General features: G+C 41.1%; 1 protein-coding gene and 2 non-coding genes across 5 annotated transcripts; 2 read left to right on the plus strand and 1 right to left on the minus strand.

The window, feature by feature from the left end:
• Window positions 1-28,095: 28,095 nt before the first annotated feature.
• Window positions 28,096-97,706, plus strand: LOC124716929 (tubulin-specific chaperone cofactor E-like protein). Of its 3 annotated transcripts, none has more exons than XM_047243506.1 (9): window positions 28,096-28,151; window positions 28,696-28,948; window positions 34,650-34,831; window positions 46,142-46,506; window positions 52,407-52,621; window positions 54,901-55,061; window positions 56,629-56,707; window positions 85,053-85,249; window positions 89,788-97,706. In XM_047243506.1, exons 2-9 carry the CDS (start codon window positions 28,706-28,708, stop codon window positions 89,840-89,842), a joined length of 1,497 nt encoding a protein of 498 aa, XP_047099462.1. In that variant the 5' UTR covers window positions 28,096-28,151; window positions 28,696-28,705; the 3' UTR covers window positions 89,843-97,706. The 3 variants fall into 3 exon arrangements, with proteins under 3 accessions (XP_047099462.1, XP_047099463.1, XP_047099461.1); XM_047243505.1 differs by lacking the exon at window positions 28,096-28,151 and adding an exon at window positions 28,461-28,584; XM_047243507.1 differs by lacking the exons at window positions 28,096-28,151; window positions 85,053-85,249; window positions 89,788-97,706 and adding an exon at window positions 60,317-60,424 and having other exon boundaries at window positions 28,447-28,948.
• On the minus strand, window positions 81,293-81,367 carry Trnas-cga. The gene has a single exon. It is a non-coding gene; the product is annotated as a tRNA-Ser (tRNA).
• Trnas-cga lies at window positions 81,729-81,803 on the plus strand. Its single transcript has one exon. It is a non-coding gene; the product is annotated as a tRNA-Ser (tRNA).
• Window positions 97,707-144,179: the final 46,473 nt, after the last annotated feature.

A 144,179-nucleotide genomic window follows, 5' to 3' on the forward strand; every position in this document is an offset into this window, starting at 1 on the left:
CATAGACGGTGACATTAATGTGACTGTACCGCGTAGTAACAAACTGTAGGAACAAGCAATGATAATAGATGTGAATCTTCAGGTTTTCGCGGCGGAATGACTGCTCCATTAAATTCTGGAATGCAGCCGCATAAATTCTGCTTCTTTATGCGGCTGCATTCCCGAAATTTAAGGGAGCAATGATAATAGAGGTTACTAACAGTCAAAGCAGAGTTCATAACGGAATTTATTGTCCAAGGTCTTGTGGTAAATTCTATACACTCTAAGAATTGAAAAAATAGAAGTTTCATCCAAACATTTCAGAGCATGCACATTTATTTTCTAGAGAAAATATACACGGTGGTCCATTGATCGTGACTGGGCCAAATAGCTCACGAAATAAGCGTCAAACGAAAAAACTACAAAGAACGAAACTTGTCTAGCTTGAAGGGGGAAACCAGATGGCGCTATGGTTGGCCCGCTAGATGGCACTGCCATAGGTCAAACGGATATCAACTGCGTTTTTCTAAATAGGAAGCACCTATTTTTATTACATATTCGTATACTACGTAAAGAAATATGAATGTTTTAGTTGGACCACATTTTTCGCTTTGTGATAGATGGCGCTGTAACAGTCACAAACATATGGCTCACAATTTTAGACGAACAGTTGGTAACAGGTAGGTTTTTTAAATTACAATACAGAACATTTTATTTCGGTTGTTCCAATGTGATACATGTACCTTTGTGAACTTATCATTTCTGATAACGCATGCTGTTACAGCGTGATTACCTGTAAATACCACATTAATGCAATAAATGCTCAAAATTATGTCCGTCAACCTCAATGCATTTGGCAATACGCGTAACGACATTCCTCTCAACAGCGAGTAGTTCGCCTTCCGTAATGTTCGCTCATGCATTGACAATGCGCTGACACATGCTGTCAGGCGTTGTCGGTGGATCACGATAGTAAATATCCTTCAACTTTTCCCACAGAAAGAAATCCGCGGACGTCAGATCCGGTGAACGTGCGGGCCATAGTATGGTGCTTCGACGACCAATCCACCTGTCATGAAATATGCTATTCAATACCGCTCCAACCGCACGCGAGCTATGTCCCGGACATCCATCATGTTGGAAGTACATCGCCATTCTGTCATGCAGTGAAACAGCTTGTAGTAACATCGGTAGAACATTACGTAGGAAATCAGCATATATTGGACCATTTAGATTGCTATCGATAAAATGGGGGCAAATTATTCTTCCTCCCATAATGCCGCACCATACATTAACCCGCCAAGGTCGCTGATGTTCCACTTGTCGCAGCAATCGTGGATTTTCCGTTGCCCAATAGTGCATATTATACCGGTATACGTTACCGCTGTTGGTGAATGACGCTTCGTCGCTAAATAGAACGCGTGCAAAAAATCTGTCATTGTCCCGTAATTTCTCTTGTGCCCAGAGGCAGAACTGTAGACCACGTTCAAAGTCATCGCCATGCAGTTCCTGGTGCATAGAAATATGGAACGGGTGCAATCGATGTTGATGTAGCATTCTCAACACCAACTTTTTTTTGATTCCCTATTCTCGCGCAATCTGTCTGCTACTGATATGCGGATTAGCCGCGACAGCAGCTAAAACACCTACTTGGGCATCACCATTTGTTGCAGGTCGTGGTTGACGTTTCACATGTGGCTGAACACTTTCTGTTTCCTTAAATAACGTAACTATCCGGCGAACGGTCAGGACACTTGGATGATGTCGTCCAGGATACCGAGCAGCGTACATAGCAGACGCCCTTTGGGCATTTTGATGACAATAGCCATACATCAACACGATATCGACCTTTTCCGCAATTGGTAAACGGTCCATTTTAATACGGGTAATGTATATGGCAACAAATACCGTCCGCACTGACGGAATGGTACCACGTACTTACACATTTGTGACTATTACAGCGCCATCTGCCACAAAGCGAAAAATGTGGTCCAACTAAAACATTCGTATTTCTTTACGTACTACATGAATATGTAATAAAAAATCGGGGTTCCTATTTATAAAATGGCGCAGTTGATATCCGTTTGACGTATGGCAGCGCCATCTAGCGAGCCAATCATAGCGCCATCTGTTTTCCCCCTTCAAGCTAGGCGAGTTTCGATCTTTGTAGTTTTTTCTTTTGATGCTTATTTCGTGAGATATTTAGCCCGGTCACTATCAATGGATCACCCTGTATACTGGAGTCACCTGTGCTTTTTCCAGTCGCTTGTGCTAGGCGAGAGATTCACGATAAATGCAAGCTAGGTAAGGGGTAGAATATTGAAAACGAAATCCCTGTTTGAACCAAAAACCCATAGTTGTGATAGGTGATCGAAAACTTTTGACTGGCGGTGTGTAAGCACTGACATGTAAGCAAAGGATTAGTGTGATATTAGCGTCTTTCCGACGCATGTGTGGTAAAGGTGAAAGTGTGCACGATGCGACGTTATTACCGAATGCGTCCAAACAGAACAAACGTGCTGTTACTCTTTTCTTGGTTACCGAAGGGAAAGAATCGGTAGACATCCATCAAAGAATGATGAAGAATGTGTGTGGGGCAGCATATCTGTCGAAAATCACCTTTGTGGAATGGTGCCGTGAGTTCTGTGCTGCTTCGTGATAATGCACGTCCCCCATGCCGCAAACGCAGTAATACAGCTGGGAGACATTCGAGTATCTGCCATATAGTCCTGGTCTCTCGCCATACGACTATCCCGCCTTCGGTTCCTTATAAAAGCCCTTGAAGAGTCGGCGGTAGTTACGGACCTCTTAACGCAGCGGGACACAGTCTTTTGCAAAATGTTCAAATGTGTGTGAAATCTTATGGGACTTAACTGCTAAGGTCATCAGTCCGTAAGCTTACGCACTACTTAACCTAAAGTATCCTAAGTACAAACACACACGCCCATGCCCGAGGGAGGACTCGAACCTCCGCCGGGACCAGCCGCACAGTCCATGACTGCAGCGCCGCAGACCGCTCGGCTAATCCCGCGCGGCAGTCTTTTGCAAAATGGATATCGTCTATCTGATACGTGGTTGATATGATTGCCTCGTTGCTCGCGGCGATTTTGTCTGATTGGCATGCCGATTCTGGACTGCACTGCCTTCTAACGGAAACTTTCTCATCGTCCCTTACATCAACATAGCCTCCAGGCATCGAAATGCCGGAGTAATGTTTTGGTAGCTTTCGGTGAAGATGTTCAAGGTGTAACATTTGCTACTTCCGTCAGTGTATGCGCCGAAAATAGAAACGAAGCCCTCGTGGAATCGTCTTTATCATTGGTGGAAAACTACTCCAAAATACAGAGTAAAGAACAGTGCAGTTTCACGTTATCTAACTTCTGATCAGGTGACTCAGATAATTAGCTAAGCACAAGGTAAGCAGATAAGATGTTACTCAGTGCTGAGACGAGAACGATGGTCTAGATAAGAAATGCGAAGTACCTTCTCCAACTTATTCAGCTAATCATCTTGCTGATGTAACTCCTTACCACCGTGTTTCTTGTATCTGCAAATCAAATGTGTTTCTTAATATCTCGATTTTCTATAAAACTCAATAATTTTTCTTATTATTCACCTGCACTTGTTTCGACGTATATCTGTCATCTTCAGTATGTCTCTTGTTGTTTGTGTAAAACCCTCATATTGACTTGTTTTATCAGTCACTCGATTTCTATTCTTTTTCTTCTTCATAAAACGTTTCTGCTTATGCAGGTCGTTCACAGAGCCTTTTCTGAGTTTCTCTTTTTTCCCTCAGTCAAACGATTTAGCATGTCCTCCCATTACAGTCCTCTTCGGTTCACATCATCCTTCACCTAGTCTCTCCAAGCCGTTCGCGGTCTTCCAGTCGGTCTTCTTCCAGATGCTATCCATTCCAGGGCACTTCTCGGAAGTCTTTCTGATCCGATTCTTCTAATGTGGCCAAACCGATTAAGCCTGGGGGATATTTCCAGAATGAGATTTTCACTCTGTAGCGGAGTGTGCGCTGATATGAAACTTCCTGGCGGATTAAAACTGTGTGCCGGACCGAGACTCGAACTCGGGACCTTACAAGTGCTCTACCGTCTGAGCTACCCAAGCACGACTCACGCCCCGTCCTCACAACTTTACTTCTGCCAGTATCTCGTCTCCTACTTTCCAAACTTTACAGAAGCTCTCCTACGAACCTTGCAGAACTAGCACTCCTGAAAGAAAGGATACTGCGGAGACATGGCTTAGCCACAGACTGGGGGATGTTTCCAGAATGAGATTTTCACTCTGCAGCGGAGTGTCTCCGCTGTCTTCTTTCAGGAGTGCTAGTTCTGCAAGGTTCGCAGGAGAGCTTCTGTGAAGTTTGAAAAGTAGGAGACGAGGTACTGGCGGAAGTAAAGCTGTGAGGACGGGGCATGAGTCGTGCTTGGGTGGCTCAGTTGGTAGAGCACTAGCCCGAGAAGGGCAAAGGTCCCGAGTTCGAGTCTCGGTCCGGCACACAGTTTATTCTGCCAGGAAGTTTCGTTGAAGCCCGTTTTTCTACACGGGTTCTTTTAGAGGCTTGATCTGTAGGATGTTTCTTCGTATTGTTTCGTTCCTTACCCTGTCCCTTCTCAGCTTACATGGGATCCCTCGTGCAAAGCACACCTCTGTTGTTTGTTTACTGCTCAGATCTCTCTTTATCTAAGCTCAGTTTTCTGATCCATTTGTTAAATGCTTTGACAGATGTTTTCCAATTTCTAATTATGTTCGGTAGATTAAACCACACTGAATAACCACATAAACCGATACACCTGCCTAATATCATGTAGAGCCCGCACGATGACACAGAAGTGCCGCAACACGACATGGCATGGACTCACCCAATGTCTGAAGTAGTGCTGAACGGTATTGTCACCATGCCGGCCGCTGTGGCCGAGCGGTTCTAGGCGCTTCAGTCCGGAACCGCGCTGCTGCTACGGTCGCAGGTTCGAATCTTGCCTCCGGCATGGATGTGTGTGATGTTCTTAGGTTAGTTAGGTTGAAGTAGTTCTACGGGACTGATCATCTCAGATGTTAAGTCCCATAGTGCTTAGAGCGATTTGAACCTTTTTTATTTTTTTTGGGGGGGGGGGGGGGGGAGTGGGGGGGAATTGACACCATGAATCCTGCAGGGCTGTCCATAAATCCGTAGGAGTAAAAGGGGGTGGAGACCACTTCTGAACAGCACGTTGCTAGACATCCCAGATATGCTCAATAATGTTCGTGTGTGGGGAGCTTGATGGCCAGTGGAAGTGTTTTTTTTTTTTAACTCAGAAGAGTGTTCCTGGAGCCACTCTGTAGCAATTCTGGACGTGTAACTGACTTGACTGATCTGGGCTTGTAACTTAAACCAACATGTCTTTGCTGTGCTGGTACTTCGAGCAACTAAAAGCAAGGGGAAACTACAGCAGTTATTTTCTCCCAAGGGCATGCAGTTCTACTGTATGGTGGCATCCTTTTGGGTGAAATATTCTGGTAGTAAAATAGTTATGTGGCCGAGCGGTTCTAGGCGCTTGTCCGGCTGTTGCTACGGTCGCAGGTTCGAATCTTGCCTCAGGCATGGATGTGTGTGATGTCCTTAGGTTAGTTAGGTTTAAATAGTTCTAAGTTCTAGGGGACTGATGACCTCCTCAATGTTAAGCCCCATAGTGCTTAGAGCCATTTGAATCTTTTTTTTTTTTTTAATTGACATCATGAATCCTGCAGGACTGTCCATAAATCCGTAGGAGTAAAAGGGGGTGGAGACCACTTCTGAACAGCACGTTGCAAGGCATCCCAGATATGATCAATAATGTTCGTGTCTGGTGAGCTTGATAGCCAGCGGAAGTATTTAAACACAGAAGAATGTTCCTGGAGCCACTCTGTAGCAATTCTGGACGTGTAACTGACTTGACTGACCTGGATTTGAAAGTTTAACCAACATGGCCTTTCTGTGCTGGTACTTCGAGTGGCTAAAAGCAATGGGAAACTATAGTTGTTATTTTTCCCAAGGGCATGCAGTTCTACTGTATGATGGCATCCTTTTGGGTGAAATATTCTGGAGCTAAAATAGTTATCACCATTCGGATCTCCGCTTTTGCAGCATGGACAACTCCGAGACGTACAGGAAAAGGGTCAGTGAGGTTCCGGAAGGTAGTGACAGGGATGTGGAGCCATGCCGACTCCAGTGGCCGGCTGGTGTGGCCGAGTGGTTCTAGGCGCTTCAGTCTGGAACCGCGCGACCGCTACGGTCGCAGGTTCGGGCATGGATGTGTGTGCTGTCCTAAGTTAGTTAGGTTTAAGTAGTTCTAAGTTCTAGGGGACTGATGACCTCAGATGTTAAGCCCCAAAGTGCTCAGAGCCATTTGAACCATTTTTTCGACTCCAACGTCGTGGCCAGTTGCACTAGGTTGGGCGGTGGAGGATCCATGACACAAACAAGCCAATCAAGCCGGTCCCACAGATCCTTGATTGGGTTTAAATGCGGGGAGTCTGGTGGCGAGGGAGGTAAACTCATACTGGTGCGCTTTGAATCACGGACGTACACTGCGAACTGTATGACACATTGCAATGTCCTGCTGCCATCTGCCATTATGCCAAGGAAAGACAAACTAAATGTAGGGATAGATGTAGTCTCCAAGGATAGATGCATGCCTGTGGTGATCCATTGTGTCATACAGAATGTCGAGATCACCCAAGGAGTGCCACGGAAACATTCTCCAGACCACATAACGCTCCCTCCTCCACCCTGGACCATTCTCACGTTTGTGGTAGGGTGTTTGCTTTCAGACATTTCACGCTGTACCCGCCAAAGGCCACCTGTCCGATTGAGAATAAATCGTGAGCTGTCTGAAAATTTCCACGTGTCACCACCCGGTGAGCGTCCAGCAGAGGTACTGGCGTGCAAATTCCAGTCTTCGAATGAGAGTGTCCACACGTTCCAACATTGCAGGAGTCACAGTTGTGTCCGGCTGTCTGGCACGCTGGAGATCGGAAGGTTTGCGCGACCTTGTGATTTTGTCCACTCTCAGCGCCTATGAATATCAGCGATTTTCTGTCAATAGAAGTGAATTACAACTCTCTGCTTGGCACGCACCTCCATTGGAGACTTTTGAAGGCTACGGTTAGCGCCGCCACCTATTGGCACTTTATGAAACTACAGGGGCTGAAGTAGGAATGTTCCACGATGTCGCACAACAAATTCCTCATTTTTCAGCCACATTTAGCCGAGAAAAAGAAAATGTTTTACTGAGCTGGAATTCTGACCTTTGGCGGGAAGGTGTCTTCCTGACTGAGCTATCTAAGTACAACTTAGATTAGATTAGTTAATCGGTCCATAGATCCGTGCTGAGGAGATCCTCGTGGATGTGGAACATGTCAAAGCCCAGTTTTACTCCCGCCGTCGTCTCCTACCTTCCAAACTTCACAGAAGTTATCCAGCATGTCTTGCGGGACTGGCCCCCCTGGTAAAAAGAATAATGTGTAGACAGTACTTATCCACAGCCTGAGGGATTGTTTCCGGAAGGAATTTTCACCCTGCAGCGGTGTGCTCGCTAATATGAAACTTCCTGACGGATTAAGAATATGAGGCGCGCTCGGGTAGCTCAGTCGATACAGCACATGCCTGCGAAAGGACAAGATCCTAGGTTGGACTCCTGGTGCGGTACACAGTTTTAATTTGCCAGGAAGTTTCAGATCAGTACATACTCCGCTGCAGAGTAGAAATTGATTCTGGATGCAATGGTGTTACTTGTGCTTAGTGTTGTTCCCAAGTCTGGCAGGGTGTTGAAGGGGTGTGAAGAGAATCAGATGTTGAGAGATCACTGCGAAGGAAGCGGAACTGCCGCGTGCTCGTGTGAGACGGCGTTATCAGCACCTGACAAAGTTTAAAAGGGGCGTCTCCATAAGGCCGGCTGGTCCAACGGCGCAATTCCCAGATTCGAAGGGCATTCGGAAGTGTCAGCGTCCGACATCGTATGAAAGCAGGTATACCCAGTGTGCCGGCCCATGTGGCACTTCAGTCCGGAACCGCGTGACTGCTACGGTCGCAGGTTCGAATCCTGCCTCGGGCATGGATGTGTGTGATGTCCTTACGTTAGTTAGGTTTAAGTAGTTCTAAATTCTAGGGGACTGATGACCTCAGATGTTGAGTCCCATGGTGCTCAGAGCCATTTGAACCATTTTATAACCAGTGTCAAGATTGCGGTCGACCACATCTGACCACCACAAGGGAAGATCGCCATACAGCCAGAGTATGGAATGGTCGTCCCAATCATGCGTAGGCTGCCATTAACACCACAACACGAACGACTGCTTCTGGAGGGTACCACGACCAGGAACCATGGACTGCTGATGAATGGAGTCGCATTGTGTTTAGCAATGAATAGCGACTCTTCCCTAGTCTGGATGATTCTTGCAACGTAACCTTCTACTACTGGTGGCATAGTTAATGTTAAAACTCAGACCTGGTAGGGAGATTACCGTCACTTGTCATGTGCTACAACTACTGCAAGCTACCCTCTGTAGTAATGAAACTTCCTGGCAGATTAAAACTGTGTGCCGGACCGAGACTCGAACTCGGGACCTTTGCCTTTCGCAGGCAAGTGCTCTACCATCTGAGCTACCCAAGCACGACTCACGTCCCGTCCTCACAGCTTTACTTCTGCCAGTATCTCGTCTCCTACCTTCCAAAATTTACAGAAGCTCTCCTGCGAACCTTGCAGAACTAGCACTCCCGAAAGAAAGGATACTGCAGAGACATGGTTTAGCCACAGCCTGGGGGATGCTTCCAGAATGAGATTTTCACTCTGCAGCGGAGTGTGCTCTGATATGAAACTTCCTGGCAGTTTGGAAGGTAGGAGACGACATACTGGCAGAAATAGAGTTGTGAGGACGGGGCGTGAGTCGTGCTTGGGTAGCTCAGATGGTGGAGCACTTGCCCGCGAAAGGCAAAGGTTCCGAGTTCGAGTCTCGGTCCGGCACACAGTTTTAATCTGCCAGGAAGTTTCATATCAGCGTACACTCCGCTGCAGAGTGAAAATCTCATTCTGGAAACATCCCCCAGGCTGTGGCTAAGCCATGTCTCTGCTATATCCTTTCTTTCAGGAGTGATAGTTCTGCACGGTTCGCAGGAGAGCTTCTGTGAAGTTTGGAAAGTAGGAGACGAGATACTGACAGAAGTAAAGCTGTGAGGATGGGGCGTGAGTCGTGCTTGGATAGCTCAAATGGTAGAGCACTTGCCCACGAAAGGCAGAGTTCGAGTCTCGGGCCGGCACACAGTTTTAATCTGCCAGGAAGTTTCAATCAGCGCACACTCCGCTGCAGAGTGAAAATCTCATTCTATCCTCTGTAGTAATGGTTTGAGAAATTCGTGTGGTCTACGAAATTACAGGTCCCTGCGAGTTATTGCCGGCTATTAATCATTTCTAGCGGGAGGGTTTAACCAACTAGTAAAAATTTGAACGCAACAGATAACTCAATATTTTTAGAACCACTAAGGAAGGCACCTATGCACGGCTTAATAGGCAGCATAGAGCCTTTATTTACTTTCATGACCCAGCATTCGTTTGTGGTACTGACTTTCACCTATTTCTTTATGATGAAGGGAGGAAATAATCAGTAGAGGGTATAGATTAATTGGTATTTATTGAATACCTATGGCATTTCAACAACTAGCCGTGTATCTGTTAGAATATACATCATCACAACTGGGCTCTCTTGTTAATACGATTCACTTTCGCCTCGTAATGATGGCAGATTTTATGCAGGCGCACAACTATACCTAAACCCATCCTTATTACATTTAATTGCTATAGGTCACGCAGAACAAGTTCAGCAAAGACATTACAAGCGAACTCGTCAGGACGGATGAGTATCTGCCTGAATATTTCCATTTTCATTAAAAACTTGACTATGACTGCCTATTTTTGTTTAACGTTGCGTTCAGAAACAACACCACGTTACTGAGCTGGAGGGGGGGGGGGGGGGGGGGGAGGACCATTTACTATCATATGGCGGAAAAATTTTGCAAGTCTTTATTCCACCAATGGGCATTGAGTCGTGCGTGGCTCGTGTTCCCGCCATCATGTATTTTACACCGTGTTTTTAACGTACTTCCATCTCACTACGTTAATTTAAATTACTACTGTCACTGATTTGGTGCTTTGTCTGACCGTGAGCGGCGTTAGCTTCGCGTATCGGTATTTCCCCTCTCGTAGTATCTTTGCTGCACTGCTATTACTTCCTGGTCGTTGTCTGCCGTAAGGAGTTCAAGTCGCGAGTTCGGGCTGCCAGTCAGTTGGAACGCGTCTGGAGCACAGTCTGGACCTGCCAGTCGGGGAGTTGCAATGCGGCGCTGGTGCAGTCGGGTTGGGGCAGCAGTGAGGTCTGCGTCGACATGGCTCGCCCGACCATTGCCGCCACGCATCACTTGAGCCGGGCCACGGTCTCGGTGGATCGTCGGTCCGTCGTTCTACCGGAGGATCGTTCATGAGTCGGCTCCCGATTTGTCTTAGTTACCGTTGAGTATCATTCAAGTCTTCGTGCAAGTGTTTTTCAGGTTGTGGGTGTAGTTGGCGTTGTCCTTGACAAGTTATCTTAAATGTTGTCGGCGTACTGCCTCTTAGAGGTCGGTCGTCTCATCGGGCGACGTGTAACTGGTTCTCTGAGCACTTCTGGGCCCCTTCAACTACCATCTTGTGGAACTTAGGTCGGTCCTTCCCTGGTGCAGGGATGTCGTTTAGCCAGTGGGCGTGTTTCCTCTGCATGGTTGGGTCCGAGCCAGTATTTTCGGCCGGCCGGTGTGGCCGTGCGGTTAAAGGCGCTTCAGTCTGGAACCGCGTGACGGCTACGGTCGCAGGTTCGAATCCTGCCTCGGGCATGGATGTGTGTGATGTCCTTAAGTTAGTTAGGTTTAATTAGTTCTAAGTTCTAGGCGACTGATGACCTCAGAAGTTAAGTCGCATAGTGCTCAGAGCCATTTGAGCCAGTATTTCCGCCGTTGTGTGTCTGGAAGTGAGTCGGAGACGCGCCAGCAGCAGTGCAGTCGCGACGGAGCAGCAGTCGCGCACGGATCGGCAGGCAGTCGGTCGGTTGGTGCGGACCAGGGAGGATATCCCCGGGTGGGGCAGTAGGCAGGGTCCGCTGCCGGTCCCTGTACAGTGTCGGAGCGTGTGTGTGGAGCTGTCCGATCGCTACGAGTTTCGTGGTTCTCCGACCCAGGACGTCAAGTTCTCATGTACTGATTGATGGGAAGTAAGTCTATGTGTCCGTCGGTCCGTAGCTGTCCACTGGTTGGGTTCCGGAAGATCAAGTGTAGTTGGGCTCATCACATGTCTCACCTAAGTGAACGAGGTCAGACTGACCTCCCTGGAGGCTTCCTGAGTGCCACCGTTGTTTATCTGTTGTCAGCTATTTTAAATTTTAGGCTTATAATTATTTGTTTGTTCTCTTAAAATTTTGCAAAATTAATTTTTAAATTTATCTATCAAACACTGCGGCCTTCTGTGTTTAATGATTATGGTAATATATTTTAAAATTTTGAAGTTTAATTGTGGCCCTCAGCCATTGGGGTTGCACCTTGCATATGTTGCCTTTGGGTTTTAAATTATAGTAGTCCTATCTTAATTGAATTTTGATTTTTTTCTTGTCGGCCTTCGGCCTTTAAAGGTCTATGGTAACATATTCTAAAACTTTGGAATTTAATTGTGGTCGTCAGCCTTTTGTATTGCACTTTGCGTATGTTATTTTTTTGAATTATTTTATTGCTATCTTAATTAGATTTTAATCTTGTTAAGATTTCTTGTTGGAGGCCTTCAGCCGTGAAAGAGTTGCATTCAGTAAAGATTCGGCTATGTGCCGCTTTGGCTGTAAAGGTTATTAAATTACAATAAATGACAATTAGAAGAAGAAATTGACCTCAACCTTTGGCCCCTTTCCACAATCCTGCTACCTGTTCTGCCCGGCGGCATTAAAATCTGAACTTTCCTAGATAAAAGAGCTTCGCATTTCATTGTAAACCAATCAAATAGTTATTGGGGGAACAAGAAACATTAACTAATTATCACATTAATACTATTCCGCACACGTGGCCAAGTAACTGAAGCCAAAAGATGCAAAAAATACGGACGCACAAGATCATTCCTTCCCTGTCTTACACTCACCCACTACCGTATGGATATTCACTAGTCTACTATACATTTTCAGACCGAAACAGCACTTTACCAATATGGCGGTTGCTCCAACCGACCACGTGGCGGGAAAGCAAGCAAAGAAAACATATAAAAAAATTAAAAAAAATCCCCCAAAATATTACTGTAAAAGAGAGACCACATTAAAATACATTAAATGAGTAAACTTCTGTTAAGCACAGAGCAATAATACGACCGTGAGCTTAAGGCCCAAGACGCGTGTCTGACCAAGACACAAAGTTCTTACTGAAATTTGACTAAATTATGAAAATAAAATGCGTTATGGGGGATTGGTGGTAATCTCACGCCTGATTTCAACATCTGGACCTTATTAACGAGCAGATTTGAAACATAGCAATACTAGGGTAATCTCAAAAGTAAGGCTCTTTTTTTTATAAGTACATAGACCTGTTTATTTCTACAATGGTTTACATCAGTTTATAGCTTGAACATTTAGCTATTTTTGGACATCACCATATCTGTCGATGCATTTTTGTAGGCGCTGTGGCAGTTTTTGTATGCCTATGTCATACCAGCTCGCCGCCATGCTGTTCAGAAAGTTATGAACCTCTACTTTCACCTCGTCGTCGGAGCTGAATCGCTTTCCGGCCAAATGTTCTTTAAACCTAGGGAACAGGTGATAGTCACTGGGCGCCAAGTCAGCACTATAGGGTGGGTGGGTGATTATGTTCCACTGAAACTGTTGCAGGAGAGCAACGGTTTGCCGAGCGATGTGTGGGCGAGCGTTATTCATGGAGAATGTGTACGCCCTTGCTCAACATTCCTCTTCTCCGGTTCTGAATCGCCCGTTTGAGTTTTTTCAGAGTATCACAGTACCTGTCAGTGTTAATTGTGGTCCCAGCGATTCAGCTCCGACGACGACGTGAAAGAAGAGGTTCATAACTTCCTGCACAGCATGGCGGCGAGGTGGTATGACATGGACATACAAAAACTGCCACAGCGTCTACAAAAATGCATCAATAGAAATGGTGATTATGTCGAAAAAAAGCTAAATGTTCAAGCTGTAAACTGATGTAAACCATTGTAGAAGTAAACAGGTCTATGTGCTTATAAAAAGAAATAGGAGACCTTACTTTTGGGATTATCCTCGTAGCTTTGTTAACATTACCAAAATCGAGAGCTGCGTCTCCATGTCTGTCCAGCGGCGCTACCCAGGAACAAGAGGACCTGTGGCCACATCGCCTAACCATTGTTCGTTCAAAAGATGGTGGAGGGGATGGTTCGCCAACCTAAAACAGTTAATACTCGTGCCTTCGCGACCTCTCTGACCTGACTTGCCCACTTTGTTTGCCAAACTTGTTCCCGTTTAGGGGTTGGTACTATCCTGCCACAGAACCACTCTACTCATGCAATGCCACAACCTCTGACCAAAGCTTTCTGCTACTTCACACAATATTTCATTCATACAGTCCAGGTCGCACAAGGGAAATGATGCAGGGAAACGTGACACACACGAAATAAAAATCAATGAATAAATAAATAATCACCGCTTGGTCCATTCTCTTCTGCTTGTTACCCATCGATTTACTTCTGAAGAGTAAAAACACTCTCGCTATAGTTCTCCTGTACCGGCATTTATTGAGGAAAATATGGAACTGGACAACAAGTACCGTTTCACTATCATCAAGAAGTATGACGGCGACCTAGGGTAGAGCTCTCATTCGACCAATGTTTTGGAAAGGTACCACGGTGTTATTCCTGGCATCGTGGTGCGGGGAGCCATGGAGTGCGACTTCAGGTCACGACTGGTAGTGTTCATTTTGTATTACTATTTATTATTGCAGCTATGCCAGAAACCAACTTATTCTTTCTTCTGGTTGCACAAAAAAATGGTTAAAATGGCTCTGAGCACTATGGGACTTAACTTCTGAGGTCATCAGTCCCCTAGAACTTTGAACTAATTAAACCTAACTAACCTAAGGACACCACATACATCCATGCCCGAAGCAGGACTCGAACCTGCGACGGTAGCGGTCGCGCGGTTCCAGACTGTAGCGCCTAGAACCGCTCGGCCACCCCCGGCCGGCTCTGGTGGCATAACAATACGTCACGGCCATCCTGCATCCTCATGTGCTACCTCTCATGTGACAGTGTGGTGGTGTCATTTTCCAACAGGATAATGCTCGTCCATACACGACACATGTTTCCGTGCACTATCTGCGTGGTGCTGAAGCATTCCCATGGCCATTGAGGTCCCGTGCTGTGTTAGTAATAGAATACATATGGGATCAACTAGGGCATCAACTTCGTCCCGGTGTTACACTGAAGCGCCAAAGAAACTGGTATAGGCATGCGTATTCAAACACAGAGATAAGTGAACAGGCAGAATATGGTGCTGCGGTCGGCATCGTCTATATAAGACAACGAGTGTCTGGCACAGTTGTTAGATCGCCTAGTGCTGCTACAATGGCAGGTTATCAAGATGTAAGTTAGTTTGAACGTGGTGTTATAGTCGGCGCACGAGTGATGGGACACAGCATCTCAGGTGTAGCGATGAAGTGGGGATTTTCCCGTACGACCGTTTCACGAGTGTACCGTGAATATCACGTATCCCGTAAAACACCAAATCTCCGACGTCGCTGCGGCCGGAAAAAAATCCTACAAGAAAGAGACCAACGACAACTAAAGAAAATCGTTCAAAATCGCAGAAGTGCAACCCTTCCGCAAATTTATGCGGATTTCAATGCTGGGCCATCACTAGGTGTCAGTATCCGAACCATTGGACGAAACGTCATCGATATGGGCTTCCGGAGCCGAAGGCCCACTCGTGTGCCCTTGACGACTACACGACACAAAGCTTTACGCCTCCTCTGGGCCTGTCAATGCCGACATTGGCCTGTTGATGACTGGAAACATGTTGCCTGGTCAGAGAGTCTCGTTTCAAATTATATCGAACGGATGGACTTGTACGCGTATGGAGACAATCTCATGAATCCATGGACTCTACATGTCAGCAGTGAACTGTTCAAGCTGGTGGAGACTCTGGTGTGCAGTTGGACTGATATGGGACCCATGATATGTCTAGATACGACTCTGACAGATGACACGTATGTAAGCATCCTGTCTGATCACTTGCATCATCCATTCATGTCCCTTGTGCATTCCGACGGGCTTGGACAAGACACACTGGATCACCACAGGCATGCATCTATCCTTGGAGACCACATTTATCCCTACATTCAGTTTGTTTTTCCTTGGCATAATGGCATATGCCAGCAGGACATTGCGATGTGTAGTACAGTTCGCAGTGTACGTCCCTGATTCGAAGCGCCCCAGGACGAGTTTACCACCTCGCCACCATACTCTCCGGATTTAAACCCAATCGAGGATCTGTGGGACCGGCTCAGTTGGGTTGTTTGTGCCATGGCTCCTCAACCGAGCAACATAGCGCAACTGGCCACGACAATGAAGTCAGCATGGCTCCAATTTTTTATTTTATTTTAACTTTTTTTCCATTGTCCAAGCCAGTACCTTTCAGAACATCACTGACTATCTTTGTGTACGTCTCGGAGTGGTCCATGCTGCAAAAGCAGAGATCCGAAAGGGGGATAACTACACTACTGGCCATTAAAACTGCTACACCACGAAGATGTGCTACAGACGCGAAATTTAACCGACAGGAAGAAGATGCTGTGATATGCAAATGATTAGCATTTCAGAGCATGCACACAAGATTGGCGCCGGTGGCGACACCTACAACGTGCTGACATGAGGAAAGTTTCCAACCGATTTCTCACACACAAACAGCAATTGACCGGCGTTGCCTGGTTAAACGTTGTGATGCCTCGTGTAAGGAGAAGAAATGCGTACCATCACGTTTCCGACTTTGATAAAGGTCGGATTGTAGCCTATCGCGATTGCGGTTTATCGTATCGCGACATTGCTGCTCGTGTTGGTCGAGATCCAGTGAAACCCTACATTTCAGCAGGATACTGAACGACCGCATGTTGCAGGTCCTGTACGGGCCTTTCTGGATACATAAAATGTTCGACTGCTGCCCTGGCCAGCACATTCTCCAGATATCTCTCACCAATTGAAAACGTCTGGTCAATGGTGGTCGAGCAACTGGCTCGTCACAACACGCCAGTCACTACTCTTCATGAACTGTGGTATCGTGTTGAAGCTGCTTGGGCTACTGTACCTATACACGCCATCCAAGCTCTGTTTGACTCAATGCCCAGGCGTATCGAGGCCGTTACTACGGCCAGAGGTGGTTGTTCTGGGTACTGATTTCTCAGGATCTATGCACCCAAATTGCGTGAAAATGTAATCACATGTCAGTTCTAGTATAATATATTTGTCCAATGAATACCCGTTTATCATTTGCATTTCTTCTTGGTGTAGCAAATTTAATGGCCAGTAATGTATTTTATCTCCAGAATATTTCACCCAAAAGGATGCCATCATACAGTAGAACTGAATGCTCCCGGGAAAAATAACAGCTATAGTTTCCCCTTGCTTTTAGCCGCTCGAAGTACCAGCGCAGCAAGACCATCTTAGTTTAAGTTACAAGCCCAGATCAGTTAAGTCAGTTACATAGTTCCTCGTTCCAAAGATCAAATTCAAGATAAGCTTTTTGATGTGAAATGTGTCAACAAAACAAAATTGTAACACCTATATACAATTAAAAAGAAAAAGAAAATAAATATTTATATGGCTTCAAGCTGACCGGTTATATGATTTTTTAATGACTAATTATCTCTACTTAAGAATTCCTCTATTGCATAAAGGGAGTTCTCAAGGAAAACGTCTTCAATTTACATCTGAAAACGCTTCAGTTATCTGTCAGACATTTTGTTTCCGTGGGAAGGTTGTCAAAGAATTTTATAGCTGCGCATCTCACCCCTTTCTGTACCAAAGTGAGATCCACTAGAAGGTAATGTAGGTCACTTGTCCTGGTGTTGAGTACCTCTGTTACTCTCAAATTTAGATGGATTCTTTGTAGTAAATTGCATACGTAAATAAATCTACTTTGTGACTGTGGTTAATATTCCCAGCTGCTTAAACATATACCTGCAAGATGTATACGTGTGAACTACACACATAACTCTAATTACTTTCCTTGGTGCAATGAACATATTTTTGCCTAAGCAAGGAGTTACCCCCGAATATTAGCCCGGAAGACACCAATGGATGAAAATATGTAAAATATGTTAACGTACTGACTTCCATATCCCGAAACGCAATTATTCTTACGGCAAAAGTAACTGAACATAACGTTTTAGCAGGCCAGCTATATTATTTTACTAGTTTAATATTTTTATCAATATGCACACCTAAGAATTTACTGTTTTCTATCCTGTTTACTGTTTCTTGTTGATATACTAGGTTAATATGGAATGAGATGTTTTTGACAGCACAAAACTCAATGAATTGCATTTTCTATTCCAAAGTTTAAAGCCAGTCATCTCCACAAAACAATGCAGTAACTTCCACAAAACATCGTTTACCATTTTCTCTGTTGATACTTATTTGCTCAGCTTCAAAGCAATGCTTGTATCATCTGCAAACCGGACTATTTCTGCCTCCCGATTTAAATAAAATGGCAGATCCTTAACTCGAAGCAAGAACAACAGTGGGTAATGATCGAACCCTGTGAAACTCCAATTTCAGTTTCTCCCCATACAGGAGTGTGGTGTCTCTCTTTGTATTACTCGAACGGCCTAGGGCAACTGTAAGTATTCTTGATTTAAATAATGAAAACTACACCAGCTGCTTTGCTAAGAGGCAAAAGACAAGTAACTGGTGCCGTTTTCATTATTTAAATCATGAAGGACACAGTTGCAGGACTTCCCAGAACATCTAATATGATGAATGAAATTCTGTTTCTTAATTAATATCTAAACCAGGCACTTCCTGAACTACATATTCCATAACAACTCAACTTCTCCAACGGAATATTACGATTGACATAATCAAATGCCTTTGATAACTTACAGAAAATCCAAATCGGTGAAATTTTATCATTTAAATATTTTATTACGTGCTGACCCGTTGTCAGTAGAATGGTCATTTTGAAATCCAAACTGCGAATGCCCAAATATCCCATAACTACAAAGGTAGGTAAGAAACACAGAGTACATTTACCTTCTCAAAAATTTTAGAAAATCATTTAAGGAGTGACAGAGAATTGTTTTTATAGAAACCTAACATGGCATATTTTTGTAGAGAGACCTAACACGGCATATTTCAGTCTTTCTGACAAAACACCCTGCATTAATGATGCATTGCATAAGTGACTAAAAACCTTACATGTTATAGGGCTGCAACTTTTTAGCGTCTTACTGGAGATATTATTCATCCCATAGGAACTTTTACTTTTTAGCACCACGTTGATCTTTATTCCTGAAAGGGATGTGGATTACACTTTAATTCACTAAAAATTCTCAGTATTATTTCTTTAGTGAACTGTTTTGCTTTCTCTTCTGAACTTCTTGCACTAATTTTTTCATCCATTTTTAAAAGAAATCTAGAAACATATCTGCTGCAGATGAACTACTTTTACAATGCTCCCATTCTTTTTAACAGAAATAATGTCATCTTCTGTGGATTCTTCACGTGTCTCTCTTTCAACAATATTCATTATTGATTTGATTTTATTATTTGATTCGATTTCAAACAAGATGTGAATACTCCTGGATTTTTTTTACAACTTTTCTTAGTATGTTACGGTACTGTTCATAATAGGAATGTATTTCTGGGTCGTTTGCTTGTACTGGAAATTTGTATAAGTATTTATTTACATTGTGAAGAGACTGATATCTGTAGTGATGCAAGGTTTCTTTAATGACTTGCCATTATTACACTTAATTATCATTTCAGAAAAATTATTCCCAAAATGAATACAAACTCATTAAGAAATATGTTGAACTTACAGTTAACATTAGACTCATTGTATACTTCACTCCAGTCAACATCTTTATGCTTTATTTAAAATTTTCAGTACTTTTCTCATTAATCAGTCTCACTAATCCAAACTGTACAGGTTTATACAACCAAAGATACACATTTTAGGGATGACTTGTGTCACACAAGTCAGATGACTTACGTCATTTGCACCACATGAAACTAGCTTAAGACTTAAATCTAGATCGTGTAATAAAGCATATCATACAGTCAAATGGCAGTTATAGCTTTCCATAAGTAATTTGCTTTATTTTTACAAACACCTTATATTCTGATGAAACAAGCTGACTTCACTTCATCTTTTATAATTATAAGCTGAACTGGGAAACTGTCATTTTTGCTTTTTTGTCTAAAACTGACATGGTGAGACCGTGGCTATGTACAATTAATGTAGGTTAATTCTTACAAAGAAGAAAACAGCAACCAGCCACTATTAATACTGCTATTTATTTAGGTAAATAGCGCCGTTACCGGTTTCGAACTGGCAAATTCATCATCAGACGGCTGTTCACATGATTTTCAAGGTAAACTTTACATTATCGTCCGTTTTCAATCTTTGTTATTCCACCGTGGCGAAATATTTTTGGTGTGTTGTTGCCCTACGGTAGAAAACAGTGTTACAATCGTCCTATGTGAAAATAACTAACCTCCAAACATCGTATCTTGAAAATCATGTGAACAACCGTCTGATGATGAACTTGCCAGTTCGAAACCGTTAACGGCGCTATTTACCTAAATAAATAGCAGTATTAATAGTGGCTGGTTGCTGTTTTCTTCTTTGTAAGAATTAACCTACATTATCTGTCATTTTCGATTAGTAGTAGCAGTAGTAGTAGTAGTAGCTTTATTCATCCATAGATCTCTTTTTACAAGGATATAGGACATGTCAAAGCATTTACAAGTTTAGTCCAATTTAAAATAAGCTAATTCGTATACACATACACTTACAGATTTCTAGTTAGACATAATCATTAGATTTACTCCTGGTATACAACACGTTTTTACAAATAACTTATTAAATAATGTAATGCCACACTGTTCACTCATATCTCACTATCATTCACTGCACACACCGTACACACATTGTTTCATAACACTTCACTCATTACACACACACACACACACACACACACACACACACACACTGGTGATCTCTGGGCCATTTTCTGTACCGCAACTTCCCATTTGCTATCCTGAAAAACTGAGTCAGCATCCCTCCATAATGAGTGAGATGTTGAGCTCAGAAAGAGGAAGAGGTGTTAGTATTTTGCTATACATAGCCTGGGGTAAGTATTTCTAGAAAGGAAAAAAGAAGTAAAAACATAAAGTGAAGGTGTTACGTGGAATGTTGGATATTTTTTATTCACTATTATTATTATTTATTTGTACAACATTTTTTTATTAAACCCCTACTCTGTTTTATCTACATAATCCTTCAATGTATAAAATGTATTGCATAACAGGTACTTTTTAGCTGCCTTATTAAATAAATGTATTTTTGCAATTTCTTTAATCTCTTTTGGTAATTTATTGTACAGTTTTATTCCTTCGTAGAAAATGCTGTTTTGAGTTTTGTATTTATTTTTTCTTGGTAAATGTTAGTTGAGTCTACCTTTGGTTGCATGGCCATGGACAGAGTTGTTTGTGCAGTAATTACCAATGTTATTTTTGATGTGTGTAACTGACTGGTAAATGTATTCACATGGAGCAGTTAAAATCCCCAGTGTTTTGAACAGATCTTTGTAGTGAGCTCGACTAGTATTTTTGGCTATTATTCTTATGGCTCTTTTCTGGAATTTGAAAACTGTGTTCATAATTTGTGCGTTTGTTCCCCAAAAAAGAATGCCATAGCTAAGAATTGAGTGTACATATGAATAATATGTAACTAAAAGACACTGCATATTACACACTGATGATAGGAGTCTAAGGGCTTAACATGCTTATGACATTCTGTTTGCAAGTACCTTTGTGTGTTCACACCACTTCAACTGAGAATCAATATTCATTCCTAGAAATTTTGCATTTCTTACACAGTCTATAGAGGTGCCATCTACATTTAATTTAACATTGTCAGTTTTCCTCTTCAAACTGAAATTCATGGCATTAGTTTGCTTTATGTTCAATGTCACTTTATCGCTTATTGACCAGTCATAAACTTCCTTGAGAGTTTCATTTGCTTTCTCGGCAAGGAGTTCTCTTATTTTCTTAGTGACTACAATATAGCCGTCATCAGCGAAGAGAATTTTTTCGCAATGAGTAACACTAGTGGGAAAGTCATTGACGTATATCAAGAATAGTATTGGTACTGATATGCTAACTTTCGAAACCCCTATATTAATGTATTTTGGTTCTGATAAGTGTTTTACTAAATGTTTGGATCTATTTGAAGTGTGTGTTACCTCTACTCTTTGTACCCTATCTGCTAGGTATGATCGAAACCAGTGATTAGCTACCCCTCTTATTCCTAATGCTTTTAATTTATTTAATAGAATCTTGTGGTCAACTGTATCAAACACCTTATAAAGATCCAAAAATATGCCTGAGACACACTCATCTTTATCAAGAGCATCAAGTATAATTTTGTGAATTCTATTATGGCTGACTCTGTATTTTTGCCACTTCGGAAATCAAACTGTGATTTGCTTAAAAGATTGTATTTATTCAGGTAATTCATTAATCTGTCATTCATAATTGCTTCTGTTATTTTTGAGAATGCTGACTCTGCTTATGAATTAATGTCAGTGTGTCTCCTGATACCAAAAACCAAACACCAAATGAGACAGAGCCGTAGTTAGCACACTGAGCTCGCATTCGCTAGGTCAGTGGTTCAAATTGCTGTCTGTCCATCCAGATTTAGGTTTTCTGTGATCTCCCTAATCACTTCAGGTAAATTCTGGGGTTTCTTTGAGAACTAGAAGGCTGATTTCCTTTCCCATCCTTTCATAATCAGAGCTTGTGCTTCATCTCTGATGACAACGCTGTCTATGGGATGTTAAACTCTACTCTTCTCTCCTTTTGACCAAGTAACCACAGAGATTTGCCTTTGTATGCTGGTGACCTCCCAAATGTTTTCTGTTAATAGATCTGCAACTCGATATTACCCCCCCCCCCCCCTGTTCAAGTGTATGCCATGAGGACCATAACACTGCCTTCCGTATCAACTACTGGAACAGCCGCAATATGAAATTTTGCATCCATCTCAAATTCTGAAGGATCGCTCTCAACTCCAGGTTTACTCGCATTATAGTAGTCAACTCTGGACTGGTCATGGTACCACAGAACTCCACAAAAACCACGCTTGTGTGCTCAGCATATGCTCCTATTTTGTCCAGGTCACCCTTAATACTATGTTTTTCGGTTTTAGCGTGGCTGTTTCCAGCTCCCCCAACTATTAACACCTCACCTCCTTTGCTAAAGTTTTAAAACATTTGTCGTAAGTTTTCTATACCTGTCTCAAACACTTGGTTTCACAGAACTTGTTACCTGATGTTCTACACCTAGTTTTTCCTGTGGCTACTAGTCTACATCCATCCCATGACTTATGCCTAGCACAGAACTCTTATTTTCCTGTTTTGATTTTCATCCAAATTGTCTTTAAGTGTCTTAGCACTGTTTTGCTACTAAGAAAATCGACGTTCAGTTGAACGAGTGTATGAGGGTAATAACGGGTACTATTAAATCCACCCCAGTCCCTTGGCTGCATACTCTAAGCAATACCCCACCTCCACAATTGAGAAGGCAAGAAGCAGCAGCAAGAGAGTGGTCAAAAATTCATGACCCAGATTACCCACAGAATCTACCAATCCATGATGTTTTGAACGAAATACCATAGACTCGCTTGAAGTCACGGAAGCCTATATGGGTTAATACACAAGAACATCAACCTGACATCAAGGAGCAATGGCGGAACCTTTGGAATGAATCTGGAATTAATAAACAAGGTATCCAAGATCCTACTCTAGAATTACCGGGCTTTGACCTGAAGAGATGTACCTAGACTAAATAAAACCGTACCAGAACGGGCCATGCAAGATGCAATGCATATTAGTACAAGTTGGGTCTGTGCGACTCACCAGCCTGTGACTGTGGAGCACCAGAACAGAACGTCCGCCATGTTATTGACGAATGCCCCTTAAGTAGATACGCCGGACCTGTCTCTATGGTTATATATGTGAAACCCTCTGCTTTGGATTGGCTGTGCAATCTAGATACTGAGCTTTAAATATATGAATGAGTTTCTAGTCAGACTTGCCAAGCTTTTAACGTGTAGTTATTTTGTCTTGAGTGTTTTTACTTTATCCTTTTGTGCTATTGCTTTTTTTTTTACACATGTACTATTTAAACATTGTTTTGTTTTATACAGTTCGTTTATATATTGTTGTACTTACATAAAACATTGTCGCTGTATTGCCATACTCAAAACAAATAAATAAATAAAAATCTTCTCTGATGCTGGTAGCAAGCGCTTAGCTGAATTTAGAATTTGCTAACACAATTTTCCCCTGTTCATCCACTGCTTTCCACCTTTTCCCAACAACTCTTCTTTGTTTTCCCCCCTTCAGATATCGTAATTCAAATTTCGAAGTTTCTATCTCTGCCTGAAGGCCACGAACCTCTAGTTTCTCGATTTTCTCACCTTTCTGGTATAATCTATAATATTATGGAAGGGATCCCTAGATACCCTTTCTCTCCCCGATACAGTTGCCACGATAGAACTATAACCTACACTTTTCGCAAAATACTCATTGTTCTACTAATATGCAGCAATATCGACACTTATCACACATAGCTGATTGAACGCTAGATGTATTGAAAGAAGGAAAAAATAATGTTATTTTTTTCCTACGATTCTCACGCGTAAAATTAGGCCTGTAGACGCAATGAGAAAAATATACTTTTTACACCGTTTTATATTTTCCACATTACGCTAGCACTTACACTAATGTGATTACACCGATAATATATATATAACAACTAGAAAAGGTTAAAAGTAGCTTCTAACCTCTTATTTGAGCAATCATTTACGACAGCAGAATTCACAACGATCTCGTTGGCGCAATCTTGCCAACCACTACCAATCATCCACATTGTTGCCCTGCAACTAACTAAAAAAAAACTGCTGCATCTCTTGGTTTCTCTGGACTGCACAGAGGTTGTGGTTGGACCTTCGGTAGGCTATTTGTTTTTTTTGGGGCAGGACCACGGGTTTGTCTTGGCCTCTTCACCTCATACCTTCACCCCACACGCCAAACACACCTTTGGTGCACCTACGATGCGGCCATCTGTTTCGCTGAGGCACGCAATCCTATCCACCTTGGCAAGGGCTATGATTTATGGAGGGCAGGGAAGATTTAGATAGAGAGAAAAATATCTCAGCATGAATCACATAGGTGTACACTAGTCAAACATCAAGATATACAATGCCCTACCAGTAAGTACTGTCAAAATATTACATGAACACTTGTACATATTACGTGGTAATAAACTTCACACTGCCCTTGTGAAATACAATACGTGTTATGGACGTAATATCTTAGAATTTGTATTAGTTGTAAGGAATTCTCGCAGTGTTCAGTAAACGTTTGTAATATTTATTAACACAATACCTGATCACTGGTAATTATTTTCGTTGAAAAAGAACAACCGCCTTCACTCATTAGTGATTATATTTCAATTCACAATGCATTTCAAGCGTGTGAGCTGATCTTCAAGTGTTTAGACGGTCTGCATCATTTTGTTCAGATTCAGATTAATTCTGCTCCTGAAAAATACTGATGTAGACTGTCAGTGCATCCGAAGATAAGCCCCAGGACTCGAAGTGCGTCATGCTTTAAATTAAAATCACGATTTTGCATGAAGGCCGTTGGTCTTTATTTTACGAAAGTAATACAGTCACGGAGTAAACACTGACAACAATGGATAAAATTAAGTTATGGTAATTATTGCTGTAGAAATCTGGACCTAAAGTCGTATCTGTGTTTAACAATATGTAATGTACCGGTAACAAATGACACATTCCGCTACCGAATGATACTCTGCACATCGATCCACGGAGTGCGTATTGAATAAAGAAAAAGAAAAATCTGCTAAAAGAAATAAACAGAGAAACAATTTCACCGGTAATGTAGATTTTTTGACCGGTCACAGCAGTCGAAAATGTCTTCTGCTTATCTTACATTTCATCTTAAAACATTGTTCTAAAAGACTAGTTTGCACGACATTATTTTTTAAAATTTTCCCCATCTAAATCCAGAAGGGCATCCTAAGAAGCCATGACAGCAATTTACTCTGACGTTTCAAATCAGTTTAATGTTGTTTCTGCCTAAAGAAATTATTTTTTTCTTTTTTCGTACTGAAGGCATCTTACGATGGACTGCGCCAAAAGATTTCTTTTAAAAAGCCGTTATTTACCCCTTCCTCCCCAGCCACGGAGCGGGCTATCAGCGGCCATGTTTCCACTTTTTAGCTTTTGATTAAAAACAATTACAAGAATAAAAATAATGTTTCTCAGGTTAGGGGCTTCGATGCACATGGGACTCGAGAAAGAGTGATATGAGAATGGATGTGGGATGAGTATAGCGAAGGGTCAAGAGGTGGTGGGCTAGGAGTGAAGTTAGTGGGAAAAGGGTGGTTTGGAGCTCCCTTTGGAAAGGAGGAGGTAGAGTAGGCTATAGCTAATTGGATGAGTAGATCTCACGAAAAATTTCTTGGAGTTCGTTGAAGGAAGAGAGTTTAATGCCGTTGATGGTAAGATGCATCGCTAGCCAAGTTGAAGGACAGAGGAGGGAATGGACCATAGTTTTATAGATTTCATCCTAGCGTTCACATTACGTTAACTTTGCTACTCTACCTATTCGATAATGAGCCTTTTTTTGTCTCTTACGCCGTTCATTTGCTTTGCTGTTATTTTATAGGGTACCGTAGTTATTTATTTCTTCTTAGACCTAGATGTGTCATACGGACTGCAACAAAAAAAGACATTTCTGTTCACAGAAACAGATCGGTACATTCATTAGTTTCCAGCCTTTTCATTTATTTTTTTACGTACAATAGATCGTGCCCGCGTGAAAAAAAATTTCTACGATTGTAATCGTACGTAGTATGGGGATAGTACGTAGCGTGGGAATCGTTTTACCAATTAAATCTTCACTGAATACAGCTACTTTTCTATGTGCGGTTTTGGAATAGGAAATTTTTGGCTTCGTCCCTTCAAAGTTTGAAACCAACAAAACGGATCGTCATCTTTTTCTTCTGTGATCGAATTTCCACGTGTAATTTTTCGTTACGCTTGTTCAATGATCTCGCTTATTACCTCCTCCTACTCCTATTGTTTATTCCAAGCAAACCAAGCAGTTTCGATGTGTAAGTGATTCTTTTTGTACTTGAAGTGTCGTAGTTTGCTCGCACAGGGTGAATGAAGCGCTAAAATGATATTCGATTCACAAATAATTTATACAATGGTTCCAAATCATTAAGACCTAATTGCATACGTACGTATACCAGTCAGTTTCAACGACAGTCTGGCTGTGTCGATTAAAAAAAATAAAAAAAAATAAAAATAAAAAAACTGCGTTTTGTAGACAATTTGAAACATCGACTACTTTAATATGAAACTAAAAATTTGTATTTTAGAGTACCTCTCCATTCTCTGCCTTCAGTAAATAACCAAAGAATTCGAGTTCTACTCGTTACAGTTATCGAGAAGTTATTGTGTGTCTCTCTCAACATCACACTCGGTCATTGTGCAGATTCCTGCTGGTAAAAGATGTGAAAATACCTCACTTGACGAAATTAATTAGGTACCGTTGGTATACAAGCATAAGGAAACTGAATACCATCGCCGGTTCGTAAGAATTTTTGCTACGGGGCTGTACTTGAAGGAAAACAAAATCTACCTTTCAGAATAAAAATCGTACCTCCACACAAATGCTACGTAACATGAAAACACACTTCGTGTTAATAAAATATGTACGTCCTTGCAACCTTCCTTTGTTTTAAGAAATGGTGACCGCTCTTAATTTGGGCGCCCATGTATGTAGGACAACTCTATTTCTGTTCTGCAAGGCGCAACATTTGCTTATAGCTGACCTATATTGCCAAGCAACCATCTCTGAATTCTGGGTGCCAGCCACCCGAAATACAATACATGGTCAGAAGTAGTTTACGAACCACTAAAGAGCTAAGTTGAACGTGTCAGTTATACATGTAAATTTTTTCATTATTCGCTGAAGTGTGTTAGTGCATATGACATTCGAATCTTATTCCATCGCCCTTACGGCCACTAACCTCCAGAACTTTCTCGCTACAGCCCGCAAAATGGTTCCACAAGTGGCTTATTACCGACGCACCAAAAATCGTTAGCACCCACCCAATCGGAACGAGTTTAAGACATAATTCGAATAATTCTGAAAAGCTTGAGTTCTGACGAGAAATATACGACAGTCTTCAGTTGTTTTAATTTCTTTCACGTCTAAAATACGTGAGCATGTATGTACATATGATGTATGCGAGTATTCTGTCAATAATACACCATCCCTTGCACAATGACTGGGATGCTAGACCTGTGTTACGCTTTCTTTGTCTGCTCTCTGCAGAGACCAGTGTAGCCAACATAACCGCTCTTGTCGTCGGAAACATTTCCTCACATTCTGAATAAAAAAACCTGTTAAAAAGTGCACTTGTCAGTGATGATTAGCTATTACAAATGGAAGATACCGAATGTAATTTGAAACTAGTATCAAATGAAAGAGAAGATTGCAGTGATCTTAATGTTTAAGTTGCCATATGTTGGTTCTAGACTTGCCACAAAGCAAAACGTAAAAATCAGTAGACGACCTTGTGCAAGTGGCGAAACCTGTGCCAGTAGCGAGGAACTAACACAGCTGTTCGGACGTAAATAAACAAAGCTCAGCAGATTTCTCTTATGTGGAACAGACAACTGTTTGTTTCTTCGCATTTCGGAAGGAAAATAAGATGTAAGTGTTATTGCGAAATGTGGATAACTACTCTCAATTTGATGCAATAACGAGGGAAGTGCTGTTGCTCAAAGTGAGTATATTTTCTCCAAGAAACATCAGGCTCTTTGTGTACTTCTTTGACAGAGCGATTAAATTATCTCAGAGAACACTATATTCGCGATGTGGTAACTGCAGAGGGTTCAAGTTTTCCTTACCGTTTAAAATTTGCGTTGCCTGCGCGTGTGGATAAAATTTGCCGTTGAATTGTCGAATAGGCTGTAAAACAAAAGAAAACAAGTAATACTTAGACCTTTTGTTTTGGTTCCGTGTTCCACCGCGTGGGTGGCGCTCTGTCTGTGACGCAGACGCTTGTCCAACACGTCGTAATCAGCTGGTAGCAGGCGAACGGCGCAGTGAAAGTGGCGGAGGGGCAAACAAAGAAGCGAGCGAGCGATACAGCGACAGTTGCGAAATGAACGCCAGGGACGGCGGAGCTGCGCCGAAATAGATCGCGGATCTAAACAGTAATACCGTGTACCTCTGAAAACGCTGACTGCAGGCCCTTTGCGTGTGTTTGTGTGTGTGTTCGCAGTGTTTAGTGCTCAGTTAGTGTAACGTGACCATTCCTCTTACAGATCATATGAAATGCCATCGCTTCTAGAGGCCTTAGACAAAAAGTATGGGAAGGAGGAAGATGACACTTTGGACCTGGACGTACCCATAGCAATCTACGTTCCGAAGAAAGGACCCAGAAGGTGTATCCCGTCCCTGTTGGTGCTAAACGACTGTGATATTGAATCAGCCGGAGATGAAGACCAGCTTGGACTCAAATGTCATGGTGTAGAGGAGTTAGACTTGGCTCAAAACAGGCTGTCCAGATGGAGAGAGGTAAGCTGTTATCTGTAATTCTTATCCCCCAGAAAAGTGAAAAACTCCGTGCTCTTTGCTATTCTGATTATTATTTTCGTTTAGTAATATATATGCCAAGGTGTGATGTGCCGTACATGACAGTTTTTTTTAATTTTGCCCTTTTTTATGGTGTAAGATTTTGTGTAGCAACGTGTTTGAATCTGTCACATGAACAGTGTTATTTCTGTGCTTACTGAAGTGATCCAAAGACACTCGAAAACATACAATAAAATTTTGCCAACAGCCTATTGATACATAATGATATTGTTATGGTACATGCCAGGAACTGTCTGCTCGAATAAGAGAGACCTCCCTCCCATTTTGCACTTTTTGTAGTTAATGTACAATATATCTACACAATACACATCAAAATACCCTCTTTGTCAGAGACTTTCCCATGTTTTGATATAGGTTTTCTCAATTTACCTTTGAGTTTTAGTACTTAAAATGTGATGGGGGACCGTAAATATTAGGCTACTATACAGAGTAATTTAATAACACAACTATTCGTGGCTACATCAGCTCACCACCGGATTATCACCTTCCATCGTATCAAGATCTCGGGCTACACTAAATGTTAGTCTGTTCCGCATGCAAGATTTCTTTGGAGGGTGCAGTATCACTCTGATCACTGTGTAGCCCAGATTATTGCAAACTTAAATGTATCCCTGAATGTGGGTGAAATGAAAGAACATTGTACACAAACTGAAAAGAATGAGATCAATTCATAATGTATCATCTTCTCCATACATTTCAAGTTCTTGTTGTATTTATCATGAAATTCCAGCAATGAACCCAAATGGAAAAATAAATTAAGTGCTGGTTACCCATAAGATGCTTAGTTGATCTTATTAACAATATTTCTGGCATGCGATGACAGAACACTGACAATAGGGCCTATTTCCTTTGCATCTGTATTATATTTTGGAGTGTTGGTTTCAGTGACACACTGATCTGTACCATAGCTCAAAGTATAGCTTAGCTTGAAAGGTGACAATTTGATTTGGCAAAACCAAGAAATGTGAGTGTCAAATTTTAGTTGTGGTCTAGTTAGATTGATAGATTACAGTTTGGTTTTGAGTTTCTGAAGCAGTATTGAAGATTTCTGTTAATACAACTATTGCATGTTGTTTCTATGTATGTTGGCATACTGAATTGTAAACACTGAGTTGGTAAAATGTACAGGTCTTTCGCAGCTTTTTTATGTGTATGAGGTTCTACATCTACTCCTCAAGCCAACATACGGTGGGTGCCAAAGGCTACCCTGTACCACTAAGTCATTTCCTTTCCTGTCCCCTGACAAATAGTGTAAGGGAAAAATGCCTGTATGCCCCTGTATGAGCCCTAATTTCTTGTCTTTTATCTTCACGGTCCTTATGCACAATGTATGTTGGCGGCAGTAGAATCATTCTGCAGTCAGCTTCAAATGCCAGTTCTCTAAATTTTCGCAATAGTGTTTCTCGAAAAGAACATCACCTTCCCTGAGTTCCTGAAGCGTCTGCGTAACACTCATGTTGTTTGAACCTATCCATAACAAATCTAGCAGTCCACCTCTGAATTGCTTAACATCTCTTTCAATCTGACCAGGACTGAGTGAGGTGGTGCAGTGGTTAGCACACTGGTCTCACATTTTGGAGGACCGACGGTTCAAATCCACATCTGGCCATCGTCTAGGTTTCCAATGATTTCCCTAAGTCGCTTCACGAAAATACCGGGATAGTTCCTTTGAAAGGGCACAGCTGACCTTGTTCCCTAATCCGGTGGCACCGATGACCTCACTGTTGGTCCCCTCCCCCAAATCAGCCAGCCAACCAACCAATCTGACCTGGTATGGTTCCCAAACACTCAAGCAGTACTCAAGAATAGGTCACACCAACTTACTGTGTGTGGTCTCCTTTACAGGTGAACCACTCCTTCCTAAAATTATCGCAGTAAACTGAATTGACCAGTCACCTTCCATACCACAGGTCTTCCATGCTCGTTACATTTCATATCGCTTTTCAGTGTTACACCCAGATATTTAAATGACTTGATTGTGTCAGGTAGGACACTAATAATACTGTATCCGAACCACCGTCAGGTGGCTTGCCGAGTATGGATGTAGATGTAGATGTACAGGTTTATTCTTCCTACTCATCCACATTAACTTAAATTTTTCCAATTAGAAATTTTTGTCTGAGTCATCTTGTATCTTCCTACAGTCACTCAACTTTGACACCTTACCGTACACTACAGCATGAGTGGAAAGAGTTTTATAGCTGAGTATTGCACTCCTTTCTGTTAGATTCACTGGAGGGAAGCACAGATCACTTTTCCTTATTGTATTTATCTGCAGTGTATTATTGACAACAAATTTCTCAATTACAGAAACTGTTGTTTCTAAAACGTACATGTGTGTACCCACACATAATTCTGATCAGTTTCTTTGCCTAAGTGATAAGTTGCCACATATGTTTGCCGAGTTTAACTTGCAGTTTTAACTTTGATGGTGAGATTGCATTAAATATGGCATGAATGTAAACCTTGGGCTATGCTGCTGGTCACAACATTTATCTGACATTCACTTTCATTGGCTTCTCCAGCTCAAAATCAAAGTATCCCCTTCAGACTTAACCTAGACCTTGGGCTACTCTCCAGATCCATCTATCACCACAGCCATGATCTCAGGAAGACATGGAGTGTGGGGAGGAGGGGCTGGGCATATCACACTGTAGCCATTAACGTCGAACATTCCACAGGGCTGATCATGGCTTATTTCTTGTTGCTGTTTTATGTGTATTTTTTGCATTCAAGAAATAATAGAGGGACTGATAAATTTTAGGACTTGTAAAAACTTAACACTAGAAATTCTTGTTTGGTTTACCATGTAAAACTAGTGGAGAATAGTTCTTAATTTGTTATTTTAGTCCATAAAATGAAGCCAAGTGTGCAAAGTATGTTTCGAAAATGGGTAGGGGGCCTACATATTTTTTAATATATGTTACATCTAAAATCTTTAAAAAATCAACTAAGAGCAATATCACATAAATAAAAATTTTCCTTCCTCCAGAAAAAAAATCATACCTGAAAGGGTTAAGTTGTTCATTTGACTATTTCTTCTACATAATAGATGACTTCTTGAATGTAATTTTATATATTTGCAACATATTTCTTCATAAATATAATGTAAATGGCATGCTCTAAATTATAGCACTGGGTGTAAACATAATTTATAAAGCATATTAATAATTGGGAAAAGTATTATTCTTGTGTCAATAACTGTTAAGATGAACACTTACTTCCTATTGTTCTGGTATTAAGTAATCTCATTAATGACATATTAGACTGTGCTGCTGGAAAACTGACCTTGTCTAACATCACACCACATTTCAATCTAAACATTAATATTGATAGCTTCTATTCAATGAAAGAAATATGCAAGGAAAACAGTACAAATAATGATGCACGGTCTCTAACATTATAAAAAAGAACAAAATTAACTAAACTATTACCAGCTCATTGAAAAATCAGAACTTGGAACCACAAGTAATTATTGTTGTGTGTAATAGCCCTAAATGATTTCAACAGCAAATGCCAGAAAGACATTATTTCTCTTTAACTCAGCAGTAAATTCGTTAACGAACTCAAAAATGGCTTTCTGTCGAGCAACTCTTATAGACATCACACTGTGAACTCTCCCACATGCTATTGGTTGTGACATTAGTGAAATATAAGTGGCTTCAAAAACTATGTTACACATTATTTCAGCAAGTCAAGTAACTTTTATCGGATTTTGGCAAGGAGTTAAATTGGAGTTCACTTCTAAGAGCTTCCTACTGTTGACAAGTTTGGTAAAAGCTTAGAACTCATTCATAGGAATAAGCCATTCAATTATCGATTGTGCAATCATATTCATCTCTCTTGGTATCGATTTTGCTTGTTTGAACAATGTTATGGGATTTTTCAAGTGTGTGATTTGAAACACAATTATACAGTGCAAATAATGATTGTCTGCTAAAATATAACGTCACGTTAAGACTTAAATTTTTTGCTATTTTGGGACTGAACTGCAAATGTTTCAGTCAACAGTGTTCAGTATTCTTGGAAATGTTGTGCTCTGGTAGCACTGTTTCTTGAGTATGCCATATGTTGCCCTGGTTAGGTGCTAAATTAATGTCGGTTTGTACTATTCACTCAGAAATGTGTTAGTATTTTCATTTAACACAGATTTGCTGCGAAGTTAGTCATACCTGTTGAGTCAATGTTCTGGGTTATGAATCATTTACATACAGAAAGCTCTGCGTGTGAGTGACACCTCATTAATTCTTGACTGATTTCTTGGTACCAATCAGAACATCGGAGTTCCATGGGAAAACTAGCACTTATCAGAACTCAGTTGTTTGTATTTATCTATTTTATTATTCTCCTCCTCTTGTGTGTTGTGTCTCTACATTGAGTTAAAACCTTTGTCAAAGTTATGGAATTAAGCTTTGCAGTGTTGGAGTACTTTACTTTACATCTGCTAAGCAACTGTTTTTTCATGTGTTATGTTCCTTAGACCCTGTCACGAAAGGGAATCCCCAGGCATCTGTGACAAATGAAAATATACATTACCACAGAGAGGCAGCTGCAGTAAAATTTCTTGTAGCACGTGTTGATAATTAAAAATTAGAAGAAGACCATTACATTAAAAACAGAGCTACCAATTTCTTAGTGATAATGGAAGTGTGTTTATCTTGCAATTTGTTTCCTATAGTGCTTGTCAGAATTTGATAATGCAGTATGCATGTAAGTGGATAATTTGTAGAAGACGTAGCTAGCCAGGCGAGCTTTTAACTAATTGTCTTTATTTGTTTTTATTTATTTCCCTAGACAGGCAGAGTTCATATGAAGAGTATTTTGATAGTGTGTGTTATGAGAGAAGAGTAAAAACAAGTTTTGTTGGTTATAGCTACATTGGTATTGGTTGTTAAAATACAGAAGTATTGTCCTGGAATGTAGTCCCTACCACAAAAGTACTAAACACAGAAGCAGAAAACAAGAACTTTGTTTTTTAGAACAAATTTCTTATATTTCTATGTATTACCAGTATTTTTATTTTTCCTCGGACTACTGGTTTCTGTCAGTGATGACCATCTTCAGTTCTATTTTTAAAAATGTACCATTATAATTGAGCCATAGTAGTAGTGTCCAAAAATGCACTCAAAATCAGGTTAGCATTGTCACACATAATTAAAATGGAGTAAACTAGGCCAAAATGCCAGCAAAATCATCTTGTGGGCAGTGTTACTGTTCGTAACAATCTGAGGTACGGATGCACAAAAGTATGTGTACTTTATTAAAAGACTGAACTCTTTGGCAAGTCATAGAACCAACAGAAAGCTGGAAGTCAGTAAACCTTAAACAATGGGGACAATATACATTGAAAGTTGTTTTTGATGTTCTTGTGACCTGAGTCTTGTTTGCCTGCTTGAGTGAGGTTTCCTCACTTGTCAGTTAAGTCCTGTGTAGTCCACTTTTGGTCTTTCAGGATTATCAGGTGGCAAACAAGTTTCACTGAGAGAGGATGTTGTTTCAGACAGATGATCAGTCACCCGGCTAAGAATCTGACCGTTCTCACGTCAATATAATTCTAGCTGTTAGCCTCATGCCAAGGTGCCTATGTTTCACTTGACTACAGCCATTCTCATGCTGGTTTCAGATCTTTGGCATACTGCGCCAGATGCCACGCATCAGATTTGTCAACTTGAGTTTCAACGACCTCCGAGAGGACCTTATGTTCCTGGACAACAATAATTCTTTCCGCTTTCTTCGGAACCTGGTGCTGAACGGCACGCGGATTGACTGGAAGAGCGTCCGCAGCCTGCTGAAGATTCTTCCCAGGTAAGGCAGGCCACAGCTTTGCCTAGCCTTGGGGATGCTTGGTGTGCTGAGTTTCAGACATAAACAGGTGTAATTCTTGGGGCAAGTGTCACTGTTTTTGGATTATCACAAATTTCTGCTAGATGATACCACTAAGGCATGACATTACTCTTATTTAAAAATTTATTCCTGTTAAAATGATGGTAGCTCAGAAATCAGTCAAGATTTTGCTTTAGAGTGGGCATTTAAGGAATCAATGTTTTAAAAAAATGTTTAAAAAAAATTTACCTTATTGTTTTTGATGGATAATTTTTTTAGGGTTTTGGTAGTCTAATTCAATAAGTTCATCTCAAATCACTTCCTTCAACTTTTCATGATCTGTCTTCGGTAAAGGCTGTTCACAGTTGTTGTGCACAATTTTGTCACAGCCATGCTGCAGGAATTTGACATTTAATCCTATTAATGGCTATGTAACAATTTGCTTGTAAAAAAATAGAAATCTTAGAAATTCTTACATTAACGTCAGCAATTTCTGTTGGGTGGTTGGTTGAATGCATGCCTCTTTGTGCTACTTTATTTTTACAACTAACTGATATTTTCCAAGATGCTACTGGGCTTTACCATAATCAAACAGCTCCCATCCGTAAGAAAATAAAAAAATTAAAACAAAAATTAAAAAAAACCTTACCTCATTACCCATTCTTTCTACAAATTATCTAAAAACCCAGATTCAAAGACTGAAATGTACTCTTACCTATGTAGCAAGTAGCAGTGAGCATTATAAAGCTGTGTCACAAGTACTACTGTACTGTAAACATCACTTAGTGTCTGCAGATGGAGGTACCTGTTTTCTTTGAGAAAGACCTGTGTAATCAAGTCAACATCAAGTAACCAGTAGAAGTTCCAGAGCAGAGATTTAATGTAATGGAGGAAGCAACAGTTTCCAAAATGATAACTGTCATACTATGCTGAATTTAGCTCACACAAGGACAATTTTCTTGTCTTTTATTAATGTATACCTTGAGTTGTTCTGCATTCCTTATAGTCATTCTTGTGATGAGAAAACAAAGATGATGTGACTTACCATACGAAAGCGCTGGCAGGTCGATAGAAACACATACATACACACAAAATTCTAGCTTTCGCAACCAATGGTTGCTTCGTCAGGAAAGAGGGAAGGAGAGGGAAAGACGAAAGGATGTGGGTTTTAAGGGATAAGTCGCATATATGTACAGTACTTAATAATCACTTTCTGAATATAGCAGGTGAACTAAATAGAAACCTAGTCCCAACAGGGTATCATATAGCGCTCTTAGAAAAAAGTGTTCCGAGACTGTTACCTGAAATGCTCCTCCATGATACTGACAAGAGGGAGATTGAGTTAATAATTAAATCACTAAAGACCAAGAACTCTCATGGATATGACGGGGTATCTAGCAGAATACGGAAGTATTGTTCCACGTATTTTAGCTCAGTACTTAGCCATATCTGTAACTTTTCCTTTAGGAGTGGTCGGTTTCCTGACCGATTAAAGTACTCGGTAGTGAAGCCACTTTATAAAAAGGGAGACAGGGATAATCTTGACAATTATAGACCTATTTCTATGCCATCGGTGTTTGCTAAAGTTATCGAGAGGGTTGTATATACAAGGTTACTGCAGCATTTAAATTCACATAATTTGCTGTCAAATGTACAGTTTGGTTTTAGAAATGGCTTAACAACTGAAAATGCTATAGTCTCTTTTCTCTGTCAGGTTTTGGATGGATTAAATAAAAGGTTGTGAATGTTAAGTGTTTTCTTTGATTAACGAAGGCTTTTGACTGTGTTGACCACAAAATATTACTGCAGAAGTTGGAACATTATGGAATAAGGGGAGTAGCTTACAATTGGTTCGCCTCCTACTTTAAGAACAGAAAGCAGAAGGTAATCCTCCGCAATATTGAGAGTGGTAATGATGTTCAGTCCCAATGGGGCACTGTTAAATGGGGCGTTCCCCAAGGGTCGGTGCTGGGGCCACTGCTGTTTCTTATTTATGTAAATGATATGCCTTCTAGTGTTACAGGTGATTCAAAAATATTTCTGTTTGCTGATGACACCACCTTGGTAGTGAAGGATCTTGTGTGTAATATTGAAACATTATCAAATAATGTAGTTCATGATATAAGTTCGTGGCTTGTGGAAAATAATTTGATGCTAAATCACAGTAAGACTCAGTTTTTACAGTTTCTAACCCACAATTCAACAAGAACTGACATTTTAATCAGACAGAATGGGCATGTTATAAGCGAGACGGAACAGTTCAAGTTCCTAGGCGTACGGATAGATAGTAAGCTGTTGTGGAAAGCCCATGTTCAGGATCTTGTCCAGAAACTAAATGCCGCTTCATTTACCATTAGATAGTATCTGAAATAAGTGACATTTCAACACGAAAAGTAGTATACTTCGCATATTTTCATACGCTTATGTCATATGGTATTACTTTTTGGGGTAATTCTTCTGATTCAAAAAGGGCATTTTTGGCTCAAAAACGGGCTGTTCGAGCTATGTATGGTGTAAGTTCGAAAACCTCGTGTCGACCCCTATTCAATAGTCTGGGAATCTTGACATTGCCCTCACAGTATGTATTTTCTTTAATGTCGTTTGTTGTTAGCAATATTAGCTTATTCCCAAGAGTTAGCAGCTTTCACTCAGTTAATACTAGGCAGAAATCAAATCTGCATGTGGAATGCACTTTCTTGACTCTTGTGCAGAAAGGAGTGCAGTATTCTGCTGCATCCATTTTCAATAAGCTACCACAAGAACTCAAAAATCTTAGCAGTAGCCCAAACGCTTTTAAGTCTAAACTGGAGAGTTTCCTCACGGCTCACTCCTATTCTGTCAAGGAGCTCCTGGAAGAGCTAAAAAATTAAGCAAATTCCAGTGTTACATTCTTGATTTTATTTATTTAAACTAATGACGTGTCGCCTGAATATGTTTCTTATATTTCATTTTATCTGTTTCTACAATTGTGTTATAATTTCATGTATTGACTCGTTCCATGACCATGGAGACTTCTCCTAAATGTGGTCCCACGGAACAATAAATAAATAAATAAAAAATAAAAGGAGTCATCCAATCCCGGGAGCGAAAAGACTTACCTTAGGGGGAAAAAAGGACAGGTATACACTCGCGCGCACACACACACACACACACACACACACACACACACACACACACACACACATCCATCCGCACATACACAGACACAAGCAGACATTTGTACATTTGTAAAGGCAAAGAGTTTGCCTTTACAAATGTCTGCTTGTGTCTGTGTATGTGCGGATGGATATGTGTGTGTGTGTGCGCGAGTGTATACCTGTCCTTTTTTCCCCCTAAGGTAAGTCTTTCCGCTCCCGGGATTGGAATGACTGCTTACCCTCTCCCTTAAAACCCACATCCTTTCGTCTTTCCCTCTCCTTCCCTCTTTCCTGACGAAGCAACCATTGGTTGCGAAAGCTAGAATTTTGTGTGTACGTATGTGTTTGTTTGTGTTTCTAACAAAGATTCCATGACTTACCAAACGGGAAAGCGCTGGTAGATAGGCACAGTAAAAACACACAAACACACACACAAAATTTCAAGCTTTCGCAACCAACGGTTGCTTCGTCAGGAAAGAGGGAAGGAGAGGGAAAGATGAAAGGATGTGGGTTTTAAGGGAGAGGGTAAGGAGTCATTCCAATCCCGGGAGCGGAAAGACTTACCTTAGGGGGAAAAAAGGACAGGTATACACTCTCGCGCGCGCGCGCGCGCACACACACACACACACACACACATATATATACAGACACAAGCAGACATATTTAAAGGCAAAGAATTTGGGCAGAGATGTCAGTCGAGGCGGAAGTGCAGAGGCAAAGATGTTGTGGAATGACAGGTGAGGTATGAGTGGCGGCAACTTGAAATTAGCGGAGATTGAGGCCTGGTGGATAACGGGAAGAGAGGATATATTGAAGGGCAAGTTCCCATCTCCGGAGTTCGGATAGGTTGGTGTTAGTGGGAAGTATCCAGATAACCCAGACGGTGTAACACTGTGCCAAGATGTGCTGGCCATGCACCAAGGCATGTTTAGCTACAGGGTGATGCTCATTACCAACAAACACTGTCTGCCTGTGTCCATTCATGCGAATGGACAGTTTGTTGCTGGTCATTCCCACATAGAAAGCGTCACAGTGTAGGCAGGTCAGTTGGTAAATCACGTGGGTGCTTTCACACGTGGCTCTGCCTTTGATCGTGTACATGTGTGTGTGAGCGAGTGTATACCAGTCCTTTTTTCCCCCTAAGGTAAGTCTTTCCGCTCCCGGGATTGGAATGACTCCTTACCCTCTCCCTTAAAACCCACATCCTTTCATCTTTCCCTCTCCTTCCCTCTTTCCTGACGAAGCAACCGTTGGTTGCGAAAGCTTGAAATTTTGTGTTTGTGTGTGTGTTTTTTATTGTGCCTATCTACCAGCGCTTTCCCGTTTGGTAAGTCATGGAATCTTTGTTTTTAATATATTTTTCCCATGTGGAATGTTTCTTTCTATTTGTGTGTGTGTGTGTGTGTGTGTGTGTGTGTGTGTGTGTGTGTGTGTGTGTGTGTGTGTGAGAGAGAGAGAGAGAGAGAGAGAGAGAGAGAATATAATAGAAGGAAACATTCCATGTGGGAAAAAAAATGTTTGAGTGTCATTTTCCTGACGAGGCATCCTTCTGTAGCACCACATTTCTAAAGCTTCTATTCTCTTTTTGTCTAAACTATTTATAGTCCACATTTCATATCCATACATGGCTACACTCCATAGAAATACCTTCAGAAGTCCGCTCCCGGTAGCTGAGTGGTCAGCGCGACAGAATGTCAATCCTAAGGTCCCGGGTTTGATTCCCGGCTGGGTCGGAGATTTTCTCCGCTCAGGGACTAGGTGTTGTGTTGTCCTAATCATCATCATTTCATCCCCACCGACGCGCAAGTTGCCGAAGTGGCGTCAAATCAAAAGACTTGCACCCGGCGAACGGTCTACCCGACGGGAGGCCCTAGTCACATGACATTTACATTTTTTTTAACTTTCAGAAAATACTTCGTGACACTTGAATCTATACTCGATGTTAACAAATTTCTCTTCTTCAGAAACACTTTCCTTGCCATTGCCAGTGTACATTTTATATCCTCTCTACTGCGACCATCATTAGTTATTTTGCTCCCTAAATAACAGAACTCATTTACTACTTAAAGCGTCTCATTTCCTAATCTAATACCCTCAGCATCACCGGATGTAATTCGACTACATTCCATTATCCTAATTTTGCTTTTGTTGATGTTCATCTTACATCCTCCTTTCAAGACACTGTCCATTCCGTTCAGCTGCTCTCCCAGTGTAAAGGTAGATGGCATCAATAATGATGAACGGGGCACCATATGTTAGAGCAACAGGAACTGTGGAGAGTCTGAGAAAGAAATGGTTGGTGTCTTTTATATAGGAGGGTTGGTTGCGGGGAATAGGCTCTATGAGAGCAAAGATGCTCTGAGTGAGGGCACAGTAACCAGGCACAATGAGGTGTCCTGGGTCAATGGGTTTATGGGCTTTAGGAAGCATGTAGAAGGTAGGAGTGTAGGGAATGGTAGGGGTGAGTGGAGAGATGGACTCCGGGGAGAGGTTCTGGGATGGGCCTAAGAACTGGATATCCTGCTGGATTTCTGAAAGAGGTCACTGTAGCAGAATTTGCCAGGTAGTGCTTCCCGTTCAAACCATCAGAATCGGGCTGATAGATTTGCTACGGGTAGGTTCGAACAACATGTGAGTGTTACGGAGATGCTTAGGAAACTCAAATGGGAATCCCTGGAGGTAAGGCAAAAATCCTTTTGAGAAACACTATTGAAAAAATGGAGAAGAAATAAAAACTTTGAGGTTCGCCGATGACATTGTAATTCTGTCAGAGACAACAAAGGGCTTGGAAGAGCAGTTGAACGGAATGGACAGTGTCTTGAACATCAACAAAAGCAAAACGAGGATAATGGAATGTAGTCGAATTAAGTCGGGTGATGCTGAAGGAATTAGATTAGGAAATGAGACACTTGAAGTAGTAAAGGAGTTTTGCTATTTGGGGAGCAAAATAACTGATGATGGTCGAAGTAGAGAGGATATAAAATGTAGACTGGCAATGGCAAGGAAAGCGTTTCTGAAGAAGAAAAACTTGTTAAGACTGAGTTTAGATTTAAATGTCAGGAAGTCATTTCTGAAAGTATTTGTATGGAGTGTAGCTATGTATGGAAGTGAAACGTGGACGATAAATAGCTCAGACAAGAAGAGGATAGAAGCTTTTGAAATGTGGTGCTACAGAAGAATGCTGAAGATTAGATGGGTAGATCACATAACTAATGAGGAGGTATTGAATAGAATTGGGGAGAAGAGGAGCTTGTGGCAGAACTTGACTAGAAGAAGGGATCGGTTGGTAGGACATGTTCTGAGGCATCGAGGGATCACCAATTTAGTATTGGAGGGCAGCATGGAGGGTAAAAATCGTAGAGGGAGGCCAAGAGATGAATACACTAAGCAGATTCAGAAGGATGTAGGCTGCAGTAGGTACTGGGAGATGAAGAAGCTTGCACAGGATAGAGTAGCATGGAGAGCTGCATCAAACCAGTCTCAGGACTGAAGACAACAACAACAACAACATTGAAAAAATTTATAGAACTGGCATTTGAAGCTGACTGCTGAATGGTTCTACTGCTGTCAACATACGTTGTGTCTAAGGACCATGAAGATAAGAGAAGAGAAATTAGGGCTCATACAGAAGCATACAGATAGTCATGTTTTCCCTTGCTCTATTTGCGAGTGCAATAGGAAAACAAATGACAAGTGATGGTACAGGTTAGTCTCCGCCAATCTCCATACGTTAACTTGCAGAGTATCCATGTAGATGTAAATGTAGAACATTGGAAAGAGCATTTGTCAGCAGGTTGGATTATAAGGTCAGGGTCAGTTTGTAGGTGGTGGATCGCAGTTCTTTCTGCAGATTTAACGTTAGTTTGTATGTAGATGGTTTGAGGAATGACGGTGAAGCAAGGTTCGTGGTTAAGAAATTCTGGAAAGTTAACAGGGGGCAATTAGGGGGCAGTAGGGATGGCTTACAGTAGGATGGAGGAGTGAACGGAGTCAGGCAGGATTCAACATTGGTCTTTGATTGAGCCTGATTGGTAGGGTTGGTGGCAAAAAAGTGTTTCCACTGTAGGGACCAGGAGAAAGAGAGAAGGTCTTTAATAAGACCTCTATGATTGAATTTGGGAGTGGGGTAAAAGCTGAGGTCTTTGGAAAAGACTGATACTTCTGTGGGGCTAAGGCTGTTGAAAGAAAGGTTCATGACTGTGTTTCAGGTCTGTTTGAATTCTGTGTGGTAGTAAGAGTGAATTTTGGAGGGTGGGGTAAATGTAGTAGATCCGCGAGACAAAGTTTGTCAGCTATGAGGGGACGTAGCGGAGGTTTTGGAGGTTGTTGTAGGAGTGGTGGATGTGGTAGTCTGAGGCAGGAGTAGAAAGTGATCAGGTTGGAGAGTTTTCTGAGGCAGTGTTGTGCTTGTTGCTCTAGTTCCTGGTTGGCAGGAGTTTAAATGTGTATTAGGGGATCCAGGAATTTGGGATTGCATAGCAGGAGAATTCTACAGATGGAGAGAAGGTATTGCAAGGAGGATTGGGCCTGATTGATATGTTTTTGCAGGACTAAATTCATAAGGAGTAAGGATTGGCAGAATCTGAACAGGAGAGGGTCATTGTGGAAGAAAGCGTGACAGCCAGACAAGGGTAATTTGATGGTAAGGCCATTTGGGGGGTTTCCATGAACCAAGCAACAATGCAGAACAGCATGTGGGACTGTGTTCTGGCCAGGGATAAGGAAACTTTTCTGTACTGACACAGATGGAAGGAGCAAGGATCCATGCTGGTGGATAAAAACATGTAAAAATACCTAAATAACGTAGAATTGTCTAAAAAAAAAAAATTCACAAAAATGCGCCCTAACACATGAGAAAAATCACGAAAAATATGAAATGTATGAAGTAAGGGTAGACAAGATTAAATTTGAGGGTATAGGTCAATAATGCAAGGTGAAAACCAAATGAAATATTATTATTATTATTATTAATAATAATATTTACATTCAAATAGAACTGTCAATTTTTACGACAAATGAAAGTTTTGCTGGCTTTGTACAATTCCTTAAGGGTGACCAGCAATGTTACTTTACTGTCCATAACAATATCATGGGAAAACAATCTGACATTATTACACCAGATGAAAGTTTCACAGTCTTTGTACAATTCCTTAAGATCATCCAGCAATTATACTATACTGTCCATAACAGTATCATGGGAAAACAGTCTTAGGGTGCTGATGATCATACACTGACCAGTCACATTAATGTGGCACCCCACCAAAAGCATGACTAACGACCTTTTGCAGCACAGACCATTGCAAGGCATACAGGGAGAGAGTCAGTAAGGTTTTGGAAGCTACTGACAGGGACGTGGATCCATGACATGACCAGCTGCACTAGATTTCTTGGTTGAATATCCAAGGCACAAACGGCCCGATCGAGGTGGTCCCACAGATTCTCGGTTGGTTTTAAATCCGGAGAGTTTGGTGTCCAGGGGAATATGGTAATTCATCCTTGTGCTCATTGAACCACGCACACGGACAACGAGCTGTGCGACATGTTGCATTGCGCCAATGAAAAACAAATTAAAAATATGGGTGGACATGGTTCCCAAGGATAGGTGCATACTTGTGTTGATCCATTGTACCTCCCAGAATGACAGGGTCACACAGGGAATTTCACACCAACATTCCCCAGACCAGAATGCTCTCTTCTCCGACCTGCACCCTTCTGACAATTGTTGTGGGGTATTTGATTTCAGATGTTTCATGCCATACATGCTATCAGCCATCTCTCTAATGGAGCATAAAACACAATTCATCCGAAAAGGCCAACTGCTGCCACTCGGTGGATGTGCCATTGGTGTGCAAATTCCGGTCTTCATTGCTGATGAATAGCAGTTAGCACAGCTGCACGAACCAGGTGCCTGTTGCAGAGGCGCATATGCATCAACGCTAGCTGAACGGTCATCGAGGAGACGCTGATGGTAGCCCCTCGGTTCATCTGGGCAGTCAGTTGCTAGCAATAGACACGTTCGTTTTGCACATCTCTGCAGCCACCGTTCACCCTTCATCTGTGGCCCACGGTGCGCTGCAGCTGCTTTGGCCCAGGTTTTGGATAGTACCATTTGCTGTGGGTGTTATACTTCAAACACAACAGCATACAAACTGGTTTACAAACTTAGTTGTCTCAGAATTGCTTCTACCCTTGAACTGAAAGCCAATGAAAATGCTGTTTTGGACTTCAGATAAATCGCTGTTTTCACATTATGACAATGACTGCACTGTTTTCCACGTCCCCCACCCTCCTCTGACACACTTTACGTACTGTCCATTGCTAGTACTGCCATCTGTGACGGATTACTGCACATTGGCATCGTACATAGGCGGTGGTCACATTAATGTGACTGGACTGCGTATACACCGAGATGACAAAATTGATGGGTTAGTGATATGCACGTACACAAATGGTGGTAGTATATGCACACAAGGTATAAAAGGGTAGTGCATTGGCGGAGCTGCCATTTGTACCCACGAGGTTTGTGTGTAAAGATATGTGCATGGCGCATGGCCACATGACAGCAGTTAACTGACTTCAAACGCGGAATGGTATTTGGAGCTAGATGTATGGGACATTCCATTTTGGAAAATCATTAGGGAATACAATATTCAGAGTGCCACTTTGTCAAGACTATGTTGAGGCATTGCCTTTCACCACGGACAAAGAATTGGCCAACAGCCCTCACTTAACAACCGAGAGCAGCGGCGTAAGTGGAGAGGTGTCAGTGCTAACAGACAAGCAACACTTTGGGGAATAACTGCAGAAATCAATGTGGGACATATGACAAACGTATCCATTAGGACAGTGCAGCAAAATTTGGCATTAATGAGCTACGGCAGCAAACAACTGATGTGAGGGCCTTTGCTAACAGCATGACGTCACCTGCAGCACCTCTCCTGGGCTCGTGACCATATTTATTGGACCCTAGACGGCTGGAAAACTGTGGTGAGTCCCATTTTAAGTTGGTAAGAGCTGATGGAAGGGTTTGAGTTTGGTGCTGACTCCATGAAGCCACGGACCCAAGTAGTCAACAAGACATCGTGCAAGCTGGTAGTGGCTTGATAATGGTCTGGGCTGCATTTATGTGGAATGGACTGGGTCTCTTTTTCCAACTGAACCGATCATTGATTGAAGATGGTTAGGGCCGGCCGAAGTGGCCGTGCGGTTAAAGGCGCTGCAGTCTGGAACCGCAAGACCGCTAAGGTCGCAGGTTCGAATCCTGCCTCGGGCATGGGTGTTTGTGATGTCCTTACGTTAGTTAGGTTTAACTAGTTCTAAGTTCTAGGGGACTAATGACCTCAGCAGTTGAGTCCCATAGTGCTCAGAGCCATTTTTGAAGATGGTTATGTTCAGCTACTTGGAGACCATTTGCAGTCAAACAACGATGAAATTCTTATGGATGGCAATGGTCAACATCACCAGGCCACATTTGTTCACAGTTGATTTTGTGAACATTCTGGACAATTTGAGCTAATGATGTGGCCACCCAGATCACCTGTCACAAATACCATTGAACATTTTTGGGGCATAATCGAGTGTTCTTGCACAAAATCCTGCACTGGCAACACTTTTGCAATTTTTTACTGCTATAGAGGTAGCATGGCTCAGTATTTCTGAAGGGACTCCCTATGACTTGTTGAGACCACCTCACATTGAGTTGCTGCACTACGCTTGGCAAAAGGTGGTCTGATACAGTATCGGGCGGTATCCCATGAATTTTGTCACCTGTGTTTGTGTTAAATCACTTATGCATGTTGTGAAGAGTAGTGGTCCTGTTATGATTTCTAAATGCATATCCGCAGCTACTTTCATTTCTGTGGACCATGTGTTGTCCTGTCTGACATACTAGGTAACATTAGCAGAAGATTCAGTGAGTCATTCCCATATTTGCGATCATATTGCATATTATTATACCTCAGTAGTCGTACAGTATGAATAGCGCAAACTGTGTTTCATGAGTGAATGAATGACGTGATTAACTGAAAGTAATTGCATTATACCAATTTCTGTTGCTCATTAATTTTAATTCTGGTTGTGTGCTGATGTAATATGGGAAATTTTGAAATCATTATAAATGTTAGCTGTTTTCCCACACATTTCTGTGTGCTCGTAGTCTGGAAGAGCTGCACCTGAGTTTGAACGAGTACAGCCACGTCGACCTGGAAGCCACCTCTCCAGTCGGCAGCAGCAACGGCAGCGCCAGTGTCGACAACCGAGAAGACCGACTGCAGCAACAGGACAGTAGCTCGCACCCTCACCCGGACCCGCAGGTGGTGCTGCGTGGCGACGTGCCGGCACCCAGTGATGATGCGCCCTGCCTGCCGCCACACTACCAGTTCACCGGTGTCCGGAGGCTCCATTTCACGGGGAACCCCATCACACAATGGTCGGAAGTGGCGAAGCTGGGACGCGCGTTCCCGCAGCTCGAATCCCTCGTGTTGGCAGACTGCCCACTAGAGTCGCTCGACACGGGGACAGGTAGTAAAAGTGTTACGAAATTTAACCTCGACAAGGTTCTCTGGTAAAAGCTCTCTTACTGCATCTGTGGCTTTCTCATTGCATTTCATTTTCAATAACGACTTGCACAATTAACAAGGGGAGATAAATACAACAAATTGTGAGTCATTTGCCAGTAACCAGTCACAATGCTCATTCGTAATTTCCTATGTTTTATGAATAAACGTAGCTGGTATTTTGTTGTATTAGGTTAGAATTCAACCACATCAACAAAATTTGTGGCAAAATTGGAAATGAGACATACAAATACATTGTTGCAATGATGATCGTACATCTCAGGCTCTGTTTCACACCACTCAGTTATAGCAGTCATATTTTTGTGGTGGGATTTGTTGGGTTCACCAGCTCACATGCCAACTTAACATAAACCTCAAGCTACCTACAGGTCAGTCTCTTTACACTTCTGGTTTTCCTTCATTCACAATCGTTGGCTTTGCCAACTCGCTACAAGACTGTCATACTCCAACCTGCCTTAGGTCTCAAGCTTCACTACATTCAGTCAAGCTAGCCTGGCTCTCTCCATATGAAAAACAAATATAATTACTTTGTATTTTCTGCCAAAAGAAATCATTAGCCTTTTGTGATTCTCATTGGCTACTGTATACTATCACCCGATTGAGTACAATCTATGTCAACAAATTACCGTCATCAGCACACAACGCAAGAGTGGCATACACCATAAGCGCACTTTAGCGGAGTCTTCTATCTCAATAATTTCTTCTTCTTCTTCTTCTATATTGTCGTAGAAGAAACAATGGCATGTAACTGATTCTGTATTAATTTTTCATATAAATGCAAAAGTGGATGCAGCCGCAGCACATTGTTATTGCTTGTCATGTGTTTCATCTTGTTGGAAAGTAGTTCATTAGTGAGCACTTCATTTGATGGAAACAGATAGCTGTAAGATATAATTTCCTAGTCACACCTGTCGGCTCATCCTGTGTCAAGACCCAGTATGTGAGAGTAGGAAGCTTTTGTCGTGGTTGGAAAGAATGGGCTGGTCTCCCATTAATCTCGCTAAATGGGTTGTAGTCTGAATTCACCACGCTGGCTTATGGATTTGTGACTGTCTATGACAGTGGATTTTTCCACCACCTATTGGAAATGTATTTTGAGAAGTCCCTGCAGTGAACAGTTCTCTGTTGAGTACTAGTAGAGGGAGCTGGAAGTGGCCAGGTTAAAAGTTTGAATTCCTTTTTCGAGGCCAATTGGCTGAAATAAATGTTATAAAATATATTATAAATACATATTATAAAAAGTGATGTATGTGTGTTCCAATCTCCTCTTAAACCTCTGGGTCAAATTTGGTACACATATCACATTCTATCTGGAAAGAACCACCTACCTCTCAAAGGGATGAGGTTGATAAAAAGTGTATCTCCTGAGGTACATATAGCCAGACTGTATTCATCCAGTATTTGAGAATGAGAGCATTTAGTGACTTGCGACAAACTTTATGGATAATTTGAAACTTTTACAAGACTTTTTCTTGCTGATGCCGCTACAGAATGATTAAAGAAAAAAAGTTTTTCACTTACTACATTTCACTGCTTGTGCAGTGAAACTGCTGCATCAAGCATGATGATGTTTTAATTTATTACTTCTTGACTATTAACTCTATTCACTTGACATTTCACGGACATCTACGTATATCGGTGAATGTACCTACAAAATTATATCATAATATTATGTGTAGTTCAGAAGATGTGATGACATCAACATAGAGCTGCATGATAACAAAACTGCTGTGCAAAATTTGCTAGAGGTATAGGTGACATACGTGTGCAAACATGTATGAAAAATGTTAAATCAGGTGAGATATATGTGACATGTAAATGTGGCCAAAATCACAGATAAAGAGCTCTTCCTAAACTCCTGGGTTGATTTCAGCTGAACGTGATACACATGTTACTGTGTAGGCGAGAACCTCCAACCCCCTTTTAGGGTGGGATGATAACATGATGATGGACAGAAGGGGGAAGGAGGAGATAGGGTGAGGAGGAAGTGGGCAGAGAAAGGGATGACGACAATACACACGGGGGTGGGGGTTGGAGGAGACGAAAAAATGAGCAGATAGAAAGAGGAAGGGGAGATTGAGAGATGGGGTTGTAGGAGATGCAGTAATAGAAGATTGGAATAAATACATACTCGGGTAATGACAGGTGCTCAACTAACATTAAAATAAGTTTGTGGAGCACACAGAATGAGACGTCGGCCAGTATCCTGGCAGGGATGTCAGGCAAGGTGTGGCTGCTTTGAGGCATAGCTGATGTTTTAAAAGTGTGTTGTATGTATGGAGTCATGAGTCAGTTATCCTTATTGAACAGTAAATTTGTTCTGTCTGTGTGGAAAGCTTTGTAACAGTTTACAAGTGCATTTCCATGTGTGGTCACTGATCATTTGCTTGTTTTCTAGGCAAGTGTTACAGTTCAGCATAATTTTGTTCAGTAAAAGAGACCACACAGTAAAGTGTGGAGCCATTAGTTAGCTGGAGGTGGTGTTTAACAAATTAAACTGACTTGCTGTAGGGCTAATACAGAAAATAAATTCTTTGTGAGGTGTGTGTGCTCCCAACACTCCAGTTACATAGAATTCATACCCATTTTTAACTATCTTTTTTTACTTACAAGTTAATCTTTCTGCTCCATTTTTTCTTTGTAAAGAATTAAAAAAATCAATGTTGCTGTGGTAACAGCAGATGTGCCGAGTAAATACACTACCGGAGTGGAATCCAGAAAATTGGAAAAGTCCATTATGGAGCATTTCTTCTATGACAACAGTATGTGGGTAAAAAAATCATGGCTACAAGTATTCCTCACTCACTGTGCATACTTTCCTTTTTTTGTTTCCTTATTTAGGAAGCTTTCCAACTTTTCTATGAAATACTTAAGTCCATGTTTACCAAAATAAATTAATTCTATTGTTGCTAAATATTTTTCTCTGGCAAAGCGTTGAAACACACATTCAATAATCCTCTGATTATTTACTATGCAAACATAATTAAATGTGTCACATGCAGTCTCATAGTGATGTCACTACTCCCAGTTACAATTCAAAACTCCAGCTCAGCAACAAAATACACAAATTCAAATAGCATAGTGTTATAACAATAAATTTTTTACTTCCATATCCTTGAAGGGCATCATTTTCTTTGAGGTGATGCTTAAACAGTCTCTGTATCCCAACAAACAATGGCTAGCCATGTGGTTGGGCTTATTATTATTATTATTACAAACATTACAGGCCTTTATCAGACCACACGAAGCATTTATGACCACTTATTCCTCCTGTTCTTCCAGTTTGCTTTTATTCGTTAGCTAAAGACCCTCTGCCTTTCTTCGGTCCACTTTGGTCTTTAGGTACTGTCTTCTGACATTACTTCCCACTTGTGTATTTTGTGTCTGTAGACACTTTTGTTTATGATGTTTGCTGACTCTACCTGTGACTTTTCCAGATCAATTTTTACTTGTGCCATCCAGGTGTAGTGGGTTTGAGCCTCTGTATGTAGCCTAGTATTCTGTTGGTGAGTCTGGTCTGTGGGAGTCTACTGATGTGGCCATAAAATTTTAGTCTTTATCTGATTTCTGCTGCAAGGTTGTAAAACTTCTCTGTGGTGTCTCTGGAGTGAAGCCTGGGTCCTTCGTCTGTGAGTTTTGGTCCAATAATTTTTATGATAAATTTTCTTTCCTCTGTGAGGATCTTCTCTTGGTCACCCTTATTATTATTATTGTGTGATTAGATCCTATTGGATCACGCAAAGCTTCTAGATTCCTTTTCCTTCTTTTCCACACTGCTCTCATTTTTTCTACACAGGCTCTCTTCCTTCAGTCTTTCCATTTTATTCCTGCTTTCTTTAGAGCTTCATTCTGACTTAGCTTCCCATCTGCCAACTTTCTGCTTAAATACCTTTCTGTTCAGAATATCTGAATAATTTATCTGAGATTTTTGACCTCTTGTATCCAGGGTATAGTTTTAAGTCCTTATATTTATTTAAGAATTTTGTCATAAACCTAGAGACGTGCCCATAAAATTTTAATCACCTTTTCCTAATGTCTTCTGCAAGATTGGACAATTTCTCAGTTGTTTGACGAGATTGTAGTCTATAGCCCTCTTCTGTTTTCTTTGGCCCTAGTATCTTTCTGATGATTTTACATTCTTCATTTAATAAGTTTTCTAGGTCACCTTTTATGTGGACTGTCAGTGTTTCACTGGCATACAGGACTTCAGGCTTTTTAATACTGTATTATAGTGCCTGATTTTACAGTGTTTTTGGGCAAGCATTTTTTACTGTACACCTTGTAGGTTCATCCATAGGCTCTCTTTAGTTTTTGAAGGCAAATGTTTTGTGCTACTTTCTCTCACCCCATAGGTTCAAGGACTTCACCTAATTATTTAAAATATGGGACACTATTGATATGACAGTGTTTTGTCGTAAGTTTTGAGCGTTGGTTTTTGTGGCGGTGAACTCAGAATTTAGGAAAGATATTTGTTGAACAACTTCCTCTGCACATTCTTTAAGGGTTTCAACCTGTTCAATTGCTGTTATCTCATCATCTGCTAGTAAGGCTAAATCGCCAGCCAAAGCTAAACATGAAATTCTTATGTCATCCTTGACTCACACGATCTGTATAGTTTTCCAGCAGTTTTTATTCTTCAATACCTTTTCCCATTCGCGGACGACCTTGTCCAGCACGAGGTTGAATAGGAGAGGAGACAGACCATAACCTTGTCAGATGCCAGTTTTGATGAGGAAGGAGTCAAATATTTCACCCGTGAATTTCACCTTGGACGTAGTATCGGTCAGTGTTTCCTTGATGAGGTTAAGGGTTTTTGGATCTAACCCTTGTTCTTCAAGGACATTATTATCATCATCATCAGTATTATAAGAACAATGACTGTTCTCTTACACTTAAGGTAGGGATATTGTGTAGGGATGTAAGAGAGGGAGCTATTCGCCAATAACAAATTCACAACTCTAAAACTTTTCTCTTGCTCTCAGTAAGTATCATTAGAGTATGCTTCTGAACTTCTCTTGCTTTGTCTGTCATAAGTTGCAGTATCTGCCAAATTTCCGGTTTTTTATTCAAATATTTGTATGATTTGTGGCATGTTGTAGAGTTCTGCAAATTTGGTGCACTGATGTGAGAATTTTGTTGTGTGTGGTCATGAGATAATTAATGTAGCTAACAGAAGATTGGTTCAAATGGCTCTGAGCACTATAGGACTAAACATCTATGGTCATCAGTCCCCTAGAACTTAGAACCACTTAAACCTAACTAACCTAAGGACATCACACAACACCCAGTCATCATGAGGCAGAGAAAATCCCTGACCCCGCCAGGAATTGAACCCGGGCGCGGGAAGCGAGAACGCTTTCGCATGACCACGAGCTGCGGACAGCTAACAGAAGAATAACAGATTTATCAGTCATTGTTTAAATGGTTAACACATGCCTATCATGAAATTGAAGGAAATCAGTCAAATTTGGCGAAAACTGGTATACTTTTAAAGGAGAAACCTTTGATTTTAGTAATGTTCCAACAGTTTTAATTGCATGGGGTGGGGGAGTAATTCTCTCTCTCTCTCTCTCTCTCTCTCTCTCTCTCTCTCTCTCTCTCTGTGTGTGTGTGTGTGTGTGTGTGTGTGTGTGTGTGTGTGTGTGTGAAATCTAGGAAAGTCTCCATGCTGTTGTGTGTGTGTGTGTGTGTGTGTGTGTGTGTGTGTGCCACCCAGCAGTTGCCTATAGGGAAATGGTTGCATTTCCTCATTCTTCTGTATTAAATAATTATGCATGTAATTTGTTAACTAGAGAATCTTGAGAATTTGTCACAGAGTATTGACTGCAATGTCTGTGCCTGCAGCAAACTTCGGTTCAGACAGCGGCTCATCAGAGGAGAGCGAATGCGAATCGTGTGGCAGCAAAGTTGGAGTGGGTGAACAGCCACACACCTTTTTCCGGCAGCTGCGCTTCCTCAACCTGACGGGCACGCACCTTCGCTCGTGGCGTGACATTGACCGGGTCAGCCGGTTCCCCCAGCTTCAGTCCCTCCGCATTTCTGGCTGCCCACTGTTCGAGGTAATTGTGCTACTGCTGTCAAATGAAATTCTGAGATTTATTATTCCATTTTTGCTCCTTTTTGTATTCAGAATTCCCTCAGTCTCTGTTCCAAGTTTTGTTTGCCTACATCTGTTAAAGGGCATCTCATTTTCTTATTTGTTATTCATGAGTTTTCTTATTGGTCATAGATAAGAAAAAATATTTTGTTGCCAATTTTGATGTTATTTCCTGGTGACTTACTGTTCAGTGTTATGTTGAAAATGGAAATATAATTGTCAGTTACATTATATTTATTAAAATAACACATCACATTTATACCCATTATTGCAAAAAGAGCCAATTGTCAGTTACATTATATTTATTAAAATAACACATCACATTTATACCCATTATTGCAAAAAGAGCCAATGACCTTGCTGATGTGGTAACACTGGTTCCTGTCAGATCACCAATGTAAGCATTGTCAGACTTGGCTAGCACTTGGATGGGTGATGGTCTGGGTCTGCCAAGTGCTGTTAGCAAGCAAGATCCATTGAGTTCATGTGAGGTCAGTTGAGGAATTACGTGACTAAGAAGTGGTGGCTCCAGTCATGAGAACTTAACAAGTCATGTGCTGACCATGTGCCCTTCCAAACCTGTAGTGGTACCTATCGGCTGCAGATGACACAGCTGTTGGTTGGTAATGTTAGTCCTTCCAAGACCTGTTTGGATATTGTTTAGCGTTAGGTTATTTGAAAAAAGAAATGTTTATGTTAAACCTTTTAAATGTAATTTATTACAGGAAAAGTAACTTGCATCTAAACATTGTTAAATCCTCCCCTCACTCCCTCCCCCACTCCCCCACCCCTATCCCTCCCCCCCCCCCCCCCAAAAAAAAAAAAAATTGTCAAAACTAAATAGTTCTCTTCAGAAAGATTATGCAACTGTTCTCTCTAAGCTTTGTTACAGTGAAAAAATAGCCACTCGGAGTCTGTATTGGACATGGAAACCAAATTGCCTTCAGCACCACAGTAGTAAATGGAAATGAAGTCCCATGGTTCTTGATAGCGCTTTGGGAACGATGCGGGAGACTTGCACCACTGTACTAGGCTTGGTCCTAATGGAGGTGGTTTGCCATTGCCTTCCTCCAATCGTAATGAGGATGAATAATGATGATGAAGATGACACAAAAACACCCAGTCATCTCGGGGGAGTTGAAAATCCCTGACCCCACTGGGAATCGAACCTGGGATGCCGTGCTCGGGAAGCAAGAACGCTACCACAAGATAACGAGCGAGGGACATGGTAGTAAATAGTGGATTATAATGATATGTGGCCTGCAACAATTTGACAGGGTAGACATTTCCTGCTGTTAGGAAAAATTGATTTTCCATTTTTCAATACACTGAAGGAATTTATTTGTATCTTTTAAGGACATCTATTCTGCAGTGACCTGTCATTCCAGGTATGCATATACCTCTTTAACATGTCAGCATTTATATAGTTTATTATCATGAAAGGATTGAAACAAGAACCTAGAGCTGTGAACACAAGATTTGCCTGGATCTGTGCCCATAAGGTTGGCAGCCCACTTCAAAGATGCAACCCAGTTTCTCAGTGTTTCTTCATGTTTTTCGAAGCTTGTTGGTTTCAGTTCACAAATTCCTTTTTTGACAACAGTGCACCCATCTTCAGGCTGTTTTAACTTTGGATAGAGGTAACAGTTTTATCCATCAATGTCGCATTTCGTGACACTTTTGCAGAACATGTGCTAAAAGACATGCTTTGGAGAGATCTGTTACAGACTGCACAATTAAACTGCATATTTTCATAGTATGCAAGTGTAAATATGAAAACTGTCATAAGCTTAACAAACATAAAAATCAAGGTGGTGCGATGTGGTGTGCTTCATTAAACCAGTTACTGCATATGATACATGGAATCTCACAAACTTGTTTCTGGTTTTAAACAGAGCACTGAAGATTTATTTCTATGCTGCTTCATGTGGGTCTGAGAGACCCTCAGTTATAGTCAGTCAAGAAGAAACCACGTTTCAAGCTTTTCTAAAGCTTATTCACACTGCTGGAATTTTTCGTGAGGCATGATTTTCAATTGAGGCAGATATATCACTAGTGAATAAGACTAAACAAACAGCAGTATTTAGCAGTAGGTTCTTTTTGCACAAGAACAGCTAAGGCTCTAGTACAAAGTCTGTTGCTTACATGTAGTGGATATTTTCAAAGAATTGAGTTTGCCATTGTAAATTGCCTATTGTGATGCCATTTTTCTCGTTAACTGACAGAATTAATAATTTACAGGACTACACGGAACATGAGCGGCGGCAGCTGCTCATCGCCCGGTTACCAAATGTCCAGACGCTGAACGGTGGAGGAGTCATCAGCTACGAGGAGAGAGAAGACTCTGAACGGGCATTCATCCGTTACTACATGGACAAGCCCGAAGCAGACAGACCTGAACGGTACATGTTGTATCAGCAACTACTGTCATAATGTAGTCTCTCCCAAACACCTCAGAAGTGTCAAGTTGCCATCCTGGCACATATGTTTACGTGTGAGATTTAAAGTTGATTATGTGGACTCATTCCAAAGGGAACTACAGCATTCACTCAGTGAACCTCACCAGGAAACAATATGCTGTTGGATAACATTTCCTTAACTATTGTGCAGAAACGCTAATATGCAGGTTCACTTTTCAGACTGGAAAAAGTGAGACTTTTTAATAATGATCTCAGATTTTCAAACATAAACTGAACAATTTATTCAAATAGGGTTTGCAATATTTAAGTCTTATGTTGTTATGTGAATTGTGTCTGTGATCTCTTCTGTGACAATTTGGATTTGACCCAATTTAGAGCAAACTGTAATAAAGTGTTCAGCTCTACAGACAGTGAGATCATGTGAAATATCCATAATGAATTGAGGGTTGCCAGTAAAATGCTGGTCATAATTAGAGCCACAGTGACATACAAAATTCAAGGTGAAGCTCCTGGGGTGTCTCATACATTCCTTAGTTTTCAAAACAGAAATAAGACATCAAAGATGCTGCATTAAAACTCCAGATAAAATATTAAGACATTGTCTGCCTTCATTTCTCCTCAGTTGTATTCTCAAAAAGTTCATCCATACCTGGAAATCAGAATTAAGACAGTCACATCCCTCTGAGAATGTAAACCAAATTTAAATGGATCATAGTAGACTGTCCTGTGCCAATAACATGTCATAGAAACAGTGAAGTGCTCTAAATGACACTGGTAAACAGTCGCAGATCAAACAGATATTCTTTCAGTAAACAGAAGTGGTTGCTAATGTTAGTGCCGCCCCTTCAGAATTAGAGGGGCAATACGGAGACATTAGCAAAACAGAAAAATTTAAGAACCTAAGAAATGTCATAGTGAAAATTGGTTCGGTTGGAAGAAAACAGCATTTCATGAGTTAATATGGATCCAATTAGAAGAATACCATTCATTTAAAAAACTTTTGTTTATAATGTGGGAAAACTCACGGAAACGATCTGTGAAAGATGGGGTCAGTTTTATAGTCAGCTCATCCATGAAAAGATAGTGGCAGATGGAATAAATTGAGACAAACAACCAAAAACAAGATGCATTATCTCACAGACAGAAGACTACAAACAAAACTTTCAAAGAATGAAGAAATTTATTCAGAGCTTAACATTGCCAAGAGTTGACCCCAATTAATAATTAAGAGTCTGCTATTTTTAATTTGTTTTTATAGCAGCTCCACACCTTGATACTGTCTCTTTCACTCCACCATACAGCACTGCCTTAGGCTCTTAGGCTGTTTCCCCTTTTCAGCATTTGTAAATCTTTTGTGTTACCTCAACAGTAATTACTTTGCACTTTCCAAGAAACTTTGCTAATTGAGACTGTTGACTTCAGAACAGAAACAGATGAACCCACTCTACCAATCTTGTGATAATCCTCTCTGTTACAGTGCATTTAATTTATTTTGTTCAAAAATTGATTGTTAATTAGATGTAATTAATTGCCCTTCTGTTTCTTCCAGGTACAATGACTTAGTAGCAGTCCATGGGAAACTTGACCCTCTTGTCCAAATTGATCTCAGTCCAGAGAAAAAAGTGAAGGTAAGAACTGAAAAAAATCTTCCCTGTTGTAAAATATGAAGTGGATGGAGCAATCTACCTCACATGTTATCTGGGCCATAAACTGTATGCTTCCTTAAAATGTTAATGGAAAGAGATGTTGTTTGGTATTGGTTCTGAATTGCACAACTTCTGAGTCTCTAAAATTCATCAAAATGTGTCTTCTACCCTCCAAGGAGCCCCTTTTAATGTTCACCAAGCATTTCTGCACTTTCAAATACACCAAAAATTTGATGGAGTACAATGGAATGTTGTGTCTGATGATGGTACAGAAAAAAAACTGCATGATGCAAATGCCCTAATGATGTCAGATAGGCATCACAGTGATCATTTATGCCAAAAATTAAGAAAATCAATTTACAAAACGAGAGCATTGTGGCAAATGCTAAATTATGATCAAATGAGTACATCCATACCTCAAATATGGAATTGAAGCATGGGATATGCTGCTTCCAGGCATACAAATAGGCCAGTTATCCATCAGAAGAGGCTGTAAGGCTTCTGTGCAAGCTTGGCTATAGCGAGTTATGTGAAGAAGTGTTCAAAAGTAAAACTTTATTAAAATTGCTATCAGTACATGGTTATAAAACTGATTAATTAATTTTAAAATACCAAAATAGTCTAAATAGAGATGCACGCTTGTATAGTACTGGGAGAGACTGATTATCATCTGAAAAGGCATAACACAAAATGTGCAAACATCAGGCTCTGTTACAATTTTATAACAAATTTCGAAAGAATTTAAAAAGTGCAAGTGGAAGCTGCATTGAAATGGGCTTGAAGGAGCTTCTTACCAATAAATGTTTTTACAGTATTAAAGAATTCCTTTCAGAAGAGTGGAATACTTTCATTTGTGCCAGTAGTATTTTTCAGTGCTAATAATCGAGATTTTATTGTTCCTAATTGTCCCTCTGAAGTTATGGAGAATAAATAAATATATCTAGTGTTTAGCTAGAGAAAAGTCCACACTTATGGAAATGGCAGTATATTCACATAATGTGCTTTGTTTTGGTTTAAAATTTTCACTGATCTTGATTGTTTGCCAGATAGTTGTTGAAGAGCAATGAATCCTGTAAACCATAACAGACAGAAGCAAATTATGTGAATATGCTGCTATTTCCATAAATACAACCCCTTTTTCTAACTAAACACTTGACAATAGCTTAAAAAACTGGTATTAGTTGTGGAACGAAGAAAAGGTCAAAATAAACACAGCCAAAGTAGAGTGTGCATTCATTTCTTTATTGCTTCCTCAGTCAGTAATGATCTTAAAACAAAATTTGCTACCCTTATCATATCTAAATCTCTGTACACTGAAAGTGTATTTGGGGTATCTGCTATAGTAGTATGAGGCTCCAAACTCTGTGTAAAGCCTACAGTATTAGGAAAAGGATGCCACTCAGTGTCAGGGAAAGGATGCTACGCAGCATAAAGATGACCTATTGAACAGCAGACAGGCACAATGAAAAGACAGTTACACATTATAGCTATCAGCCAAAGCTTTCTTCGGCAAAGCAAACATACAAATTCACAAATCACACAGTCAAACGCACACGACGGCTACCACTGGCTGCTCGGACTGAAAAATGCACTGGCTGGCTGAAAGCTGTAATATGTAATAGTCTTTGCCTGTGTGCAACTCAGTGGGTCATCTTTACATCGAGTTACAATCTGTTCTTTTCCTAATATTGTTTATATTCCAATCTGGAGTTTCCAGTTTGTTGTTGTTGTTGTTGTAGTCTTCAGTCCTGAGACTGGTTTGATGCAGCTCTCCATGCTACTCTATCCTGTGCAAGCTTCTTCATCTCCCAGTACCTACTGCAACCTACATCCTTCTGAATCTGCTTAGTGTATTCATCTCTTGGTCTCCCTCTACGATTTTTACCCTCCACGGTGCCCTCCAATGCTAAATTTGTGATCCCCTGATGCCTCAAAACATGTCCTACCAACCGATCCCTTCTTCTAGTCAAGTTGTGCCACAAACTTCTCTTCTCCCCAATCCTACTCAATACCTCCTCATTAGTTACGTGATCTACCCACCTTATCTTCAGCATTCTTCTTTAGCACCACATTTCGAAAGCTTCTATTCTCTTCTTGTCCAAACTAGTTATCGTCCATGTTTCACTTCCATACATGGCTACACTCCGTACAAATACTTTCAGAAACTACTTCCTGACACTTAAATCTATACTCGATGTTAACAAATGTCTCTTCTTCAGAAACGCTTTCCTTGCCATTGCCAGTCTAGAGTTTCCAGTGTAAAGTCTATAAACCATACTCCCAGGCCACATGGTTCCCAAAGCACTGTCAGCATAAGGATTTTAATTTTTGAAACTATCAGTATTGAAATGAAATGAAATGGTCGTATGGCACTGTTGGCCAGGAGACGCCATGCGGGGAAGTTCGGCTGCCGTATTGCAAATCCTTTTTATTTGACGCCACTTCGGCGACTTGAGAGTCAGTGATGATGAAGTGATGATCAGTACTGATATAGGATTATAACAACAAAATGCACATTTGCTAATACCAACAGGATAAACAAAATATTTCGTACAGGTGATAAGCTAATAAGAAGGCTGTCATGCCTTAACAATATTATATCAAATGGTGAGAGAAATAAGTATGAAAGTTCGCTCTTCAATGCTAGTTATCCATCAGATCGCAATTGGATATGGCTAAAATTATAGACAAAAGAATTTCTGCAAACAAATGTGATCAATATAGATAAATAAATATTGTTAACAAGTAAGGTAATAGTACTTTCGTCACAGCTGTACGGTATAAAGTGACGCAATTCAGTCTTTAAAAACACCAGTTAAACTTTCCATAATTTTGTCGGTCTCCTTTCTGATGTATTTAATGTTTTTCTAAACAAGTTAAACAAAGTGAGAACTGAGAGCAAAGCACTAATGGAAGCAAACCGTGACCTCAAAAAATTAAGAATTTCGTTTATGATTCTTTGACGCAATAAAAAAAAAAACAATGAAGCAAATAGTCAAGGAAGAGATACTGTGAAGTTCAAAAAATTCAAATGTGGCTCAAATACTCATTCTTAATCTAAAGTTAAATAATGTATATACTCGCTTCTGGTGTGTGTGTGTGTGTGTGTGTGTGTGTGTGTGTGTGTGTGTGTGTAAAAAATAATGAAAATAATCTATTATTGATAATGTAGTAAAAACAGATAGGTAAAATTCTACTCACCAAGTGGCGGCAGAGTAACACACACAAAAGGATTTAAATTTTTACAAGCTTTTGTACCCAGAGGCTCTTCCTCCTTGCAGAAGGGTTGAAGAAGGCAGAGGGGTGAAGGAAAAGGATTGGAGAGGTTTAGGGAAAGGAGTACAGTTCAGAAAAGTCACCCAGAACCATGGGTCATGGGAAACTTACTTCTGCCAGGAGGAGGAGCCACTAACTCTGAAAGCACGTAAAAATTTAAATCCTTGTGTGTGTGTGTGTGTGTGTGTGTGTGTGTGTGTGTGTGTGTCTATATATCTCATGAGTTGGATGTGGCAGAGAAGAAACATACCTCTGCACACTGGTAGCTAACAAAGTTGTTTATTTCTGTTGCTAACTAACTTCTTTTCCTTGTAGGAACAAATCTGTCACAGAAGAACAGTTGTTGATAAACCATTAAGCTTCGTGGAAGAAGGATACAGAAATATGGACTACTTTGTGGCACTATAAAATGATAATAAAAACCAAAACAGTTAAAAGCATGTCTTTTCTTATTTTTAAGCGACTCATTTGTGTCACAGACATTGTATCATTGTTGTTTAGGGATTACCTAGAATGTTAGAAATGCTTATTGTTTGTTTGCTGATCACCATTAATGAGGTTCTGGGATACCTTTCAAATGCAATCCATCTCATTTTCCTCTAAGAATTGATATGTGTAAACAAGGAAAAATAGTTACCTCTGAAATATCTTACTACTCTGTTGAAATAAGCTACTCAGCTTAAGAGGCAAACTGAAATCAAATATGACTTATGTGCATGAATAACATGCAGAAAACACAGTTGACAAAACAAAACTGTTCGAGCGGAAAATGGCTATGTCCCACATTAGGTATTGTCGGCATGTGCAGCTACCAGCAAGTCCTGTGAAATGGTGGAAATTATTTTGCACTTGACAGCACTCAGAAATCGTCTGCTCTTCAATGTCCATTTTTTCAGTTTCCAGAATTTTGACAGTAATCCACACTGAGATGCATAATGCCTCTCTTGTACAGCCACATCACAAATCGTGGTAACACTTTCACCCTGTTCATGCTCATGTTGGATTACAGTGGCAACATATTATCATACCAGTGAGATGTTCTGTACACAAACTATAAATTAATACCAACGAAACACTGTACAAAGTAATATATGATGTCAACGCTGATTGTAACACGTACTGGCATTTGTTCAGTATGATGGGACAGGGGCACTTCATCAAATTTGTGGTCATCTTGCTGCAAATCAATTTGGGGGCACCATAAACATACCTTGGTGTCGAGTGTGAGGACGCACTATCCCACTACAGTAATCTGTTTCCAGGTGGCCATTCACCAATTCACATGAGTCATATTATTCAGTAAACATTTTTGCAACAGGCTGATATCAATTTTTGCAACAGTCTTACGTCGACCTGATCAACTGGCCTGTTAGAGGGCTGGATTTGAATCTCATTGAGAATTTATGACCCAAAATTCTACATTCGATTCATTGAAGGCAAACCTTTAAAGTTTGTGATCTTCACAGAGGGCCTGTTTATTCACAGCCCATTGGGCTCTAAGGCCAGCATCCTGTAAGTGGTTGTGAACAGTTTTCAGATATCCAAAGAAACTGGTCTTGTTCTTGAGTTGGATTGCATTAATTACTGCCTCGTTTGACGAGATGCTGAAAAGTGGCTGAAATGGATAAAGTGGTGGCATGAGACAGGGGCTACTGTTTGGCTTCGAAGGTCGGCGTAGGAAAGGTGTCGACACCACAGCCATACAATTTGTTATTTGACATGTTTTCAGCCTCGGGAAATATGTCTCATTGTCTGTGAGATTCCCCCATGCATCCAACACAAATATGGTTGGTCAGTGTGTTGGAGGGGTTTCTGAGAGTCGTGTAGCTAAGGTACCTGAAGTACCATCCTCTCCCATGGAACCTGTCTCCTCTACAGGAGGTATGCGATCTATCCCTTCCACTTGACTGTGAGTGCCATGTCAGTTGTAGGTCTAGGCATCTCATACAGGGGAGACAGACACAAGGAATAAATCAGGGTGTTATGCCCATTGCCCTAACCAACAATTTTGAGGTGCTGGCTTCCACTCAAACTGAAACTGACCAGTGAGACTCACTTCATATGTTGGGAAACGTGCTGTCTCCTGTGTCAAGAGGAAGCAAATGCATAATGTTAGGGTCTAGTAATGATCAGCAGCTGAAATGTACAAAGAATAATGGTTCCCCTTTAGGAAAATAGCTGCCATGGATGGTAAGGAACACCAGATGCATTTGTTGTCTATGCCTGGAGGCCTCATTCAGCATGTTGAAGAGGTTGATCTGGTGGCCATTGAGGAAATGGGGTACAATCATCTGCTGATTGTGGTGCATGTTAGAATAAATGGTGCATGTCATCTGACAAGGAGATGGCCCCAGGGGTGCAATCGTCTCTTTGAAACCATGTAAACGGTGATATAAATTTGGGTCCCAGCCAGTCACCTTGTTTGGCCATCATTTGCAAGTAATTTAAAAAAAGTATGATAGTTTAGACCCTTAATATTGACCAGTATGTTTAGTGGTGGTGTAGCACAGTGATTGGCTTAAAAACTGACATGCACATCCAGAAGGTGGGAGTTCAAGTGTCATCAGGTATTCTGTTTTCTTTTTTCATTGAAATGACTGATCATTATTTTTATTCAGTCATTTGGTTTAAATGTATTTTTTTTAATTTTTTATCCTTTTCACGCTATTTTAACCATCATATTACTTTTTTCATTTTCTCTTCATTTTTTCCTTTCAAACATTATGTGATTTCGACTAGTTTTATTTATCTATCACAATATTTAAACATTTGAAAATCCCAATCTGTTGGCTAAAAAACAAATGACAAAATAATCTGCTTATATTGAATGCACAAATCTGTCCAAAATGTATTTTTCATGTACAATTTTTTGGGTTGTGATTGTCACACAAACATTTAAAACGCACATTCCTGATGCACTATGGACAAGGTGAAGATTTAAACAAAAGAAGAGATTATAAATAAATGTGCAAAATGAGGAATAGAAATAGTGAATGCAATAACACGGGCAAAAGTATAAGATAATTTAATGGAAGAAGTTAATTTAATGGAAGAAGTTATATCAAAATTATTACAAAAGAATTATTAAAATCACGTGCACAAAGATACCATATGAAAACAAAATGATATGAAGAAAAAAAAAAAAAAGGAGCAAGTGAAAAAAAAAATTTTAAGTGGATTAAACTGACATGACAGATGATTAGAAATTTTTAAAAATTACATTTAAACCAATCAATTGACTAAAAATAGTGACCAAAGTCATTCTGTTAACTATTTAAAAATAAAAAAAAGTTGGGGCACCTGATAAGAGTTGAACCCTCAACATTCTGCACGTCACTCTCATAGGCCGACCACTACACTAATTGTATTACTGTCAAATTGAAGACTCTAGAACTTCACATATATCCTACCAGATAGTTTCAAAAGTCAGCCTGACCCCTGGGAACCTCTCCTTGTGTGCTCTGAGGTCACTCTTGTTATCATTCCAACTTCTGGCAGAGGGGGTTGAGACGACCAGCCTTGCTCACAGAGTTTCAGTGGAATTTACAATTTGCAGCATTGCTACCAGAGCTGATTGTGGCCCTGTTTCTGTGTCAAGTGGAAGGACTGAACCAGAGATTTCGAAAGTTCTGTGGATAAGTGGACAGCAACTTCCTGTATTTATGTTGTAGGGTTGAGAACTACATGTCCCCCAAAATTGGTCAGATGTGTACTACACATTAGAAGCTGCTACACATATAGCTGGCGTTTTATGGGTTACACATAAGGGTTTTTTAGATTAGGCTCTTCTCTATGAGCTGCAGATAAAGATGATGTAAAGGACCGAGAGAGATCAGTAAAAGATTCAAAGAAATGTGTCTTACAGGTGAGAGCATTTAAAAAATCCTAGTGGTTACCTGTCAGAGCATTCACAGAAAAATGCCAGAATTTGAAGCACTCCAAAAAAGCAGTGAAGTTCACATAATACTAGGTACAAGAAGCTGGATAAAATCCAAAATTGATAGCAGTGAGATTTTGTGGGGAATATTTCAGCATATTTCAAAATGATAGGATAGTTGTAAACAGAGGTGGCGTATTTGTCACAGTAAACAAGAAACTCAAATCCACTGAGACAGAAATTGAACCTGCATGCCAGATTTATGTAGGGAACAGCCAGTATCAAGGGTGGACATAAACTGATAATAGGATCAATCTATTGCCTTCCACACTCACCTCCACACAAAACCGAAAACTTCAGAGAAAAACGAAGTTGAACAGTACCTAGAACAGATTTTCCAGAAACCCACTCTTGATGGAAATATGTTGGATCTAGCAGCACCAAATAGACCCGACCTCTGTGAGAATACCACGTAGAAAATGGTATCAGTGACCATGAGGCAGTTGTAGCAACAGTAATTACCAAAGTCAAAAAGAAAACTAAAACAAGTAAGAGGGCTGATATTTTTAGCAAATCAGATAAAAATTAGTGGTGCCATATAAGGAATTTGAAACATTTAGCTTTGGAGATGAGCATATAGAAGAAAAGTGGCACAGGTTTAGAGGAATAGTTGATCATAAACTTGATGTACATGTACCTAATAGAACAGTTCATAATGGGAGGGACACTCCACAGTATACAGTCACTGAAAGAAACATCTAAAGAAGCAGAGATTATTACATAATTTGTGTAAAACAGAATATAGGGCTATAGATGCTAAATGAAACTCATTCGGCTGTCGATACAGCAGTCGTGAAGCCTTCAATAGCTACGACAGTGGAATATTAATGAAAGATCTCTCTCAAAACCCCCAAAAATTCTGGTCCTATGCAAAGGCTATCAGTGGTACCCAAGTTAGTGTCCAGACACTCATGATGAGACTGGACCTGAAATAGAGGGTAGCAGAGCAAAAGCAGAAATCCTAAAATCTGTTTTCAAATGTTCCTTTAAAAATTAAAAATCAGCAGTATTACACCAATTCAATTCTTGTATCACTATAAAGATGGGCGATGTAGATATTAGCATCTGTGGTGTTGACCAGCAGCTGAAATATGAAATCCAGACCATTAGCTGCTTACAGGCATTGATAAATATCAACAGGGACAGCTGAAAATGTGCGCCCCGACAGGGACTCAAATGCGGGATCTCCTGCTTACGTGATAGATGCTCTATCCCCTGCCCACTATACTTACGGGATTTGGTAGATTGTCTGCCACCAGTAATGAGTATAGGGGCACTACAAATGTAGTGTGTGGACAGTAAGTTGGAAATGTGGGTCTCATGGGGAGCATGCCAGAGATAAGTCCCTGTAGTTGCACTATCCTCTGTGTCGGGTTTCAGTCCCAGTCGATGTACACATTTTCAACTGTCCCCTTTGATATTTATCAATGCCTGTAAACAGCTAATGGTCTGGATTTCATTGTAATTTCATTCTTAGAGAGCTGCAAGATCACCAATGGTATCTGTTCTTTCAGACATGTCCAAAAGAAGAGATAACATCTTCATATATGAAACAGCTGAAACTGTTAAAATTGAAGAAAGCTCCAGGATCAGATGGAATCCTTACCAGATACTATAGTGAACTGGCAGCTGAGTTAGCCCTTCTTTTAACGACAATATACTGAAGATCCTCCAAACAAAGAACAGGTCCCAGTGATTCCAAAGCACAGGCCATTCTTGTCTACAAGAACAGCAGAAGTGATCCACAAAACAACTGTTGAATATCAACAACATCCGTTTGGCGTAGAATCTTTGATCATATTCTGAGCTCAAACTTTAGGATGTATCCTGAGTAGAATGACGTCCTCCGTGCCAACCAGCATGGTACTATCACATAGGGTATCAACCAGAATTTGTAATTGGATTGAGGATTTCTGGATAGCAAGAATACAGCATGTTATTTTGGATGGAGAGTCATTGCCAGATCTAGAAGTAACTTTCGACGTGCCCAAGAGAAGTGTATTGGAACCCTCGCTGTTTTACTCATATATTAATGATCTTCCAGATAACATTTTTAGTACTCTCATACTTTTCACAGATGAGACAGTTATGTACTATTTGAAGAATGCTGTGCACCATTACTGAATTGGACCTTGATAAGAATGGAATGAGGAGGAGACTTAAAAACTGGTACAGTGCTAAGTACTTTCTACCATGCACTTTACAGTGGTTTGCAGAGTATGGGTGTAGATGTAGAAGTTATGCAATGATTGGCAACTTGCTTTAAAAGTTCAGAAATGTAAATTTTTGCACATTATAAAATGAAAATATTAATATCCTATGACTGCAGTGTCAACAATCAGTCAACTCAAAAATATCTGGGTTTAACATTTGGTAGGTATAAAAAATGGTGCAGTCACATAGGCTCACTTGTATGTAAAGCATGTGGCAGATTTATTGGTAGATGCAAGAGAAATGCTATCAGTCTGCAAAGGAGATTGCTTCCAAGTCACTCATGTGATCCATCCTAGAATATTGCTCAAGTGTGAGAGACCCTTACAAAATAGGACTAACAGTGGATATGGAATGTATATGGAGAAGGGTAGCATGAATGGTTACAGGTTTGTTTGACACTTAGGAGAAACGAACTGACAGAATCTTGAAGATAAATGGAAACTATAATGAGAAAGTCTACTTACAAAGTTTCAAGTACAGTCTCTGAGTATAGTACAACCCCCTACGTATTGCTTCCGTAGAGATCTTGAGGACAACAGTAGATTAATTACGCATTTCATAGTGATTTACAGAATTGGGTGCAGATGTAGAAAAATGAAAGTTGGACAAGGGTTTTTGTGAGTCCCTTTCTTAATAAGTGGATTGCATGTCCTGCGATTAGTTCTGTGTTTGTTCCACATTAAATTGCTCTGAACCCATACTCCAAGATATTTAGTGGATGTCACTCAGACCAGTGATTTTTCTGCACTCATTAATCATACAATAATGGGCATTTCCACTTATTTGTGTGCTACATATTGCATTTGTTTATTTTGAGGTGTTAACTTGTGTTGTCGTGCACTTCAAGCACTGAGTGTCATCCAGAATATGTGTATGCCAATTTACCTCTTAAGTAATATCCAGGCACCATTCTCGAGGTTAATTACCTGTGCAGTCCTGCTGTTCGGAGCTATCTGACTGTTCTCTTGGACTTTTTCACTTTGTTCTGATGCGTTGTTACTGGAAGAATGCTGTAATCTGTCAAAGCTACTAAATGATGTAAACAGCTTAGTAGTAATTCTTCTGTAATTTAGGCCCACAGCTTCAGTTACAATGATTGGTGTACAGATCTTGTAGCTCATGACAGACTACTTGAAACAGACATGTGTATTACTATGTCATTGACAATCAAAAGTCAGTGATGGAACATACTTAATTTGTTTCCACTCATTTACATTGTCGAGCATATATATATCTGTTTCTTGACGTCCAATGAACACACACTCTGTCACAGCAGGTGGAGAGGTTTATCCACTGTCACGCCTTGCTGATGTCCAAAGTGATGTGACTTGTGCTTTATCTGCACAGACATAAAACAGAAGCTCATAGATTGGGACATTTTACCCTTTCCAACTATCTAAACTAAGTTTTCAGCTCTCACAAATATCTTTCGTCAGTCTGTGATGAGAGTGGAACATGTCATTCTGAAGAATCACATCTTACACTATAATGTTGTGGTTAAATTGCTCATCCCTGTGTTAAGCATTGATCGTATGCAAGGGCCATGACTTCTGTGTGTACAGAAGTGTCATCCAAAAACAGCCTCATGAAGCTTCCTACGTTATCCAATATTGTGAACTGTAATAAACCTATAACACTTCATGGGCATATGCCCAAAGCTGTGATGTGCAAGAAAATTGTAGTCATTAAGAACAACATGATGTGGGCAGTCTGTTAGGAACTCTTCAATCCAGTCACAAAACTGGTCTTATATCCCGTACACTGGTAGTTTTTTCATTAGGCATCAGTGCAGGTGCAAACGTATCGAACACCTGTTAGAAGCCAAGGAGTGCAGTAACAACCTGAGTGCTGAAATATACAGCCCTTTTGGGTCTTATGGACTAACAGAGCGAACAGGGTTTTGGTCAAGATCATTTTTTTGTGGAATCCAAGTTGAACAGAAGACATTTGTGGTCTCCAGATGGATCACAATACATGAGCATAAAACATGTTTCTGTTCATGTAGCATATGCTGCCCACACTGCATTACTCACGTACAGTGTTTGCCCTACAGTTTGACACTGCCAATCTTAGCTCAAATTTTATGGTGTTTTTCATATTGTCACATTGAAACCAGAATCAAGTCTAAAGCCAAAAGCAGGGTCAGCAGTGTACAGCCAGAACAAAACTGAACTCCTGGAAGAAGAGTGCTGCTGTTTGACGATCATCAGATATTGCAGAAAATACAAAAATTACAAACATTAGATATTTAAAGACCCTTCCAGAAATGATAAGTACTAATTAACAAGTGCTGGTGATCGAGTTCGTACTGGCAACCTGCAGCAAACCAGGCAACGATGCTGACTACTACGCCACACTGCTTTTACCACGGGCTAATGGCAGTACCATTCTATTAAAAGAGACTGGCCCATGGATCATTATTGATTAAGACTAGCTATTAAATAAAATATAAAAGTGTCTGGTTAGATGTTGTTGTTGTGGTCTTCAGTCTGAAGACTGGTTTGATGCAGCTCTCCATGCTACTCTATCCTGTGTAAGCCTCTTCATCTCCGAATAACAACTGAAACCTACATCCTTCTGAATCTGCTTACTGTATTCATCTCTTGGTCTCCCTGTACTGTTTTTATTTATTTGTTTATTGTTCCGTGGGACCACATTAAGGAGAAGTCTCCATGGTCATGGAACGAGTCAATACATGAAATTATAACACGATTGTAGAAACAGATAAAATGAAATATAAGAAACATATTCAGGCGACACGTCATTAGTTTAAATAAAGAAAATCAAGATTGTAACACTGGAATTTGCTTAATTTTTTAGCTCTTCCAGGAGCTCCTCGACAGAATAGAAGGAGTGAGCCGTGAGGAAACTCTTCAGTTTAGACTTAAAAGCGTTTGGGCTACTGCTAAGATTTTTGAGTTCTTGTGGTAGCTTATTGAAAATGGATGCAGCAGAATACTGCACTCCTTTCTGCACAAGAGTCAAGGAAGTGCATTCCACATGCAGATTTGATTTCTGCCTAGTATTAACTGAGTGAAAGCTGCTAACTCTTGGGAATAAGCTAATATTGCTAACAGCAAACGACATTAAAGAAAATACGTACTGTGAGGGCAATGTCAGAATTCCCAGACTATTGAATAGGGGTCGACAAGAGGTTCTCGAACTTACACCACACATAGCTCGAACAGCCCATTTTTGAGCCAAAAATACCCTTTTTGAATCAGAAGAATTACCCCAAAAAGTAATGCCATATGACATAAGCGTATGAAAATATGCGAAGTATACTACTTTTCGTGTTGAAATGTCACTTATTTCAGATACTGTTCTAATGGTAAATAAAGCGGCATTTAGTTTCTGAACAAGATCCTGAACATGGGCTTTCCACAACAGCTTACTATCTATCCGTATGCCTAGGAACTTGAACTGTTCCGTCTTGCTTATCACATGCCCATTCTGTCTGATTAAAATATCAGTTCTTGTTGAATTGTGAGTTAGAAACTGTAAAAACTGAGTCTTACTGTGATTTAGCATCAAATTATTTTCCACAAGCCACAGACTTACTTCATGAACTACATTATTTGATAATGTTTCAATATTACACACAAGATCCTTCACTACCAAGCTGGTGTCATCATCAAACAGAAATATTTTTGAATCACCTGTAATACTAGAAGGCATATCATTTATATAAATAAGAAACAGCAGTGGCCCCAGCACCGATCCTTGGGGAACGCCGCACTTAACAGTGCCCCATTGGGACTGAACATCACTAACACTCTCAATATTGCGGAGAATTACCTTCTGCTTTCTGTTCTTAAAGTAAGAGGCGAACCAATTGTAAGCTACTCCCCTTACTCCATAATGTTCCAACTTCTGCAGTAATATTTTGTGGTCAACACAGTCAAAAGCCTTCGTTAAATCAAAGAAAACACTTAACATTCACAACCTTTTATTTAATCCATCCAAAACCTGACAGAGAAAAGAGACTATAGCATTTTCAGTTGCTAAGCCATTACTAAAACCAAATTGTACATTTGACAGCAAATTATGTGAATTTAAATGCTGCAGTAACCTTGTATATACAACCCTCTTGATAACTTTAGCAAACACCGATGGCATAGAAATAGGTCTATAATTGTCAACATTATCCCTGTCTCCCTTTTTATAAAGTGGCTTCACTACCGAGTACTTTAATCGGTCAGGAAACCGACCACTCCTAAAGGAAAAGTTACAGATATGGCTAAGTACTGGGCTAACATACATGGAACAGTACTTCAGTATTCTGCTAGATACCCCGTCATATCCATGAGAGTTCTTGGTCTTTAGTGATTTAATTATTAACTCAATCTCCCTCTTGTCAGTATCATGGAGGAGCATTTCAGGTAACAGTTTCGGAACACTTTTTTTCTACGAGCGCTATATGATTCCCTGTTGGGACTAGGTTTCTATTTAGTTCACCTGCTATATTCAGAAAGTGATTATTAAATACTGTACATATATGCGACTTATCAGTAACACGGACATTCCCACTACGCACTGATTCTATATCCTCGACCTGTCTCTGCAGACCAACCACTTCCTTTACGACTGACCATATGGTTTTAATTTTATCCTGAGACTTAGCTATTCTATCTGCATACCACATACTTTTTGTCTTCCTAATAACTTTTTTAAGCACCTTACAATACTGTTTGTAATGGGCTACTGCATTTAGATTGTGACTGTTTCTAACGTTTTGATATAATTGCCACTTTGTTCTACAATATATTCTTATACCTTTAGTCAGCCACCCAGGCTGCCTGTTTGTGCTAGTACCCTGTTTTGAACGTTCTAACGGAAAGCAACTTTCAAAGAGCACAAGAAAAGTCTTGAGGAAAGCATTATATTTATCGTCTACTGTATCAGCACTATAAACATCTAGCCACTCTTGTTCCTTGATAAGGTTTACAAAAGTCTCTACAGCAACTGGATCAGCTTTCCTAAAAAGTTGGTAACTATATTTAACCTGTGTTGCAGCACAAAACTCTTTTAGACTTAAAATTTGTGCATCATGATCTGAAAGGCCATTTACCATTTTGCTAACAGAATGCCCTTCTAGTAATGACGAATGAACAAAAATATTGTCTATGGTTGTTCTACTGTTCCCTTGCCCTCTCGTTGGAAAGAATACGGTTTGCATAAGATTATATGAATTAAGGAGGTCTACCAGCATCCTTTTCCTTGCACAATCACTTATACAATTTATATTGAAGTCACCACATATAACTAACTTTTTGTATTTCCTATAAAGTGAACCAAGAACCTCCTCTAGCTTTAGCAAAAATGTTGTGAAATCTGAGTCTGGGGATCTATAAATAACAACAGTAAGAAGTTTAGCTCCACTAAATTTAACCACACCTGCACAACATTCAAACACCTTTTCAGTGCAGTACTTTGAAACATCAATTGACTCAAATGGGATACCGTTTTTCACATACATGGCTACTCCCCCACACCGCAAAGAGCTCCTAGAAAAGCTGCCAGCCAACCTGTATCCTGGTAAAGGAAGCCTCTGAATTATCTCCTTATTTAAGAAGTGTTCAGATATACCAATAATTTCAGAGTCAACATCTGTAAGTAGTTCACTAACTTTATCTCTAATGCCTTGTATGTTTTGATGAAATATACTAATTCCCTCATTAATCAGATACCTAAGCTTTGTCGAAAGTGGTTTCTTTGTTAGAGAGACTTCCCTTAAGCAGAAATATCTGTCAGCTGACTTCAATCTAAAAAAGATACAGCTCTAACACCCACAACTACCGGAATTTTCCCATGAGTGATCCCACCACCCCCACCTATGCTGCCACCTATAAGCTTTGCCAACCTCCCCTTTCCATACCTGTTGAGGTGCAGGCCATGTCTAGTGAAACCCGTCCTGCTGATAGACTCCACCGACACCACTGAAATGTGACTCATGCCTTCTGTCATTAGCGCACCCCCAAGTCTCATGTTATTACGCCTGACGGCTGTATTAAGATGAGGCCGATCATGACGCTGAAACAGTTCCACTAAATGCACATTCGTGTTGCCAGTCTGAGTGGCTATCTTTTCCAGGTCACCATCTGTGTCATACTCCCCATCCCTATCAATACTATTACCAGCCCCACCCACAATCACTACCTGATCCTCTTTTGTAAAATCCCTACATAACCTCCTATGTTAAGTCACCTGAGCCAATCCTGCATTAGGCTTCACAATGCTGGTGACCTGGTACTCACTTCTCAAAACTTCCTGTAACTGCTGGCCTACACCTCTACCATGAGAACTACCTAACAGCAGAACCTTCTTCTTTCTCTTAGACTTTGCAACTGTCCTAGCCACCGTAACTGCTGAGGTCTGCTGCATACTTCCTACATCTACAGCTACTAGAGATTCCTCTCCACTAGACTCTGAAAGTTGGTCAAATCTATTACAAACACCAATAGTAAAACTATCTGAAAATCTCCTTCTCCTAGCAGATCTCTTGCCAACAGCCAGCTCCCATTCCCCAACCCCCTTCTCCCTCCTCATCCCATCTAGCTCCTCCTGTGCGTTTTTCAACTGCACCTGAAGAGCACAGATCTTACGCTCCTGCTCCTCTATCAATTTACTCTTGCTACATAACCTGCAGTTCCAGGAGAGGATCTCACCAGAATGCCCACTGGCTTCCCCACTGCATTCCCCCCAGTGAAAATACTTCGAACAAGTCTCACACAGCAATCCACTACTCACAACCTACGACAAAGCCCACACTTCTCACTCATGGTAAAATTTTACAGTTATTGAAACGAGAAAACCGCCTGCACTTCCCTCCATTATTAAAGTGGTGATCCCTCGGTGTCTCAGAGTGTGTCCTATCAACTAATCCCTTCTTCCACTCGTGTTGTGCCAAAACTTTATTGCCGCCTATATTCTCTTCAGAATCTCCTCATTATTACAAGATCTACCGACATAATCTTCAACGCTCTTCTGTTGCACCCCATTTCAAAAGCTTCTTTTCTCTTCTTGTCTAAACTATTTATCATCTGTGTTACACTTCCATAAATGGCAACCCAAAGTGTAAAATCTATATTCGCTTTTAGGAAATTTCTCTACTTCAGACATCATCAGTTATTTTGCTGCCCAAGTAGCAAAACTCATCTGTTTCCAAATCTAATTCCTCAGCATTACCTGATTTAATTCAACTGCATTCCATTATCCTTGTTTTGCTTTTTTTGATGTTCATCTTCTATCCTTCCTGCAAGACCCTGTCAATTCCATTCAACTGCTCCTCAGAGTCATTCACTGTGTCTGAAAGAGTTATCTCATTGGCAAACCTCTAAACTTTAATTTGTATTCCAAATTTTTCTTAGGTTTCCTCTACTGCTTGCTCAGTGTTCAGATTGAATAACTTTGAGGGATAGGTTACAACCCTGTCTCACTCCATTCTCATAGTGTGTATTTTGTGTGTATGTTTGTGTTTGTTTGTGTGTCTATCGACCTGCCAGCACTTTCATTTGGTAAGTCACATCATCTTTGTTTTTAGATATATTTTTCCCACGTGGAATGTTTCCTTCTATTATATATGTAAATGCACAATATTGTTAAAACTACTACAGGAGTCAGGATTTGTGAGTAGTGAGTTTAATGGATGAGGGATACTGCATTGCAGCATTCGCTAAGTTGGAAATTTGAGTCAGTCAGGGAAAGTACTCAGATGGCCAAAGCAGTTAAGGCAACCATTCATGAGAAGCAGTAAATCCAGGCTAGAGTCCCAGTTCAACACAAGTTTTGCCTTTGCATTACCACAGTGCCCTGCATGGCTAGCCATCACCCTTTCTCACTCATCATTTCCATTTTCTTCCCCTTCCTACTGTTCATGTTTACTGCCATTGCCATTGCATTACCACAATGCCCAGTGTGGCTCGCCATCACCCTTTCTCACCTATCATTTCCACTTTATTCCCTTCCCACTGTTCATGTTTATATTAAATATGGTAATTCCACATAACGTTGAACCAAATTTAAGGTGTGACATGCAGTCACATGAAACGCTGTGACCATTTTATGAAATTACAAATTTTAAATGCTGCCATTATGATCACTGGAGAAAAAAATTTTAGTCACTTGGCATTCAGCAACTCAGTTTTATTTATGCATTTTGAGTAAACTCATCTTCTGCAAAAAGGATAAAAAAGCCATGAAGAACCACAGTTTATTTAAAGCAAAAACAATTAAATGGACAAAAGTTAAAAATTGACATTAAAATGAACATACCAAAGGAGGTAAGGTGCTTCATACACCCGCATGTCATCATGTGTGAGTTACCAATTTTATATTATAATTGAGTATAGATTTTGGCATTGTTTACAAAGCAACAAACATAGCAATCAGGTGATACAGGTACTAGCACAGCGTGACAGTGGACACAAATGACAAGCTAGATGAAGAAGCAAAAATGTTTGACAGCAATGTCAAATTATACAGCAAAAACCATAAATACATCATTACAAAATTCTGAATGTAGAAAATAATGATGCATAAAAACCAAACTTAAGGGATAAAACAGGTGAAGGCTAGGCAGTGCAGCAATAATGTGTAATATTACATGGAGAAAGAGAAGCAACCATGTATGATACATTTGTATATGGAGAAATCCAAATTAGATTACTCTATGGAAATAAAGTATCGATAAGTAAAATTAAAATGGTAAAATTGAGGGAACTGTGGTACACACTAGCACCTTTCTTTCATTACAAAATGCGTAAACAGTGAGCAAAGTACTGTAGAACCTAACTAAATGAATACAATTTTCATAATAAACAGCACTTGAATTTGCATACACAACAGCCTGATAGGCCAACTTCAATGCTAATTAACTCACAGACAGCACAACAAATCATACTTTTTCTCAACAATTATTTCTCAGTGCAACCCCTACAATACAACATTCTTACAAGCATTTCAGACTATGTCCATCTCCTTAGCTGAGTGCTCAGGTTAGCAGAACGCTGAGTAAGAGGTCCGAGTTTGATTACTGGCCGGGTTGGGGATTTTCTTCACTTGGGGACTGAGTGTTTTGTTGTCTTCATCATCATCTCATCCTCATCAACATGCAAGTCACTGAAGTGTCACTAGCGGAACGGTCCATCCACCTGTGGGCCCTAGCCACATGCACATTTCATTTCATTTCATTTTTTCATACTGTTTCCAACCATCCTGAACAAGTATTACAAGTATTACATTATGGTATTTGATCTTAATTGTAATACCAAGGCATGTCCAATATCCTTGTAAAAGTGGCCTACAGAAGAATAAAGCTATTACTAGTACTAATACCACTATTCACAACACATTTTTCAGACTGTATTCACATATACCATTGAATGTACGTGCAAAATTATATCTCTGTATGACACATAGTTTAGGGTATATGATATCATAACAGCTGTTATAAACATGAGAATTTGATTTTTTCAAGAATCAGGGGTGGATGTGGGGGGGGGGGGGGGGGGGGTAGGAGTTACTCTTAGGAGAGAACAGCTACATATCCCTCATGGCCAGTGGTATAATCCCTCATTGACAGGGACCTGAAAAATGTGCATTCACAATAAATGCGAAGATGTAGTGTGGTGCAGATCCAACTGACATTTTTAAACACATATACTACGTATGGAAACGGGGGAAAAATAAAATTGTCTGTAAATATGACCAGGTATACCCTTTATTTGCTACCATTTACATCAGTGGATTGTTGCAAACATTTCTTGAAGTTGTCGTACATGCAGCTCCATAGGTCCTCGTCAGTGGCTGCAACCAATGGATCGCTTGAGTTCTTGAATACTCATGATATTTTGGGAACCTCCACAGGAGAAAATCTGGCACACAGATGTCAGGCAACTGAGCTGGCCAAGTGATGTCTCTGAAATGAGAGAGAACAGTTCCTGACATTTTAGAAATCAGAGCCATACTGTTTTGCTTGGCGTGTGTTGTTGCTCAATCCTGCTGGAAATATAGGTTTTATTGCCAAGCTGTTGTGACTTTTTGTCAACAAAGCCTCCCAACGTAGTCACTTACATGTATCAACCATCACTGTTTGTTCATTGTCATTTTCAAAGACATACGGTCCTACAGTTTCCAAAGCAGCAACACCACACCAAACCTCCTCTTTAAGAGAGTGCAAGGGGTCTTCATGGTGTCCCTTAGGGTTCACTGGTGACCAGCACCACACGTTCTGTTTGGTTACCCAGCCAGAAACATGAAAATGTGCATTTGTCGGTCATTGGCAAATTATTCACAATGTCTGGGTTTTCCTGTAAAAAACCACTCATCATGAGAAAGCAAGTCTCACTTCCTTGTCTCTTTTGTTAACGTGTTGCACAACTTGGAGTTCGAAAGGGTGAAATTTTATCACTTTTAGCATTATATTTAAACTACTACTACGGATGCCTAAAATGCGAGACGGCTGGCATGCCGAACAGCAAAGACTGTACAGAAGCTTCCCTCACTGTCTGCAGGTTCTGTGGCATCCGCACTGTTCTGGAGCTCAATATTTCATGTCTACCATGCTATCAAATTCTTCAAATTTCTTTACCCAAGCCAATATGGTACTGTGAGACAGTGCATGTCTGTGTTGATCAATATCTTAACTGCTGTTGATAGACACTCTGCACTTCCATAACGGAAGGTAGAAATGCGTGGCACATTCCAGCATTCCACTGCAACTGATATACCATGGTAGCACATGTCACGAAACGTAATCTCCCCACTCCTCTACCATGCATTGTCGTCCTCCCCCTGGCCCCCCTCCCATCCCCAATTATGACTATCTCTATTGTGGCACCTTGTCAGCATGCTGTCTACATTTGAAATGTGAGCGTTAGCTCTGCACCACCCTGTTGATGTGAATTCTGCCTCAAAATGTGAATTTACATAATAAATGTTATATCATAGTGAACTGAATCCAGATGAACTATTTTATCAAAGATAGTTTGAAATAGCTTTATTTATTGCATATAAATATAGGTGGTGTTGCCCATCAACTGATGAAGCCAGTTTGGGAAGAGAATGTGCATAAGACTGCATTTGCAAAATGAAGAGCACACCTACTTACGAATGCAGCGACGCGTCACTGCGCTCACAAGTCCTGCTCTGCTTCAGTGTCAGCTGTGGGGGACTGAATGGTTTCTATAAGATAAACGTCATGTATGGCAACATAGGACACAGCTGTGAGACCTAGTGTCTGAGAACAAAAAAACACACACATTTGTATGCTAGCCCAAGTTAGTATTATGCAGACATTTAATGTGATAGATTTCGGTGGCAGTGGAATTTTGACCTATAGTTACATTGGATACCGGTAGAAGTCAGGCTGAGCTGTATAGTTTATGACGCTACCACCAACCTCAGCAAGCAATTGCACTGTAAGCATTGCCGAGTGCATTGTGCACTTCTTTGTTTTGGGGTGTGCATTGCTCACTGTTTCTTTTACCTCTCGTGAAATGAGTGGAGAGACTATCCTCCGTCTCCAGAATGAGAGTTTCACTCTGCAGCGGAGTGTGCAGTGATGTGAAACTTCCTGGCAGATCAAAACTTTAAGGTTCGCAGGAGAGCTTCTGTAAAGTTTGGAAGGTAGGAGACGAGGTACTGGCAGAAGTAAGGCTGTGAGGACGGGGCGTGAGCCTTGCTTGGGTAGCTCAGATGGTAGAGTGCTTGCCCGCGAAAGGCAAAGGCCCGCGAAAGGCAAAGGTCCCGAGTTCAAGTCTCGGTCCAGCACACAGTTTTGATCTGCCAGGAAGTTATCCTCAGTCTGTCGGGTAAGAGCACAACTCTCATTTCACCAGAAGGGATCAATAATCCCTGTGATCTGATCGTGTGTCAGTTCTGCTTATGCAGAAATGTAGAACAAGGGTACAGGCTGGCTGCCCTAAGAGAGTGAAGCAGCACTTGTTTCGGTTCGACTTCTGCTCTTAATTATCTTTCCAGTTGTATCTTCAGCACTCTGCAATATGCTAATCTCGGTTCATGTGCTGCAGATTCAAAATCAGAGTTGTGCAGATTTTGTACCTACCAAATTGAGTGGGAAAAGGAATATAATGTCAAGAAAAACCTTAAATCAGAGAATCGCCCTGTTCACAGGCAAGAAAATGCTGCTACTTCTCAACAGAATCATTTGTTAAAGGCTTGTAAAGCTCCTCAGTGCCTTCTGTTAATTTTAGATTAATCTTTGCAGTTATCAGACTCAAGTATGGCAACTTTACTAGAGAACACGCTTCAGTTCAGAATAAACCTGACCGTGTGCCTAATACAAATACGTGTCTCTTATACTTTTCAAATATTAAAGAAAGTCACTTTGAATTAATAACAGTACAAGTCAGAGTACTTCGTTTTGTTGTCCCTTTACCACATAAAACACTTCCCCAACATTGTCTAAACTCACCTAGTCTTATGTCAACAGTTAAGCTTGATTTGCAATCATACTGAAGTAATCATTGGTATATGTTGTTTTTCCACATTAATGAAACCGGTAATCATTGGTTATGGAAGCCTTCTGATTTAAATTCTTATATCAGTATGCCTCTCCATGAATCCATCATTATTGCAGCACACATTTCCACGAAATGACTGAATTACTGAAACACTTTTCCTATATGATGAGACATAACACTTTCAATTCTTAATTACACTGTCTAGCAAATTCATCATACTACTTATATACAATGTGGCTGTGCTCGACCACTCCATGCTGAAGCCCAACAGTGATTCTCCTGCCTCCACCAAGACAGCCGTTGACCACTACTGCATTGTTGCCATTATACAGCAAGACAGTGTTCACACAGAGAAAAGGTGTGCTCAACTTCAAAAGTTCCAGATGTCAGCAGTAAGTAAGGAGCACAATACATTACGTCAAAGATATTGGTTCTCCTTACAAGCTTAAATATTGCCAAAATAAAAAAACAAGCAAATACCATTTCGGGAAAAAACTGTTGAAGTTTTTGAAGAAAAAAAAGAAAGAAAGAAAAGAAAAAATTCCACTTGACAAGCTCTTAATAAGAAGTATTTTTTTCTCTTTTATTATTATTTTATTTCCAATATCCACTTTCCTTTATGAACAATTTTTGTCTTTGGGAAAGTTGTGTGACAATCTTTTAAATATGTAAATATAACCATTTTTACAAAAATGCTGATTTCACCAACAATTAATGCTACATTTTCCAATCCTCAGTCACTTATACATATCTGTGGCATCAGATTGATCACAGAGTTGTTTACACATAGTCAGCCAACCAGCCTCCCACCATTACTTTATGGGATCGATTAAAAATAGGTCAGTTCAGTCTTTAACCCATCTTACACATAATCTAGCGTCGGTAGGTTGGTTCACCTAAAATGACACAACTGATAGAGCTGTGGGGGTAGATATCACTGGGTGCTGACGATTTACATGGCCACAACAAGAAAGCAAATAAAACTCCTAAGCAATATCAGTAGCATTTGTTCAAGCTTTGGAAAGTGATTGTCATGTGATGGAGGCCGCTACCTTTCTGCAGTCTGCCTCCTACTGAGGTGCACAGGGAATGTGGGGATATGTCAGTGAGCTGCTGGTTGGGTGGAGATGAAACACATGATGTGGTATGTGAATCCATTTTTGCTATGTTGAATGGCAGGACAGCAGCTGATATGTAGGTACCAAATATCAAAAAAGCCATCAGCTGTAAGTTCATTTCAACCTATTTTATAGGCTATCAGTTTCAGCAGTATAATGCACAGTCGTCAGGCCCTCTGTTCTAGATAGTGGCTGAATTCTTGAATGACAAATGGTATGTACGTCATATGTGAAAAATAACCAACCTTCGCACCAGTTTATGTAAGCACAATTTTAGCACACTTCGACAGCTAGCTGTTGCTACAGTCGTGCACACGTAAACTGGTGTGAAGACTGGTTATTTTCTGTGTATGATGTACATACATTTTGTCACTCAAAAATTCGGCCACTATTTAGAATAGAGGGCCTGATGACTGTGCATTATATTGCCGAAACTGATAGCCTATAAAATAAATTGGAGTTTATGGCGGTTTTTATATTTATTACACACAATGTGATGCTTGCCAGTAGGGAACAGAAGATGAGGCAGTTGTAGTGCAGTGCTAACTCAATGTAGACAGTGGAGCAAGTAGGGGCATGTTTAAATCTGAAATAAACTAGTAAATAACCACCTTAGCTACTATTATGTAAAGTGTGTATTGCCATTACCAGTTACATTTGTAAGCCTACCAACTTGTTTTGTGCTTCATAAGTCTCGTAGATTTTTCTTCTTCAACAGTCTTGTTTTGGTGTTTACTAATTACTCTAAATAATTGTCGAGTGACTGCACGTGACACCATTGAGTGTAGTTTTCTCTTTGTGTGTGTTTATTTTTGTTAAATACTATTGATGATCGACTTGGTTGCAATGAATTGCATAGTGTTAACTACAAAGGTCAATAAGCTAAATATGCTGCGAGTTGTGTAACTAAAATTCACAAGTCTCCTTTTATAATTCCACAAATGGCTGATTAATAAGCAAGTGCACAAGGTCATAACTCAATGCAAACATAACTTAATTACTCAGATTAACTAATATAGTGAGTATACATCCTAAAAGATCATCACCCATGAATGACTGCCAAACATTCAGTTGATGATATGTTAGATGGCAAAGAAGGTACACTTTATGAAAGGTTTTTTATTTAATCGTGTCAGATGCATCGTGCATTTATGAAAGGTAAAAGCACCAGAGAGGCAATCCAGCATTACTCTTGAGAGGGAAAGCAAGGCTGGAAGAACAAACAAGGTTCTTTCATAAGACTTGCTGACCTCCAAAAAGTGTTTGACATTGTAAAACCGTGCAAGATGTTTGAGATCCTTAGAAAACAGTGTAGGAAAGACAGGTAAAGTACTACAGTACAAGAATGAACAGAGAACAAAACTAATGTAAGACACAGGAAGAAGTGCCTGGAAATAATAAGGGCTAAGGTACGGATGCAGTCTTTCTCATCTGCTATTCAATCTGTAAATTAAAGAATCAAGGAAAGACAGAATGAGATTTTCACTCTGCAGCGAAGTGTGCGCTGATATGAAACTTCCTGGCAGATTAAAACTGTGTGCCCGACCGAGACTCGAACTCGGGACCTTTGCCTTTCGCGGGCAAGTGCTCTACCAACTGAGCTACCGAAGCACGACTCACGCCCGGTACCCACAGCTTTACTTCTGCCAGTACCTCGTCTCCTACCTTCCAAACTTTACAGAAGCTCTCCTGCGAACCTTGCAGAACTAGCACTCCTGAAAGAAAGGATATTGTGGAGACATGGCTTAGCCACAGCCTGGGGGATGTTTCCAGAATGAGATTTTCATTTCGCTGCAGAGTGAAAATCTCATTCTGGAAACATCCCCCAGGCTGTGGCTAAGCCATGTCTCCACAATATCCTTTCTTTCAGGAGTGCTAGTTCTGCAAGGTTCGCAGGAGAGCTTCTGTAAAGTTTGGAAGGTAGGAGACGAGGTACTGGCAGAAGTAAAGCTGTGGGTACCGGGCGTGAGTCGTGCTTCGGTAGCTCAGTTGGTAGAGCACTTGCCCGCGAAAGGCAAAGGTCCCGAGTTCGAGTCTCGGTCGGGCACACAGTTTTAATCTGCCAGGAAGTTTCAAGGAAAGACAGTTCGAGAAGTGGGATTTAGATTCAGGGTGAAAGGATATCATGAAATACATCTGTCTATTAAACTCTGAAATTGTGTTGGAAAGGGACTGGAATATAAAATTTGGCACTTCAGAAAACTAAAAAATGTAGTATCTTATAATGTAAATAAGTCACAGTTAGAATTCATCAGTTCATACAAATATCTGGGTGTAACAAGTTGCAGGGATATGAAATGGAACACTGTCATAGGTTCAGTCGTAGTTAAGGCAGGGGGCAGACGTCAGTCCATTGATAGACTAGTGTGTCTATCCCCACAGTAACATACTACAGGAATGCACGTAGTCTACAAAGAAGACTGCTTACAAAGCACTCATGTGACCCATCTTAACGTATTTCTTACGTGTGGGGCCCCATACCAAATTGCACTAATAGCATATTGAACATATGCAGAAAAGGGCAGCACAAATGGTAACAGGTTTAAAAATGAACACGCATATTGGGATTACGGTTCCACATCAGCTGTAGAAAATTTGTGCCCGGAATGGTACTAGAACACGGATTTCCTGATTATCGCGAGCAGTCACCTTAACCACTCCGGCTATCCGAGTACACTTCCAGGAGGGGCCCAAATCTCTATTTGCCATGGTGTCTGCTCTCCCTTATGCTCACAGTGTATTACTGTGATTCCCACACAATGTGAGACACTGTTTTCTGTTGTCAGTGTTATCTGACCCTTAGGAGAGCATCTTGGAGATGCTGAAAGAGCTGGACTGGTTAAGGCTTCAAGACAAGTGTGAAACATCCCATGAAAGCCCACTTAGTAAGTTTCAAGAACTAGCTTTAGTGATGAATCTAGGAATATACTACCACCTTCCACCTATTGCTCCCCATAAGTATCGTGAGCATATGATTAGACAGCTTACAGTAGGCACAGAGGCATTTAACCACTTCATATGTAAATGAAATGAGAAACTTGTACAATGAGGAATACGCTGTCACGTGCTTCAGTGATTTGCTAAGTATGAACGTAAAAGTAGATCAGGGAATGACTTTCATGGTACCAGAGGGAGCTATAAAAGGCAAAAATTGGAGGAGAAGATAGAGATAAAAATACATATAATAAACCGAGCGAGGTGGCACAGTGGCTAGCACACTGGACTTGCATTTGGGAGGATGATGGTTCAATGCTGTGTCCGGCCATCCTGATTTAGGTTTTCTGTGATTTTCCTAAATCATTCAATCATTCCAGGCAAATGCCATAATGGTTCCTTCGAAAGGGCTCAGCCGACTTCCTTCCCCATCCTTTCCTAATCCGATGAGACCGATGACCTAGCTGTCTGGTCTCCTCCCCCAAAACAACACTACTCATCAGCCGCACATATAATAAATAGTGTATCTCATCAAAAGTGTCCAGATACCTATCCTCTCTGTGGTCATTAATATGGGGTGTGTCCAACTTTTATTTATTTATTTATTTATTTTTTTTTTTTTTTTTTTTTTTTTTAATGACAGCTTGAATTCTGCTGGGGATACTTTCAGTGAGGTGTTTAATGTCTGTGGAGGAATGGCAGTCCATTCTTCCTCAAAAGCCAAAACTAGAGAAAGTGGTGATGTTGGACACTGGGGTCTGGAATGAAGTCAATGGTCTAACTCAACCCAAAGGTGTTCCATTGGGTTCAGGTTAGACTCTAGGCAGATCTGTCCATTTCAGGAATGTTGCTGTCCACAAACCATTTCCTCACACATGGCGCTGTATGACTGGATGCGATGTTGTACTAATACAGACTCCAAACTGTTCCATTGCTTGTGCAGTGCATGAGCTGTAAAATGTGTTTGTATCCTTCTGCTTGTAGCATTTTCTTAAGCGCAATAGGGGGCCGTAACCAAACAGATCAGCCGACCACTGTGGCCGAGCGGTTCTAGGCGCTTCAGTCCGGAACAGCACTGTTGCTCGCAGGCATACGTTCAATCAAGTGCTGGAAGGTTTCGTGGAGAATGACAGCCCATTCTTCTTCACAGAGTGCTGCACTGAGGAGAGGTGTCGATGTCAGTCAGTGAGGCCTGGCACGAAGTCGGCGTTCCAAAACATCCTAAACGTGTTCTGTAGGATTCAGGTCAGACTCTCTGCAGGCCAATCCATTACAGGGATGTTATTGTCGTGTAACCACTCTGCCACAGGCCCTGCATGTGAACAGCTCCTAGATCTGTTTTGAAAGATGCATTCGCCATCCCAGAATTGCTCTTCAACAGTGGGTAGCAAGAAGGTGCTTAAAACATCAATGTAGGCCTGTGCTGTGTTACTGTCACGCAAAACAACAAGGAGTGCAAGCCCCCTCCATGAAGAACACGACCACACCGTAACACCTCCACCTCCGAATTTTACTATTGGCACTACACACGCTGGCAAGTGATGTTCACCAGACACTCGCCATAACCACACCCTGCCATAAAATCGCCACATTGTTTACCATGATTCCTCACTCCACACAACATTTTCCCACTGTTCAATCGTCCAATGTTTACACTCCTTACACCAAGCGAGACATCGTTTGGCATTTACCGGCATGATGTGTGCCTTATGAGCAGCCACTTGACCACGAAATCCAAGTTTTCTCACCTCCTGCCTAACTGTCATAGTACTTGCAGTGGATACTGATGCACTTTGGCATTCCTTTGTGAGGATCTGTCTGTTACACGTTACAACCTCTTCAACTGTCGGCGGTCTCTGTCAGTCAACAGACGAGGTTGGCCTGAATGCTTTTGTGCTGTACCCATCTCTTCATGTTTCCACTTCACTACCACATTGGAAACAGTGGATGTAGGGATGTTTAGTAGGGTGGAAATCTCTCATACATACTCCCAATCGCCTGACCACGTTTGAAGTCCACGAGTTCCGCGGAGTGCCCCATTCTGCTCTCTCACAATGTCTAATGATTACTGAGGTTGCTGCTATGGAGTACCTGGCTGTAGGTAGCAGCACAATGCATCTAATATGAAAAACATATGTTTTGGGAGTGTCTGGATACTTTTGATCACATAGTGTAGTGTAACACTACGATAAGGGTAAGGGCTGCTCTGAATTGAAGAGGTTGGCACAGGAGAGGAAATAGTTGTAGACTGTGTCAAACCAGTTGGAGGACCCTAGTTTATTCCAGAATTCTGTTTAGCTGGGAATTGGCCACAGTCTTCTCTCGGATTGCATCTGAAAGAGAACTTTTGCAACTGTTGACAGGTGCGAGTGACCCACGGCGAGAGCAGCGAGGTGCGCAGCATGCTGGTCACCCAGACGGTGTGCGAGCTCAAGCAAAAGCTCACCTCCTTCTGCGGGTTGACGCCGGGCCGCATGCGGCTCTTCTACATCGACCAAGACATTGGCACCCCTGAGGAGATGATCTACCCCAATAAGCGGTTGTACTCCTACAATATCAGGTAAGCACTGGGTGGACCTCACTGTACGAACAACTCTGACATTAGAGGTATTTTACTTGGGTGGCCCATGACTCAACTGTACTGATAAATGCTAAATCGGATACCTTGTGGATCCGTCCTCTTTGATTACAGATGTCAACTTTCGAAAGCAGAACAATGTAATTCTCAAAAAACCTCAAGAAAATCATATTTGAAGATAAAATCAAACAATGGAAACTCCATTCAATAAAATTTTTCTGGTTTTGTGACCACATTGTCAATATATATAAAACTACCAACGTTTCGGTCTATGTTCCGAGCAACCTACTTCAGAGTGTTTTTGTTTACTCCTGAATGAGAAAACTTTGTTTCTTATATACCTGCTGACATGGCTGTTATCTAATGGATATATATCTATAATGAATATAGAATTATAATTTTTCAGCAAAAATGAAATCTTGGAATTTTTACTGTTTACATGGGAATGCAAGCATTCACAATAAATGTAATGTTTGCATATAAATGCAAAACATCAAATAGAAAATAAAATACTTTTTTAATTGCTAGAGATTGAAATAAATGTGTGTGTGTGTGTGTGTGTGTGTGTGTGTGTGTGTGTGTGTGTGTGTGTGTGTGGGCGCGCGCGCGTGTGTAAGGTATAAATAAAAATAGCTGATGATTAAAGTGTGTCACTTTTTTCTCCAATTACTTAATGGTTGTTGAATGCCACCTAACCAGAAAATAAAATATCAACACTGTAGGAAAAGATAAATTGCTACTTACTGTAAAAATAACATGATAAGCTGCAGACAGGCACAATTAAGACACTTACACGTAAGCTTTCAGCCACAGCCTGCATCAGAAAAAGGGGACACACACACCATTCATTCACACAAGCAAGCACACCTCACGCACACAGACTGCCGTTATCATTGTGGCCCGAGCTGCTAGACCTGACAGTCATATGTGTGTGAGGTGCTCTTGCTTCTGTGAATGAATGGTGCATGTTTCTCTTTTTCCAACAAAGGCTGTGGCCAAAAGCTCATGTATAAGAGTATTTTAATTGTGCTTGTCTGCAACTTAACATGTTATCTTTACAGTACACAGCACTCTCTTTGCTTACATTGTTGATATTCCTATCTGGAGATGCCATTGTTCAAAAGGCATTTTGCATGTCCACATCAAATTTTAATTTATTTTCATTCAACCAGTAACTAAAAATAAAAATATAATAAATATGTTATATTACTATTAAGAAATTATAATTCAGTATTTGTTGATTAAGATTTCTATTTGTTAATAAATATAAAATTTAAATAAAAGTGTTTGCTGCTAGTGAGATTTGAAAAGGGAACTTGAAATTACAAATCTATGATATTATGCACTGAGCTACCAATGAATAGATTTATAAGCTAGAAATGCTTTCTACTTAACAGCACTCTGAAATCTTCTTGTCTTTATAGGTTATATTTTCAACATTTTCTGAGAACTGCATTGTATTGCTTTAGGAAACAGATGTCCAGACATTGACCCTCAATCCTGTAAGTGCGAAGAAAATCAAACAGGGCAAAGCAGTTTCTAACATCCTTTTGTAAGATTTGTTGCTAATTATTTATTTATTTCCATCACAGCTTTGATTCAATTCAGTTGGTCAGCAATTTTGGTCTTTCACAGCCATCCTCATACCATTTCAGATTAACCATACTTTGCGACAAAGCTGAGACATCACAGTGTAACTAAATCTCATGCTAAACCCATCTTGTTCAGTGGACTGAGTCGTGTCAAGTGTAGTATCGATTCTGGTATTCAAAATTCTCGTGGAAATGTTGTACGGCTTGCTTTCCTAATTATTAGGATTATTTTGGGTTTATTCTAATTTCTTGGCAGTGTTCCAGTGTGTAAATAGCCTGAAAATATTTTAACTAAATGCTTCATAGATTGTTCATTCATCAGCTTTAAAACTTCAGCTGAGAGGTCATCACTACCTGAGACAGTTCCTTTTTTCATCTTGTCTGTAGCATGTTTTACTTCTGAGGGGAGTATTTCTGGGAGTTTGCAGATGCACCCAATTCTTCTAAGATTAAGGTATCATCATTGACTTGGTTGTACAGGTTACTATAAAAATTTCCGATATAGTTGAGTACTTCTGCATTTTCTGTAATTCAGCCTTGATTTGTGTCTAATGCTATTAGTTGTCTCTTTCAAATTGTAAGCTTTTGCTTGACCATCTTTAAACTAGATTTATTTTGAAAACTGGCTTTCAGCATATCTTTTCTATAATTGTGTCTTTCCTTTCTTCATGCTGTTTCTCAGAGCCTCCCACAGTTTTGTGTATTCTGCCTTATCTTCGCTTCTCCTTTCGTTTTTCATCTCTTGTCCATCAACCTTATCATTTTATTTGGTTGATTTTGAGATCTACATAAACCTCCTACTGTTCCAGCTGTTATGATTAGTACCTTTGTTACTGCTTCTGCTTCCCTTTCTTTTAATTTTCCCATAATTCTTTCTTGAAATTCCTTTTTCCATTCTTTGAGATTTTTGACATATATTTTCTTTCTCACTCATCCTGCAAATTGACCAATCCCTCACCTGTCATTTCTGTCATTTATTCCATATTTGTCAATAACTGAATCATGTTCCTTGTATGTTCCAACTTTGGCATTTAAGTCACCAATTATGAATTTATGTAAACAATGCCGTGCTTTTTCACGGGTTTCTGTCGGGCATCCATAGAAGGACTCTGTCTCTTCATCAGAATGACTAAGTAGCTGCATATGCTTGAACTATTTGGATTTTATACCTGTCTGATGTCTTTAGGACCAAACATGTGAAAATTGCAGTGTGTTCACACATTGTGCTTCAGATCTATGCATGCATATTTACACTTATTCTCAGAAAAAAAGTAATAAAAATTTCACTTGTAATATAGCACAGTAAATGCTCCTACTTGTCAGTGTGAAAAATACAAATGTAATTTCTGATTTGATTTTGATTAGCTATAAGCAGACTTAGAGTAAAGTTATTGAGATACTTTCTTCATTGATAAGAGTACCGAGCTGATTTTAAAATGACAAAAAACTTTCTCTCTTCTAACATATTCATTTTCTTCCATTTCTTTGCATGGTGAAGGATTTGGAGCTTATCATTAATGTTTTTGGATGTATGTTTGTTGTTTAAGATGCATTGTGAATGCACTTTGATTATTCCATATGTTCATCCAGTGCTATTTTGAGTGAAGCTGGTGACAGTATGTCACCCTGTTTGACACTAGTCATGATTTCACATTCTTCCAACAATTTCTGTTAACAGTACTCATGTAATGCAGTCTAGTCCTCAATTCTTCTTGGTTTTTCCAAGAGTCTGTCTGCAAGTGGAATTATATGCCTTCTGTGGAGTACACAAAGGCTAATGTCATCTGTTAGGATCTTACAGAACTGCATTCCAGCTATTCTTTGAGGATAAAAATCTATTCTATAACATTCTCTTCCGTTCCTAAAGCTCACTTGATGGTTTGCAAGAGTACTTTCTATCTGTTCTTCTCTTCAGGAGGAGATACGCCAGGATCTTGTAGCTGACTTCTAGCAGTGATATTCCTCTGTAATTGTGTTTGCATCCCAATTATTTATAGGGACACATGTGTGAGTAAAAATATCATAGCAGAGTAAACCACACAAGTTGATTAAAAGTTCTTTACTGTACTCCATGACCAGTTTCGGCATTAATGCTTAAGCCATTTTCTAGTGGAATCTGAAAGTGACATTGTAAGTGAATAATTATTTGTGTAACAATAGTATAAAAGTTTCTACATGAAAAAACTAAGTTTATGCATGTGCAGAATAAGTGCAGAAAAATATAGCCTACCTTGTGCTTGGGTGAAACAGTCAGATAGATTTAAAAGTGACGTGCCCAATAATATTATAGAAAAAAATGGACATTCCTTGGTTATAGAAACAGTGTATTTTGAAATCTTATAAATTTTAAATTACAGGCTTTATCAGTGAGAAGATAAAGGTAGCTGTTGTTCAGATTAATTAAATTTTAAAGTTGTTGGTCTGGATGTACCAACCACTGTAAGTGTAATGTTACATCATCTAGTGTGAGAGGGAGAAAGTTAGAACACAGGAAACTGTAGATACTGCTGGAATTTCATGGTTGCAACATGGACTGCATACAATATAAAGTCATGTTCACTAACAATTAAATTTAGTCGTAAAATGTCTATTGCCTTTAAGCGAAGCTATAAGTATGGAGTGGCATACATCCAGAAAACTGATGTTTTGTAGCGTGCACTGCTCCTGGATTCCTGTAATGGGAATTATTTAAATATTCGTTATATCATTATGTTCAACCATTGCCGGCATTTATATTGTCAGTTTCAGATCTCACTACAAAATGACTTCAATATAAAATCTAATATTGTTCACAGAGTAAAATAAAGATTTTTTTAGCCACTGGATTTATTATTCATCAATTCATTACACAGTTGCAGAAAAGCAGCACTCTCAAAACAATGGAGAAACTAGAAATATGACAGTGTGTAACTCTTTGCTTTTTTTCAGGTCAGGGGATGAGATACTCATTGATGCCAAACTGCAGATGCAGCTCAGCAAATAGGGCTATGAAGCAGCTCACACCTTTTCCGGCGATCTTCCAGTCTCCCAGGAGGTCACGCTCCGGGGCTCACACGGTCCGTGTTCAGAGCTCCCGTGCTGTCCCTCGGGCATCGGCTTGTTCGCGTTTGATTGTTTATATTCTGTGAGCATATAATGAATGGCTGTGGGTACTGAAAGGTTACAATACTAGGTTACTTAAAGGGTGCAGGTCACCGATGTAAACTACAGTGGAGACCCAGCCTGTGGGCACATACATAAAACATGTAGCATTGCTTTGGTGTCACTCTGTCCTCTGTGGGCTGTGCAGCACTTCTGCTTCAGTATGCTGTCAGCATTTTGTTACCTCCTGAAAAATATGATCTCAGACAGGAATCCAGTCATACAGTATGTGAAAAAGTGAGAATTAATGGACTATATTAGTTCTTTGGCATCGCCAGAGGCAACAATAGAGACTTTTCCTGTGTTCACATGTACGAGATAAGTCTAACCAAAGTAATGGATATATGAGCAAAGATGGAAATCACTTGTACAACTTGAGCTTTGTTCTTAATTCCCTGAGTGGATGGCAAAAAGTGTAGCTACATTGATCATCATCTCCTGTATCAGGATTGGTTTAGTTTGGCCCACTCAGGACATTTTACATAAAGTAACAAAGCTTTGGTAGATGTTTTGGAAAAAATACAGTGTCTCCAACAGTAGATGCATAGTTTGCCACAATCATACTGTGGGTGTTTCCATTTACGGAGGATGTTCTTGTAGAAATGACCAACTATTTGGAAGATGACAGAATAGGAATTTGAAGCTAAAAAGTTCATATAGACATATGTTCTATTCGGAATGGTTACACAGATATTTTTATTTATTTATACCTGTAGGTGCAATTGAAGACTTGAAATAAAAAAGACTCTAAGGGCTGAAATCATGAATTTGAGGAAAATGAATTTTATGTATGCTCACTAATGTTCATTTAATTGCAGTGTTAATGTGTTTTATATGAAAGTTAAGCATAGTATGATTCTAGTTTCCAAAAGAAATTACAAACATTATAATGTAATTGTATAAAAAACTGACTGAATGTGGAAATGCCATGGAGAGCTCTGAGTGCACTAGTTCGATACTCAGCAGAAAGCTAGTAAAGAGGACAAACAACTGAAACAAAAATGTTCTTTGTTCATACACTAAACGTTCATTCTGCAATACTTTTGTAAAACTGTCTGTGGTTATTATTTGTCAGGTACTATGTCATTTCAGCCAAATTTTTCATTTTTCTTCAGAGACATGGCTTGTAACATCCAAAGCAAATAGTTGAATTTCCTTCTTGTGCACTCGTTTACATTTGGTTTCAACTATATGAGGCTTATGTTTGTCCAGCCATAACCACTGTACTTTGGAAATGTTTAGTTTTGCTGTTTTATATTACAGTCTGCTGCTTTCTTGAACTTTATTAAGTCAGATGCATTCGTGTTACTGACCATAAATGGCTTTATTTGTCTTTATTACTGTGTTGTGTACTTTACATCTTCTGGAACAATACATTTAGTACCTATTTTTCTTTTCCACTAAGAAGTGACATGATACTTATGGTTTATTTCTTCACAAACACTGATTATAACTAGATATATCCAGAGAAAGAGAACATGCAGCAATTTCATTAGCACTATGCCCTGTCAAACCCTTGTGCCACAGAGTCATGTATACATCATCGTTATCAGTAATTTGCACACCAAAGTTGTGCATGAGGTAAAACATTTGACTATGTGTCAAAGATGGAACGAATAGCTCTTTGTTGCAAATCAATTGATGTTGTACAAATTACACTACTAGGTTTCTCAGATTTGTTCTGTTTCATCGTAGTCATAGCATTTTTGGCTGTGTATTGATGTAACTCCAGATAAGCTGTCAGTTCTTTTCCTCATGAGGGTTAATGAGAATCTGTGCATGTAACTGGTGACACTTGCCACACATGTCTGAACAAGGATGATGAAAAAGGAGCTTAGGGAAATGTTTCCTAAAAGTATCTTAACAAAAATGTTATGTGATGTGTGAATCATGGTTGGTGTTCTTGAAGGCACTCAACATTTGATGTACAGTGAGATCAGGACATAGATATTCCTTTTCAGTTTTGCATCTGCTGTAATGGCTTTGCTCTCGTGGAAAAGATTGTATATTCTGAAACAGTTGATATTCTGTTTCGACACAGAATTTTCTGTGTTGTGTCTTATTGCCTCTTGTAAGTGGTAAGGCTTTTATTCTTCTTTTCAGTTAGTACCCAGATTTTCTTCTTAGTTAACGAAAATGTTTCAGCTAACGTTCCTCTGCCTACTTGGACTAAGTGACCTTGCGAATGTGGAACAGTTTAATGAACAGTTGCTGTTTCCCACTCTGTGAAGGGTCGTCGTAGGTACCATCATGTCTTCTCTTAACATGATACTTGCATCAACCTCTTCAAGTAACTCCCCTGCCTTTCAGTATCTTCCAGGGCATAAAAATCTTCAAACAGACTAACTTAGTGTTCACAGCTGAGGTTCTCGCATTTATACATGCATGCTCAAAGAGGAGAGCCCTGTGAACTACACCTCACAACCCCTGTTTTTTTTCCCCTCAATCAACATAATTTAGTTAGACCTTATTGTTGCAAGAACAAGAACAAAAATTTTGTCCAGGTACAGTGCAGGTTAGTGAACAGTAATGAGACTTAACCTCCTCCGCCAGATGAGCTTTTAAAGGAATACATTTATTATTCCCTCCATTTTTCAGCTTTTTCCTCATTGCAGTCACAGTACCTCGTCTTGTAATTAATCATATCTTTCCACTGAAAACATTACAAACCTCTTCTATTTTATCTAACAGGGAGGAGTAAGCGCCTGGAACATAGTGCCATTCGCATTTTAACAACAGTGGCTGTTAAACCTCATGCCATCTGTTGATTGTTTTGGTACATTTTCATCATGGCATATAGATCCCATTTTACACAAAGCTTCAAAATTCTTTATTATGGTACTTGGAGCCTTTTTTTATTTCAAGTCTTCAATTGGGATGTTATCCCAGTGGCAACATTAACATTTAACTTATAGAGTGGCACAAACAGTATTTCGCTTACCACATGGCACAAATGAGAGAGACATTTATTTGGATTCTTTGTGTTGCCATGTGTGCACTTCTTTGCATTGGCAGTAATTTTGAATAATTCTGTAATAATAACTGAAAGTCACAAGCAACCCATTGTTATCAATATTGATTTTAATTTTTTAAAACAAAATATGTACATAAATTTTAATCTACAGATTTTTCTAGCACTTTTCAACACGGTCTCCATTTTTTCATATACAATTTTTGCACTGTCCAGAAAATTCCCTTGTGGTAAAGTTGTTTTGCATGCCAGTAGACAGTGATTAATTTTAGCAGTCCTTCCACTGCTGTTCTTCAAGATGGTACCTGCCTCCTTAACTGAGTTTGTTAATGAGTGGCTGAGTGGTACTTGACTCTGAGGTTAGCCAGTTTGAGTCCTGGCAGTGGGTCATATATTCATTGTCAGGATTTAGCTGGCGAAGGGAGTAAAGGTGGTGGTGTACAGTTCCTGCTCGCCGGTCTTTGCACTGACGTCACAGATTAAATTCCAGACCTCTCCACACTGTCTCTCATCAAGTGAGGGCATGTGACACTGTCGATGGTGATCTGTTCGTCAGGTGGCTATGTTATGCTTGGTTGCCTCCACGGTGCTGTTGAAGGGGAGTAGTCTGTGTGTCAGCATTGGGCTTCACACTATATGCTCACATACAGTTACACATGCGACAATACTACATATTCTCAAAGGAGGAGGCCATTGTCCACAACAAGAGCTCTATCCAAGACAGCATCCGAACCTACCCCTTCAGGTCTCCTGGATGAGCATACCAACAACTTTACTTTTAAAATGGTAATCAGAGAGTGTGACTGTGCCCTTCCTGTGAGGTATACTGAATAAGACGCCTATCCCAACCTTCTTCTTAAACACACTTACTTTGAAATTACATATCACACCACTGACTTGAGGGTTAGAGCTCTGTAACACCTATCTGTTATTGTTCGCCACTATCTCCATTACACATGTGAAATAAGGGAAGTAGGTGCTTTTGTTACTAAATGATTTTTACTGATGGGCCAATCAAAATAGATTTAAAAATCAACACTATTTACTTAGAAGAACAGTGGCTTCCTAAAATGGTACATAAGAAGAAAGCACTTCATCAGCTACCCTTGTGCCTGGCACCAAAGCAGACAGACCCAAACCAATGCAAATAATCCCTGGCATGTGTCCAGTTGGCATAAATTTTTGTATCTTGGGAGCCCTGGACAAATTAAGGTACTGCTAACTACAATCTAGATTCTCCCACACGGTTCTTATATATTAATTCACGACTCGTAAAACCTCACCAAATATTGAGCACATTCACCAGAAAATATTTTTTTGCAGTCCAGCAGCTATCACCGATTTAAGTACTATCGTCAGAAAGAGGCAAACAGTAAGTGGTAGCTCGTCAAAGACTTGTGGGTTAAGACAAGTTATGAAGCAGTGTGGACTGAGGGCTGGTATTACATCAGTTGCTGAAATTCTTCACTGACAGTGCTGTCGGTGTAATACGTTGTGATAGAACTCCAGAATAGTATAGCAGCTTCCCTAGGGCTCATGAAACTAGCTCCAAAATAACTAGCAGCTTTGTATTTTTTCTGCTGAGCACTCCTATACAGAGACTTCTGTCGAGTGCCCCATCACAGTGCCTTCTTCCTTAAAGACCAGAAGCGATGAGCAATTACTATTTAGAATAAATCTTTGTCTCTAAGTACTTGTGGAGCGTAATAAATTTCATTCATGCACTTTGCCATGCCTCCTCCTTTGCAACTCTTCTACTTCTAAAATGTAAAAGTGTCCAATGAAAGAAGTATCCTCACAGGAGAACTGTGCCATGAACTTAAGGATTCAGCAGAAGTATTAATGTGCAAGTATTCTGTAAGACATAAGGTGTGGAACCCAACCTGTAATGTCAGCCAGAAACCTCACCACATTCACCTCCAGTGAGAAGTGCCATAATGTCAGCTGTGTTGGCTCTCAATGCCCCTGTTCATATCAGGGTGGTTGTTATCATAGTGGAGGATTATCTACCCCTCAGGGCATATATTGTGAAATGCATGGCAGAGCTTCAAAGAAAATTGATCAGATACGGCCCTCCGCATCCCAGAAAACTGTGGCCCATAGGTTTCTCAGTGGCAAATCCAAATTCAAAACTCTGACATTTAATTTCAGGCTCGTGAATAAGGAAGCAGCTTTCATTGCCTGTCATCATAGCTGTCAAGAAATCATCCCTTTCATTTCAAAGTCTCTGAAGAAGGCTTTGGATGTGATTGTTATTTGAATTTTGTGGTCTTTAAACATAAATTACTAATTTTTTATTACTCGAGTTTTGAATCGCTTTCTGCATTATACTGTCATACTGCAAGTTGATTCGCAGTAACACACCTGTCTTCTCCAGTGAACTCACTCTTTCCTCACTGCGTACTGTGGAGGCGGCGCAAAGGATACTTGAGTTTACACCTTCTGATATTGTCAGCACCTCTGCATACATCTCCTTACGCAAATGGAAGTCTGTGATGAGTTTCATAAACACGTTTTCCTTCGAGGAACACGTCTCAAGGAATTCGGTGATAGCATACTGTTAAAACAAATCATCAATGTTGTTCATTCTGAAATTACAGCCTGTGATCTCGCAATATAAGTTATGATGCCAGAATGTGCCAACACATAGCATAAAGTCCGTAGATTATGATAATGAAGTCTCTTTTATTGGAATTGCAGTTGTAACAAAGGGTTGCTCATGACTTCCAGTATGACCCCCAATATGTTGTACTTCACAAGGAGTTCATAACAGTAAATGTGTGTATATCCTTTCACCCTCCCACCCACCCTGCCCCCCTACCCCTCACCCCCAAAATAAATAAAAAATAAAAAAATCCTTCTAGAACATTCACTGTTTCTCCCGGGACACATTGTATCATCTATTGAAGATAATTTTGATACCCAGTGCTAAGCTTTAACAATGTGCATTGCACTGATCGATTAAGCTGTGGTTTCATAACAATTCATATACAGTGTGCCCCGTATGAGTGAGTTGCAGACAATGTGAGAACACATTTAAAGAACCTCTTCCTTTTATCTGCTGTTGTGTACCATACACACTTGAAGATAATCATTATTGTCGTATTTTTTGAACCTCGTTCGTCAATAGTAGTGATCGATCTGTTAGTATGAACAATTTTCCCACACTTTGCTTTGTAAAACCAAGAACATCTACATTAGAGCTTCTAGCAGGGAAATCCGCCAGTTATCAGTATCAAATAAATACAATATTTGAGAAATTGTTCATCAAAGCATTGTTACATCAGTGCATAATGTGGAGAAACACCAGAGAGAGAGAGAGAAGAGAGAGAGAGAGAGAGAGAGAGAGAGAGAGAGAGAGAGAGAGAGAATGGAAAAATGATTTTGTCTTATCTAATGCAACATGTCAGCACACATTGGCTTCAATTGCAGAAATGAACCAATGAGGATTGTTTGGTGACTAATACCTACCATCCGATGGGAAAACGGTTGACTATTTGAAAAATGGCCCTTGTGCTCAGTGCAACAGTACATTGTATCTGGTCAAATGACGCAAAGGTTGAATCTATTGCACAGTGTCATTGTTGGACAGGTTCCATATAGTTATTTTCCAACCATTTGAAATTGTAATGAAATGGCAGCTGATTACTGCACTGCTGCCTAATGTTTGAAGGTAAAGCATTCAAGGCATGTCTGTATATTAAAAAAGGTTTGTACTCAGTCAAACTGAGCTCTTGGAATGCTGAGAGACCAAGGAAAAATTGCTATTGCATTACTTTCATTGCTGTGCTTTGGCAAGCATTGCTCAGAAAGAAACACAAAATTTTAGTGTTGAGGTTACATCCTGGAGCAGTGGAAAAGTGTTTAGCACAATTTTCAGTACTTGCAGTATTCACACTTTTATATGTAATAAGTTGGACAGTATCCTTTAGTGTTTAACTAATTTAATCGCCTTTTGTTAAGTCCAGACTTCAAGTTTTGACAGATTGTGATAAAATAAATAATTTGTATAGCTTTATAAAGAGAATTATTAATGTGATAAAAATACAAAAATAGTGCACATATTAGACACCTCTCTTTAGAAGAGAGAACTCTTAAATCTCTTTGCAATTGTAATTTGAATTAGTAACGAATGGGGAGAGAGAGAGACAGGTGTTTAAAATATTAAATTTGTGTGACTTGTGGATTATGCTTTTCCAAGACAGGAAAGTATGATTGTGCTAGTCAAAGAGTCTTTCGATCAGTGTGGTGGTTTAGATGCCAATGTAGACTTGAAGAAACTGTGCCAGTTTTATTGTTGTAAATAAAAGTTGGTATAAATTGTATATTTCTTCAGAAATAGCAGATAACATATAAGAAAGTAAATGTTGGAATGAAATTAACATATTCAAATTTTAAAGAGTAATAAATGAGTATGTTAATATTTTTCAAATCTGATGCTAAATCATCAGCTTTTATTTAATATGTTCAATTTTATGAACACCTTATATAGAGTTAGCACACAACTCACATCCTTGTAGTATACAGTAAAGCTAAGTTCAATAGTGGATTATGTGATGGTGATGGGTAGATACCTAGTGCTGCTCTCACTGTATGTTGTCATGTGATAATCAGCTTTTTTCCATACTCTTGTTACATTAATTGTAGACTAACAAATATTCTAGTCTGTCTGTGAAGTATTTGTTATTGTTGTTAGTTACCATAAAAATAAAATAAAAAATTACAAATAAAATCATATATCTTACTTATTACCTAATATAAGTGTGGAGATCCCATTTATCACCAAATATTCATAAACAAATGACCAATGCAGTTTCAAGACCGGTGTGGTGGTAGGTTCTATGGGACCAAACTGCTGAGGCCATTGGTCCCTAGCCTTACACACTACTTAATCTAATTTACGCTAAGGACAACACACACACACACACCCATGCCCACGGGAGGACTCGAACCTCTGACGGGGGAAACCGCGCAAACTATGGCAAGATGCCTTAGACCGCACGGCTGAGACTGGTGTATCAAATTTGTTTTCTTCAAATGGAATTACAGCCTCTCCATTGTGCCAATATAGTATTTGTGGCAAGTCTTGCTGCTTTTTAAGCATTGTGTGTAATTTAGTACACCATCAAATTCTTCATCAGTAACTATCATTGTATACATAACTAACATTTACAGATTGACATTGTAAATATGCTGAAGCTTCAAAGAAACTGGTATAGGCATGCATATTCAAATACAGAGATATAGAAACAGGCAGAACACAGCGCTGCAGTCGGCAACGCTTATACAGGGTGAGTCATGAAGATATGCAAATATTTTAATATGTTATTCTACAAGTAAAACTAAAGAAAAAACTTCATATAAACAAGGGTCCACAAATGTTTAGTTATGGAGTTAAGACTATTGCCTGAAGTTGTACTGACTTCACTAATATGAGGCCATCGCATAACTGTACAAGGTTAAAGTTAAACATGATTTCCATTTATTTTGTTGTTATTGGTCTGGTGAATCTATTAAAATGCATCCCAGACATGTATCTACAGTAGTTTTCCAGAACATCCAGAGAAGCAAAGACATAATTTTGTAAAAATTTTTAATTTATTACCTACTTTGCGCAATTGGTTTTTTAAATTCCAGGCAACTGCACAAAGTTTTCAACAGAAGTTGTAGAGAATTTAATTTTGGAAAAAGGATGGAAATAACGTTAACTTAAACTGTATGAATGTGCCAGATAATCTGCTTTTATTAATAGCATAGCACATGTGAATTCATGGAAAAAACAAAGCTCAGTGTTAAGGAAGTTGTACAGTGTACATACAATTTCACAATAAATGATACCCGGGCTACATTGTGCAGCATCCATAATATCCTTATCGTCTTCACGTATCGAGAGCTCGTACTGATTATGAATGCTAGGTAGAGAACGTGTCTCCCGTAAAATTCGAAGTATTCAGCTGATGGTTCGTGCATTTGGAATCCTCCAAGTTGGATAATGTATGCGATATTCGTTAACTGCACCTGTAGCATTACCATCACATCTGCCATAAATAAACACCATATTGGCATATTCCTCTGTTGTAAATTTGAAAGGCATCCCTATTTCATAAATAATCTACAAATTATGACAGTTACTGTGTGGTTTCACTTAAATACCCTGTTGTGTATGTTCTTTCATTGAACAATACAGAAAACTAAATCGTTTCCAGGTTAGGAAACAACTGAAACTACTCACTAATGGTTGCCAACAATGACATAAACGTTTCTACATTCTTAAAGGAAAGTAAACAAATTTACTTTTAGAATAATCTTTGCTTCTCTGGACGTTTTGGAAAGCTACTGCAGATACATGTCTGCTCCATGTTTTATTAGATTCAGCTGACCAATAACAACAAAATAAATGGAAATCATGCTTTACTTTAACATCATACAGTTTTGCGATGGCTCCATATTAGCGAAGTTGGTCAATTTCAGGCAAAATCTTTTATTAGCCATAACTCTGTAACTAAACATTTGCAAACCTATGTTTATATGACCTTTTTTATTCAGTTTTACTTGTAGAATAATATATTAAAATATTTGTAGATCTTCATGAATCACCCTGTATAAGACAACAAGTGTCTGGTGCAGTTGTTAGATCGGTTACTACTGCTACAATGGCAGGTTATCAAGATTTAAGTGAGTTCGAATGTGGTGTTATAGTCAGCGCACGAGCAATGGGACACAGCGTCTCCATGGTAGCAACGAAGTGGGGATTTCCACCTATGACCATTTCACGAATGTACCGTGAATATCGGAAATGTGGTAAAACATAAAATCCGTGACATCGCTGCGGCCGGAAAAAGATCCTGCAAGAAAAAGACCAACAACGACTGAAGAGAATCGTTCAACTTGACAGAAGTACAACCCTCCTGCAAACTGCTGCAGATTTCAGTGCTGGACCACCAGTAAGTGTCAGGGTGTGAACCATTTAATGAAACACCATCGATATGGGCTTTCGGAGTCGTAGGTCCACTCGTGTACTCTTGATGACTGCACACCACAAAGCTTTACACCTTGCCTGAACCTGTCAGCATCGACATTGGACTGGAAACATGTTGCCTGGTTGGACGAGTCTTGTTTCAAATTGTAATGAGTGGATGGACGTGGACTTGTACGGGTATGGAGACAACCTCATGAATCCATGGACCCTGCATGTCAGCAGGGGACTGTTCAAGTTGGTGGAGGCTCTGTAATGGTGTGGAGCATGTGCAGTTTAAATTATATGGGACTCCTGATACACATAGATATGACTTGGACAGGTGACACATACATAAGCATCCTGTCTGATCACCTGCATCCATTCATGTCCATTGTGCATTTAGACAGATTTGGTCAATTCCAGCAGGACAATGCGACACCCCGCACATTCAGAACGGCTACATAATGGCTCCAGGAACACTCTTCTGAGTTTAAAAACTTTCACTGGCCACCAAATTCCCCAGGCATGAATGTTATTGAGCATATCTGGGATGCCTTGCAACATGCCGTTCAGAAGAGATCTCCACCCCCTCGTACTCTTATGGATTTATGGACAGCCCTGAACGATTAATGGTGTCAGTTCCCTCCAGCATTACTTTAGACATTAGTCGAGTCCATGTCATGTCGTGTTGCGGCACTTCTGTGTGCTTGTGGGGGCCCTACATGATATTAGGCAGGTGTACTAGTTTCTTTGGCTCTTCAGTGTATATGAGCAGCATAAATACACCTTCTTTACATGACTTTGGGCTTAGTGTACTTCATTCAAATCCTCACAAGGGCAATTTCACAATTGATACCTCCTATCTCAACAAAAAAATTTATTGTTGAGATAAGCCCTAGTTCCATGTGGCATGTTACTCAAGCCCTGAACAACATTTTAAAAAATGTAAATTTAAATACATTTTTACTCAGTTTCTTCCTGTTCCTATGAAACAGAAATATTGCGGAATTGGATTTATGGAGTAAGTCTCTGAAGAGTTGCCAGACAAATTATCTCTGGTGTTCTGACAGATATCAGCAGTTTCATTTTTCGGTATCTCAATGGAGTCAGTGCAAATGATTTGTACCCATCGCATGCTTCATGGGATGCTTTGTGTCAATGGGAACTGTTGGTGTTTACAAGATTTTTTTTTTAAGAAGTGGAATTCTGCCCATTCAACAGAGTGGTCCCCTTTTAGTCTAGTGCAGTATTTCAGTTGGAAATGGAAATGTCGTGTGGCTAGGGCCTCCCGTCGGGTAGACCGTTCGCCTGGTGCAGGTCTTTCGATTTGACGCCACTTCGGCGACCTGCGTGTCGATGGGGATGAAATGATGATGATTAGGACAACACAACACCCAGTCCCTGAGCGGAGAAAATTTCCGACCCAGCCGGGAATCGAACCCGGGCCCTTAGGATTGACAGTCTGTCACGCTGACCACTCAGCTACCGGGGCGGACAGTATTTCAGTTAACAGTATGCTTCAACAGGACAGTATTCATCTTCAGAACTGCCAACACAAACATATAAAAGTAAAAATACGTAGCACTAAAGTAGCTATCAGAAGTTTGGTTCCCTCCATGTTAAAGGGAAAAGGGAAGGGCAATGTGATGATTTGTATAACTCCAGAGGGGTCATCAATATCCCTCTATCCCTTCTTAGTGATGAATGATACAACTGAGTATTATAAAATTAGATGTCATAGGTAAAAAGAACAGATATTGTGCGGGGTTGTTATTTTTATTTGCACACAGTAAGCCCTGTCAAAGGATGATGTGTCTTCAAAATGGGATGGCGACGGCAGTGACTTCATGAAAGGAAATACCTGCTGGGACACAGAAATAAACGTGTCACGGATCGTCGGCTAGCCGAGTTCCAATGTGTATGGAGAAACAATAGGAGTTTCTTATGGAAAGAGGCATTTAAATAATCTTTGTCTCTCTTCCTGATTCAGAATTCAGAGATTATATATTTAACCAAGAAGGTGTAGCTGTAAACAAGGTACTGTATTTTTTGTGAAGAGAATAAACAAGTTACTAATGCTAAAAAGGAAGTTATTTGGTAAAGATTATAAATGTGGTGTAACAATTCTTAACAGGCAGACCTGCAGTCTGATAAAAACCAAAAGGCACAATCGCTAAGAACAGAAGGTGAAGGAAAGCCAATTTATTTTAAATGTTACTCCTCAGCAGATCACTCAGGGGCCACTATGACGAAGACCCAGCCCTCATGTTTACTACATATTGCCTCCTCTCATGGGGTCTAAGTGGCCTGCCTTTTCCTTTTAAACTTCCCCCGGAAGGAACTAACAGTTCTAAAATCTGTGATAAAATCAAACAATGGAAACTCCAGGTAGGAATATCAACAATATATGAAAAAGATAGATTGCTACTTACCGTAAAGATGACACATTAAGCTACAGACTGGCACAATTAAAAGACATTTACACAAAGCTTTCATTCACAGCCTCTGTCAGAAAAAGAGAAACACCTACCATTCATTCGTGCAAGCAAGCACACTGTGAGGTTGAATTGAATTGAATTGAATTTTATTTGATCCTGTAAGATTACATTGTGTACAGTACATGTAATATAGGACATGTCAAAGTAGTAACATTCATTATCACTTATTTTTCTACCCCTTTAGCTTACATTTTTGCATAATTGATAATGAATAACAATATATACAAATTAATGGCATAAGTATTCTGCAACACTGTAAAACTCTTTTTCAATGAGATAGTCTTTAAGTTTCTTTGGAAAGTCATTGTCAAGTACACTATCTTGCAGGTTTTTAGGCAGACTTCTTGGTAGTCTGATACCAGAGTACTGGGGGCCTTTTTCTAGCATTGACAGTATGCTCCATACTTCCTTCTTGTATTGTAGGTGTGTACACTAGCATTTGTAATCCAGTCCTCACTACCTTTTGTGATGTACATTATTGTTTTGTATATATACAATGATGAAAAAGTTAAGATACCTTACTTCTTGAAACAGTTTCTGCACGTTTCAGAGGTCTTTCTTCTTAAAATGGCCCTAATTGCTTTTTTTTGTAATGTGAACACTCTTTTTGTCTCTTATTTGTTTGAGTTCCCCACACAGTCACTCCTTACTGTAAGTACGGTTCGAAAAGTCCATGATACTCTGTACACAGAAGGTTCTTGTCTGAATACTGTGATAGCTGCATCATTAAGAATATGACAGAGCTCAGTTTCTTACAGACATTATTAATATGGTTTTTTTTTTTTTTTTTTTTTTTCCCATTTCAGTTCATTATCCACAAGAATACCTAAGAATCTAGTACATGATACTTCTTCCAGACTTGTTCCATCAACCTCTAAATCCATGTCTACAGCCTTCTCCTTGTTTTTAAATACTGCATTCATAGTCTTTTTTAGATTTATAACCAGTTCATTTTCCAACAGCCATTGAGCTGTGACATTTTCAGATATGTATGCTCTACTCTCAAGCTGTTCCATATTTTGGTCACTATTTAGCGTTGTTTGTCATCAGCGTACAGTATTTTCTTTTCTTCCTCCTCAATACCTATATTATTAACAATCACATAAATAACAATGGACCCATTACTGAACCCTGTGGCACTACATATTTGATGGGTTTGGTTTCTGATTGGTATGAGTTTCCTAATGATACATACTACTTGTAGTTGCACGAGTATGATTTTATCCACTCAACTGGTTGCCCTCGAATGCCACAGTTGCCTAATTTTTTGTATAAGCATTTCATGGTCAATGGTGTCACATGCTTTTGAAAGATCCAGAAACATTGCAGAGACAACCTTTTTTTCATCTAAGGACTGTTCCGTTAGACTGACAATTGCTGATTCTGTAGATTTACCTTTTCTGAAACCATGTTTTGAGGGTATGAGAATGTTATGTTTGTCCAAATAATTAACTAATTGGGTATACATAAGCATTTCTAGGATTTTTGAGAAACCTGATATAAGTGAAAGTGGTCCGTAGTTGTTGGGGTCGTCCTTATCCCCTTTCTTGTACACTGGCACCACCTTCGTTATCTTCAGTTTTTCTGGAAAAATTCCATCTCTGAAAGAACAGTTTGCTGTGTTCAGCACATGTTCTGCTCACTTACCAGCTTTATTACATGATTTGATATTTCATCACCACCAGCTGATTTCTTTGACTTCAGTTTCTGTATAGTTTTCCGTAGTTCATCTTCCGTGACTGGTTAAGAACGTAGTACTGCATGATCTTTTTGGTACCTTAATACTCTGTTTTTGACTATTTCTTTCCAATTTTAAGTTTTCTACTACACTGATACAGTTATTAAGTATGTTTGCTATTTCTGTACCATCTGTGACCACTGTGTTGTCTATTTCAATCACCCGACTTTTTCCTCCTAATCCTTAAAATACTTTGTTGACTCCCGCCTACATGGGCCATACAGAAAGTAAAGAATGTTTCACATAACCAAGATGTTTTAAAAGTAGAATAATGCAGGAACTTAATACACAGATTTTGGCACATACTATGTCTACTTTACCAAATATTCGCCTTTGATATGAAGGCACTTGTCATACCTTGGCACCAGTTAGTGTATATCCTCTTCATACCATGTGGCCACCTGGCTAGTCAACCAAGTCATGACAGCATCCTCAGGTCTTCATTTGTGAAGTGTTTACAGGCCAGGTGCTCTTCAGTTTTGGAAACAGGAAAAAGTCTAACAGTGCCAGATTTGGACTATAGGGAGTATGCTCAAAGATTTCCCACTGGAATTTCTCACAAAGCAACATTTGTGTCCGCCAAGCACTATGTGGGTGTGAATTGTTGAGCAGCAGAACAATTCCATGCCAGTGTTTGTCTCTTTGGCAGTTCTGGATAGCCAGACTAAGATGTTTTGAGGATAGCATAGTATGCACCACTATTCATTGTTGTGTTGCAGAAAATGACATCATTGAGTAGGATTCCTTCACTGTCTCAGAATACAGAAGCCATCAGTTTTTCAGTTGATGCAGTTTGTCTGAACTTGCATGGCTTCTGTGGCAGCTGACGATGACACCACTCTATAGACTGTTGCTCCATTGCATTTAGTCCCCAGATGAACGAAACACTTCCTGACATTGTTCACGCACGTCTCTAATCGTTAATCATCAATCCTCTCTAAAACCTTTTGTTTTGATGTGTCTGTGATGATAGAGGATTGCCCTGATCTCTCTTCATCATGAACATCTGTTCTCTCAGTATTAAACATTATGTACCACTTTCTGACACTGGCTGCATTCATTACAACTTTGCTATAAACATTAACACACATGTGGTGAATGTCATAGGGCCTAACATTTTCTGAAACTAGTAACACCTCGCACCTCACAGTTGGAGGGATTCGCAATTGGACAGCCGTCTCTGCATTGACCACGTGACGAGGTCCAACTCAACTGCATGCAGCAACTGTCTGCATGATCCTGAATGCCAAAAGCCAATGAATAGCCGCCACAAGACAGCTGAAATGACTGTATGCACAAGTGTTCTTTACTTTCTGGATATCCTTCATACAGAGGGAGGAAAGACCATTGCAATAAAATAAGATAAATCAGGGTTTGCACAGAAAAATTAAACTGTTCATTTTTTTTATTTATATTTGAGATGAAACAAATAAGCAATTGTCTGGAAGTAGTTCTGTGAACAATCTGGTGAACACTGAGGTGTGAACTGCAGTGTGTCGCAGGGTACAAGCAACACCAAATCTGATATCTGTGAGAAACGGAAAAAAACACCCTACAATTTGTACCACAAATTGTCTTGTTACCAACATGATTGGTTGGTTGGTTGGTTGGCTGGTTATGATGACAGGTTTTTGGAACAATGAAGTAAGAAAAACACCTTCAAATGGGATATTTTCCAGTCTCAATTGCACCTTTACAGATTGACGAAGATTTTCCTCTAGATCCGATTCTGATGCAAATAACAGCCAAAATCTAGTGACCTAGGTTCCAAAAATATCACTTATCAGTAGCACAACAATTGCAAATCAAACTACCCTGTGAGGTTGATGAACTTCATACGTGCTCATACCCTAAACAATTACACACAAACTATGTAAGAGACTTACAGAACGGTGGCTACCTAGAATCCCATTACTTTGCGATGATATAAATCAGTCTGCCGACATACGGGCAGTGGCACTACTGCTAGCGTTCTTGTTGTACACTGCACAATCAGTGTACATATTTTTGAATCTGAAGTACAAAGTGCATCCAGAACATGTACAGACAGCTGAAACCATCTTTTATGTGCATGATCTGTGACCACTTTCGGGAGTAGATTTTTTATCTACCTAATTAAATAATTTGAATATAATAGAGGGAAACATTCCACATGGAAAAAATATATCTGAAAACAAAGATGATGTAACTTACCAAATGGAAGCGTTGGTATGTTGATAGACACACAAACACACACACAGAATTCTAGCTTCCGCAACCCAAGGTTGCTTCATCAGGAAAAAGGGAAGGAGAGGGAAAGACGAAAGGATGTGGGTTTTAAGGGAGAGGATGAGGAGTCATTCCAGTCCCGGGAGCGGAAAGACTTGCCTTAGGGGGAAGAAAGGACAGGTATACACTCGCGCGCACACACACACACACACACACACACACACACACACACACACACACACACACACACACACATCTATCCGCACATATACAGACACAAGCAGGCATATGTCTTTGCCCTTTACATATGTCTGCTTGTGTCTGTATATGTGCGGATAGACGTGTGTGTGTGGGGGGGGGGGGGGGGGGGGCGCACGCAAGTGTATACCTGTCCTTTTTTTTCCCCCCTAAGCTAAGTCTTCCCGCTCCCGGGATTGGAATGACTCCTCACCCTCTCCCTTAAAATCCACATCCTTTCGTCTTTCCCTCTCCTTCCCTTTTTCCTGACGAAGCAACTGTGGGTTGCGAAAGCTTGAATTCTGTGTGTGTGTTTGTGTGTCTGTCAACATACCAATGCTTCCATTTGGTAAGTTACATCATCTTTGTTTTTAGATATAATTAAATAATTTTGTCAATAATTGATTGTTTTCATTGTTATATTCCTTGTCAGTGAATGACATAAAATCATGAAGAGACTCAGCACTGCACTGGAAAGTGCAGTCTGTAATTTGGACTAAAAACTGATTGCTAAAAAATCTACAACAACATGATTGCCTATGTTGATAGGTTGTTGGAACAACAAAGTACGAAAATAGCCTTGAAATGTGCTATTTTCCAGTCTCAACTGACTCACTCCATCTTGATCACTTTTGTATTGTATAAAACTCTACAATTTTACATGGTTTGACTTAAGCCATCTTCAGAACCTATCAGATAAAAAGGTACAAAAGAGCAGCAGTTACAGAGTGCAAAATATTATATCTAAAAGGAAGACATTGCATATTGTACAGACATCAATACACAATATGTGATCAAAAATTCCAGCATACAAGGAAAAATGGTCACATTTGAAAATAAAAAGGATGCTCACGTTAGAAACAAAAGTTGCAATGACGTAGTGCGCTCTCTCAGAGTGAATAGCTCATAGTTTTACAAAAGCTAAAGTTACTGTAGGCTTTTGTAATACAGAAACACTGGGAGTAAGACTACATCATAAAATCAATGAGAAAAGTAACAAATTTATAGCTTCAAGACATTTATATAATTTACTGTTAATACTGTAACAAATTTTATGTTGACCAAACAGGCTGGAATTTTGCCTCTGGTTTAGAGAGCACACATAAAAACATAAGTGCCCTCAACAATCACCTGAACTCTTACAAACATAAAATGAATTGTAGTTGTGAGATTTTAGAAATTTTATGTAAGGCAGTGAAAAGTCGCACTTTAAACATACTGGCAGAAATGGAAATCTTTGTTCGTGGCAAGAGAAACTACAACACTTCCTTAATGAGTAAAATGACTTCAGACTAAAATGGTATTTTGACACCTTTCAAAACCTATGGCAAGTGCACTGGACCATGTTAGGGTCTATGCTTACATTTCCTCTAGCAGTTGCACGCTGGCCACAAGCCATGGTTTATCTGGCTGTGACTCCAATGTCAACACCCCAAGTAAACATGATGATCAAGAGCTGGCAATGGTACCATTGTCCTACATTCCATTTCAGTTTGATGTTCTTGCTTTACAGGGTGCAGTGGGTATTAGTGCAAATACTCTTGTTGGTCACTCAGGACAGTGTACTGAACAACATTACACCAGTATTTGTCATTTGCTGACTAATAATTATACTGTTTCCAAGTTGTATGTTTTTAAGTTGGTTAGTGCCTCCTTTAATGCTCATTTTCTCCTGGGCAGCAGGTCAAGTATTGCAGTGTGGATATGTGGGCACAAAATGGTTAGTCTACACTTAAAGGTGTAATACACTTAGTGACGCAGTTAAAATCGTGCAGAAAATATCAGATAGTAAATTATATTATGTGTTTGGGGAAAACAGCCAACACACTGGTCTGAGTACATATTAAGATACAACACACAAAAATATCTGCACTTATACCCATTACATCCTGTTGATTGTAATAATAAAATCTTCATTATGTTACATCATCCCTATTTCATATAAATTTAGCTTTCACACGTTTTTGAAAAGAGCCTATGCTTTGTCTTTACAATATTGTGTAATGTGTAAAAGTAGTATCACAATCACACTAATCCATAGCACAATTTATTATATTTATAGCCTTTATTTATTTTCTAGAAAGCAACTGTATGCTCAATACCGAAACTTTTGAATGCTATATTCAAAAGCATGTCTGCATTAACACTACCTGATGTTCACAGTTTGTTTCATTTAAAGAAGCCTGTGCCACTTAACAGTAGCACTTGTACAGAGGAATTTATGACTAAATGCTGTGTAACAATATTCTATTAATATGGTATGTCTTGCTTGTGTTATATATAGAGTTAATCACTGCACTGCAAATATTGTGGAAATGGAAAGTGCTTTTGATGTACGGTTTTCACAGAATGGAATGGTAATCAGGCACTCATACTGTTAGCCAATCAACCTATTGTAACAATAGGTTACTTAGAACGTGTATTTTTTGTGCAAACATACTGGGTGACTAAAAAGTCTTTCCCTGATTACATAAATTGATAACTCAGGCTAGAAGTAACATACAAATATGAAACAGGTGTCTAATTGTTTACAAACTATCAAAGTTTTTTTCACACATCAGTAAACTTCCACATGAGCACCCTTGATAGCACGTAGCACATCTAGGTGATATTCAATTTCCATCCACACATTAGCCAACATCACTGGAGGGATCGATTCAACGAGTGTGGTTATACGTTGCCGCAGGGTTTCAAGATCTGGTACACATGTTCGGTAGACCTCGTCCTTGACATAAACCCATAAAAAGAAGTCTAATGGGGTTAAGTCAGGAGAGCATGAAGGCCAAACCGTTGGCCCATCACGACGAATCCATCGCCCAGGAAAGGTCATATCGAGATAGGCACGGACGTCCAAACCCCAATGAGGCGGTGCACCATCTTGCTGAAACGAGACATCAGGGCAATACTGAAGCAGTTGAGGAACAGCATACAGTTGCAACATGTCCAGATACACTGCAGATGTGACGGTAGCCTCAGCGAAGAAGAATGGCCCGATAATTCGATCGTGCAATAGCGCGCACCAGACATTCACCTTTGGACTGCCTCTGGTGCACTCCATGACCTCGCCAGGGGGGTTGTGAACCCCAAATGTGCACATTATGGCGATTCACTCCATTGACAATAAAGCTTGATTCTTCGGAAAAGGTAATTCGTCTGAGATAACCATCATCATCCTCAATACGCGATAGCATTTCAACCGCAAAGTCATATTGACGTTTACTGTCATTGGACAACAAGGCCTGAACGATTTGCATGAAACAATAAATGTTTGTGTACAATATCACGGAGAAAGCTTTTTGGCATCTGTAATTCGCGTGAGGCCCTGCACACCGATTTCTTTGGACTTCGCAGAAAAGACCGCATTACAGCTTCCACCCTGTCTGCTGAGGTTCTTGGTCAACCAGAAATCAGAAGGTCAGGAACTGATCTTGTGTTCTTGAACTTCTCATACCAGGCTTTAATGCTCTTTACATCGGGTGGATTCCTTCCAAATGTTGTCTGGAAGTGTCTCTGCACTGTGGTTGGTGATCGTGTCTCATGGTACCACAGAACACACTGTGCCTTCTCCTGATTGGTTAACATGGCTTCTTGGGCACTGCACCTCATCCACTACTTATGTACTGCAAACCTAAAACAGAAAAAAAAAACTTTGATAGTTGTAAACAATTTGACAAAAGTTTCATATTTGTATCTTACTTCTAGCCTGAGTTATCAATTTATGTAATCAGGGAAGTCTTTTCAGACGCCCTGTACAGTTTTAAAAAAATGGAATAATACCCACCGACATTAACAGACGAAAAGTAAGGCAAATTAGAATGTTAGTGGTGTTTTTTGCAGGATTCTACTGTGAGTCATTTACAAGATATTGTATTTTGAAAAGGTGGTAACATGCACTAAAGAACAACACAACTGCATACACTAATTATGTGGGTTTTGACCAGTAACAAGACAACTGACCATCACAGGTTGTATTCAAAATGACCGCCAGCAGCAGCAATACATGCTTCTATCTGGTATGGAATGATTGCTGCACACATGCTAGATCTCTGAACAGACTACAGTAATACATCACTGCGTATCATCGGGTGTAGTTGGTGTAGACAGTGTCTTTCAACTTTCCCCGCAGAATAAATGTCTACAGGCATCAAATCTGAAATGGGCTGGCCAAGATACAGGTCTTCTGCATCCAGTCCAACAATTTGGAAACAATTCTCGAAGATGGGCTGTAGTATTTCGTGCACTATGGGCTGGAGTGCCATCATGTTGGTACCACATCCATGCATCCATGGAAGACAGTTTATTAGGAGGCTGCAATACTTGTGCATGTTCAGTGTCCTGTCTGTGAAAAATGAGCCTAAGAACTGACTGTTCACTATCCCGTACCACATGTTTACATTCCATGGATGCTGACGTTCCACCTGACACCTGATGCAGCCAACAGGGACTGTCAACAGACCGATGGAGCATATTTCAGAAGTCTAGCTGGCATCAATTGGCAAATGAGACTTCATCACGTAACAAAATACATCATACATCTGGAGTATCCTGTCTTAGTGCCCACGCACATAAGTTAACATGATTCTCATAATTGTTTCCATGCAGTGAGAGAGATGCAATAGGGATGGAAACTATGTCAGTGAAGAATGTGTAGAACACTTGTCCGACTCATTCCACATCTTCATATGATTGTGTGAGAGCTAATATGCAGATCAACTGCAAGAACATTAACCTCCCTCTTCTGTCATCACTTGTTTCCTTCTGTTATGTTGTCTAGGTGTTACATTACCAACTTCACAGAACTGGTTGAAAAGGTTGACAAGTAACTGCTAAAATGGTTGACATCTATTGGGATATCTTGCTGCATACACTGTACAAGAATGAACTGCAGTTTTCTACACTCTCCATACACCATGAGCTTGGCTTTTTATGAACTGGTATATCTCATTGTCCACTCACAACCTACTGCTTGGACTGTCACACACTAACTGACTAGCAAGAAGCAGTGCACCCAAGGAATGCAAAAAATTTTGTAAGCAATCATAACAACATTGTACCTAGCAACTAGGCAGGTTGAATGGCACAAACAAGTGTCAGTGTGGAAATTTTCCAAAATATGGTACCTCATAAATGACTTGCACAAGAATTCTGCAACAGACAGCACTAACATTCCAATTTATCCCACTTTTAGTTTCTTGATGTCAATAGGCATTGTTCCATGTAAGAAAGTGAATGTTTGCTCAAAAAATGTATTTTCTAAGCATTATTACAAATTGTTGATTGGCTAACAATACAAGCCAATTATTCTGTAAAAACCACACATCAGTAGTGCCTTCCATGTCCACAATATTTGCTGTTGTCCAGACTATTCTTTGTCATCCCATGAGTGAAATAATGAATTTTTCTACTAGCAAACAGAAAATGCTAAGAAACCTGAAGCAGGTGAATGGAGATAAGAAATGTGGCTTTGGAATGAGTAGGCTGGAGGTTTCTAACCTTTTTCAGCAGCCTTGAGAATTTTAACTTGTATTAATCACCCAAAAAGGGAAGATTATTACTTTTCCAACACCACACATAGTAAACAGCATTTTACTACAGTGCAATAACCTTCATTTTCCCAATAAATGATCTCTGACATTTAGCAGACAGGTCTTTATGAGGGGATTCCCCCCCCCCCCCCCCCAAAAAAAAAAAAAAAGAATTATATTTTAAAAGCTATACATTTTCAAATTGTTTACAAAACAATCTTACCTCCTTCAAAATACTCTCCATTACAACTAATACATTTGTCCCAGCGTTGCCTCCACTGTTCGTTCGAAACATTTTGTGTAGTCGTCTTTAGAAATGGTTGACAGCTCCTCCCGTGTGGGTTTTTTTTTTTCCCAACATTATCAAACTGATGTCTTTTCATGAACCTTTTCATGTGTGAAAATACGAATAAGTTGCATGGAGCCAAGTCAGGTGAGTAAGGTGTATGGGGCCAGGGGAACCATGTACTTTTAGCCAAAAACTGTCTAACAGTTGTGCAGGTGCATTGTCGTGGTGGAGGAACCAGTCTCCTTTCTGCCAAATCTTCCGTTAAAATTTGCTGAACCGAACTCCGAGATAACCCTCAAATCTCGGGCATTTGATCAATTCTCTGTTGACAGTCTGTGAGCATAAGCTCTCAAATTTTTCAATATTTTTGTTGATTCATGCAGTTGATGGATGTCCAGTATGAGGTTTGTCATCAATCAACATGTCGCCATTTTTAAGGATACAGGGTACTTTCACAGCTCAGTATTATGCAAAGATCGATACCTATTTCTTTCAGGCACTGCTTATGATGTATATGTTTTACAGATTTTTTGTTGATATCAGGTTGTGGCGTAGAGCGCCATAAATATCGATATTTGCTCAGTGTATAAGTGTGCTATCTTGAGGAGAGGGGCTTTGGGAGGATGTTGGTCGCTAATGGCAGTTAGCCTCTGGACTTGTATCTGTGTAGAAGCAAAGTGCTAATAAATATGTATCTGAGATAATTCTAGTTGTTTACCTACAACTATATCCTATTCCCTCACTGGTGACCCCGTTTTTTGTGTAATACGCGTCCGAGTTACCGCCCGAAGGTTATTTACACGCCTACCGCGTCGGGTTTCTTCGCAATCGCAAAGGCCCTTGTTCAGCTTCAGACAATGGCCTTTCAGCACTCACCGCCGCCCAGATTTCAGCAACATCTCTCCAGCATTCCTGCCATCATAGTGGACATGGCACAAGACTCTACGGAATCCTTCAGCCCGAACATGCAATGGAATTCATCGAGTGCCGCCAGTTTCTTCCAACCGCCAACAGTTGCGGACTCTGGTTTTGTTAGCCTAGACCTTTCCACGTCTTCTCCACATAGTGTTGTTTGGAACATTCCTACTCCTGTGTCAAATGCACAATTCAATACAGTTCGTGATTTCGAGTGAAGTTTTGCTGCTTTGGAAAATCCAGTAGTAAATTCAAACTCGAATCAGTTCCCGCCACGTGTGTGTCCTTCCACGCCGGCTAGTCAACAGGTGCTCAATGCTCGCCAAACAGCAAACATCACACTGAGTGTGCATCCTAATGGACATGTGTGGGATCCTTGTGTTGCTTCTAATCAAGTCAACAATTCTGTGCTGGACAGTAATTACCCGGACATCTACAACCAGCCCCACCACTCACGGTCGAGTGAATACAGTGTGCATAACGGACCTTCACCGGCATACTTAAGTACTTGTGGCTTCTCTCCGAGGTACCACGTCAATGAGAATGCACATTTTGACTATGATCCTCACACTGTTCGAGCGTCTGTCGCTTCACAGCCGCCCCCTGGCGTCAAATGAATTTCGCGATACCCGCATTGCGGGACGCCAATAATTCGCACTCGCTATCTTCTGCATGTTCTACTTCCGTCCCAAGAAATAGGCGCACCATCGCAGTGACTGCAGTGCCGAATCTGCTGAAACTACCAGACTTCAAACCCGCTCACCCAGAGTTCTGGTTTAACCTGGTTGAGCAAACATTCAATGTCTGTGCTTTGGACGATGATGCACGCTTCGCCTGCCTCACGAACCATCTTCACGACCACGTCGATTTAATTTATGATCTGGTCAAAGCACCCCCGCTAGCAGGGAAGTGTGCTGTAGTGAAACAGACGATACTGGAGCGCGTCTCGAAAACCAGGAGAGAAAATGTGCAACAGCTCATCTACGAAGAGCATCTCGGCGACAGGTCTCCGTCCCAGCTGTGGCGGTGCATCCGTCTTCTCGTCAATGAGCAAGTTATGCCTGATAACACGCTCGCAGAAATCTGGACAGAAAAGCTGCCTTTACCTGTCCAGACTGCAATCTCTGCGTATGAAGATAGGCCATTAAATGAACGTTTATGTGCTGCTGACAGAGCATGCTCCGCCAGGCAACATGAGCTCCGTGCACTGCATTCTGGACGTGACTGCACTAAGAAGCTTTCTGACACCACGCTCTTGTCTGGTGCTGCTAATAACAAGTTTGTTAAACTAGCTGCCCTGCCTGCACCTTCAACTCCCCGCAACGACAATGCATCGGCCTCTGTGGAAGACTCTGGGTCACATACTCCGTCACCTAGCAACTACCCACAGGAGCACAGGCCCACCCAACCTTACTGTTTCTTCCACGTAAGATTCAGGGAGCAAGCTCGTAAATGCCAGTCACCGTGTTCTTACCCAAACTCCAACCGCAGGTAGGCTGTGGTACCACCTCCTGTGATGTAAACAATGGGCACCATCCAACGTCGCATTCCATTTCGGACAGCAACAGTAAGTGTGGTCGAGTCTATGTTCGCAATTTACAATCAGGTGTATGTTTTCTGGTAGACACTGGCACAGACGTCTCTTTGCTGCCGGTTCGCCTAGCAACCAATAAAGTGCAACCACACAAAACAGTACTTCGTGCAGTGAACTTGTCTACCCTACAGTTTTCGGGTTCTACTCTGTATACAGTGAAACTTTCGCCCGAGTGCAAGCTGGAGTGGACGTTTTTAGTGTCACCAATTGAAGAACCTATTCTTGGAATTAATTTCCTCAAGCACTATCAGTTGTCACTAGATTTTGTGCAAAATACTGTGTTTTACCCCCACTAAACAAACATATTCCTTTCGCTCTGCCGAGTGACAGTTCGGCTAACACCAAACCTGTGTGCTGTGCTAAGAAGTGTTTAAACCTATCCTTGGAGCTGCAATCTTGGACAAACAAGTGGCTGGTGGAGTGTGCCAAGTCTTCGAAGTTGCGGATGGAACGTATGGAAATGCTGCTGCATCTCCGCAACATACACCACGAGTTGGCCTCCACACAACAACGCCTCACGACACTACAAGCAGACGACTTGTCGGCTACTGACAAGGTCAGTCCGTGACAATCTGGTCTTCTCGTGCCCGCGCACGTTAACGACAATGTTGTGAATTGTGTAAACTGTGTCAGCAGCCCCTCCTGTAATGACAGTGTATGCCCAAGTGCTCATGTTCCTTGCGTTCCGAATGGGCAATTAACTTCTCAAGCTCGTGGCAATGAACTACGGCCATCTGCTGTTCGGCCACGCCCACTCGTGCCTACAGCGCTTGTAGCAGCATGGCCCGCTACCAAGATTCAGTGTACCAACCTCACCCATGTTAACACACGTGCGGCCTTTACACAGCCTAAGAGCGGTTGGCACACCCGTACTTCTGTGCCCTCAGCGTCACAGCTTTGCCCGTCCGCCCCGCCTGCTCCGCTTCATGGACATCTGACTGTCATGCTGCGCCACGTATTGCAGTAGTCACTAATGGCACAGTTCATCGGTTACGTCTAACCAATGGGCCGCCCATATCGCAATGCCCATGCCGCCTCAAGCCAGAATTTATGAAAATTGCAAAAGAACAATTAGATGATCTATTACAAAAGGGAATAATTCTTCCGGTTGCTGGGCTAGTCCTACCCTGTTTGACCAAAAGAAAGACGGTACTTGGTGTATGGTCGGAGACTATAGGCGTTTAAATGCCCGCATGATCATTGATAAATACCCGGTCCCACATATTGCGGACTTCAATCATGCGCTCGCAGGTGCAAAGTACTTCTCTGTTTTGGACAGTAAGCATGCATTTCATCAGATTCCTATGGCTCCGGAGGATATTGAAAAGACTGCCATATGCCATAACCACTCCCTTCAGGCTGTTTCAATACAAATTTATGCTGTTTGGGTAAAAACGCCCCCCCCCCCCCCCCCCAAACGTGGCAGCGTTTCATCAATCAAACTTTATCCCATCGAGACTTTTGTTTCGTATACATGGACGACATATTGGTTTTTGCTTCTACTTTGGAACACAGTGAGGAGCGTGTTCAAGTCATGACAGATATTTTAGCAGCCGCTGGTATTGAACTGAACAATAAAAAGACTCAATTGCACCAGTCATCCATCACATTCCTAAGTTATGTTGTGTCACTGGAAGGTCTGACACATCCGCAGGACAAGATCAAGCCTGTTCTCCAGATGCCACGCCCCCAGACCTATAGGGAATTATGCAGGTTCATTGGAACAGTTAATTATTACCGTAAACATTTGCCAGCCGCTTCTGCGGTGCAGGCTCCTCTCACAGATGCTCTCGCTGGCCCACAAACTTCTGGCACCTGCCAGGTCCCGTGGACGCCAGACACGGACAAGACATTTAACGAACTCAAACAACTGTTGGCCTCCACTGTCACTATTGCTCACTCACGTGTGGACGCCACAATGTTCATCACTACTGTCGCTAGTGACAATGCTGTCGGCGCAGTACTGAGTCAGACATACAACGATGTTACGACCCCCCTGCAGTTTTTCTCAAAAAAGCTAAACAACGTGCACAAGAAATACTCAGCATCCGACAGAGAATTACTTGTAGTTTACGAGGCCATAAGACACTTCAGAACTGATGTTGAGGGACGAGATTTCTATGTGCTCACTGATCACAAGCCGTTGGTTCCTGCCATAAAATATCCTGCGGCTGATCCGCCCCCACGAAGCTTTCGTCACATCGATTACATCTTTCAATTTACAAATGACATTTGCTACATCCGAGGAGTGGACAATGTGGTCGCTGATTTTCTCTCGCATGTTGGTGCTGTCACAACCTTAACTGACTTAACGGACCTACCTCAGTTACAATCGGCAGACCCCGATACTGGGCACTTAATTTCGGACCACAGCTCCTCTCTCCAACTGGTATGCTCTACTTTCTCTGGCATATCTGACTTAGTGTGGTGTGACGAATCGACTGGTACATTGCGGCCATTCATTCCCAAGCCCCTTCGATGCCAGGTCTTTGACAAATTACACACATTAGCACACTCTGGTGTCAAAGCTTCCACCCGTCTGGTATCTGAATGGTTTGTCTGGAGAGACATGCATCACGATTGTCAGTCTTGGGCCAGGGCATGCATGTTGTGCCAACAAAACAAAGTTTCCAGGCACACTTCCACAACCCTTGGCTGTTTTGACCAACAGCCAGGCCGGTTTCACCACGTTCATGTGGACCTCCTAGGCCCTTTGCCCCCCTCCGAGGGTTTCCGTTACTTGTTTACAGCTATTGACAGGATGACTCGGTGTGCTGAGGCTGTGCCTATTCCGAACATTACCTCTGAGGCAGTAAGTCAAGCATTCTTAGATTCATGGATCTCTGGATTTGCCTCACCTGTTTACCTCACCACTGACCAGGGATGACAATTCGAGTCTTCAGTTTTCTCCGACTTATGTAAAATGTGTGAAAGTGTCAAAATTCAAACTTCCGCATACCACCCCCAAAGCAATGGGCTTGTCGAGCAATTGCATCACACCTTAAAGTTTGCCTTGCGTTGCCATGACTCAATATGGACAGAAGCACTGCCCTTCGTGCTCCTTGGCCTTCGTGCAACTTTCAAGGAAGACCTCGAGGGTTCCGTAGTCGAGTTTGTGTATGGCCAACCTCTGGTTTTGCCTGGAGAATTAGTCACTCCCACCCCACTTCCATGGCCCTCTGAACTCCCTTCACTTCTCGAGCGAGTGCGCTTGCACTGCAGCAAAATTCAGCCGCCACCTCCGGCTACTCATACACCTCCACGTGTGTACGTACCGCGCACGCTAGACTCTTGTGAGTACGTGTTTCTCAGAGATGACTCAATCAAAGCCCCCCTTCAGTCACCCTACACAGGTCCTTACAAGGTCATCAAACGCTCTGAGAATAACATGGATCTCCTCATAAAGGACTCTGTAACCATGGTCTCACTCAAGCGAGTGAAACCAGCTTTCATTGAGCCTCATGTGAACCTCCTTGATTCTGCCCCTATTTCTCCCACTCCTGCTTCAAGCGGCCATCCATCTTCTCATACCATACATTCGGGTATTGATTCTCCACAGTGTGCTTCTCTGCCGAGTACTGCTTCTTCTCCACGTTCATCTAATTCGAGTAGCCAATCTTTTCAAGGTTTCACTCCTGACAGCCCTTGCAGTCAAACTGCCAACCACTCGGATTCTACCATTGTGTTACCATCTTCGTGTGACAGCTCTTTGTCATGCCGTTCAATCCACGCTGGCTCCTCGTCGCCTTCGGTCACGCTCCCTCGTCCATCAGCTGATCGCCTGAGGTTGTCACCTGCGCAGTCCAGTGCACCTGCCACCCCCCTCTTCGCAGATGCTTCCCCCTGCCATGGCTTTCCCACACCTCCCTGCCTCCCTACCATTGCTCGTACATGTACCACCCAAGAATTCGCAACACATGTACACCTTGATGACGTACATAAATTATCTGTTGCTGTAGATGGCGATACGGTGTGTGTGGTACTCAAGTGTGACAATGTTGAGGGAGGAAGTGCAGAAACTCATGTGGTGCGCTGCTTTAAATTGAGCACAAGTGCTGCGTGTGGCAATTTACGTGCCTTTGTTAGGCCTTCTGGCAAGGTGATTCTCCATCTGCCTGCTGACGAAGTGATACCCCACCTCCACTCCAGGATGGGACTTTGTCTTCAGCCGCCGGCGTTGCTTGCTGACTTCGTTGTCGACATACCGGGTTTCACCCCCTGGTCTCCTACCAGTCGACCGCTTCCTCCTGATATGGAAGAACTGTACGTTACCTTCCTAACTTCTCACCCCCCCCCAGTCACAGGGACGTACGCCATACTGCACAGGGAGGGGGGGGGGGCTATGTGGCATAGAGTGCCATAAACATCAATATTTGTTCAGTGTATAAGTGTGCTATCTTTGAGGAGAGGGGCTTTGGGAGGATGCTGGCCGCTAACGGCAGTTAGCCTCCGGACTTGTATCTGTGTAGAAGCGAAGTGCTAATAAATCTGTATCTGAGAAAATTCTATTGTTTGCCTACAACTAGATCCTATTCCCTCAAGGTAATGCAGCACACTTTCTAAACAAATTAGAAGTATTTTGAATATCTTTTAACCTGCTTATAATCAAGATTTTACTTTTCCCCAAAATGCTACCTCACATTGAGGTGACATTTAATCCAATGTTATACATTTGAAGGAGACCAAATTTTTACATGATGGCTGAGGTACTAGACCTATTTAATTCCACCTATTATGTATATTACAAGGTTAAAAAAATCACATCTTACATTTTAATTTTTATAATTTTTTCCTAATAAAAATGTTAGTTTTTCTATAATTTAGTTGATTCTGCAATAAAGCTTAGGTCTACTACAATAGTACGGACTATTGCAAGTTACAGAAACAAATTAAAGCAATGCTTTATAAACTTTCAGAAATATTTGTATCTGAATTCTGAAAAATACAAATTGAGGGAAATTGTGAATGAAGATGAGTCCAATTAAACTGTGCCTTAAAACATTCCTGAAGCATAGACTTCATTCTGCAGCATTTCTTCATCTTCAAGCTTCCTCTCAGCATTCGTTTTAGCACTTCTTGCTTCTTTGGTAACTTGGAGAGTGAATGTTTCAGCTGCGTGCACCCATTATCTGTCACACTCAAGCAATTGATCTTTCGTATTAGAGACTCATTTTATGCCTAAATTTCTGAGGACTTCCAACCTTCCTATGACTCCATCATTGAAACATATCACTGCATCTAGTACACCAACTTTCAATGTATTTAGTCGTACAAAAACATTCCTGGGTAATCTTTCCCATATGCAATGGTTGAAACTTTCATTTGTATTCTGAGGTCCCCCATGAAGACATTTTCTAAGCAAAACAGGATCACTCAGGTCTCTAAAAATTTGTTTTATTTCATTCATAACAGGCTCAGGAAGAGAATGCTTATGGTGGCATATTTGACCACTTTATTTTTCTTTTTGGTAAACACACCTAGAATCTGCTCCTTTAGGGCAAAGTACGTGAACAGGGTGGTCAACTGTGGACAACTTACGAAAGTAGGTGGCCCATACAGCTTTTCTCATTGCCGTAACATCATTCAGAGGTGCAGTTTGTCTAATGACCAGTCCATAATAACTCTGAAGAAGGTCTATTTCCATTTCTGTCAATCTGCCTTGACCAAACAGAGATTTTCCATCAGATAGCAACTTTCCTTTCATTTCTCTTCATAGCTTCGTCAATCTAGCACCCACACTTTTTTGCACATGTCCACAACACTCCAGTTTTGTTACCAAGGTATCATCATATACATTGAACTCATTAATTTTGTTGAAAGCTTTAGAGTCCCCATTGTCTAGGTACTTCATATATCTAACATTATAAATGGGCACCGATCTCTGAAATATTTTTAGAGCTTCATCATACTCCATACATCCACTGTAACCATCATAATTCTTAGAACACTTATGTTCAATATGTGCTTCAGTGTTGCCATGGCAGGTCTGGCAGTACTTAGATAAGCACTCAACATCAACAACTTTTCCATTCTCCAGAGAAGTAGCACTTACAACACCGTTCAAGGAACGATGTCCTCGACGTTGCTACGTCCCATCAAGTGCAACAGCAATTTCCCTGGTTCTACTAATACAGGGCGTTTCAAAAAGAAAGAGCAGATTTCAAACATTTATTTCTCAAAAACTACAAATGATAGAAACACAATTCCAACGGTCCTTCACTCAATATGAGTACCAAATGTTACACAACAAATATCAAAACTGTACCTCAATATGAGCACCATTTGTTACACGACAAATATCAAACCGGTATCTCATTTCTTGCCACACACGACGCAACTGGTCTTTAGTTACCGAATTCACGGCCGCAACAATTCGATGTCGTACCTCTTGAAGAGTAGCGGGCATAGGTGGGACATAAACACAGTCCTTTATGTACCCCCACAAATAAAAATCGCAGGGAGTAAGGTCTGGTGACCTGGGAGGCCACAGACGATGACATTGATCTTGTGCTCCTGCTCTTCCAATCCACCGTCCTGGAATGGTGTTATTTAGGTACCGTCGTACAGGTTCAGAGAAGTGTGGTGGGGCGCCATCTTGCATGAAGATGAAGTGATTTGAATCTTCCTGAAGTTGAGGAAATAGCCAGTTTTCTAACATGTCCAGGTAAATGGTTCCTGTGATAGTTTTCTCCATGAAAAAGAAAGGTCCATAAACTTTGTTTACCGAAATTGCACAAAAGACGTTAACCTTTGGTGAGTCTCTTTCATGTTGAATAACGTCCCTCGGAGTTTCACTCGCCCAAATTCGTACGTTATGCCGATTAACTTTACCAGAAATGTGAAACGTTGATTCATCTGAAAAAATTAATCGTTCGGCAAAATTGTCCTCTTCCATGTCCTGTAGAATTGCAGTTGAAAATTCGAACCTTTTGTTGTGGTCGTCAGGACACAATGCTTGCAATAACTGCAGTTTGTACGGCTTCATGTGCAGACGGTTACTCAGAACGCGCCATACCGTTGTTTTAGACATGTTTAGTTCGTGACTTGCCCGTGCCGTGGATTTTCTAGGGCTCCTTTCGTAAGCTGCACGGACACGCTCGACATTTTCATCCGATGTGCGTGGACGACCCGTGCTTTTTCGCTTGCAGATGCAACCATCTTCTACGAATCTGTGATGCCACTCATAAATTTGCTTATGACGAGGCGGCTGTTTGTTGAATTGACGGCGGAATGCACGTTGCACACCAACAATGGACTCTAACTTTGCAAATTGCAGCACACAAAATGATCGTTCCTGTGGTGTCGTCGCCATTTTCCTACAAACAAACGCCAGCGCCACTGCGGATTTGCATGGAACTTCTGCGCGGACCATTGAAAAACTTTGAACCTTTCTCTGACAAGAAACGTTTGAATTGTGTTTCTATCATTTGTAGTTTTTGAGAAATAAATGTTTGAAATCTGCTCTTTCTTTTTGAAACGCCCTGTATTTACATTTTCTTCTACAGCACATTTCATAGATGCTTTAGACACAACCATCAAGGCACCTACAAGTACTTTTATGTACTTGCTGAACCTGCTGGGAGGAGGAGGAAGGGCCATCAAACCACAAAACATTTGAACAGCCTTTTTTCCTTTTCCTATTAAACACATTACATACACTAACTTCAAATTCACATCATATGAATTATTCACAATGTTCGAAGTCATTTTCAGTGTAGATTTATTGCAGGATCTACACAGAACAAGTAATTTTGACACTAAACCCTTCCTGCTACTTTGTTGTTCAGTTATTTTCAGAGAGCTTACACCACTTCCTTTATCAAAGAAGATAAGATGCCCACATCAACAACAATAAATCCACTACAAACAGCATCATTATTAATACAAAAATTTAAATCACCAGGAGGTGTGCCATGTGGGAGTTTCCTCCCCAAAGAACTGACGCATACATTACTTTCAACAGTGTGGCTTGCTCAGTTTGTGAACTGGTTACCATGGAACTTCCTTTTATTGAATTTCTTGATGCATGGCATAGTTCGTATTTATTGCACACTAAAGGATATGTACTTCCACAGATATTTGTATCACTTAGGCAACAAACATTCAGTAACACGTGAACAAACTGCTTCGGTGAAACAAAAGTAAATACTAGCAAAGATAATCATTTACAGACACTATAAACCTGCACTGTTACCAACATATGTATCATAGGTATAATCACTGGAAACAGAAAGTTCACAGTTCTTTTTGAAATAATACTGGTTTCTGTAACAGAAATAAAGGGGGTGTGGTGGCATACATGGCTGTAACTTTAAAATTTGGTATATATAGGTAATTTTTCATTTGAAAACTGTGATGTAGATATCAATGTAATCAGGAAAGACAATAGAATTTAATAAAGTCATAAAAAAATTTCAATTTTCCACCATTTATAAGTACCTTGTATTCTTAAATCCAGCGAACCACTTTTACACTTGAGTTTTTCCCATGGCATCAGCTTGGTGAGCTGTTTTCAACATCAAAACAATTTCAACAGCATTTTACCAAGTAGAAAACAAAATTTGACAGCAGCACATTGCCATCATAAGAAACAAAACAGCACTAGCAAAGACAATCAACTTCAGATGACCAGAACAAGCCAGGCTAACAACATGGGCGGCACTGAACAGGTAATAATGACTTTTTTTATTATTATTATTACACGGATACTGTATTTTGTGATGGCCTTGGTTCACATCTAGCCCCTACCCATGTGTTAAATCAAAGTAAAAGAATACCTTATTAGCTAGTCCCTGTACAGGACGTGAACTCAAGAATGTAAATACCCTTAATTCTAATATTCGCATTGGACAGATCCTGATTTCATTAGTTTATATGCAGTTGATAGAGCCCTTTATAAAGTTACATAAATTCTTTGTTTGAAATATTAGACAACAACAAGAGGTGAGTAAAGTTCTATGGATATCTGTTCAGAATTGGTGCAGTTTACCAAACAAAGCAGATTTTCAGTGCATTGAACGACAGACTTTAAGTCCCTGATAAATGGTTCAGTAGAACTACATTGCAAATAAGGTACTGGTGTCTGAAAGAGAACCCCAAGTTCTACTAACCTGAACACTTTTAATTTGTTAATGTCAGTAGGCATTGTTTCATTTTTAAAAAGCCTAGAAAAAGGAAGAGGGAAGAAGAAAATGGGGAAAGGAAGAAAGGGTGGTGAAGTACTCGGTTCAAGGAGCAGCCTGAGGCCCTCAAAGGCAGAAAGTGCAATGGGGTGCATACCTCCCACTATTTAGCAGAGGCACCCCACCCAACAATACGCAGAAAAGACTAGTGACATGGACAGGGTGAGAAAAGCACAGGAAAACAGAGGAATAACACCAAATTAAACAGAACATATGAGAAGGGGGAAGAGGAGCAAAAGAACAGGTAAGGTATGTGCTGTGGCAGACCACCAATCCCAGATGACCATTGTCCACTCTGGCAGAGGAGGCAACAGGGTGCCCTGCCAAACCCTCAGTGGGTCTACAAGGCTGAGGTGCCCTCTCTTAGAGAGAGTGATAAAAACTCCTTTCACGAATAAACTGTAAAACCAGGTCAGCCGCTGAGGCATCCTCCACTAACACCAGGGATAGTGAGTCAGAAAGATTAAGAGTCCACTGCAGGGAGGCTATGTTAGGTCAGCCCAGCAAAATGTGGACTGTCATGAAACGGACACCACAATGACAGTGAGGCAGATCCTTGCATTGGAGGAGACAACTGTGAGCTACTATGGTTGTTGCGGATCCAGCAAAGGACAATGGAGTCCTTCCATGAGGGCTGCATGGAGTACCACCACAAACCTGCTGTCTCCCTTATCACTCATAATTTATTTGGTGAATTCAGACTGTCACTTTGTGTTCCACATCCTTAGAACTTGATGGTGTAGTATCAATTGAAAGTCCAGTTCCAGAATACCAATCTCAAGAGGAGGCTTGGTGGTAGCCAATTTGGCCATCCTGTCAGTGAGTTCATTCCCTGGGATTCCAATGTGATCCAGGGTCCAGACAGAGACCACCAAGCACCCAATTAGTTTGGAGCAAAAAAGGGATCTTGGATAGTCAGGACCAAGGGATGGCAATGGTAACACTGATCAAGGTCTTATAAACCACTCACAGAGTTGCTACAGATGGAGAAGGACTTTCCAGTGCAGGAACGGATATGCTCAATAGCATGAGAGATGGCTACCAACTCTGCAGTGAAAACACTGCAGCCATCGAGAAAGGAGCAGACGTCATTACATCCCACATGAATGTAAGCTAAGCCAGGGTGACTGGTAACCACCGAGCCATCAATATAGACTACTTCTGAACCCAAAAACATGCTGAGAATGAAGAACAATTGGTAGCAGTAAGTGGATGGCAATCGTAACGTCACACCTGAGCCACCATTGCAGAAGGGTGATCTCCAAATTGAAAGAGTATACAGTACTTTGGATGCTCCAGTGAGCAGCTGATGACGTTAAACAATAGTCACTCTGTTGATTTTTGTTGTTTCGAATTAGAGCATGCAGTACTCCTACACCAGACTTCTGAACTCTGCCTGTTGAATGCAAATGTCGCATGACAGTTAAATGGTCATCAATCACATATATTAGTAGACGAGACTTCCTTAATGTGGAAAATCATTCATGCCAGAAAGATCTTTGTTGAAAGAAGAATAGCTTTTTCTGGCGTATTTTTTCCAAAAGCACTCACGCCACAAACAGTTCAAATCTTTCTAGCTGCCTCCTCTGCATTCACTCCTCTGTTATACCAAAAGTAAACGTTGTGTTGCAGATGTTACACCTTCTTCCACTTGCGACTCAATTTTACAATGCTTAACCGTAGTTCATGATCTTGAAGTATGCAAAATCCAATGCTTAACTGCAAGATGATAACTAGAACTTCAAATTCGAAAATGGCATTGATACATACACTGACAGTGTGGCGCCGCCTTCACATGGGCGGCGCCAGATTTCAGGCGGCGGGTGGCATCTGGCCGGTGGCCGGTAGCCGCTGCAGCGCGAGGAAACGCCCAAGCGTAAGCTGTTCTGATCGCGACGCAGCCACGAGCTGTCCTGCGGAATTGTTTCTGGAGGTACTTGTTATTGCTGGTGGGTAGAATGTGAAGCGAATTATCTTCCATGTTGAATCAGACTCATAACTTTAGACGAGGGCTGAAATGTGGTAAAAAAAGACACCACAGTTGGACGTGAACACGCGAATGTAAGTTTAAAAGTCGCGACGATTACGACTAGACCACGGGCTCACCCGACACAACTGCATCTCGGAAGTACACAACACTTCCTCTTGACACTTCCGCATCTAGTAGTGTTGCCAGATTGTGCAGATGGCCGGACTTAGCGTCATCAGGGGCGGTCGGTTTTATTGGCCACCTTGAGTGAACGACACGGACTTAGTATCTGTGGCGGCCGGCCGGCGATCAGTTTTTATGACTAAGACTGTACGTTTTGATTTCTCCCCCAGTCAGACCATCGAGCAGGCTAGTGTAAGTAACACCATGGGAAGAATTCAGCGTTTGATGGGCCTCGACATGAACAGGACAGCCACAGAGGAATACAGCTGTGAACAGTAGTTGTGCTTGAGAATCAGAAGTTGTCTCCAAAGGCAAAGTGCCATTTCGTAAACGAGAGCAGGATTTCACAGGGGAAGCAATTGCACTAACATCTTTCTGAATAACAAACGGACTTACTGTAGCAGAGCACGGACTGTCTTCAGTGTTTGAAACCAACAGGAAGCTTAGTGCAGCGGGGAGGGTCTTTGAATCGTTAGTCTCATTCTGTTTACGTTTGGTAGACATTGATGATAAGAAAAGTGATTCAGTGCGAGACAATCCGCAATGATTGCCATTGTCTCCGATGGCACGCTCCTTCCAACTGAGGGCTGCATCAGAAGGTGGCTCATCTACCTTATGTGTTCATTCACATCTCAGGTCACACCTCTGGAACGCCTGACGGAGGGACCATTCAGCATTTCTAGAAGGTAGCGGCTCAGGCAATCACCCCTGCCTCAGCCTGACCTTTACGAAGGGATACGTGCGAACCCTGTCTGGGTATCACACGATTCCAAGTCATGGGTTGACAGTCACCTGTTGCATGTCAGACACTTGGGCTGGCCTTCAGCAGTGCACAGGAAGAAAGAAGAAAAAGAGAAGCCGCAAACACCGAAGCGGAAGGAGAACAGGAGAAGCGGAACGAAAAGAATAAAGGCTGTGAAGAGACTGTTCTAGTATCTCCTGCTGAATGTGCGCATTTCCAACAACATCCCAGTCATCTTCCCAAAGGGAAGAGGATGGAAATGCAGCATGGAAGAGAAGAGACGCTGGTAAGGTTGGAGCCCCGTGGTAAGCAAGCAGGAAATTGCCAAAGAGTTGCGAGCACCTTGGGGACTAGTCTCATCACGTCTTAAAAGAATTCACATCGGGTAATGACACTGTACAGTAGCCTCTATCAGGAGTAGTGAACCAGATTACGTTAGTGAACTAGCTGAAATCGTAACTGTCTGCATTAAGTGTGTCATAAAAAATACTGAATATGTACCGATTCATTTTTAAGTATCAGATTTATTGAACATATCAACCTTGTCGACGGTATTTGATTGGAACTGAGATAAACACTTTCCCTTGGCACTGTAGATCATACTGATAGATCTAAAGGAGTAGTATTGGTGTTACATTAAACTCACGTAAATTAACTGTCGTATCAGTAGGGTAGGCATGGTGGCTGAAGTTTGGTGACATTGGTGGACGTGGTGGTGGGAATGTACCGTTGGGAGCCATTGAAATGCAAGATGTAATGGTTCTTTATTTACATGACCATTACGGCACTCCAACCCCAGTTCTCGATACCAGTAATATCGTACTACTTTTCTGTGAAGTAATAGACATATTTTTGTGACAATATTCACATTTGGTTTTATTAATGTATAGGTACTCCAATGTATCGATATATTACAGTGATATAGTTCTTGTGTGTATTCATTTCTGTGAGACTGTCATAATCTTTGACTTACTTGTAACCGATTTGGCGGGAATGCGCACAGAGCAGTCTTTGCTTCACTTTGCAGAACTTGAGTTGTTATTTCGCTTTGTAAAAGAACAGTCAAGTCTTGTGTTTGGTTAAAGTGGAAATTAAATACACTCCTGGAAATTGAAATAAGAACACCGTGAATTCATTGTCCCAGGAAGGGGAAACTTTATTGACACATTCCTGGGGTCAGATACATCACATGATCACACTGACAGAACCACAGGCACATAGACACAGGCAACAGAGCATGCACAATGTCGGCACTAGTACAGTGTATATCCACCTTTCGCAGCAATGCAGGCTGCTATTCTCCCATGGAGACGATTGTAGAGATGCTGGATGCAGTCCTGTGGAACGGCTTGCCATGCCATTTCCACCTGGCGCCTCAGTTGGACCAGCGTTCGTGCTGGACGTGCAGACCGCGTGAGACGACGCTTCATCCAGTCCCAAACATGCTCAATGGGGGACAGATCCGGAGATCTTGCTGGCCAGGGTAGTTGACTTACACCTCCTAGAGCACGTTGGGTGGCACGGGATACATGCGGACGTGCATTGTCCTGTTGGAACAGCAAGTTCCCTTGCCGGTCTAGGAATGGTAGAACGATGGGTTCGATGACGGTTTGGATGTACCGTGCACTATTCAGTGTCCCCTCGACGATCACCAGTGGTGTACGGCCAGTGAAGGAGATCGCTCCCCACACCATGATGCCGGGTGTTGGCCCTGTGTGCCTCGGTCGTATGCAGTCTTGATTGTGGCGCTCACCTGCACGGCGCCAAACACGCATACGACCATCATTGGCACCAAGGCAGAAGCGACTCTCATCGCTGAAGACGACACGTCTCCATTCGTCCCTCCATTCACGCCTGTCGCGACACCACTGGAGGCGGGCTGCACGATGTTGGGGCGTGAGCGGAAGACGGCCTAACGGTGTGCGGGACCGTAGCCCAGCTTCATGGAGACGGTTGCGAATGGTCCTCGCCGATACCCCAGGAGCAACAGTGTCCCTAATTTGCTGGGAAGTGGCGGTGCGGTCCCCTACGGCACTGCGTAGGATCCTACGGTCTTGGCGTGCACCCGTGCGTCGCTGCGGTCCGGTTCCTGGTCGACGGGCATGTGCACCTTCCGCCGACCACTGGCGACAACATCGATGTACTGTGGAGACCTCACGCCCCACGTGTTGAGCAATTCGGCGGTACGTCCACCCGGCCTCCCGCATGCCCACTATACGCCCTCGCTCAAAGTCCGTCAACTGCACATACGGTTCACGTCCACGCTGTCGCGGCATGCTACCAGTGTTAAAGACTGCGATGGAGCTCCGTATGCCACGGCAAACTGGCTGACACTGACGGCGGCGGTGCACAAATGCTGCGCAGCTAGCGCCATTCGACGGCCAACACCGCGGTTCCTGGTGTGTCCGCTGTGCCGTGCGTGTGATCATTGCTTGTACAGCCCTCTCGCAGTGTCCGGAGCAAGTATGGTGGGTCTGACACACCGGTGTCAATGTGTTCTTTTTTCCATTTCCAGGAGTGTATATGAAGATTGATACAAAATTGTTTTCATGAGGATGTGACAATTAAGAAGAAGTATATGTGAATTTACAAGAAGTTTAATAAAAATGGTGATCGTGAACACCAAGTCAAAAATTACTTCTACCAAACCATTGTTCTGATATGGGATTGTTTGATCATTAAGAAATTCCTGCAAAACGCATTTGTTAGGTCTTCAAATATTGCTAAAATACAGATCTGGACCTTTTAGCAGTAAAAGTGGAATCACCCTAGAATCAACAAGATGTGTCATAAACAACTTCAACGAAATCTATGTGGAAATCCATTCAAGATAAGTGCCAAATTAATGACTTTTTTTACAGTGACCTCATTATTTCCATTCTGACGATACCATCCACAGTCAATAGCTTTGTTGTTGCCCGATAAAGCGAACATGTGGTGCGTGAGCAACATTATTAATCTGATTTCTAACCTACTATGCAAGTGGTGGTATTATTAGAATGGGAGAGCAGATACTATGGCCAGCGGGGAAAAAGAGGACTGACTTTGGTTTTATTTGATGTGGGTAGATGTTCGACTACGAGATTTGCGATTTTCACGATAGGGAGTGCAGCCAAGTGACAGATTCTGAACATAAACTTGCGGTTATGACTTTGCCTGTCAGACCACGAGACTATTTCATTATACGTGGATTACTTTATGTAGCTGGGTGTGGGGTCAGAAGAACTGGTATACAAACGCACTTGAAAATCGGAGTATAGCAACTGGAGACTATCGTCATTCTATGCTGCTATTGAAGTTGCACACGGGACATTCTTGCAAGCATGAATAATTTTATTTCATGAAGGACCACCATTCTGTAGCTCTTATTCTGGTTCTGAAGAGAAAGGAGTGGAAACAGTTTCGAACAATGGTTACAGCCAACAAGCTCTTGCGAAAATGTGGTGGAAGATTTTCGCGATACGATGATACCAATCTTGATAGGAAATACGGACTGTAGTGTACGTTCTGATTGTGATTTGCCTGACGTTTTATGTTTAACAACGTTTAATCCACACGATGTGGCTACCCTCGACCATTTGAATGCAGTATCGCCAGAGCACTTGACTGACTGCTCAGTATCGTATCAGGGCTTGCAGCGGACACTGTACAGCCCCAACATGAGTCATCTACGAGCCAAGTACAGGGCTATTACAAATGATTGAAGCGATTTCATAAATTCACTGTAGCTCCATTCATTGACATATGGTCACGACACACTACAGATACGTAGAAAAACTCATAAAGTTTTGTTCGGCTGAAGCCGCACTTCACGTTTCTGCCGCCAGAGCGCTCGAGAGCGCAATGAGACAAAATGGCGACAGGAGCCGAGAAAGCGTATGTCGTGCTTGAAATGCACTCACATCAGTCAGTCATAACAGTGCAACGATACTTCAGGACGAAGTTCAACAAAGACCCACCAACTGCTAACTCCATTCGGCGATGGTATGCGCAGTTTCAAGCTTCTGGATGCCTCTGTAAGGGGAAATCAACGGGTCGGCCTGCAGTGAGCAAAGAAACGGTTGAACGCATGCGGGCAAGTTTCACGCGTAGCCCGCGGAAGTCGACGAATAAAGCAAGCAGGGAGCTAAACGGACCACAGCCGACGGTTTGGAAAATCTTATGGAAAAGGCTAAAGCAGAAGCCTTACCGTTTACAATTGCTACAAGCCCCGACACCCGATGACAAAGTCAAACGCTTTGAATTTTCGGCGCGATTGCAACAGCTCATGGAAGAGGATGCGTTCAGTGCGAAACTTGTTTTCAGTGATGAAGCAACATTTTTTCTTAATGGTGAAGTGAACAGACACAATGTGCGAATCTGGGTGGTAGAGAATCCTCACGTATTCGTGCAGCAAATTCGCAATTCACCAAAAGTTAATGTGTTTTGTGCAATCTCACGGTTTAAAGTTTACGGCCCCTTTTTCTTCTGCGAAAAAAATGTTACAGTACACGTGTATCTGGACATGCTGGAAAATTGGCTCATGCCACAACTGGAGACCGTCAGCGCCGACTTCATCTTTCAACACCACCGCATTCCATCATGATGTTCGGCATTTCTTAAACAGGAGATTGGAAAACCGATGGATCGGTCGTGGTGGAGACCATGATCAGCAATTCATATCATGGCCTCCACGCTCTCCCAACTGAACCCCATGTGATTTCTTTCTGTGGAGTTATGTGAAAGATTCAGTGTTTAAACCACCTCTACCAAGAAACGTGCCAGAACTGCGAGCTTGCATCAACGATGCTTTCGAACTCATTGATGGGGAAATGCTGCGCCGAGTGTGGGAGGAACTTGATTATCGGCTTGATGTCTGCCGAATCACTAAAGGGGCACATATCGAACATTTGTGAATGCCTTAAAAAACCTTTTGAGTTTTTGTATGTGTGTGCAAGGCATTGTGAAAATATCTCAAATAATAAAGTTATTGTAGAGCTGTGAAATCGCTTCAATCATTTGTAATAACCCTGTATTTTATGAAATTACTCGTACTTTAGTCCAGAAAAAAAAAAAATCAAGTCACAGTATGAGGAAACAACGTGATATAACCTTTTACGGTTTGAAATCCTGCTAAACTCAATACGAGACAAGTAACATCAGACATAGTCAACAATTGTGGGAAAAACTGTGAATGCCTTGTAATCAAGTGTACTGTGTTAAGATTTTGACATAAGGATTACAAAGCTTGCAGGGTGAGCTAATTCCGAACTATCACTTTGAGGCATCCCACTGACGAATCTAAGCTCTTGGTATATACAGCCGAACTCAGGCGGGAGGAAGGAAGGGTAAACCATGATGTCCCAATAACCAGAAGGACTATTTGATGAAGCTGTTGCTAGCACACAGGCCAGCAAAGAGATTGCGAGAAAATCGATAACAGGCACCGAAAAAGACAATCGTGTGGAACCCAGCTCGTGCTATTCGTCCACAAGACTCAGAGGGCCACAGACACGGGTTCCCAGGTAGATGTCGTGTTTCTCGATTTCCGCAAGGCGTTCGATACAGTCTTCTGAAGTAAGAGTGATTCCAGGTGTGCTGCAGGGGAGTGACGTAGGACCGTTGCTATTCACGATATACATAAATGACTTTGTGGATGACATCGGAAGTTCACTGAGGCTTTTTGCGGGTGATGCTGTGGTACATCGAGAGGTTGTAAAAATGGAAAATTGTACTGAAATGCAGGAGGATCTGCAGTGAATTGATGCATAGTGCAGGGAATGGCAATTGAATCTCAATGTCGACAAGTCTAAAGTGCTGTGAATACATAGAAAGAAAGATCCCTTATTGTTTAGCTACAATATAGCAGGTCAGCAACTGGAAGCAGTTAATTCCATAAATTATCTGGGAGTAAGCATTAGGAGTGATTTAAAATGGAATGGTCATATAAAGTTGATCGTCGGTAAAACAGATGCCAGACAGATTCATTGGAAGAATCCAAAGGAAATGCAATTCGAAAACAAAGGAAGTAGGTTACAGTACGCTTGTTCGCTCACTGCTTGAATACTGCTCAGCAGTGTGGGATCTGTACCAGATAGGGTTGATAGAAGAGATAGAGAAGATCCAACGGAGAGCAGCGCGCTTCGTTACAGGATCATTTAGTAATCGCGAAAGCGTTACGGAGATGATAGATAAACTCCAGTGGAAGACTCTGCAGGAGAGACGCTCAGTAGCTCGGGACGGTCTTTTGTTGAAGTTTTGAGAACATACCTTCACCGAGGAGTCAAGTAGTATATTGCTCCCTCCTACGTATATCTCGCGAAGAGACCATGAGGATAAAATCAGAGAGATTAGAGCCCACACAGAGGCATACAGACAATCATTCTTTCCACGGACAATACGAGACTGAAATAGAAGGGAGAACCGATAGAGGTACTTACGGTACCCTCCGCCACACACCGTCAGCTGGCTTGCAGAGTATGGATGTAGATGAGGATGTATTTAACGAAATTACTCGTACATTAGTCCAGAAAAAAAGTCGCAGTATGAGGAAACAATGTGATATAACCTTTTACAGTTTGAAATCCTGCTAAACTCAATATGAGACAAGTAACATCAGACATGGTCAACAGTTGTGGGAAAAACTGTAAATGCCTCGTAATCAGCTGTCCTGTGCTAAGACTTTGACATAAGGATTACAAAGCTTGCGGGGTGAGCTATTTCAGAACTATCACTTTGAGGCGTCACACTAACGAGTCTAAGCTCTTGGTACATACAGCCGAACTCTATCGGAAGGAAGGAAGGGTAAACCGTGATGCCCCAATAACCAGAAGGACTATTTGACGAAGCTGTTGCTAGCACACAGGCCAGCAAAGAGATTGCAAGAAAATCGATAATAGGCACCGGAGAAGGCGAGCCTGTTAGGAGAGGGGCCAATGACAGCCTCGCCAACGACGCGCCGCTATGTTGCTCTCAACCACTGGCAACTGAATGTCCGCAGCGCACCAGAGGACCCAGTCAGTGATCCAGTGACAGTTGGGATGTGCTGCCTGCGACAGATGCTGAGTGGTGTGCATAGTGTGACTTCTTCACCGGCAGTGAGGCTAACGTGGGCTATTACAGAAGACATATAAAACATTCTCGGTATTCTTGCCGCGTCAGTTCTAGATGAAATCTCGAGCTTTCGACGATTACCTCCATTGTCATCGTCAGGAGCTGACTGTCATCACTGCTGCTGTGGTAGCCTCTCGTATAGCCTGAAGACAGCTTCCGATTGGTCGGCAATTACGTATTGCTGTTGCAGACGGTGTCACTGTGCACGCCAATGGCGCCACCGCTTCCGTTGGAACGTAAACTTTGGAAGGAACGTCTCTGCTGCTTCTCTGCATCAAGCGCTCATTTCCAGGCACAGCTCAGATGGTATCCGCTGTCGCAGTTAAAGTTGTTTCGGCTCATTCTTATTTCAACAGCCTCCTTGATAACAGAATCCCAGTACGTGGAGGCATAGGACAGAATTTTAGTTTTGTCGAACAATATTTTATGTTTGTTCATGAGGCTGTGCTCTGCAATTGCCGATTTCTCCGGTTCTCTATTTTTAATATGACGTTGGTGTTCTGCACAGCGGTCGGAAAAGGTATGAATCGTCTGACCTATATAATTGCTTCCACACTCACAGGGTATATTATAAACTCCGGGGACCCTGAGGCCGAGATTGTCCTTAACAGGGCGCATCATCTCCTTAATTTTCTTAGGAGGACGAAAAATCGGTCTTACACCACGTCTACGCAGGACTCTTCCTATTTTACTGGAAATCGCGCCACAAAAAGGAAGAACCACAATCGGTGTTTCATCCTGCGGGGTTGCAGCATTTTCACATTTCCTTCCTTTGGAGAAGGGTGCCTTTATATCGTGTGCACCATAGCCATTCTTTCGGAACACGTTCTTCAGGTGGTTAATCTCAGACCTTAAGTGGTCCTCGTCAGAAACAGCTCTCTTCTGAGCAAGATGATGGAAACTCTGTGCATTCAGATATAAATCAGTACGTGTAGGCTTGCGGTATACAGACACAGCAAGAATACCAAGAATGTTTTATATATAAGTGCCGTCGAGAAAAACTTCTTTCCCGTATTATAGAAGGTTTTGAACCACAATACAAGGATTATCTGAAGTAACTTCTGTCCTTTGAATAAAGAACATTATTAATACATCTGTGCAGTTGTGTTACAGAAAGAGGATACCAGCCACCAAATAACATCCTCTCCTTGCTTCCCATGGTACAAGCCTACAGTGACAATGAGGTGGCACAAAAAACAGAGCCATCCGGAGTGCGGGTTCACTGACTAAGCAGGGGGCCTCTTCTCAGTACAACGTGAAAAACCCCAACCCGTATGCAGCTAAAAACCATTTCATTCAAGGGGGTTGGAACTCTTTGTTGTTGTTGTGGTATTCAGTCCAGAGACTGGTTTGATGCAGCTCTCCATGCTACTCTATCCTGTGCAAGCTTCTTCATCTCCCAGTACCTACTGCAGCCTACATCCTTCTCAATCTGCTTAGTGTATTCATCTCTTGGTCTCCCTCTGCGATTTTTACCCTCCACCCTGCCTAAATTGGTGATCCCTTGATGCCTCAGATCATGTGCTACCAACCGATCCCTTATTCTATTCAAGTTGTGCCACAAACTCCTCTTCTCCCCAATTCTATTCAATACCTCCTCATTAGTTATGTGATCTACCCATCTAATCTTCTGCATTCTTCCGTAGCACCACATTTCGAATGCTTCTATTCTCTTCTTGTCTAAACTATTTATCGTCCACGTTTCACTTCCATACATGGCTACACTCCATACAAATACTTTCAGAAACGACTTCCTGACACTTAAATCTATACTCGATGTTAACAAAGTTATCTTCTTCGGAAACGCTTTCCTTGCCGTTGCCAGTCTACATTTTATATCCTCTCTACTTGGACCATCATCAGTTATTTTGCTCCCCAAATAGCAAAACTCCTTTACTACTTTAAGTGTCTCATTTCCTAATCTAATTCCCTCAGCATCACCCGACTTAATTCGACTAACATTCCATTATCCTCGTTTTGCTTTTGTTGATGTTCATCTTATACCCTCCTTTCAAGACACTGTCCATTCTGTTCAACTGCTCTACCACGTCCTTTGCTGTCTCTGACAGAATTACAATGTCATCAGCGAACCTCAAAGTTTTTATTTCTTCTCCATGGATTTTAATACCTACTCCGAACTTTTCTTTTGTTTCCTTTACTGCTTGCTCAATATACAGATTGAATAGCATCGGGGAGAGCCTACAACCCTGTCTCACTTCCTCCCCAACCACTGCTTCCCTTTCATGTCCCTCGACTCTTATAACTGCCATCTGCTTTCTGTACAAATTGTAAATAGCCTTTCACTTCCTGTATTTTACCCCTGCCACCTTCAGAATTTAAAAGAGAGTATTCCAGTCAACATTGTCAAAAGCTTTCTCTAAGTCTACAAATGCTAGAAATGTAGGTTTGCCTTTCCTTAATCTTTCTTCTAAGATAAGTTGTAGGGTCAGTATTGCCTCGCGTGTTCCAACATTTCTGTGGAATCCAAACTGATCTTCCCCAAGGTCGGCTTCTACCAGTTTTTCCATTCGTCTGTAAAGAATTCGCATTAGTATTTTGCAGCTGTGACTTATTAAACTGATAGTGCAGTAATTTTCACATTTGTCAACACCTGCTTTCTTTGGGATTGGAATTACTATATTCTTCTTGAAGTCTGAGGGAATTTCGCCTGTCTCATACATCTTGCTCACCAGATGGTCTCTTCAGCAGTTCGAAAAGCTGAACGAAATGAATTATTAAAAGGTCATCGACAAAGGGAAACTTATGCAACTGTGTTCGTATTATTGTATTATATTTGCACACATATCGTCCATGTTGAGACCTGCACAACGTGAGTGGCACACTGAATGAAATACCGAACACGCAATCAGTTCTGGTGTGATACAGTTAAAAGTTGATGTACTCCGAAAATGAAGAGAGAGGTTATGTATGATACTTGTAGGCAAATCCTCGTGGATCGACCAAACGCAATGTCACACCCAGTTGCAGTGGAACGACGCAAATATTGTGATCAATGCCGCAGGAACGTGGGTGATGCCGACTGGGAAATAATGTAACTGACATCGGCCACAGACAACAATCGGCGAACTGATTTGCAGCTGTGTCTAGGCTTCCGATGATGAAAGTGTTCGCACAGCAGTTCTCAAATAGCTACGTCACCAAGGATTGGTATTAGGCAACTAAATGACTAGTAGTGCGTTCCAACCGCTTGCTGAGACTAACTATGCGAAAAAATGTAGTTTACCCGTGTTTTTTTGAACTGTAGCACAGTTATCAATAAATGTTGCTTGGCCTGCCAACATACATTATGCATTATTATCTGAAGTCTCCTAAGAAATGAGCTTAATTGCACTTTGTCCAAAAATTGTAGTCCGGGTTGCTAAGCATAGCTGCAACTGTGGTTATGTGTGTGACCAATTCCGGTTTGTGATGAAAGTTGCGGAGTGTCCGTTTTATAGAACTGATACAAACTTTGTGAAGTATATCGTACCAAAATTTTAATGTGCAAACTATTCAATACATATAATCTTGCGCAAAATAGGTGCGGCAGTCATCGTCACAGCGCTACTAGTTTTTCCATGTACCATGTATGTCAGGGCAGAAAGAAATGCAGGGTGTAACGTGAAATTTATAGGAATGGAAAGATTGGTCTATGTGACCAACAATGGGGAAACCAACATTGCCCGTAACATGCCAAATCGAAATTCCATTGCAATTCCCTGTCGTGGCATATCGAAGATTTTTCTGTACTCCGTGTATGCCGTCATTTGACCAGACAGCAGTCTAAATTATAGAGGCGATCCTAAGTGACAACTAACTTGTCTGTGTGCTTATTTAATAGACTGGTGTTACGATTACATGTTAGCAGGAAAGACTTTTTATGCTGAGTCCTGTGGGTACCAGCCGAACATAGTCTTTTACATTACAGCACACCAGCTAAAGAGCGTTAAACCTCTCTGGATATTGCAAGGCTCTGACAGTGGAAATGGCCACCAATCACTCAGGACCATGGAATAGGTTCTGTCAAGGAAACCTTTTTTAATACGTTTTCAAATTCAACATAGCCGTTTGTCAGCAATTTTATACCACAGGGTATGTCATCAAAAAGTTTGGTTGCAAAACTGTGCACCTCTATTTTGAGTGGAAGACATGTTTAATGTGAAGTAACGAACGTCATTTTTTCTTCTGGTATTGCCATTATCTACGTCTTTGTTCCTTTTGAACTGCAGTGGACGTACACATTTTCTTCCTGAGGTAGGAGCGGAGGAACATTTGGCTTTACGTTCCGTCGACTTCGAGGTCATTAGAGATGAAGCACAAGCTCGCATTGTATCAAGGATGGGGAAGAACATCGGCCATTTCCTTTCAAAGGAACTATCGTGACATTTGCCTGGAGCAATTTAGGGAAATTACGAAAACCTATTTGGACGGCTGGACGCGGGTTTGAACTGTCTTCCTCACAAATGCGAGTGCAGTACGCTGCAACTGCCCTGCCCAACTCTGTCTCTCCCGAACATTTATTTACTTAAGAACGTTATTCAATATGACGTTTATTGGAAGTATGCAAAATACGTGAACTTACTGACTGGTGCCTCATCAAGATTTTTCGATGATTCGACGTGCAAATATGCCCAAAGAACGTCATGATTGATTGATTTATTGATCCGTTTTCATCTACAGTTGCACAATGTGCAAGAGATATTTGGATTTTTGTGTTAATATTAACAGTTTTATATATAATATACCTTTGTACATAATAACACACATTAATATATCAATTAATGATGAATACTTAAATAAATGTTGTTACGCTATATACAGAGAGATAAAATTCAAGTGTTCTTCTGAATGAGACTACATTGGGTTAACATAGAAAAATTTAGTTTTGTAGGTATTCATTTACTGTGTAAAAGCAGTGATCAACCAAGTACGACTTCAATTACTGAAGGAAATGGAAGTTAATTACCTAATAAGAAAATACATTGCGAATAACTTCAGATAGAAATCCTACATGGCACAAAATGTGTAATAAATCCTGTGAGAATGGGGGAAAGAATGAATGTCTTAACTCTACTGAGGCAAATCGGTAAGTGAAACAGAGGTAGTGAAGTAGAAATTCAGCATTTTACCCTATCTTGGAGATGTCTGAAACTAGCAATGAAGTAGCTAGAGCAAAGGTGAAGTAAAATTTTGTTTTTTTTTAGAGGAAGACCCCTGTGTAGGAACCTGTGGCAAGATAGCACAATTAAAAAATGGTGTAGGATGAGGCTATGTACAAAATCGACTACAGGCAATGTGAAACATTCTGCCTAGGTCGAACCGTCAGATCTTTTAGCGCATGGTGTAGAGTACTCATCCAGAAACGACGGGATAAACGTCTTGTCACACAGATCACCTGATAAACTCATGACACTCCAAGCATAGATAACTGAACGCCTATCTTTCACAAAGTGTATGAAGGGAAATGTGTTTACAGCCTTGCCGAGATCCATAGCTTTCTCTGACAACCCCATGAACAGACAGAACTAATAGATTCCACAGGAAACTTACCAGATACTCCACGCCTTGCACACTTTGCAGTTGACATGAAAAGTTAAAGCGAATTTCCTGTTCAGCTTCACAACGGTCTTGTATTCACGCGGTATGTCATGACACGTGACCTAGGGTTCAGCGTTCCTTACCATTTTCTGTGCTGCCTCTTTGCTAAACAATGGTTGGTTGGTTGGTTGGTTTGTTTGTTTAAAAGAGGGAAGAAAGGGACCAAACTATGAGGTCATTGGTCCCTTGTTCCTAATAAAACAATGCCACAAGTGTGAGAATAAACCAGATGAGACACATAACACAACAGAAAGAAAGGAAAGACCACAAGAACGAAGGAAAGGCAACAGACACTAAAAGCAACAGAAGAGGACAAGAGAACAACAGAGATGCAACAAACAGTAAAAAGAGAGTAAAACAAGGAAGCAGATTACAGTGGCAGGCCGACCACAAAAATGAAAAGGAAAAGCCAGCCACCCTGTAACACATTAAGTGGGGTAGGACGTCAAACGGGCCGACTTGGAGCAGGAGAGGCATCACAGGACATTTTAATTTCCAGTGTCTATACTTTTACCAACAAATTCATCAAACTTTGTCAGCATCACCAGGAAGGATTCAGGATTCACACCCATTGCAGTGGAAGTTCGAAAACACAATCAAATAAATTTTTTTACGTGCGAAATGTCATCATTTTTTCCACTTACTAATGGCTGCATTTGTTGCTATAGGTACACTTTCCTTCACAAGTTAGAGAGATTCTTTGATGAATTTTGCACAGCATACATACCATACTCACAGGTGTATGAAACTCTAGAATTTATTTAATTTATGAAAAAACGAATGAACTGTTATATTTTAAACTTCATGTTCAGAAAAAACACAAATTTTATAGTTGATTACCTCAATTTTTACCACAGTTTTTAATAGATTTGGAAAATTCTAGAGTTTCATACACCTTTTAAGTATGGTTTGTATGCTGTGCAAAATTTATCGACGAATCTCTCTTACTTATGAAGAAAAGTGTACCTACAGCAACAAATGCTCCCATTAGTAAGTGAAAAAAATGAAGAAATTTCACATTTAAAATAAAATTATTTCGTATGTTTTCGAACTTCCACTGCTAAGAGTGTGAATTCTGAATCCTTCCTGATCATTCTGATAAAAGTTTTATGAATTTGTTTGTAAAAGTATAGACAGTGAAAATTAAAATGTTCAGTGGTGCCTCTCCTGCTCCAAGTCGGCCCGTTTGACATCCTACCCCCCTTAAAACCTTCACCCTAAAAGCAATAGAATGGAGGAAACAGAGGGACAAAGGACAGGTGCTAAATCTCAGATTGAATGATAAAATCCACCCTCACAGATGTAACGTAAAACCGAATCAGCCAATGAGGCGTTGTCAGCGAAAATCAATGATAATGGGTCCGGCAACCAAAGATAAAGTCGCATGGCAGCCAAAAAAGGACACAGCAGAAGAATACGGGCCTCTGTCAACCAGGCACCGCACCGACACTGAGGTGGGTCTTCACGGCGCAGGAGGTTACCGTGGGTCGCCCAGGCATGGCCAGTGCAGAGCCTGCAGAGAACCACACAGTACCTTCAAGCTGTGCGTACTGAGATTTTATCATTCCGTCTCTCAAAGCTGAAAAACCTTGCGGCGTAATAAAGAATGCAAGTCACTTGCGGGGATGCCCATATCCAGGAGTGGTTTCCGTGTAACCTGTTTGGCTAGCCTGTCAGCAAGTTCATTTCCTGAGATTCCGACGTGACCAGGGGTCCAGACGAACACCACTGAATGACTAAACCGTTCCAGGGCATAGATTGACTCCTGGATGCACACTACCAAAGGATGACGAGGGTAGCACTCGTCGATAGCTTGTAGGCTGCTTAATGATTCAGTACACAAGAGAAATGACTCGCCAGTGCATGAGCGGATGTACTCGAGAGCACGAGATATGGCCGCCAGCTCTGCAGTGAAAACACTGCAGCCATCGGGTAAGGAATGCTTTTCGCCAATGTGACCGTCAGCCATTGAGCCGTCAGTGTAAACCACTTCAGAGCCCCAGAACACGTCAAGAATCGAGAGGAGGTGGCAGCAGAGAGCCGCAGGGTTAATGGCGTCCTTTAGGGACATGTGAAAGGTCCAGAAGAAGCTGTGCCCGAGGTGTACACCATGGAGGCGTACGTGAACGGACCACAAGTAGAGGTGGTAAAGTGAAGGACTCCAGTTCAGAGAGAAGGGACCACACGCGAACCACAATCATTACCCCCGACCTGGGCCGCCGATGCGGGAGATGGACTGCCGCGGGCGGGAAAAAGAGACGGTAATTCGGATGCTCAGGGTAACTACGAATGTGTGCTACAGTTGCGCACGTCTGATCTGCAACGGAGGGACACCAGCCTCCACCAGTACGCTGGTCACCGAACTCGTCCCAAAAGCTCCTGTCACTAGTCGAGCCCCGTAATGGTGCAAGGATCAAGTAAATGCAATGCAGAAGGCACTGCCAAACCATAAACCACACTCCCATAGTCAATTCGGGATTGGACAAGGGCTCTGTAGAGCCGCAGCAACGTAGAGCGATCTGCACCCTAATTGGTGTTGTCACACAATGGAGGGCACGGAGGTGCTGCCAGCACCTCTGCTTAAGCTGACAAAGATGAGGGAGCCAAGTCAATCGAGCGTCGAAAACCAGTCCTAGGAACTGATATGTCTCCACTACAGTAAGTGGACCGCCATCCTGGTAAGGTGCTCGTTCCGGATGAATCGTATGATGCCTACAGAAGTGCATGTCACATGACTTTGTGGCTGAAAACTGGAAGCTGTGGGCTAGAGCCCATGACTGTGCCTTGTGGATGGTTTGCTGGAGGCGCCACCCAGCAACAACAGTACTGGAGCTGCCATACAAAATGCAGAAGTCGTCTGCATACAGAGAAGGTGAGTCAGGGGGCCTGACAGCTGCTGCTGCTAGACCATCAATGGGCACTAAAAATACACACACACACACACACACACACACACACACACACACACACACACACAGACAGAACCCAGAACCCTGTGGGACCATTCTCCTGGATGTGGATGGTACTATGGGAAGCGCCAATGTGGACATGGAAAATATGGAGCAACAGGAAGTTTTGGACAAAAATCGGGAGTGGGCCCCAGAGACCCCACTCATACAATGTGGCAAGGATATGGTGTCACCAGGTCATATCGTATGCTTTACATAAGTCGAAAAAGATGGCAAACAGGTGTTGCCTTCTGGAAAAGGCTGCTCGGAAGGCAGAATCGATGGACACAAGATTATCAGTGGTAGAGTGAGCCTGGCGGAAGCCGCCCTGAGATGGAGCCAGTAGGCCACGTGACTCCAGGACCCAACACAACCGCCGACATACCATATGTTCCAGCAACTTACAAAAAACGTTCGTGAGGCTGATGGGCCGATAGCTTTCCACATCAAGCGGGTTCTTTTACGTGTTTAAGCGCCAGAATGATGGTGCTCTCCCGCCATTGCGATCGAAAGACGCCATCTCACCAGATCCGGTCGAAGATGACGAGGAGATGTTGCTTGTAGTCAGATGAGAGTTGTTTAATCATCTGGCTGTGGATCCTATCAGGCCCAGGAGCTGTGTCAGGGCAATGTGCAAGGCCACTGAGCAGCTCCCACTCTGGAAATGGGGCGTTATAGGATTCACTGCAGCGTATAGTGAACGGGAGGACGTTCACTTCCAGCCGCCATTTGAAAGTGTGATAGGCTGAGGGTAGTAATCCGAGGCAGAGGCTCGAGGAGCAAAGTGCACAGCAAAGTGCTCGGCAATCGTGTTTGCATCAGCACATAAACTCGCCATTTATGGTAACACTGGGGACAGCTATTGGGACCTGATACCCGAAAAGATGTTTGATCTTTGCTCAGACTTGGCAAGGTGACGTGTGGCACCCAATGGTGGAGACTTCTCTCTCCCAACACTCCTCCTCCCGTTGTTTCATAAGGTAGCGAACACGGGCACGGAGGCTATGAGGTGCTCCAGGGAAGGGTGCCGCTTATGCAGCTGTAGAGCTCGCTGATGCTCGTTAATTGCTTCAGCGATTTCTGGCGACCATCAAGGCACTGCCTTACGCCTCGGGTACCCTAAAGAGTGAGGGATCGCGTTTTCCGCCGCAGAAACAATTGTGCTAGACACCTGCTCAACCATCTCATCGATGTTACCGTGTGGGGGAGATTCAGCAGTGACAGCAGAGGTGAAAGTTCCCCAGTCCGCATTGTTCAAAGTTCAACTGGGCAGGTGTCAGTGTGCCTGACGCTGGGGCAGTGACAGGAAGTTGGGAAGTGGTCACTACCGCACAGGTCATCATGTGCTCTCCAGTGGATAGATGGGAGAAGTCCTGGGCTGGAAATTGGTAAATCAGTGACCTAGTAACTACTGTGAGCCACACTGAAACGTGTGGCGGCCCCAGTACTTAAGAGACAGGGGTCGAATTGTGACAGTAAAGTTTCGACATCTCTGCCTCGGCCAGTAAGCATGGTACCACCCCACAAGGGGT

This window comes from Schistocerca piceifrons, chromosome 9 (genome assembly GCF_021461385.2).
Source record: "Schistocerca piceifrons isolate TAMUIC-IGC-003096 chromosome 9, iqSchPice1.1, whole genome shotgun sequence".
NCBI classification, from domain to species: Eukaryota; Metazoa; Arthropoda; class Insecta; order Orthoptera; family Acrididae; genus Schistocerca; species Schistocerca piceifrons.

Coding starts and splice junctions, on each gene's coding strand:
- LOC124716929 (XM_047243506.1), top strand. CDS start 28,706: ATGCCATCGCTTCTAGAGGCCTTAGACAAAAAGTATGGGAAGGAGGAA. Junction 28,949..34,649: donor GGCTGTCCAGATGGAGAGAG/GTAAGCTGTTAT, acceptor TGCTGGTTTCAG/ATCTTTGGCATACTGCGCCA. Junction 56,708..85,052: donor GTCCAGAGAAAAAAGTGAAG/GTAAGAACTGAA, acceptor AACTGTTGACAG/GTGCGAGTGACCCACGGCGA.